The sequence below is a fragment of the Mytilus trossulus genome, chromosome 11 (assembly GCF_036588685.1).
Source record: "Mytilus trossulus isolate FHL-02 chromosome 11, PNRI_Mtr1.1.1.hap1, whole genome shotgun sequence".
NCBI classification, from domain to species: domain Eukaryota; kingdom Metazoa; phylum Mollusca; class Bivalvia; order Mytilida; family Mytilidae; genus Mytilus; species Mytilus trossulus.
In genome coordinates this window covers 3,855,606-3,999,784 of record NC_086383.1, presented here as the reverse complement: position 1 = coordinate 3,999,784, position 144,179 = coordinate 3,855,606, and the positions used below count along the sequence as shown (strand labels likewise).

Sequence of the window (144,179 nt, the reverse complement as noted above, 5' to 3'; positions counted from 1 at the left end):
TTTTTGAACTATTGTATCAATTTTTTTCTTTATTCGGTCACGGGTGCATACTTTAGAAAGGAGTTGAAAGCATTGTTTACTTATAGACGTAAGGTAAAGGAAAATTATCAAAGATGCTCAGTCCAAAATTCACATCATTCCAGTACTACACCAAGCTCTTGGATGTAAACATGTATCATGTCTAGCTCAAACCAGTCCAGTTAGCATGGAACTCGTTGTTTTTGTATTGTACGATTGATTTATAAAAATAAAAATATTGATAGGATTTTGTTACGTTTCCTGCTGATATTATTCAAATAAAGTATTGTTAAATAATGCGATCTTGTTCAGTCATGAGATGTTTATGGTGTTCATTTAAAGATTTCCAGATATCTAAATTTCTAGAACATATACACACAACAATAAAGAATAATGGCGTTAATGACATCAGATAAATAAAAACAAATCAGCATACAAGATGAATATGCTATTTTGTATATGTATCAGTTAGTTATCGAATTCAAGTAAAACATATTAAAATTGTCGAGTTCCTTCAGGCATTTAATTCAATTTGCACCTAGAGATTCTTCCAAACGTATATGGTATGTTTCAAATCTCTTTCGAATTTACAACGGAAGGTGTGGAACTGTTTGCAAGTTGAATGTGTGATCGAATGCTACATAATGAATAAAACTTCATCTTTTATGTCATTGTATTTGGTAAATCATTGCTTAAAAATAAATCAGAGTATTGTACATATACATATTCGACTTAACATACAAAAGGTCGATTTACATCCGTCGCAGCTCATAGTTCACACCCCATAACAGACGAAAGTCTTATTAGGTATATAAATGCACGGAAAAAGTAACATCAGGCTAAAGTAGGTGGTTGCAATTAACCAATTACACGATAACTGATAATGAAGCAATGAAGCCCAAAGGTTGTGTGTGCAATACACTTTTGACGAAAAAGGCAATCCACTAACTGTATAGATACTTTCACTATCTTTGGTACCATCGTCCTTGCAATGATACTAAGTCATTAGATAATAAATCAACAACACAGAAAAAATAAATTACGCAAACAAGTGACACAGAAAAAATAAATTACGCAACCAAGTGACACAGCAAATAAAACATTAAGAACATTTTGTATCTGTATCACAACAATGGGTCGATTTGTTATAATGCATGACAAGGCCAGATTGCATGTGTTTGTAGCACAATCTGTTCTAGTACCAACTGGTGAAAGATGTTGCGCGTTTCATACAGACGTTATAACCTTTAAAAAAACGGAACAGAGGTATATACATCCAGATTGAATACAAAATACCCGCTATAGGCGTCAGACATAACAGAACGATCTTGAATCAGATTAGATGTTTTATTGCAGATACTTACATTATTGGATGAGGTCTTTATTAATTATTAACCCCCGCTGTTTTTATTATTTTGATCGTTTTAAGTTATAAACCAAAGCTATTCAATACATAAACGATACCAAAATTAACACGCTAATTTAGGCAAACTATTTCTTTTTTTAGTAAAAATCTAGTTTTAAATATTCATTAGTTGATAATCCAGATAATCCAGATGTTCAAGCTCAGGAGTGTTAAGAAACAAAATCATTATTAGCATTAGCATGTATTCAAGCATTGTTGTGGCGTCATTCTATTGTTTTACCCGTTCTTTATTTCAGTGATTGGTCTATTATTTACATGTAAGACACCATTACGTCACCTTTAACTGTCCAATATTGATAGCCCTCCTCTTTCTTTAAAAATATTGGACAGCTACAGGTAGCACAACTGATTCTTACAGGTGAATAACTAATAGTTCAATCACTTAAATAAATCCAACTAATTCCCCATATTGTTTGCATCGTGTGAACAACAATACAATCGAAGAACAAATGACAATTAAATTATTTGTTTCTATTAAAGTCACCTTCCAATACAATAATTTTGCCTGCAGCCTCAGACCTGTCCAATATTTTACAGAATAGACTGTTATCGGCTTATATAGATATCAAAGGTACCAGGATTATAATTATGTACGCCAGACGCGCGTTTTGTCTTCATTCGTCTCATCAGGGACGCTCATATTAAAATATTTATAAACCCTAACAAGTACAAAATTGAAGAGCATTCAAATTCTAAAATTCCAAAAAATGTGCCAAATAAGGCATAGGTAATGTATGCCTTGGATAAGAAAATCCTCAGTTTTCGATAAATTCAAAGTTTTGTAAACATGAAATTTATGAAAAAAATTATATTCATGTCAACACCGAAGTATTGACTACTGGGCTGGTGATACCATTGGGGACGACACGTCCACAAACAGGGGCGTCGAACTAGTGGTGTTAATATTTATCAAAGGTATAAATTCATATTGTCAAAGACAACATTTTTTTGTACTTAATGTTCTTCAGAATCTATTTTTTATTCGTTCAAAACATGACATTGCGGACGAACTGAATCAAATTATTTCTCATTCAATGAAACAAATGCACCCTAAATTATTTATAGAATTAATTATGGACTATAACAAATAGACCTGCATCAATTAAGGGTTGTTTTAACTAGTTTTTGATTATCCTTTATTCAGAACATGTTTAAAATAGATACAAATTAAATTGATGTTAAAATATTTCTTAAGTCATCTGAATAAGAATAATATACCATAGTGATTTGATAATGGTTCGTTACAAATAAATGGTATGTTTTCAATAAATATGTAGGACTCGGAACCGCGATTGTTCTCTAAACCGCGATGGTCACGCTGAAGTGCGATGGTCTACGCTTAAATGCGTTGGTTAACACGCTGAAGTGCGATGGTAACATTGTGACATTAACTTGATGATAACTACGCTGAAGTGCGATGGTGACTATGCTGAAGTGGGATTGTCTTACTATGAAGCTGACTTTAATGAAACGAGTATGTGTAATGGTGTATACCAGTTAAATGCGATGGTCTGAAAATATGAACTCTATTGAATGAGGTGTTGTGTAGTAATTAGCGTACTTGCTTCGCATTTGGGAGATCGTTTTTTGATTTTAACAGTTAGATCTAACAAAAAATACTTACTATTCTAATTTGGTGATCATCCGTTTAGCACGAAGAAGTTTGGAGACAGAAAAAAGTGAACCGAGTTATATGAAAAACTCATTTTCCGCTATTCAGCAAACTAACCTGTTGCAAGAGATATATACTGTAAAAACAATAAAATTAGACTTATAGTTTTCTTACAAAGCAAAAGTCACCTCAAGAATAAAAAAAAAATTATTTCGACTTGATATGGAATAAATATTATTGCTTTTAATCATTTTTATTTTATAATTAAAAAATCATTGGTCGTACACAATGTATGCGACATACCACCGAACGCTAGATAGCCAATCTGTAGACCAATATCATCATTTAGACGCCTTTTTCCCTATGATGTGTTGCATAACTTAGTTATAAATATTTTTGTAACCTCCACTTCAAAACTGTTCTCGACTTGAATCGTTCGTTACTTTGTTGGAGCAAACATTTTTTTTTTTACTTGTCATTCCTTTGTTCGCAATTAATCTTCATCTAAAAATTATTATCCTTCACCTACGAAAACGTCACAATAACATCTAGAAAACGTCATGCTAAACCATCGCACTTCAGCGAAATAACCATCGCACTTCGCCATAGACAAACGCACTTCAGCGTGACAATCACACTTCAGCGTTTCAATTGCACCTCCGAGTCCTACATATATCTGATTGTGAATAAACTCATCATATATACAAGGATTGGTTCTTGGGCTAGAATGATTTTTTATTTTTTTATGCACAGAAGAGAGCATTACTTATTATTTTGCCTGTTTCTTCATTAAAAAGTATTGCACAATTACAGTCAACAATAGTATACCGCTGTTTAATATCATAAATCGATCCAGCAACAAAAAAATCCGGGTTAATAAAAAAGAGTGGGAACCACATCAACTAAGAGCTAAACAATAGACAAACATAACACTGAAATGGTACAAAAACAAATTCCAAAGTACATGTACACAAACAATGCGATAACAGTAGCTGCAATATTCCTGATGTATTACTGGAAATATTAGGCTCATATAGCAGAATACATCTTTTGTATGACATATTGCATGCGATGCGATATAAATCAATTAAATTTCATAAACAAAACTATTATAAAAGAAAGTTCTTCAATCATGGAGAATGATAACTGGTATACCGCTGAATTCTGTGCAACAGTTGACGCGTTATTTGTCACTACTGATTGAAGGTAGTATGGAGTCGTCTGTCTTAGAAGGTTGTCTAGTAAGCTAGAATTCGATGTTCATAAATGTAGTAATTAGTCTTGTCAAACATTTCCGTAGTCTGGACGCTTGTGATAGGTCAATGTGATTATCTGTTGACTGTAAACCTACAATAAATGTGTTTTGTCTTGAAAGCCACTGAAAAGAGTAGGATGATTAATCATGACCTAGCTATTTTTCCCCCAAAAACAGCAAAAAAAGTCAAAGCGACAATATGTGTTGCTGTGTTTGACAAAACTTTAAGAATTTGTGGTTCTTAACACTGTTCAACTTCGTTCTATATTTGGCCTTGTTAACAAGTTTTGATTCGTGCGTCAATGATGAGTATTTCGTAGACGAAACGCGCGTCTGGCGTAAATATATTTATTTTCTTTCCTGATATCTATGATGATTTAATTTGCATACTGATTAAAAAGATCTTTTTTTCTCTTCGTCCAGTTAAGTTTTATTTTATTCTGTATTATTTTGTGTTTGTCATAATACAGTTCGATAACAACAATGATATACTCTAATCATTGCATTAACAAAAGTAAAATCAAAAATTTACTGAATTCCGGGTACAATTCAAAACGAAAAGTAAATCATTTGATGGCACAGTCGAATGCCAAAACACATTAAACGAATAAAAACAACTGTCATATTCCTGACTTGGTAAAGGCATTTTTTATGTAGAAAATGAGGGAATAAATCTAGTTTTTAAGCTAGCTAAACCTCTCACAAAAACACATATGATAGGTACACATTTCAAACATATGAGTACAGTAGTCAGAATTGTGTTGTAGTCTTAATTCTGAAAACAAACAAATATGTATCAAAGAAGCATCAAATGGCATGTATATCAAGCATATTAGCCAATGAAAAAACAATGAATACACTTTACCGATTTCTTATGGGGCAAATATCGCTTTCAAAATAAACGAAGAAACTGTATGATTTTTTAAAGCAGGTTGATGGCAAACATTGTCTTCACATTTCAATGAGAGGTTGGCATCATTAGTTGGAACTTCTGTTGTAATTAAAATTGTCGTCTTTTTTGTAAATTTTGTGAAAACAAAATAATGTCGCCCAATGATGTCATGGGAGCAAAAAACTATTTTTTTGCAAACGGAATTATAGCTCAGTGGTCATTCGGTATTTCAATCTGCATTATTTGTGGTATATAATGAATTCGAAAATAAAGTTGGGTATCGTTTCTTTTGTTGACTAGTATATGTATCAAAGAAACAATAAGGGCAAGCATATAGACAAACCCTATCCTTATCTTTAAGACAAGAGGACTTTGAACATTGAGTATTACTTATTCAATGAAAGTTCATAAAAACAACGTGTGTATTCTAGAAAGTTTACCCAATGTAGAACATATTTCAAAAAACAAAGATGCGTAGAATCCAAACTGAACTATATCTTAGGGGAAATCTGTATTTTTTCGTAATCTTTTTCGAATGCAAATGAATGATACATTACTGGAAATTAATACGTACCATATCTAATTTTTTTTCAAATAATGGTCAATACACATGGTTGCATACTTTGTTTAAAAAAAGTTGTGCTAAGAAATAACTGATTCATTCACTCAAAATAGAAATGTGATCCTATAAAATAAAAGTTGATGCCAAATTACGATTTCACAAATGCAACCTACCTTTAGCGATCATGGGCATATGACTGTTCGGGAGAAACAATGTGTTTTACGAACACATATGATTGCTTCTTCTGTAAGATGGTTGAAATTGACAAGCAGATTCACATGTTTATGGTGAATAGCTTGAAACTGATCATTTCTACACTTTAAGTTTTCAAACAGCTAGTGTGTCTGTTAATAGTTATCAAAGGTACCAGGATCATAATTTAGTACGCCAGACGCACGTTTCGTGAACATTAGACTCATCAGTGACGCTCAAATTAATTAGGCATGGCAGTTTTGTTTAGCAGTTTTGAATCGCTTAAAATTGTTTTTGACATTTTAAGTTTGATCTGCGTGTTCGTCAATTTGTTTTCCGGATTTTCCAATCATAAAATACAAAATCTTGTTTTTCATTCTATTTTTATTGTTTTAGAGGTTTTTTTAAATAGTTTGCGTTCGAATAATGCTGTCGCCGGCATTGTCGTCCTACGTCACATTGTATTTCCAGACAAAAACTTTAGTTTTAGCGAATGGATCTCTATGAAATTTTAAAAGACGTTTCAGTACAATCACTTGTGCATAAGTGCGGGAATATATCTCTAATTGTACCAGGACGTTCAATAGCATAGATAAAAGGCTTGAATTGAGTTTGGGGTTATTGTCCCAAACATTAAGAACTTAGGTAAATATAGGGACCAAAATGAAACATATTACTAGCGTCCACACAATAATTTATTTGTAAGTTTATGGATTTCACTAGAATTGTTCTACAACAAGGTAAAACTCTTTTAGGGAGGGTAAAATATCAGGAATACAACGATAACCATAGTATCGGAATTTCTCAGAAAAATAACGTAAAATATTACCCACAATGTGTAGCTTGTTTGCTCGTTCGCTGCGCTCGATCACCTAAAAGGTTCAAAGTGTGGCTTGTGTTTGATATTTCACGACATATATGGGTAAAAAACCCGATGCTCTTTTCATATGGAATTTATCAAAATAATTGGACGTCTTATGGCGTATACGTCATCCGAATGCACTTTTTCAATGGTATGTAACTTGTTTTTAACACGAGATTTGAAAGGTCTGTGCTCCATGTGAAAGATTATTACAAAGTAATAACACATTATTGAATTCGAACATAACTGTAACTATTGTTGTCAATTTCCAGAAACAGATCATTAATTTGTTTCATCAATATTCAATGAACTTTCATTTACGCAAATATAACTGTAATTATTAATGTTTATTACGGTCTGTTTCCATTGATAATTTTTTTAGAATCGCATAAAGAAGCAAAAACATTGACTTTGGTTGATGATTTAGCTAATAATATTTGTAAGTTCTTAAAAAAACATCTTTTAAATTCAGAGATGGAGAGAAGGGGGTACATATCATAACTATGAGGATAACAGCCATACCTATTTATGTTCAGATCAAATGATGCTGTAAAAAAGAAATTTAAACGTCCCAAAGACAATCTTAATAACACACAATAACACAACATTTGACGAGGATATATATATAAGATAGTTTGTTCTCAAATAATGAGGAGTATACTGTTATAATTTCAAATTAACCACAACGTGTTTGTGAATACTAGCCTAAGCCACATGGTCAAATTGAAGATATCTTTTCACAAGTTTGTCCGTATCGTTATGCGTTTACTTTTCTACATTGGCTAGATGTATAGTAGGAGCGATGAGGAATCATATCCTATCTCCGTATCTGAAATTTAACCCCGCCGCATTTTTGCGCCTGTCCCAAGTCAGGAGCCCCTGGCCTTTGCTAGTCTTATTTTATTCAAATTTCAGTTTCTTGTGTACAATTTGTAAATAAGAATTGCATGCATTATGAAGGACGCCCCCGGGAGCGAGAATTTCTCGTTACATTGAAGATAGATAGCTGATATTCTTCCTCGGTCATCTACCTTCTATCATTATGGAACTGAAAAAAGAAATAACACGACGGGTGCCGTATACAGTACGGGAAACGCTTACCCTTCCGGAGCACCTGATTTAACACCCGGTTTGTAGTGGAGTTCGTCTTGTTTCTCATTTATTATCTCTATAACTGTTGCTCTAAATGTCTGTTGTCTTAGTTTACTCCTTGGTTTTGGTTGTTATTTTCTTTAGAACGCTATAATTTTTGCTTTATTAAAAAACAAAATGTTTCAACCAATTCGAAAGTAGTTCAAGGTTCATAACCAATGACCACACAATCGCATAATGATCTAAATATTGAAACATAGTAAATGTTAACCAACGAGTAGTTAGTATGTATGGTTTATAGTATCATTCCTAGATCATTTGTAAAAGAAAAGTATTCCCATGTTCGTCTATTTACTTGATATCGATCCATATTGTGGAAAACCAATATTTTAGCAAAATTTTGCGTTATGTGCTTCCAATTTTTGTTACTGTGGATTCATTTATTTTCGTGGGTACCAATTTTCGTGGATTACCAAAATCTTGCATGTTCGTGGATATTTAATTTCGTGGTTTTGCAGAGTCTGTATTTATAAACCTATATAAAAGTTTGTATTCGTTGAACATTTAATTTCGTGGTTCTGCTGTACCCACGAAATCCACGAAAATTGATATCCAACTAAAAATAATGAATCCACAGTATATACACAATTCTTCCGAAACAAGACATTGAGAACGAATTAAAATCAAATCCACCGAACAGATGCATACTAAATTATGCAAAGAAGTTACCATATAAAAAAGGAGATGTGGTAAGATTGCCAATGAGACAACTGTCCACAAGAGACCAACATGACACAGACTTTAACAACTATAGGTCACCGTACGGCCTTCATAAATAAGTAAAGCCCATACCGCATAGTCACCTATAAAGGGCCCCGACACAACAATGTAAATCAGTTCAACCGAGAAAACTAACGGCCTTATTTATATAAAAGAATGAACAAAATCAAATACGTAACACATAAACAAACAACAACCACTGAATTACAGGCTCCTGACTTGGGACAATCAAATACATAAATATTGTGGCGGGATTACACATTTTAGCGGGATCCAAACCCTCCCCTTACCTTAGACAGGGGTATAACAGTACAACATAACAACGAACTATAAAAAATCAGTTGAAAAAGGCTTAACTTATCAGATGGACAAAAATGCAAGTGAAAGTGGCCGGATAACAAATACACTTTAATCGATCAAGTTTTTTTTTAAATAGTAGTTTTCGCTTCTCCTATTTGAAACATGATAGCCATTGTTTAGTAGATATAATTTAAATATGAACAAGAATAGTATACTGATTTCAATAATGATTCAATTTACATTAATGTTATGTCTTTAACATATACTAGTCTACAAAATAAACGATACACGACTTTGAAATACAATTGATCAAAAAGTATTAAATACAAAACAAAATGAGATACACTATTTTAATAATCTTTCATTTGCAATATATGAACATGTAATAATGAAAATCAAAACTTTCGGAAAGTATCAAAATTCCGTGTAAATGATCATAGGGTGCAAATTAGTTTTGAGGAAAGTTGAATAAAAAATCGACACATAATTTTCTTAAGTACTAAATGAAAATTCAAATCTGTTTAAAAATATATAATATGCTAATTAAGTTATGTTCATGATGTAACTAATGGGTTGAAATTTTGTTTTTTCAAATTTTTGGGAAAAAAAGTGTATTTTGAAATCTCAAAAATTGCAAATTTTTTTTTTTATTTTCGTCTCAAATCAATGCTTTAGATATGAAAACAACACACAGTAAATATGGAACCTTTCGGATTAGTTTTAAGATTGTTACCGCTTTTTGAATATCACTTTACACATACTATCTATAATGGTAAATCAGTTGATAATGTATACATTTTTACGATTTCTGGTAACTCTAGAAAACTGTATGATTTAAAAACAAATTGATCGCAAATACTGTCTTAACCTTCAAATGAGAGGTTGACATCATTATTTGGATGTTCTGTTTTTAAAAATCGCGAAAAAACGTCACGAAAGCAAAACAAAATTTTTTTTTGAACGGATTTTTATTTCCTTAATGATTAAGAATTACTACCTTCAATGTTGGTCCAATGAGCGGAAAACTTTATTTTTAATTTGAAAAAAAGGCTTGTATCATTTCTTTTGTTGACTAGTATATATCTTATTGTGTATAAAGTGAGCAGATTCTAGGATTGACTGTTTGTACATGCGCTGAACTTGTTTTTAATTTTTTTGTATGCAGAAGAGAGCATAACTTATGGTTTACATTTTATTCACTAAAAGGTTTTGGAAAATTACAGTCAACAAAAGAATATCGCTATCCAGTTGCCATACATCGATTCAGCAAAAATAAAACCTCGGCTAAAAAACAAAAACGGGTGGGAAGTACATCAACTGTAATATATGTGTATGTAAAAACAGTTATCAAAGGTACCAGGATTATAATTTAGAACATCAGACGCGAGTTTCGTCTATAAAAGACTCATCAGTGATTTTCATAAAAAAAAGTTATTAAGCCGAACAAGTACAGAGTTGAAGATATAAAAAAAGAAGATGTGGTATGATTGCTAATGAGACAACTATCCACAAAAGACCAAAATGACACAAACATGAACAACTATAGGTCACTGTTGATTTATTATCCATTGATTATCCAAAATTCCAAAAGTTGTGCTATATAGTAAATACTGTAAAGGTAATATATGCCTAGGATAAGAAAATCCTGACTACTGGACTGGTAAAACTCACGGAGAAGAAACGTCCACTAGGAGTGACATCGATCTAGTGGTTGAAATACTTACCATGATTCTTATCTAGCCCCTCAGACCCGCGTTTCGTGTACACAAGACAATGAACGACAACAAAAAGAAACACTACACTGCAACAAAAATAAACATATTTTCAGGTCATTAAACATGTTAAAGATTGCATATTTTGGCGTTAATATTGATTCACTTATAAGGTCTTTGCATCGGAACTAAACACATTTGTTCAAAAACCAGTTGTTGGCATGACACGGGTTATGTTCTTCTCATATATGTTATGATGGTATGATACTAAACCCCTAACGGGAAGGATTGTGCCTGATATTCATATGTTGAAATCATAATCTTTCAATCAGTTTAATTGAAGTCTGGAGCTGGCATGTCAGTAAACTGCTAGTAGTCTGTTGTTATTTGTGTATAATTGTCATTTTGTTTATTTTCTTTGGTTATATCTTCTGACATCAGACTCGGACTTCTCTTGAATTGAATTTTAAATGTACGTATTGTTATGCGTTTACTTTTCTACATTGGCTAGAGATATAGGTAGAGGGTTGAGATCTCATAAACATGTTTAACCTCGCCGCATTTTTTCGTCTGTCCCTAGTCAGGAGCCTCAAGTCTTTGTTAGTCTTGTATTATTTTAATTTTAGTTTCATGTGTACAATTTGGAAATTATTATGGCGTTCATTATTACTGAACTAGATATAGGAAGATGTGGTGTGAGTGCAAATGAGACAACTCTCAATCCAAATAACAATTTAAAAAAAAGATAAACCATTATAGGTCGATGTAAGGCCTTCAGCACGGAGCATTGACTCACACCGAACAACAAGCTATAAAGGGCCCCACAATTACTAGTGTAAAACCAATCAAACGGGAAAATCAACGGTCTAATATATTTGTTTAGGGGCCAGCTGAAGGACGCCCCCGGGTGCGGAAATTGCTCGTTACATTGAAGACCTGTTGGTGATCTTCTGCTGTTGTTGTTTTCTATGGTCGGGTTGTTGTCTCTTAGATATATTCCCCATTGCCATTCTCAATTTTATATGTACGATATATTTGACAGCAACTACAATATTCCTGACTTCTTGCTGGACATATCAAAAGCAGAAAGATAAATCTATGTTATTACACATTGCTTGCGATGCGAATGAAAGAAAGAAAGCTTTAACATTTTGCAATCCAAACTATTATAAAAAAAGGTTCTTCAATCATTGTGATCATGGGGAGTGATAAACTGCATACCTCTGAGTTTTGTTAAATAGTTGACGAGCCATTAGTGATTACAGATTTAGGGCAGTCTGGAGTCATCTGTCTTAGAAAAAGTATCTTTTAAGCTAAAATTCTATGATCATAAATATAGTAATTATTTTTGCCTTGTCGACAATTTCCGTAGTCTGGACTTTAGTGATAAGGTGATAATCCGTTAACTTTAAACCTACAACAAATGCGTTTTCTACTGGAAGCCAATGAGAAGATTATGATGATAAATTATGGCCTATACGGTTATTCCCAAAAGCAAACTGACAGCGACAAAAGGTTTTGCATACTGGCAAAATGGAATAAATGTTTTCTACGTCAAGTTAAATGTTATAATATTTCGTACATGCTGCTGTATAAGTTGCGTGTCAAAAAACATTTTAAAATCATTGCAGTCAATAGTTAGCTTTTTACTTTCAAAAACCACCGAAAGCGTTGAGATATTCTTGCAGAATTACTGCATAACATGCAAACACCTGCAATTCATATACGTGAATAATATTTTGTATTGGCTCTTTATAAAACCTTGCAGACCACATTGTTAACTTCAAATTGAACTCTCACGTAAACAGTTATTTCACATCACCTTTCGCGGGCAGCCGAAGCAGGATACCAGGGGACTATATGTATAACATACATACATACTGGCCGAGAAAAAAAAAACTGTCCATACAAGTAACAGTCGTTCTAAGTCTGTTAATGTTGTTAAAAATGTAAAAATTGTTTAATTTTACTGCTGCAGTTATTTTGTTACTGTTCCAACTTTAAAAGTGTTTGTCTTTTACATAAATCGACGGCAACAACGCAAGAAATAACTGTCACAGTCATTAAAAGACTGATACAACTATTTCAACAGTCATAAATAAACGCCTAGAGGGTTTTCACAGTCGTATATAAAAATAATGAAACCATTTGAAATTTGTAACAGTTGTTTTATATTTGTTCCAACACGGAAAACGTTGAAAAAGTCACAAATAAACTGTTTAAACGCTGAACAGGTTGTAACAGTAAAAATATGATTGCTACAACCATTGTAAAGTCATAGCTAATGTATAAGCGTGGCAACATCCAAACATTGATCGTAACTAAGACTTAAACGTCACGGATATAAAATTTCTGACAGTCGGTGATAGGTTGAATTATTTGTTAAACAATTTTACGGTGTACAATATAAGGTTGTGACAAAGAGAAAATCTATCACACCCATTTAATAAATTAATTTAAGATAAATATTGATTTTAAAAAAAAGTATTTTGAAATATTTGCCGCTGAGCGTTTTTGTATTCCTCGCTGATTTAGTGAATGCGCTGAATTTATATAATTTTTAACACTCCCTCGCCTCTAATCACTTCGAACAAACTCTGAACCAGCACTACGTATCTGCAATTTCACTAAATAAAAAGTAACTACTAAGAGATAAATCGAAAAAGGTTTTCCAGTATATTTGTAACTAATTGTATCTTTAACTGTATAAACAGTTGACACATTTTAAATATTATGATATCTAAATAACATTTTTTTTTTAAATTAGTTAGGTGTTAAATCATTCATGCATACAATGTTGTTTTCAATACCCGTAGTTTTACGAATCACATTACTTCATGATAACGGTCAATATACATGATATACTCTAAACCTAGAGGGGATTTCCTAATATACACACTTGTAAAACGTATCCCCATGTCAAACTGCTTAATATTTTTCCGATGGATTATTTTACACACTTATTCTCAGCTTTGATTTGGGGCTACCTTTTTTTTCTTGTAAAATTATAAAATATTGCCGTATTAACCATTTGATTTCTTAACATATGAAACAAGTCAAAGTTAAGATGAACATTAAACACACCTTTTGCAGCTATGGAAAAAGGGGGCGGGGAACGGTGTCCTTTTTTACTTTCAATAATGCACAACTTTAACAAGCTCAAGGCCTATATTTGCCCTGGAACACGCAACTATGCACGAGTTATAGCCTATCTCCGTATCTGAATATCTGTAGAGAGATCAAATGTGAACATTTCGCCTTCAACATTAAGGATCAATGATTATTCGATAGACATGCTTTAAAAAATTGTTGATTTCTACTCACCAATTGTAATTTCCCGCTCAGATTATTGTACATGTGGTCTAACAACTGCAGTTTCCTGTGTAAAAATATAGTTTGCTTACCTGAGGTCCGTTTATTTTCTGGTCGACAAAAACCTAAAGAGGGTAAATCGTTTACGCTGTTCAATATTGGTAACTTAGTCATACTCTATTTACTTCAGGTAAACCCACGGTACATTCTGTATTCCGCTGAATTTATCAAAACTGTTTCAAATATAATTTTGAATTAATCAATTATCATCTTCTCATTCTTCTTCAATTAAATTAAAACTCTGTTTTAAACGAAGGCTTCTGGTATTTAAAACCAGTTATGAATGGAAATGTTATAAAACAGATATTATAAAATAAAAGTTAAGGATACCTAAAGGATTTTTTAGTCAAACGCACATGTCAAAAAATTAACAGACACTGCTACGACTATAAACGAAAAACGACAAAAGACAAACAACGATCGCAAATCAAATGAATAAAAAGCAAAACAAGTCAACAACTACACAATAGATGATAATAGTAATAGTTATTGCCTTTATCAAATCTTGAGAGCCGGGTGCGACCGTCACACTAAAATATTTAATTTTATAAACATTTACCAACTATAACAACCTACGAAGTGTTTGTTTTAAAAATTTAAACAATTGTGGTGACGTCAGCCTATTCATTAACCGTGGATTCTTTTTCTAGAATCAACACTTTCTTAATACGTCGCTGAAATGGACTCACTATTTTATATTATTTTGTTTCCTTTGTGTGCCTAATTACATTAAGGTTGAATTTGCCAATTTACTGATTTCTGTTCAGTAATGGAATTATTTTAAAAACTTACCTTTATTTTTGGTAATTTCTATATGCCTGCACTCGGAGTCGAACTTGTCCATGAATTCTCTTAAGTGTCACTTACATCAACATATCGACTTAACCTCTCGGCTACCAATTGGTTACGATTTAGTTATCTAATTTATTTATATAAATGAATATTTGATATACATCGGTACAACGGACACACATGGATTGTACCTTTATATACACAATAATTGGTTATTGTATAGTACGAGTTGGTAGCTGCGAGGTTTCATGGTTATGCTCAATGAGTTAGAACTTGTCGGCTTAGGTTCGAATCCTGGTGTTTTTTTGTTATTGTCCCTATTCTCTAGTTTTCCTGTTTTGTTTCTTGTTTTTTTAAGTAATTGTGGATATTTTGTTTAATTAAAGCGAGTTCGGTCGTTTATTATCGGATCATTGTTAGCTATACCACATGTTTAAAACGAAAATGTTTACATTATAAGTGTCAATTTTTGTTTTATAACACAAATATAGTATAATTTTATCTGTTTATTCGCAAATTCTTATGCTAGCAAATCGTGATGTGTCTAAAATAAGACATCTAGTTAAAAATTACGGATACATACTTTATATATCTACTATATATTGAGATCTCACAAACATGTTTAACCCCGCCGCATTGTTGTGCCTGACCCAAGTCAGGAACCTCTGGCCTTTGTTAGTCTTGTATTATTTTAATTTTAGTTTCTTGTGTACAATTTGGAAATTATGGCGTTCATTATCACTGAACTAGTATATATTTGTTTAGGGGCCAGCTGAAGGACGCCTCCGGTTGCTGGAATTTCTCGCTACATTGAAGACTTGTTGGTGACCTTCTGCTGTTGTTTTTTTTATTTGGTCGGGTTGTTGTCTCTTTGACACATTCCCCGTTTCTATTCTCAATTTTATATATATGTTTTTTGTCAAATTGTTGTCCCCGGCTTTGACACATTCCCCATTTTCTTTCTCAATTTTATTAGAAATAAGATCAAATATGTCTCATTTTGTCCAAACATATAATGTTCAGATACCTGATAAATGAAAATCTGTATGGGCAGACGTGTTGTGTATAACATGTATGTATAATGTTTTAACCATTTAAAATTGTAATATATATTATTTATTGTAATGCATCGTTTGTCAAGATCAAATGGTTATTTTAACTCACTTACAATACCTTCAAATTGAAAATAGGCTTTAATTTTGAAAACACATTATCACAATAGTTTAAGTTATAGATACAATGGATAAGCGTTGATTCATGAAAAACAAACCATTCGCCCTGCGGGCTCATGATTTCTTTTTCAAGAATCAACGCTTATCCATTGTATCTATATCACGTAACCTGTTTATTTTTCATAACACGGTTTTTATAAAGGTCTGTGAACCCTTCAAATGAATATTACTTTTGTGGTACTAAGTAATTAGCCTTTTTGAATTCAAACATAAATGTAGTCCTGTTATCAATTGCCATAAAAAGATCATTAATTATTTTTTTCATAAAGATTCAATGAACTTTCATTTACGCAAATATTACTTTAATTACTTCTGTTTTCGTCCGGTCTGTTTCCGTTGACCACATATTTGCAAATGAATAAAGAAAACAAAACAATGAATTTGGTTGAGGAAAAAGCGATTAATTTTTGTTAAAGTTTAATGATTATAACTGAGGATAAATGTATGAGTATTTGTGATGAAAGATATTATTTTTTTGTCATTATGTATCGTTAAAAATCGTTAAATTTCGCTAATTGCATTTCTTCATGTCCAGGATTTTTCAAGAGCAGTCCGGGCTTTTTCGAGTGTGTCCTTGTTTAATCGAGCGATTATACACAATTCTTTTTGCTAGAAATATTATGCGTTGGTGTATCTACGTTTAAAAACTATAAAATAATGGTTCAAATTAAGTACTGTCAAAGCACATGATGTATTGGCACCTGCATTTTATAAACAAGTATTTTTCATTAGTATATATTCTTTTTCTCACGTGTTATACATTACATGTACATATGGCAAGCCGTTTTGCTATTTATTCTTACTTCAAGGTATCTCAAAAAATTTTATAGGATATCTTATAAACGCTGTTATGTATCTTGTATATTTTGTATAATAATTATTTATAAGATATCTCATATACTTAAGAAAATATCTTAAACAGTTTAGAAGATATATCACAAACTTTAGAAAATATATAAAAAAAACTTTAGAATATATCTCTTAAACTTTAGAACATATCTCTTAAACTTTAGAAGATACCTAATGATCTTTAGAAGATATCTAATAAACTTTAGAAGGATAAGTAATTTTAGAAGATATCTTATAAACTTAAGAAGATATATTACACACTTTATGAGATATCGTATATAACATTAACGTTATCTTATATAACATTAACGTTATCTTATATAACATTAACGTTATCTTATATAACATTAACGTTATCTTATATAGCATTAACGTTATCTTATATAACATTAACGTTATATTATATAACATTAACGATATCTTCTAAAACATTAAAGATATCGTATATACATGTAAGACATAACATATCTGATATAATATATGAGATATCTTATAAAAATGAAATTGTATAAGATATCTTTTATATTAAAGAAGATATCTTACATATTATATAACATATCTAATATATCATAAGAGATATCTCGAAATTCGAATAAATAGTAAATCGGCTTGCCATATGTACATTAAACAATCGTGATGTTAACAATCTAATGTAAGCATAGACGCCTTAGGGTGCGGGAGTTTATCGCTACATTGAAGACGAATTGGTGGTTTTCGGCTGCTGTCTGTTCTACGGTCGGGTCGCTTTGACACATTACCCATTTCCTTTCCCGATTTTATTTCTACAATTTGTTTTTCATTGGGCCTGTTTTAGTAGAATATTTTTTATCTTATAACATTTTTTCTGATTCTTCACTGCTGCCAATTATATATTCTACTCCTTGTAGTCTAATCTCCAGGGTTTACTACCAGAAATATTTCGAAAAGTAAAATCAAACGAAGCATGCAATGAAGTTAAGATGAGTATAAGCTCCGTGTACTATGTTCTAAACAACGTTTTTTAAAGAATCAAGTAATTTCTAAATGAACACTGGAAAGTAGTTGTATAACGCTCTTCAAACAGATAATGTGCATTTAATTGAAATAGAATGCCTTATTTGAATTTTATGAAAAGAAATCAGACCATTTGTTTAAAAACCCGGACGAATTCACACTTGCACTAAAAAACAACCAGGACAATAGCAAACAGTGAATTATTTGGTTAAATACAAGCAAATTCTGCTTCTTTGATTATCAAAACATGTATAATATACAATAGAAGATGGTAGTAGTGTAAACAATTAATATATTTATGAAGTAGCAGCTAATTGAACTTATCGCATATGTTATCACTCAAAAAAGCCTGAGTAACACTCGATAAAAGTGTTCCCCCAATCACTAGAAATACCAGGATTCTAGCAGGACACTATATCTACCGTGAAAATAAGTTAACAATTATTAATATGTTATAGAGCTCCTTTTCGAGTTGTTTCATTGGTTAAGGAGATAACTGTATTGTAATTTAAGCTTGGACTTTGTTAAACAAAGATTTTGTTCTCGCAAATTGATTTGGTAACTGGCGAAATTATGAGCGACAAATAAAATAAATTCCATTGATTATATTACGGACTTTTATAACGTGGGATCTAACTGTTCAAAATATTTGTCAACATTAAATAAAAATTATCCTTAAAAACGTATTGCGTAATAATGATATAATTATTTAGTAAGAAAGTTGATTGTTTTCTGTTTTTATGATTTAATATGTGTATAGTTCTAATTTTACAATTATAAGAATCTAGTTCTATAAGTAAATAATAACATTTGTTTTAAAGTTAGCTGAGTTTAATTTTTGAGTTAACCTTCTTTGTTTGCGTTTGATGACAAAGTGTTGTATGTAGTCTTCATTTATCGATCGTGTTCAAGTATGTTAACTACCAGGATTTATTACTTAATAGTTTACGGTTGCAGTTTGAAAATCAAAGCAGTGTTCATGTTACGATGGTTTTAACACTATCCGACAGATTTGATCTTCAAAATGTTAAAAATTATTATAAAGTAAGGAATGTATCTCCCTCATGCATAGATCTGATTCCTTCTTTGGATGTGGCTATACTTTTTGGACCTTTCGAATTATAGTTCTTCATCTTGTATATAAGCTTTAGATGCAAATAGTTTGGTCAATAGCATCACTAAAGAGACATGTAATGTCGAAATTCGCATCTGGTGCATGAACATATGTACCGTTAATATTATTTCTTCCACTGGGTCGATGCCTCTGCTGTTGGACTGCTAATCCCCGAGGGTATCACCAGCCAAGTAGCCAGTACTTCGGTACTGGCATGGATATACGGATTGTTTGTGTTATCAAAATTTGCTGTTACAAAATGTTGGAAATTATTATAAATTAAGGAATGTATCTCCTTCATCCAAAGCTCTCATTCCTTTCACGGTATACTTTTTAGACCTTTTGGAATATAGCTCTGGATCTTTTATATATGCTTTGGATTTCAAATATTTTGGCCTAGATCAACAGTGTTCGTTCTGTAGAGTTCACTATTTCCTACATCAAGAAATGTAAGTACCAGAACAGGATGGAGACTTCCCGTTTTGAAATTTCCCTAGGAGTTCGGTATTTCGTGGCTTTTCTTTTCAATGATGTAATCAAAAATGAGAACAAAAGAAAATAACAGAGTCATATTAATGAAACTAAATGCAGATTTTAATGATCAAACGTATTTTTTTTTCCTCTTCAGGTGTTAAATCATGTCAATTATAAATGCATTAACACAGCAGTTATAATCTTCTTGTTTTTAAATCTCGTATCAAAAAATTAAAATTGATCATGTTTTCTCGAAAAAAGCAAGGCTTACATCAGACTAGAATTACTAAATTACGAATGTGTTTCTTACGTGTTCATGACGAATCTCAGCATTCAAATTCAATTATTTTGATTTTGATTTTGAAACGCGCTCGACCTGTTGTTAATTAACAATTCAACAAACGATGCTTATATACATATATACATTGAAGACCCGTTTGGTGGCCTTCGGCTGTTGTCTGCTCTATGGTCGGGATGTTGTCGATTTGACACATTCCCCATTTCCTGCAAATACTCAAAAGCGATGACCAACGTCAATGTGCAGTTGTTTTTCCCGCACAAGTAAGTTTAATCAATAATGTATAAAAAAAAATATCAACACTCCATGCAGTTGTGAACACAATTAATTCATGATTTACCACCAAAATAGAAAAAAATTATGTTTAATCATTTGAATTTTCATCAATATGAATCTATATTCTTGAATTTGTTTTGTTTCACATCGTTTTCAATTTAATGGAATTTATTCGAATGCCATATAGGTTAATATTCTAATATATATATATTCGTTTATCTAATACAGATAGATACGTATTGTTCCCAAATCATACTTTTGAATAATGTCTTATTTTAATGAAAGATGAATGTTTTGAGACCTTGTCAACAATAAATCATCGATATATCAAGCTTAACCAACCCAAACAACAATCGAAAAGCCATTACCTAATTTATCAACGTAAGGTTATTACAGATCTACGAAAGAAAGATGTTTTGTGGCATCCGTCGTGTTGCTTATGTGATAACAAATCCGGTAAATAGTCTTATTCGGTATGTCACATTTATGAAAGGGAAGGGGATTGTAGTTAAGACGTAAGGAACATATCCGATAACATTTGTGAAACGGTTATTCCATAACGGTCAATCAACTCGTGATGGCGTCCGCATAATTTACGGAGGGATGATTTCAACTTCACCATTTGGAATTCTTGGTTAAATAGCTTCATTGTGAGGATTAACCCTCGTATCAATCGGAAAATATCTACCCCGTATGCAGGTGCTACAGGAATATTGCTACTGAGAAATGTAAAGTTCACAATTGGAAAGCTGAAATCATCTCTTTTGTCGTAAACTTTTGTGTTCAACCCTCATTGTCAATTTCTAGATATAAGTCAAGATATGAGGCCGACTGAACTGTATCTATAGTATCCTATATCTCTAGTTCGATGGAATAGATGCGTTCCGCATAGTTACAAAATTTTGAATTATTTAATGAAAGAACATAATCTATATAGTAAAAAGTTCAAATCATCTTTTCTTAAATTTTACGAATGCCATCACAAGTTAATTGACCGTTAAGAAATAACCGTTTCAAAATTGATATCGGATATGTTCCGTACTTCGAAACTACAGTCGCCTTCCCTTTTACAAATGTGACTTACCGCATTAGACTATTTACCGGATGTGTTATCTCATACGTATGTGGAGCAAGATCTGCCTACACTTCCGAAGCACCTGGGATCACCCATAGTGTTTTGGTGGGGTTCGTGTTGTTTATTCCTTAGTTTTCTATGTTGTGTTATGCGTACTATTGTTTGTCTGTTTGTCCTTTTCATGTTTATTCATGGCGTTGTCAGTTTATTTTTGATTTATGAGTTTGACTGTCCCTCTAGTGTCTTTCGTCCCTCTTTTTTAACCATGTACTATTTTGCAATGAGATAAATGGATGCATTGGATAATAATCGATCCGTGTCAATAAACCAAGTCTAACTTCTATTGTAGGTCATCTTTTAAATAAGCTTTGAATTTCAAATATTTTGGCCAAAGCATCACTGAAGAGACATGTACTGTCGAAATGCGCATCTGGTGCAAGAAAATTGGTACCGTTAATTTTATCACTTTATTTTGATTTATGAGATGTGACTATCAATCTTTGTTGCCTTAATGCTACGAACAATTCAGTTTTTAATAAAACATTGAATGCCCCAAATATATATCAAGTATAGCAAATTATTAAATTAAATTCATTTACAAAAAACAACTTTGAAATGTATACAATACATTTTAGGATTTTTTTTTTAGATTAGGTTTGAACTAAGTCCAATACAATTGTGTTTCGATTTCCATTAATTTATATTGTTACAAGTGATTAACATTCATGACAAAAATCTTCCCATATCTTTGTTTATGATACATATCTTCTCATGTATCTGTTTTACAAAACATATCTGCAGTCATGATCTAGAAAACTACTTTACTATTATTTTAACTGCCAGGAAGGTTTCATATTCCTTAATCATCCTGTTTTTTATTGATATTGAAGTGTCACGAAAAAGAATGTTTTACAAAGACCATATTAGGTCCCTCCTAACTACGCCTTTTTTACAAACTAAATTAGATTCCACTGAAATATGCATTTTGTTTAGTGGTTGTCGTTTGTTGTAAGGTTCATACCTGTTTTTTCGTGTCTCTATATATTCGGTCTTTTAATATTATACGGTTCATTTTCCGTTTCGGATGGTTTTGTACTTGTTTGTTGCTAGCTCTGCATAGCTTCTTTTTTGATGTGAGCAAATGACCCGTGTTAAAAACAGAGCCTTGACCTATACTGGTTAACTTTTACAAACTGTGGCTTGGGAAGAAAATGATCGCTTTGACACTTATTACCACATCTACTGGTGCAAGTAATTTTGTCTTTTTTTTAAATTCTAAATTACAACAAAGAACTTTAATTTATAATTTGCAAACAATGTATAACACAATCATAGTATGCATCCAAATTAAATTACTAACAAACAGAATATACAACCAGCAGCAATAGCATTACATATCTATATAGTTCAAACGCAGTCAGTCTAAATGTATGATATCATATTTTGAATACCCGTCATAAACGGACACTTGCCACCGAGGTAAATACGGGTCTCATGATCTGTTGCTGGGTAATTATTACAATTTATAATGAAGCTTCTAAAATGTCAGTGTATTCTTTGCAATTTTAATCGGCTTCCTTTTACTCCCATTTTTGCTCACCTGGCCCTAAGGGTTAAGTGAGCTTTTCTCATCACATCGTTGTCCATCGTCGTTTACATTTATAAAAACTTCTTCTCTGAAACTACAGGGCCGCATTTAACCACACAATCATCATTGGGATATTTAGGAATATATTGAAATGTTATTGATGTGACTAAATAGATGCATTTTTGAATTTAATTACAAGTTACTATCAACCCTGCTGTAGTTGTATTCATATTTACGATAACTGAATAGTATCTTAATAGTATACCACTAATCGAAACTCATAAAGCGATAGAAAAAAATTAATCCGGGCTACAAACTATAACTGAGGGAAACGCATTAAATAGAAGAAGGAAAGAACGACTACAAAAAAAAAATATAACACACACAGAAACGAACTATGCATTAGACAAAATCCTATGAGAATAACAAATATAACTTAAAAACTAAATGCATGAATTTGGGATAGAAAAGTACCGTGACACCTCTTATAGTAATGTGAATTCACACTCACATATAAGAACCGACACAACAGAAACAAAACGTTAAATTGTAATACACACAAAAAACGAACTATAAAAAAACAATGGCTATATTCCTGATTATGTAAAGGACATTTTTTCAGGAAAACAATGGTGGGTTGGGCCTGGTTGTGTGGCATGCCAAACCTTCCGCTTTAATGACAATTGTAAATATAACATTAACATTACAGGACTACATTACAAATTAATAATGTTTCATTAAATTTTTAAGGGATTTTTCACCTAAAGTTTGATTATTTTACCAATGTTTTGCATTATCAGATCTGTTGACACCTAAATAGAAAGGTAATGAGGTTGGAAGGTTTTTTGTTGGTCTATTGCTACGATACTGAAAAAGAAGGAATATTTATAACAGGACATTCGTTGATGCAGGAACATGTACATGTATATTGCAGGTTAGTATTGGTACATGTACATATATGAGTAATACAATGCATATAAAGAATAAATAGATTTTTTGTACTTGTCAGAATCGTTACGATACACATAAATAACTTTTGCGGAATTATATCTTGTACATCTAATCCCTATTTGTCAGCTATCTTTAAGTGACCTATCAAATTCGAAGCAACAATAACAATTATTTGTTGAAATTTTGATGTTTGTACGACAATGATGTGACAAGAAGGATTTTTTTCTTATTTTTTTATTTATACTGGGAGCAAAATTGTTGTCGTTGTTTCATTTGTGCCGTGTGTGCAATATTTATTGTTCGTAGATTTTGTAAGTTATAAATATACCGTTGGTTTTCTCGTTGTAATTGTTTCACTCTTTCACGAGGTGGCCTTTTGTAGCCGAATATACTGTGTGTTGCAGGTTGCCTATGAATGCTTACATCCACTGCATTTAAGCTCTAGTAGATGCAGCGTAAACAGTTTTAATTTCTTTTTGTCCTCGTCAGATAAGTTCGTCGTGTTAAAACGGCTGGCATTCGGTCTCTGTAAATAAATACATCGAAATATATTATATAAGAAGCAGAGCAGATTGTTACCCGATAAAACTATTCAAAAACAGTATAGTTAAATGTTTAGAAGTATACATATAAGTTTTCTAAACATGAACATGATTACTTGACAGACATTATATGAATTGATACATTATTTCAATCAAATTCATAAAGACCCACACAAAAAAAAGAAACAGCCCGAAATCATCTGAAGCTAGCTTTACAGTTATCAATAAGTACTGTTTAACTTTTCGAGGAATCTTAACATGAACAATCTTTTTAGAAGATTGTTCAATAATGTGTTTGTTTAACTGGCTGCAAAATGAAATAGATAAAGAATAATTAGTTTCGCACAACTAACAGAGATGAACAATCGATACATATTAGAATCATCTATTAATCAACCATTGGTTTGAACTTATACACATCTCTGAATGTTAATCATTTAACATGTTTAAGCTAAACTATGCTAACTTATTTAAATATTATTTGTAGAATGATTATGTGTGTACATCAAGCCCAGTTAAACGATGTGTGCTCGTCTTGTTTTTCATTTTGCAAAAAGTATGAAAATACAGAAAATATTACAACCAATATGAAAAACAAGACGACCATACCACGTTTAACTGGGCTTTATGTTACATGGCTATATTTCTATTATAGGAAGATGTGAAATGAGTGCCAATAAGAAAAATATCCATACAAAAAACAATTTATAAAAGTAAACCATATCAGGTTAAAGTAAGACCTTTCGTTTTCTTTCATTTTCAGACAGGTGTTGTCAGTTTATTTTCGATTCATGAGTTTGACTGTTCTTCTTCAATCTTTCGTCACTATTTTGTAAACAAAAGATGTTATATTTGTTATATAAATTTACAGTTTACTTAGCTGTATTTGGCAACACTTTTAGGAATTTTGGTCCTCAAAGCTCTTCAACTTCGTACTTCATTTGGCCTTTTTAACTTTTTTGGATTCGAGCGTCACTGATGAGTCTTTTGTAGACGAAACGCGCGTCTGGCGTATATACTAAATCCTGGTATCTATGATGAGTTTATTTATATATATCAATAGGCACTTCTACTTTTATGAAAAGTAGAATTCACAAAAATATTTAACTTAGAGGTAAATCAAATGACAAAGTCCTTAACCACATTGTACAATCAAATGACTAAACACATACCAAACGAATGGACAACAACTATCATTTCCTATCTTGGTACAGGTTCAAATGTAGAAAATGGTGGATTAAACCTGGTTTAATAGCATTAAATCTCTCACTTTGTAAGACAGCGTCATCAAATTCCGTTATATTTACAATGATGTGTAAACTTAACACACATATTCATGCATGCACACATATATAGACATACAAAGATCTATATGTCTGTTCTATATAATGAGTTTACTAGAAACAAGTTTGTCTAAATTTCATAGCAACTATCATTCTGTCTTACAATAAAGAATCATACATCAATAAGGAAGTGCATTAGATTTTTTTTTCAAAATAAACGTTCATATACAAGAGGTTTTAATTCATCCTTGATGTATAAACATTTTATATATTACCTCAGAGAGTCAACCATGATCATTTCTGAATGATTTAAATTATAAAAAGATACATATTATGGTTTTTTGTTTAGAAAATAAATGTTACTATAAGTTAGACTTAATTTCACATTACACAAGTAGTGAGTAAATGCTATTGCAATATACGAACTGCCTTGAATTATAATTAGGTTTCTATTTTGTTTATACATCGGTTGAACAGTTGTGTCTACTTTAATTTTAATCAACTCGCGATATTGTGTTTTCCCATAATTATCTTGAAATTAATTGACATTATTTTGTCATTTCATTATTGTCTTATTTCCTGCCAGATTTACATATTAAAAATTGTTACAATTGTACTTATCTGTTTAAGACGAAAAATACACATAAGTGTAAAGTATGAACAGTTTGAATAAGGCCATATTGCAAAATGAAAGGCTTTTAATGAACTAAAGAACACATGATTACTTTAAAATCAAACCATGAAACAAAAATGTTAAAAATAACATGACATTGTGCATGTTGTGTTATCCGTTCGTTTATACCTATATGTATTTTTGAAGATGACTTCTAATTTGGGATTTACATCAACATTCACTTACATTTGGTACCAACAAGTGGTTTGAACGCACATACCTCATTATTAAGATACATGTGTACACGACACCCAAATAAATGAAACGAATTGATACATACAAGTACTTTGATAGTGTTATAATTCGAAATGGTGTATTGGAAAATTGTATGTAGTATTGAACCTGATCAATCATTACAATTGAAATTTTACATTCAAGCAAAACAACTACAACCAGGAAACAGAACACATTGAAATTGATTTCATCACGTAATTGAGATTTAAGACCTATCTTTTACAGTTTGAATATAAAAGATATACTTATTAGATAGTGTTATGTTACTACACAAAGGTATACTTCCTAAACATTGCACGCATCACATGCATATATCAACAAATACAATAACAAACAGGGATATTATATTAGACTTAAAAGGGAAAAATACCGTATAATCAACGCAGTACTAATAACAAAAAAACAATGACATTTTCTAAAATTATTTATCGGATTTAATTTATTATAATTAGATCATTATTTCCAAAGACAAGTAACAAACTCACAACCATATTTATTTCCACCGTACATGATGCTACCAGCATGACAATTACAGTTATTCAAGTGTTTTCTACACTTCTTAAAGAAAGAAGCGTTATACTAACGAAATTTATCACACACACCTTGCTTTGAAATATCTGCCAATTTAGCACTTAAACACAGTATGACAAATCCTCATTTCTCGTAAATGAGACGTAAAAAAATGTATTGATATAGACTTTTCTCAAAATACTGTCTCATATGCCCATATATTTTGCAAGTAACTGACTTCGGTATCATCAAAATAGCCGCGCAATGTCATATCAGAAACAATTACCCTAACGTTCGTTAAGAATTATGCTACAAAAGCAATAAGGACCTTGAAACTGAAAACACAAATAATGTCAATGTTTGTAAAGATATAAATTGTATAGAGATTGCTATATCATTTGTATAGACATTTTATTTTTAGAGTACTCTCTTTATTTTCTATTGTTTGGTCAATATACTGAGAACATGCGTGCATCAATTAAATCAGGACTGAATTACCTTAGCTTTATTTGACAACACTTTCAGGTTTTTTTTTCTTTTCTAAACGTTCTTCAACAACGTACTTTATTTGTTCTATGTAATTTCTATGTATTCTTACATCATTAATGAGTCTAGTGTAGACGATACACGCGTCAGACTCAAATACAAAATTTTAAAGCGGTTTTAATGATGAGTTTATCGTGCATGTGTGGATTCCGTGTTAAAGGCCTGCTAAAACTATTTTTTCATAAAAATGCCCGTTGCCTCTTCTTTTGTTAATACGGATACAATATACTTAATTAATACACAAAAACGTTCTTTTCAATTGAAGTTAATTGAAAATCAAAAGTGTCAAACTGCAGTAAACAAAGGCCATGATATTTAACATCACGACGTTTTATTTTTAGAGATGGTGTATGATTGATCCTCTTTAAAAACATTTTTTTTATATTGAAAGTCTATCGAACTCTATTGCTAGATACCATTTCAAAAATAAGGCTATACACGATTGGGACTGTTTGTCATTATTTCCATAATAGATGTAATGTTGTCATTTTTATTATACTGTACTAATTAATTATATTTCTTGTGATTCAATCTATTTGAACTTCTTCTATCATTGTTTTTTATCAATAAAGGTTGTACACAATATTCATTCAAGACAAACTCAACCTCATTAGTTAGCGTAAAACAGACACACGTGTTAGGGTAAATTTGATTTATTAAAGCCTTTCATCGTAGCGAAAAGGTAATACGAGATGAAGAAAATAATTATAAATTAAACGAATGTGACAAAAGATATTCATTGCGAATATACATATCACAATTGTTATTGATAATGTCTTATGGACAAAGTTCTGACAGTATTCTGTAAACTTATTTTTAAAATACTCATTTAATATGCCTGGCTTAAAATGTAATACGACGGGCGCACTGCATACTAGCAAGACAGCATTGAACGTACATATAACGTAAGTAGTTCTTCATGGAATATATTTAAATGAAATGCATATTCTGAACGATACTATAATGCTCTTCAACTTTGTACTTGATTTACTTTTATAACTACTTTGATCTGGGCATTTTTATACAAGTGAGATAACTGAAAAAGTTAAAAGCTTTTCTGAGACTATGTGTGCCACACCCTTTACCTGTCAGGGTTGACATTTACAGAGAATCCATTTTAGTTCTCTGAGGCAGTAATACATGTATTACGATATGATTGAAAACTATCTGGTGTATGCTTTATTGTGATGACAAATGAGCTACACAATTGTTTTTGAGCTTCAGTGAAAGATATATATACAAATATTAGCATGCCATTTGTTAAATGTCTAGACATTGGCAATGAGGGTCTGTTGAAAACAAAACTTGACGACTAACGATATGATTTCAGCTTCCCAATTGTGAACTTTTCATTTTTAGATAGCAACATTCTATATCATTGTATATATTTTCCAATTAATATTTCCTTATACTTCAACAAGTCTTCTCCCGATTGTGATAACTAAAAGAAAATCACTCATCTGGAATATCGGCGTGAAGAATCACACCATGCATGTTTTCTCTTCGACCAATCATAATGTCTTGCCATTTGATTAGGAATTTTCCGTTTTGAATTTTCTCGGAGTTCAATTTTTTTTGTGATTTCACTTTTTGCTCTCTTTTTGGCTTAAATAATTTTGACACTTGTCACAAATCCGTGTAATGAATTAAAATGATCTCGCTTCCTCCGGATGCGTTTAGTTTTAACATCCACTGTGTTTATTTCAATCACAATATGATATTTTTGCTAAAATAGTATTTCGTTCCTTGTCGGGAATAATTATTCTCAAAAAACCTTCTTTTCGCTTTGTAACACATATTAATTTATAGTCTTTCTGTTTCCAAATGTGTTAATGTACTATTTTAATTTGGTATTGTAAGAGGCTGATTACTGTTGTCATAAAAAATAAAACAAAACGCTACTATGAAAAATCATCAAAAATGTATATTATTCAAACATAACCATCTGTAGAAAAATATTAGTATGTAACACCAACTATAACAAGAAAATACGGAGATATGTTTTAGTCCCAGTTAATCTCTTGTTAACATCGATTGTCATTATATAACAGAAGCATTGAACTAGTTTTTCAATCACTAATTATCTGATTAATATTAGTCACAACAAAACGTAGGCAGAAGTAAGATGATAAATTTGATAATGTGAGTGAACATATTATATTATATTTTGACTTTAACGCAGAATATACAGTGGCGGATCCAGAGGGGGGGGTTCCGGGGGTCCGCACCCCCCCTTTATTTTGGCCGATCAATGCATTTGAATCGGGACATATGTTTGCACCCCCCTGCACCCCCCCTTTGCCCTGGGCTAGCACCCCCCCTTTCGAAAATACCTGCATCCGCCACTGATATATGATACCTCTTATTGAAGAGAAATGTATCCACATGTCCTAAAAAATATAATAATTACAAATAGCTGATTTTACTGTATTTTCAAAAACTTTTAGAAATGTTTGGTCCTCAATATTCTACTTTCGTACTTTACTTCGCCTTTTTTTCCTTTTTATTATTCGAGCTTCACAAATGAGTCTTTCATAGACGAACCGCGCGTTTCAATCCTGGTTTCCATATATTTTTTAAAAATTAGTTAAAAAACATATATTGTTAGAAATTATTTATTTCAACCAATGCCCACTACCAGCATTTTGAAAATTTATTGAGTTACTAGTAGTTGAAATATTCATGTTTGCACCTAATTATGTCACGTTTTTTCATGTATAATTTCAATTCTGAATCTCGAAGAAATCGTTAATTAGAATAAGGACATTTTCAAAACTTTATGTGGTACTGTGCGATATCATTGTCTCAATAACAAATTAATTGTCAGTTGATAAAAAAGAAGATCTGGAATGATTGCCAATAAAAAAAAAAACTCCACAAAATACTAAATGACATAGAGGTTTACAACCATATGTCACCGTACGGCCGTTGACAATGAGCAAACCAATACCGCATATTGAGCTATAAAAACCACAGAAGAGACAATGTAAAATAATTCAAACGAGAAAGCTAACGGCCTACTGTATGTACCACATACGATTGAAAGGTAAGTTTCCTTTAATAAGAATATGTGGTGTTTCAAAAAACAGTACTGAATTTAAATTGATACATGATTTGTGGCTTGCAGCAATATTTACTAGGAACTTTTGGATTAAAATATTGAGATACAAATATTAGACAGCAATGAAAGTATTCTCCAGAAGTTTTAGATGGTAATAGCGATTTGCCATGGAATTTTGACAATCTTCGTCTTCTTAAATTAGTAATATATTAAATATATTAATCATAAGACAGCGAACAAGGCATTTCGAGTACAAAAACAACCGCATTGCTCAAAAGATTGCTTAACATTGCATAGTTCATTATTGTTCAATTTAAAAGCGTGAATTACTGAAGAGACTTGTAGTGTGAAAATGCGTCTCTGACGCAGTCAAAATTCTTGTGTGCCTTCACCTAGGGCCGTTTGATCAAAACAAAAAATGTTCGTAGTTGTCCTATTAGAATCCAAAAACAATAACTGAGGCTTGCATTTATACTGATTTTACCACGGTCTGGCCATTTATGTCGATTAATTACTCTTCGTTGTCGCTCGTGGAAATATTTATGTTCCGCTTGTATTAACAACATTTAAATTCCTATTAACATTTGAAATGAAATTGCTTTAACAACTGAGTACTTCTACAAGGTCTAAAGTTCAACTCTTGTTTTTATTGTTGTAAGTCCAAAGAATCATTAGATATCTTAATAGTATTTATTTCATAATGTTTCATATAATAAACAACACTGAAAGTTGGACCTAATCTCTATACGTGGTCTTCCATACACACTCAGTGTAAACAATGGTAGAATGGTATATTATATAGCATGGATAAACAGCTTGACATATGAATCTCATCAACCTAATATATTCATGATATTATAAAAGCCACCGGATAAAAACAAGAACAGAAAACCATCAAAGAAATCTGAAACACCACTAAAGTAAACAAAGACAAATACTTTATCTCATAGAAAGAACAGAAAAAAAAACTAGATATCTTCCTCGGAACCGAAAAATGGGTAGACAATAAAATCACTGACAGTCAAATATTCCCTACTGGATATAACATCTTACAAAAAGACTGAACCTGTAGTGGAGAGAGTGTATCAGTAGTTATTACAGATACATCTATAAAACAGCTGTTTCTAAACTACAAACTAGCTGCTTGTGAAATGGTCTGGTGCATTTTAAACTCATTGAACACAAAGCCATACACTTGTACTCATAATAAAACCCGTACATCGAACGAAACATACCAGGCTGGGACTGCAAAAACAAATCACATAAGCTCAATTCGCATTATAACTACATACATCATAAGTTCACTGACATCCTGGACGATCATGGCTTACAATACATGATAGAGGAGCTAACAAGAGGATCAAACACACTGGATCTCATAAAAACAAACTACTCAAACTGATTCAACGGAGTCGAAAAATACCTGGCATATCAGACCATGACATTGTCTTTGCAGAGTTTTATGCTATACCATCTAAACAAACTCGAAAACCAAGTAAAATATCCTTATATAAAAAAACAAAGTGGGAGGACATCATCTCAAATTGATATATACTGATGTTTCCAAGATAAACAAGATGAGCAAGATGAACAATCTTGAATGTAATACACAAGAAATGTGGATTATTTTCAAGGCAAGCTTAAAAATACTAAACAAGCCACCATACCGCAAAAAAACAGCTAGAGCAAAAAACGGTAACCCTTGGATCACGGCAGATATAAAAAGTAAAATCACAAAAACACTGAACTTAGAGGAAAATCAATTCGAAAAATCAATTCGGAAAATCCATAATCAATTGACATTGATGCGTTTTATAAACAACCGCAATAAATAAAATAGTCAAAATATGGGTACATCAGTCATCATCGTATAACAATTTTAAAAGGAACAATTTAACAGAACACAAAAACAACTACTTTCTACAAACACATTGATTGATTTGAGAGTCTGATGTCAGAAAAATTTGTATACGTCACATAAAGTCGTTCCATGTGCATACAAACAATTTCAAAATTTACATAGGCAATGTTAACATACATGACTTTAATTTATTTATAAATAAGACCGTTAGTTGTTTCGTTTGAATTGTTTTACATTGTCATAACGGGTCTTTTTATAGCTGACTATGTTGTATGGGCTAAGATCATTGTTGAAGGCCGTACGGTGACCTATAGTTGTGAATGTCTGTGTCATTTTGGTCTCTTGTGGAGAATTGTCTCATTGGCAATCATACCATATTTTCTTTTCTATATCAACCATCTAATACGGTAAAGAGACAAACATTACAAAAAAAAACGAAAAAATCAGCTGATGCAAAGCATAACACCAAATATAAAGAAATAAAAAGACTGATACAGAGAGAAATAAGACGAGCATATTGGAAATACATAGAGGACATAATAACACCTGGTATCAAAGAAGACAGGCCAAACAGAATGAAACGTTTCTGGACATTCATCAAGTAAAAAAAGATCAGACGGAAACCAAATACCACCATTGAGGAACAATAGACTACTCCATCCTGACTCAGTTGAAAAGGCTAACATACTAAATAGGCAGTTCCAGTCCGCTTTAAATTTCCAGAAAAAAAAACTTCACAGAAATAGAATTAGAAAACCGTAGTGTAATGACCAACAACGACTACCCCTCACTTCAAGACCTGAACATAACATTCAGCTCAATAGCAAAACTATTATCCAACCTAAACCCATTTTAAGTTGCGGGTCCAGACATCATTACATGAAGGGTGCTGATTGAATTAGAAAAAAAGACATTGCACCAATCCTAACAACCATCAACAGGCGATCCTATGAAACAGATGATTTACCGGACATATGGAGAAAAGCTCACGTAAGCCCAATATTCAAGAAGGGGAAAACGGTTTGATGCAGTAAACTAACACTCAGTCTCGCTTACCTGCATTTGCTGCAAAATCATGGAGCACACTGTAACAAGCCAAATAATGACTCATGCTGACAAACTAAACATATTGCATGAACTCCAACACGAATTCAGGAGAGGTCTGTCCTTCGAAACACAATTAATTGAGATTATTAATGATATTACCATATACATGGACGAAGGAAAACAGACCGACTTCCTTATAATATTTGTTTCTAAAGCCTTTGATAAAGTAGGTTATAACCTACTTACATACAAACTGGGTCAATATTGCAAAAGGGAAAAACCAATAGGTGGACCAAACACTTCCTCGCCAACAGGAAACAGATCGTACTTGTAGAAGTGGAAAAATCTGATACAATCAACGTGGATTCTGACGTCCCATAAGGATCAGTTTTTGGACCCAGTTTGTTTCTTATCTACATAAATGACATGCAAGAGTGATTCCAATCAAGGGTAAGACTCTTTGCTGATGATATAATCATAGATCTCACAATATCATCTCACACAGACAGCGATCGCCTTCAGAAAGATCTAATAATCTGACAATTTTGGGAAAACAAAAGGAAAATGGCATTTCATACGATGCATGTAATGTGCTTACCATAACAAGAAAACGTAAGCCTATTATATAATAATATGTACTGCATGACACATCCTCGAATCTATAAATTCTGCAAAAAACCTTGGCTGCACCTTTAACTGCGATTTACCCGGCAACTTCCACTTGTATGTTTGTCCATCTGATGAGTTTAGCCTTTTTCATCTGATTTTTAAAGTTCGTTCTAATGTCATAATGTTATACCACTGTCCCAGGTTAAGGGGAGGGTTGGGATCCCACTAACATGTTTAACCCCGCCACATAAGTTATGTATGTGCCTGTCCCAAGTCAAGAGCCTGTAATTCAGTGGTTGTCGTTTGTTTATGTGTTACATTTTTGTTTTTCGTTCATTTTTTTACATAAATAAGGCCGTTAGTTTTCTCGTTTGAATTGTTTTACATTGTCTTATAGGGGCCTATCATAGCTTACTATGCGGTATGGGCTCTGCTCATTGTTGAAAGCCGTACGGTGAACTATAGTTTTTAATGTCTGTGTCATTTTGGTCTTTTGTGGATAGTTGTCTCATTGGCAATCATACCACATCTTCTTTTTTTATATTAAAATAGAATTAACACAGCAAAAACATATGTTTAAGGCAAACAAGGCTTCCTCAAACGTAACTCGGACATCAATACCAACACAATCAAATAAACTGTCACATGTAAGGCCGACTCTAATATATGCATGTATAGTCTGGGATCATTATCAACAATACAACAAAGAACAACCGGAAATGGTACTGAGGAGAGCAGCTAGATATATCAGTAGCAGATATCATAACACATCATCTGTTAGTGGCAACCTCAACCAACTAGAATAGAAAACCCTCGAAGACCGTGAGAGAACATCTAGACCAACGTCTTCGTTAAGCCTATAAAAGAATAAGTTTTGTATCAATACATACATTGCCTGAATACAGGAAAATAGAAATTATCTGATTATGTGGATTTTATACTTTGTCTTCATGTTACAAATATGATTTCCTTTTCAAGGTCGATTGCGTTAAGTTGTTGGTATGCTGCAAATCGTTGTTTTGAAGTACATAACTTAACCCCACATTACAAGTAAACCCACGAACTTTTGTCCTCGTTATGCAAAAAATTCATACATATCAAAATGTTATTACGTAGGTTTACAACAGTAGTTTTCATGACTGCCGTATTAACAATAAAGGTCAGATCGTCAACCCTCATGGCGAAAGATGTTAAGTTTGCATAATTTAAACAAATCATCAACAGTGTAAACTCCAAAGTAATTACAAAAAATGAAAGTCTATCGCAACAGACAAAATTAAACGTTAAATTATATATTTATCAACACAACGGATAGAAAACAACTGTCATAATTTTGACTTGGTTCAGATATTTTTGGAAGAAATAATGAGTTAACTTAGTTTCATACCTAGTTCCATAATCGATCATGTCCCTAAACCATTAATTTCCTATAATTGTTTATGTCCCAAACGAATTCATATATATTTGTGTTTCGAATTTGTAATTAAACACGAATATGACTAGCAGGTATGAAAAAATAGTATATAAGTTGCAGGGCTAATAGTAAATAGTAAATACAAAAAAGTATAAACAGAGAAACATCTAAAATGAACAGCGATATATCTTGTACCACATACTTTTATTTCATAACACATATGTGTGCTGCCTTGAACAAAACCGAGTTGAGGGATACAAGCTCATTGTCGTCAATTGGAAAAAAATACATGATACAAGACAACACACCTTATTTTCACCATGAAATTGTGTATATATTTTACCTTAAACTATATTTGAGGTCTCTCGTTTTACCTTAGCAAATATTGCAATTACAAGTAACCCAAGAAACATTAAAGTACTTACTACTAATACCAATTATTGTTCTTTTGTTTGTTTTTCGATAGTGATACAATTATTATTAAAAAAATGTACAATTAATATTGATCAATACACATTTTAATATGTCTGGGACCGGGACAAAGTTATCATCTTATGAAGTATATGATAAATGTATAATATATTTTATGTAACTACATTATATTTTTCTCTGTTTTTCTATTTCCTTTTTTTTAAATTTTCGATACAGATTCACAAAGATCGACATATTTTTAAATTTTCAGTTTTGAATGTGTTTTATATGTTTTCCGCGTTAGTTCATGTGGGAAGTATCAGTGGACATATTTAATAACCGACCAATTGTCCTGCAAACAATGCTTAAAACGTTTAAATACTTTAGAATGACGAAGTTGAAATGAATACATACGCATGCGCAAAACATAAAGAGAAAGACACACTTCTCATTCATCTGTTTTTTAGTAACAAGGACACATTATATGTACTTTAGATGTCGGTCATTGAAAATTTCCTGCATTGTTTTTTACAGATACATAGTTAACTCAGATGTCTTAAAGTAAGTAGTCTCATTTTTTTCTTCAACTACTTTTTTTTTAATGTTCACAGTAAATACTAGTATAGTGTCTAGCTAGGAACGTGTGTTTTTATCTTCTTGGTTTTTGAGTGTAACGCTTTTTTTCTCTAGTGATTAAGACAGATACAATTGAGAATAGATAAAGGTAAACAAAAACAGACATCTATTCTTGTAAGATATAAACAGATAACATAACATTAGTTACAAGATCATTCTATGTTACTTATTAAGTATTTGTAATGACTCTCTCTTTACATTCCGTTTTGTCCAAACTTAGACATGTACTTGTTTGTCTCACTAAGGCAATCTAGCGCCCTATCAGACACATGAACCAAAAATGTGTCTGAAATGTCGACCTTTAATGGGACCTCGTACACTGTTTTTACAGTGATGCAATCAGAGCATCAAATTCTGGTCTAGCGTGTCATGTTTGTCATGGGGTTTGTGTGGTCTAGGGTGTAATTTTGTCATGGAGTTATGATCTAGCGTGCCATGTTTGTCATGAAGTTATTAAGGTCTAGCGTGTCATGATTGTCACAGAGTTATTGTGGTCAATCGTGCATGAGTTATAGTGGTGACTAGTCATCACAGCTTAGTGGTCAATTTTCAGTTTTATTGTTGAATATGTATCGCCCTTTTTTCGTTAGCCATGATTAAGTCGAATTTGTGTTTTGTTATTGTTCCATTGCTATTTTCTTACATGTTGCTCTTTATTTTTAAATATCCTTCACTTCGAATATCGATTTTATTTTATATCAAGTAAAAAAGACAAACAATTAGTCGTTAACTCCCTCTTTTTTTCCATACCATGTTCATATGTATCCCTATCTTTTAAAGTAAGATTCTCGTATTTACCCCTTCCAGCCTATCTATAGTGTATTTAATTTCGAATATACAAATAGCAGAATAGTGTAAACCGTTACTTTAATACGATTATTATTGAAAATCAAAGACAGATTTCGTACAATAGGGTCACTGCATGTATATTTGTGTATATGAGTTAATTACACAAGCCAACACATCAGTGTTAACAACTTTTTTGTAAAGCAACTCTTGTACAAATATGTTTGTCCTGATGTCAATTCTAGTTTGAAGCTTTATATGTACAAGTGTAATATGATATATCCATACACGCAAACGTTTTGTTACCTTTTGTATGAATATATTGTTGCTATACAAAAACGCGGCATACTGATCAATATCATTTGGATATTTAATAATTGACTATAGAAAATCTACCCGGTGGAGGTCTCCTCAATAACATTATGCTTTAAAGTTTTAAATCAAAACCCATTTTTAAGATTGAGATAGATAATACTTGACAATAGAAACAATCTTTAAATCATTTGTCTTTGTTTCGGTGATTGTCATATTTACAAAGATTTGTGAGACGTTTAAAAACTGTTTAGAAGAAGTATACAATTGTTGGGATCACTGCTGATCATTTGTAATTTGTAAGAATATAACATGTATAATGTAAAAACTATATCCGTGTAACACTAAACATTTTTAAAGGAAGGCTATTTATGCGTCTTTTTAATTTAATTTTTACAATAACATCAAGTATTTTAATTTTAAAACATTCTAAAAACCTTCCTAATACTTATTTTGTAAAATTATTCTAAAATTTGGTTCTCAACTCTCATAGGCAACGTAGGCCTTAGATGGATTAAGCTGTTATATTTGATCCTTTTCAGTCATCACGCTCTCTACTATTTCGGTTCTTATACATTTTGGTCTATAAAATATTCAGATTTGAAAGTTCCTGATAAATGTTACCCCCCAAAAAAGGGAAGTTTGGAGGAATGAAACTTGTAAACTCTTGTTTTCATTTTTAAATCAAAAATCATTTCAGAACATTTCTATTTAATATGTATTAATTAAAACTCTAGATCTCAAGTGCAGATAATTATCCGTACTAGCATATAGGTAAACGGCTCATGCATTACAGTATATGCAAATTATCATAACAAATAAAGTTCTATTACTCGAAAACCGTTTGGTGAAAAACAGTCAATAGAGAACAAAAGTATGTTGTTAAGTAAACCCAACAAGGATTGAAATGTTCTCTTCATTCAACTCCACAACGAATCAAACAGTACACTTAAGTAGAATAATCAAATACGATGTCAATACTATTGATTTGTTTTACCATATAATTCTGCTAGAAATCGTATCTTTCAACTTAACTTATAATAAGTAAGTATGTCCAACTCATAATTCTCTCCCTTTTCCCTAACTCCATGAAACCAGCTTAAATACATGTATTTGTGAAAAAAAGTACACATAAAAATGTGCAATTGATACACATTTATCCGTAATCTGCCTTGACGTAGTTTATATTCTATAATTTAAAAAAAACGATATTTGTTACAATTCTTACAGGCCTTGAATATATATTCCAATACATTTAACATGTTTAAATTCTTTAAATCGTATATACCAGTACATATCAATGGTATAATTAAGTTCTGTCGTTTTTAACTATCGTGTTAATCTTATAAACTTGGTTTTGAAATAACGTTGATAAACAATGCCGAAAACCAAATGTACTTAATTCAATTAAAATAATCATGCTTATCGAAAACAACACTGTTGTAGATGCAGTTACTGATATATATCATGTTTATGATGAGGTTACTCATATTACTTTTTCTGCACCAATAAACAGTGCCAGCATGTCCTCTTTTTATTCAAAAAATTGAATCATCACAAAAAAACACCTAGTTTTCACATCTAAGACTGGCTCAAACAAAACCAAAAATTACCACATCTATATACATGTAGCCTTATAACATATCAGTTAATTCTTTTTTTTTTAGAACACAAATATAACTACTAATGTGTGTTCGCATTTATTTTGAGTATCAGTATGTCTTCCTTTTGTTAAATATATTCGCACGTAACACACACAGAAACGGACCAAGCATCAGACAAAACACCACGAGAATAACAAATATAACATGAAAACCAAATAAATGAATTTGGGATAGATAAGTACCGTGCCACGTCTTATCTCAATATCTCAAAAATAAGAGATTGTATTCGCATTGGTATATCTTATTGCCATGAAAATTGTTTAGCCATGAACTTCCAGTTCATTGACTACTATTTGATAAAACTAGCTTCTGACTTTACACATTTTGCACTTACTTTTATCTAACCTGGTCTAGAAATTCACGAGTACCTAGTGAGCTACTCACCTAATTATTCAGCTCACCTAGGCAAGACATTCTAAAGGATCTAGTGAGCTATTCACTTGATTGTTTAGCTCAGCTGACCCCGACATGCTAGAAGATCAATTTGGCGTTTCATTTGATTGTCTAGCTGACACGATTTAAACATGCTAGAGGATTAAGTGGGCGTTTAACTTGATTGTTTATCTAACCTAGCATAGACATGCTAAATAACCAAGTTGGGTATACTGTTTTTTAAGCTCACCTAGCCTTGACATGTAAGAGAGCCAAGATGGCTTTTCTGCCCTATAGAAAAAGTAATTATTTGTTTTATTTGGTTGCTGGCTCACTAACATATTGTTTGGAAAACTGCCAGTTGTTAAAGTCTATATGTTGTTTCTAGATATCTTAGTTAGTTGTGTCATCGGATTGACAGATACCCACATCCTCTTGTACTTATAAAAAAAATCATCTTAGTAAAATTACTCATCATAAACTTTATAAAAGTCATAAATGTTTGAGATGTCTTATCTTTAACATGATAATCTTTAATTTTTATCTGATTATTTAGAAAACATGGACATCCTTACCCAAATTTACAGAGCTATGTGTGCAGTTCGTCCAATCAGTGTAAAAGAAAGACAACATTAAGGGAGACTGTTGAGAATGGCAAAAGCTGGTGAAGATGTAGTCCAGTCAGTAGATGAGGCCGACAAGGATCCATCTCCAAATAGTCGGACAGATTTGACGTCAATGTCTAGTTCTGAGACAGGTATTTATTGATGTTATATATTTTCTTTTCAAATACACAAATAGTTTGTTAAAGTCGATACAAAAATTTACAAGTAATAAGTGTAGAACTAAATAATAAGTATGAGTATTTATTATTTTTATAGCAGGATTTGAAGGGAGAAGTACAGATATGGGGTCAACTGAGGCTCAACCGTAAGTTGTTTTACTATACCAGTGATTTATTAGATTGGTTATAAACAGACCACACAGTTTGTTTTCTACTTGATGAACCCGTTTATAACAGTATTTCATTGAGAGTAAGACGTGAAGTACACATTTATTAATTATGCTAAAAATTAAAGATAGTTTCTAAGTTCTCCAAACACTGCATAACAATAAGAATATTAAAATTTCGCCGAGTTCACAAAGTTGCAGGATAAAAAAATCTTATCTAGTCCTAACAAAATTTAAGAGGACAAACGTTAAAAAAAATAATTCTTCTTGTATTACAGTAAGAGTTTTCAGAGACATACAGTGGAACATGTTTATTTTTAATTTTGTTGGAGGGGTAATTCTGTATTTAGAGTGTTAATTATAAAAATAAGGATATGTGGTAAGCAAAAATATGCAATCGTATTGCCTTCAAAATATTTTATCGACAGCTATAAATGGCAAACATTAAATTTTCAAACAATTCACTGGAGAAAACAGACCGTCTAATGTATTACAAAACAATTTATGAAAACCAAATATGACAGAGACGAACCACTCAACTACAGGCACATACAAATGTGGTAATGTTGAACATGTTTGTGAGTGTTCAAATCTTCCCTAACCTGGAACAGTGGTGTAACAACAAAACATCATAATAAACTATAAAAGTTAGTTGTAAAGGATAAACTTATCACATCCATAAAAACAACAACCATAAAACATAGGTATATATTTATCTCTTATCCCTGGTAAATCTCTCGACTGGTATAATAATGTACCGTATTTAGCTTTTGCTCCATGATTTATATGCGGCAAGAATATCTTTCAATGCATGTCACAATCCAACACATTATTGTCCATCATTTCAGCATTTGATATATTTCAGGGTGTTTATTCTTTTTATTGAGCACATTTCTATTTGAGTGGAAAATTAATTCGTATAGTTGATTTTTGAGTGAAACAATAATTCACATAGGTTTTTTTAGAAGAACAAAAATTCAAATAGTTTTCGTCTCGCCTTGAAGGTTTAAAAACGCAAGACTAAGGTTTTCAATTTCAGTGGAGTCCTTGTTGGCAGTATCGTGTACAATTTGTAAATGTTGTTAAGGGCAGTGTAAGAGAAGCAGAAATAGTGAGTCAATGATATTTTGTATTCCGTTGTATATTACCTCCAGGACATACTATTCCCATAGAGGTTTATCTGACCCTGTCCCCTCTATCATTGACTATAAACTTTAAAACTTGAATAATTGTCTTCCCTTACACTAATGCGCCGGGGTTAGAACTTAAGTCACTGGATAATGCAAGTGCAAGGAAAAAAGTGATGACAGAATATAAACCAGACGTGCACTAGACGTTATAAGAAATAAATGATTCTAAACGAAAAAATTACATGCAACGAATCATTTAACAACAACCGTTTTTAAGGAAAACAGTTTAGTCAACCAATGGAAAGGCATGGCAAATACATGAAGCTTAATCAATTCACTTAATTGTTATTTGCTCGGTTTTTAAACTATAATTTGATAAATAAAATTTACTACCAGTAATCACTGAATGAAATACTATTTGACGATAATACGTTATAGAGACATTGGACATAGTAAGTATTCCGTTGTGTATTACCCCAGGAAATACCATTCCCAGTAACAGTAAGTCTTTAATTCATTTTAGAGAAATCGTCACTTGGTATTTATATTTACAGAATACAAACAGAAGAAGACCACCTTTTACAAGCAGCCTTTAATCTCCTCTATACTGTACCAAGGGCTATTGAAAACTTCATCGACAGAGAATATAAAGGTGGTTTTATCAAAGCTATCCGTGATCATAGAGATAAATTAAAGGCCAAACTGAGAACAGAAGAATGGGATTTACTCTCCAAACTAATAGGTATATTATCAATCTAACAGAGACACAATTGTCCTGAAGTGCAGAAAAAGAAAGAAGAAGTGAAGTCAATTGACAACTGTCAACTGTATATTTTTTTATATTTTGTTTAAGACTTCAGATACATTTATTGAAAATCACTTGAATATAATTTACCTTGTGTAACCCGGGGAAGTAAACACAAGGGGCCTGTGTTTACAATGAATCATCGTCCAGGGATGAACGTTAGACTCTATTATAAAAAAATATATTTTAAAAATTTTTTGCATACATAAATTATACATTCATTTTAACTACACAGACATAGTTTGCGTATAAAATATTTAAAACATTCATTATCGTAAATAAAATACATCAAAAGTCCAAAACAGACACACTACAATCTACACAATAATTACCCTATAATTGGCATTCTATTGTTTGTACTGTTAACATTCGCATTACATTATAATGTGTCTGTCAGTGATTTTATATGTAACATTCTCGACAATGTAAATGCGTGTATTTCATATTTCTATTGTTGGAGGTATAATGTTCTAAAAAGGTAAGCAAAGTAAGTAAAAAGTTAAAAGTCACTTACTAATGACTAAGTTTTATTTCAGGTGCAATTTCTTTTTATAAATGTACTGTTTACCAAATGTTTGATATTTTTTTTAAAACTAAGGCTTTTCTACCTCAGGCATAGATTACCTTAGCTGTAGTTGGCAAAACTTTAAGGAATTCTGGTCCTCAATGCTCTTCAACATCGTACATTTTTTGGCCTTTTAACTTTTTTGGATTCGAGTGTCACTGATGAGTCCTTTTGTAGACGAAACGCGCGTCTGACGTATATACTGAGTTTAGTCCGGGTATCTATGATGAGTTTATTTATCCATAGATTCAACTGCCCAGTTTCAGTTATGCATATGATATCAATTGATATGTATTTAATGTAATAATAATTTTTGGAGGTTTGGGATCAACGTGGACGATTTTCAGTCGGTCTTTGAGCAATTTTTGAATATCTAATTTTTGCCTTGTTATTCCAAAATCCAGTTTCTTTTATTTAAAAGGATAATGTATATACAGTTGACGCTTTTGATACTTTTTCGTTTCTTCATCCCAAATATCTTTTATTGTATGAATTCCACTTTTTCCGAAGTAAGCTAAAAAAAAATAGTTTTTTTGTTGTTTTAAATGTTCATGTTTCCAAAAAAGTTGTTGCTTTGGGTATTTTGGAAACTTTTCCATTTGTAATCATCGTAAATCCAAACACTTTGTTAAAGAATTATCACAATTATATTTGAAATCAATCGTCAGTAGCCACCATTTGGCTTCTGTGTCCTGTGTGTTCCAGTGATCATTTTTTTTTATCTTAAAATCTTTTGCATACTTTTGATTTTTTGGATTTAATGAACAAGTCTATATTGATCAACCCTATCACTCCTTCCTCTACTAGTTAGCAACACACGTCCCTTTTAATTAGATTTACTTTTCCCTCCCATATAAAATTCCAAATGACATTGTCTATTTCTTTTTATATTTTTCAGGTTCACCTTGCATTTCGGTTTCGAACCCTATTTTAGATATAATCTATGATTATAATATTTAGACCCTGCCCTTTAATTGTAGGTCACGAGATTTCAAAACCTCAAGACACGCCTTAATCTTTTTTATTTTTGTCTACCCATATAGCTGTTATATCAACAGTGTATCCATGCATGACTCCCAATGCTTTAATTTGTTCACTTGACCACCTATTTTTTTATATGTTGGTGTTTTATTTTCCAACGACCCAAATATACCCCAACAGTCTTTCCATAATTTATCTTATCTCCGGATGCTTTCTCGTATATTTCTAAAACCTTAAATATTTCCTCGATTGATTACTCTGTTCTATAAAAAGAAAATGTGTATCGTCTGCAAATATGTTAATCTTAACCTCTGGCTTTTCATTTTCGTTGTTAAGGTTGAATAAATTCATCCCTCTGCTTGTCAAATGTACAGCATAGGCGATACTGGACAGTTCTGACAGATTGATCTAGAAATTGGGACGTATCTTGATTGAAAACCGTTAGTCATTAAACAATTTTTTTAGTAACCTATAAACCCATACCTGAAAAGATTCCACAATTTCAATTTTTTTTCAATTTTTTCTTACCATGCATCTAACCATTCCCATTCAGCAAAGTCAAAAGCTTTTGTTTGGTCAAGAAAAAGCATGGATCCTTTCTCGTCTTCCGTATCTATAACATCGAAAATATCTTGCAACATTCTATCAAAATTAGAAATATTTCTACCCTTAACGTAACCCTTTTTGATCTGTTTCTATAATTGATTGTAGAACAATTTTCAAACGTTCAGCCAGAACTTTTGGAACAAATGTTATAGTCTACATTTAATTATGTTAAAGGTCGCAAGTTTTTAATATCCTCCCTCTCTTCACTTTTATATAGTAAGCTTATTATTCCAAGTCTCTGCGACTCAGAAAATGTTTTATCAAAAACGGTTTCTTTTAATATTTGCGTAAGCTCATCCTGTATCAAACACCAATATTCCTGATAATATTCTGCAGCTATGCCATCTTTTACTGGTGATTTGTCCCTTTCATTAATTCAAATGCTTTGAAAAGAGGGACGAAAGATACCAAATGGACAGTCAAACTCGTAAATCTAAAACAAACTGACAACGCCATGGCTATAAATGAAAAAGACAAACAGAAAAACAATAGTACACATGACACAACATAGAAAACTAAAGAATAAACAACACGAACCCCACCAAAAACTAGGGGTGATCTCAAGTGCTCCGGAAGGGTAAGCAGATTCTGCTCCACATGCGGCACCCGTCGTGTTGCTTATGTGATAACAAATCCGGTAAATAGTCTAATTCGGTAGGTCAAATTCATGAAAGGGAAGGGGATTGTAGTTACGACGTAAGGAACATATCCGATATCATTTGTGAAACGGTTATTCCATAACAGTCAACCAACTCGTGATGGCGTCCGTAAAATTTACGAAGGAGTGATTTCAACTTCACCATTTGGAACTCTTGGTTTAATAGCTTCCTTGTGAGCAGTAACCCTCTATCAAGAAAATCATGATAGGAAATGCAAGAACGAGAATATCGTATCAATTGGGAGATATATACCCCGTATGCAGGTGCTGCTGATATGTTGCTACTTAGAAATGGAAAATTCACAATTGGAAAGCTGAAATCATCTCTTTTGTCGTAAAGTTTTGTCTTCAACCGACCCTCATTGTCAATTTCTAGATGTAAGTCAAGATATGAAGCCGACTTAACGGTATCTCTAGTATCCTTTATATCCAATTCGATGGGATAGATGCGATCCACATAGTCACCAAATTTTGAATTGTTTAGTGAAAGAACGTCATCTATATAGCGGAAAGTAGAATTAAAGGATATTGCTAACTTCTTATCTTTCTTCCTAAGAAGTTCCTGCATGAAGTCAGCCTCATAATAATAAAGAAACAAGTCAGCAAGTAGAGGGGCACAGTTTGTTTCCATTGGGTTGCCGACAGTCTGTTGAAAAACACGTCCTCCGAACGTAACAAATATGTTGTCAATCAAGAAATCTAGCATCTTGATAATATCGGTTTCAGAGAATTTTTGTTTGAACATTTCATCGGTTGTTATCACATACACTTTTTTTCTGCTTCAAATAGAGTTTTATTAACATAATATAGTAATTTTTCCAGCATCTCTTTTCAACCCCATGAGGTAAGGAGTTTCTCATAATATTTTAATTGTTCGCCTAAGATTTCATTTATATTATTTTTGTATGTGCCATTTTCGGCTTTTTTTTTTTACCATAGTTTTCTTTTCTTCGTTTTTTTTTATTCTAAAAAAGTAATTTGTGGAATTTTCACACTATTCATACTAATTTATTTTTTATCTTATGGGTCAAGCGTCTGCTTTTTTATCGTAATATTTATATATGTATCATTTTTTTAGTTTTTGAACCTCATTTACATTTTATTGTGTTCCAACATTTTCCCATTCTTGAACTTCATTTTCATTTATCATAAGTTTCTTTGGAATAGATATTGGTATGTCCTTTATTTAAGTTTTTGTTAAGTCCAAGAACTCCTTTTTATCTTTAAAACTTATTTATGTTAAGCTTCCAAGATTTCCAGAATGTTTAAAAAATATTTTGAATAGGTCGGTATTAATCATACTATTGTTCGTTTTGCAATAACCCGGGCATCTTTCTGGTTCGACGATGTTCATAGTAACTGTTACGCCGTCATGATCACTTATGGCATTGTTTAATCTACAATCGATAGTGAATATATAATCTATTTTCGAGTATGATTGACCCCTTGAAAATGTATATTGTTGGGTTTTTTTTTATATCTGAGATGCCAAATGTCCGTCTGTTCATTTTTTTTCAATGAAATTATTTAGTTCCTAATTTCCTATATCTTCACGCTTGGGCTTATGTTTTCTTTCAATTTTTTAAAGAAATTTTTTCTTTCTATGCCATTATTGGGGGCGTAGACATTAAAAATTCGAACAGTTTCGTTTGAGTCTAATTTACATTCAACTATTAATTATCTTCCCTTTGCATCTTTATATTTTTCAGAAATTATTTAATCTAAATTTGGTTTCACTGAAATTTCTACCCCTTTGTAAAAGGAAGACTCGTTACACCAAAAACTTAACCCTCCCCATTCTTTTTTCCATTCGTTTCTTTTAAAATTTGTACATTGAGTTTCCTGAAAACATATAAAATCAAATTTTTTTCCGGACACCACAGACATAATGCATTTTGTTTTGACGTGTCTCCCATATTCCATTCGGGTTTAATGAAACTAAACAAATGGACATACTTTATGGGAAAAATGAATATGGATATTATTGTCTTCCAAATTCTGCATATTTAGTTTGCTGAACTGTTCAACGATTTCATTTATGTAATACAACATAATAAAAGATAATAAAATTGAAAATGGAAATTGGGAATGTGTCAAAGAGACAACAACCCGACTATTCAAAACACAACAGCAGAAGGTCACCAACAGGTCTTCAATGTAGCGAGAAATTCCCGCACCCGAAGGAGTCCGTCAGCTGGCCCCTAAACAAATATATATTAGTTCAGTGATAATAAACTCTATATTTAAATAAAACTATAATCTTTAGATCTATAAATAAAAACAATCAGCAGATTTTGCTTTTCAAGTAAAAGTTTCAATTTACACTTTTTTACATTGAAGTAATTTAAAATGATGACAACACTGAGTAATCATTTAAGAAAAATATAACAAGACATACATTTAAAATTTATTAAAATTTGGGGAATGACATCAAATGTCACCACCCTAAATATGGTGGCTAAATGGGAATGAGATAAACAACCCTGTGGCACCAATTTGTCCTGAAATCAATCTAGGTCTAAATGGGTAACCATATTTGCATCTATTTTTCTGAATAAAAAAAAATGTACTTAAACTAATTGTGATAATTGGACAATAACTTTTCTGTAAATAAAAATTGCAAATATAATTGCTTTTAATCGAATGGAGTAAATCACTTATCATATACATTCATATCATTTGAGAAGAAATGGTGAAATATTCTTTATCTTTCATGAAATGTAAACAAAATCCCTATTTTCTTAATAAAATATAGAAAAAATAAAAGACAAAAATAAAGCTAACAAAGAAAAAAAAATGAATAAAATCTCATTTAACATTGGTAATTTAAAAAAACAACATTAGTGAGGTGTGAGGGTTGTCCCATATCAGGAAGATCTGGTCTTTGTTAGACTTGATTGATTTTCAATTTTAGTTGCTTTTATATATTTAGGAGATTAGTCTTAGGTCTTTTGTTACTGAACTAGAACATATTTGGTTTACAACTTAACACATTTTATTCCTTACCAACGTAATGCCTACAAATGGTGAAATGAAATATACATGCTAACTTTTCAAAAATATCCATTGGAGATTTTAGGCGCAAGACGACCTTATGCTCCTCTTGTATCGTCCAATGGGGCATGAGGTTGATTTCTATTCTCATTTTAAATAGACACCATAACGGACAAAATGTTCATAGGGTCAATTTGTCGACTCCTATTATGATGTAAAACAGGACACTATAGTGGTCAAAACTATCAGTTATATCTAACTAGACTGCCATGGTTACAACATGTTTTTTTCTTCCTTTTCCAGTTCACCACAGATTGTACCATTTCTATGATCAGATAATACAAGACACCATTCTAGATAATGAGGTCCTTGATCTACTGATTTCTAGATGTATCCTAAAGAAAGAAGACAGAGCAGAAATAGAACACCATCCTAGACAATCTGACCGCAACAAATGTATCTTAGACTTTCTTATTCAAAGACCACAAGATTGCTTCGGTATATTATTAGCCGTTCTCAAGGAGTCTTCTACTTGTTCTAAAGACCTGATAGATGGTATGGAAGGTCAACAACTGTCCCATCATAAAGTTGTTTCTCAGTCAAAAGTTAAATCATGCAGTGAGTATTTGTTGCAACAAGCAGATGCACTAGGTCATGTTTGTAAGAAATTTCAGATCTGCTAGTTATCTATTTATCATGTTTATTGTTCAATGATACTTTACTCTGCATACGATAGTATAATGTTATCATGGTCGATGATACTTTGATTTGCATACGATAGTATAATGTTATCACGGTCAATGATACTTTGTTTTGCATATAACCGTATAATGTTATCTCATTCTTTGGTATATGTGTTTAGATTTTAAATTTGTTGGCGTTGTTTTAAAATTGTTCCATTTTACGGTCTAAAGGGTCAAACATTTTACTTTGTCTGATTTTTACTAGCATTGTATTCTTATGGATTCTGAAAATTTGTGCTGAATCTAACTGTATTATAAGCTAAAGGTCAACTTAATTTAGTTTTTGAAATGATTGTAAAGTGCGCATGTCAGTTCTGCTGGTATCTGATCTTGATCTTGTTTTCATGGTACCTTGATCAATGTCAAGTGCTTGTTAATCGGTCTGTTTTCAACATTTAAATAAAAAAAAGGTCAGCTATATCTGGTGTTTAAAATAATTGTAAGGTGTTGATGTCTTTTAATGCACGATATTTATCATGATAGCATCCTGTATTATATCCCCTAAGCTCTCAGTTAAGGTCAAATAATACGAATTGCTTAACAGTAAGCTTAGCCTTTTGTAAGTGTATTATTATGAAGCCAAAATAAAAATGAAAGTGAGTCTTAGCATTGTGTTTATGACATTTAATTGCTTCTCTTTCATTTAGTGACAGGGTTCCATGCAGTCAGGTTACAAAAGAACTATCACAATCTGGTTCAGAATTTGTCTAACACAGAAGGTATCATTGATTCATTAATATCAAAGGGAGTTTTGGATCCTGACGATCGTGCAGAAATAAATGCCAGTGGAGTACAAGCAAAAATAAATAGAAAACTAATAGATCATTTCAGAAGTAAAGAAGATTATAAGTTTTTTCTTGAGGCACTCAACGAAGACCCCATGAATGCAAAGCTGGTGTCTGACTTAGAATCATGTGATGTTACACAAGATGACTTACAGTTACTTCAAGCAGGTCAGTTGTTTTTAACTTATGCTGAATTTTAACTTACCCAACATAAAAGAAGGTATGGTTGCTTATGAAACAATTTTCCCGACAGAGAACAAAGGATGTAACTATGCAATGCTATGCGTTACTGTACGGTCTTCATCAATCGAACACAGAGCTCATACCATATAGTAAGATTTAAAAAGCCCAGGAATGTTGAAATAGGCAACACGAACACATATTATATGCACAAACAATAAATGAAAAACAAAATTGGCAACACACATGAAATACAGACAAAACTGAAAGCAGGATATATGAAACATGGAAAAAAAAAGTGAGTTATTTAGATCAAGTTAGATAAGTTTTACTAGAAGATGGTTGAGCACTCTATGTAAACTATGTCGCATCAATGAATAATATCCTCAATTATCTAGATGATTTTGGGATCTGTGTATGCCATGTCACATCAATGACTAATTAACTTACTTACATAAATGATCTTGGGCTCTGTGTATGTCCCATGTCGCATCAATGACTAATGTCCTTTTTCATCTAGATGATTTCGGGCACTGTATGTCCAATATCGCATCAATGAATAAACTTCTTATTAATCTAGATGATTGTGGATCTGTGTATGCCATGTCGCATCAATGACTTATGACCTTACTTATATAGATGATTTTGGCTCTGTGAATGCAATGTCGCCTCAGTAAATAATCTCCGTATTTATCTAGATGATTTCAGGTTCTGTGTTTACTATGTAGCAACAACAAAATATAAAGGGTCCTAAAATTACTAGTGTAAAACCATTCAAACGGGAAATCCAACGGTATAATCTATATTTATATATATTTGGGGTTCTGGGTATGTTATGTCGCATCAATGACTTATGTCCTTAATTATCTAAATGATCTGGTGCTCTGTGTATGCCATGTCGCATCAATGAATGATGTACTTACTTATCTAGATGATTGGGAGCTCTATGTGTGCCATGTCGCATCAATGACTAGTGTCCCAACTTATTTAGCTGATTGGGAGCTCTGTGTGTGCCATGTCACATCAATGACTAATGTCCTATCTTATTTAGCTGATTTTGGGCTCTGAATATGCCATGTCGGATCAATGACTAATGTCTTCACTTATTTATCTAGATAATTGGTGTCTTTATGTGTGTCATTTTGCATCAATAACTAATGTGCTTACTTTTATAGATGAGCTGGGGCTCTGTATGCCATGTCGCCTCGATGATGAATGTCCTTACTTATCTAGATGATTTTGGGTTTGATTATGACATGTCACATCAATGACAATTGTCATGACTCATCTAGATGATTTGAGGCACTGTATGTCCCATGTCGCATTAATGAATAATTATCTAACTGATCTAGATCATTTGTGCTCTATATGTACCATGTCACAGCAAGGCATAATGTCCTCAGTTATCTAGATGAGTTGGGGCTCCATGTGTTGCATGCCGCCTATGTATTAAATGTCCTTACTTATATATATATATGAGTTGAGGTTGCAATGTGTGCCATGTCGCATCAAACTAATAATTTCCTTACTTATCTTGATGATTTGGGGCTCTATGTGTGCCATGTCGAATTTAATATGTTCCTTACATCGGAACTACAATCGCCTACCCTTTCATGAATGACACCTACCGAATTTGACTATTTACCGGATTTGTTATCACATAAGCAACACGACGGGTGCCACATGTGAAGCAGGATCTGCTTATCCTTCCGGAGAACCTATGATCACCCCTAGTTTTTGGTTGGGTTCGTGTTGTGTATTCTTTAGTTTTCTATGTTGTGTCATGTGTTTTTTGTCTGTTTGTCTTTTTCATTTATAGCCATGGCGTTGTCAGTTTATTTTAGATTTATGAGTTTGACTGTCCCTTTGGTATCTTTCGTCCCTCTTGTTTAAGCATAATGTCCGTATTTATCTAGATGAGTTGGAGCTCATTGTGTGCTATGTTACATTAATTTATAATGTCCCTAATTATCTATATGATTTGTAATCTGTATATGTGCCATGTCGCATGAATGAATAATGTCCTAACTTATATAAATAATATGGGGCTCTATGTGAACTTCGTCGAATGTATGAATATTTTCCCTTTCTTATCTAGATGATTTGTTGCTCATTTTGAGTCATGTCACATCAAACGAATAATGTCCTGACTTATCGTGATGATTTAAGGCTCTATATTTTCCATGTGGCATTAAGGAATGATTTCCTTACTTATCTACATTAATTGGGGCTCCATTTGTGCCATGTTGCATTAATATACAATGTCCTTACTTATCTATATGATTTGTGGGCTGTATGTGTGCCATGTCGCATGAATGAATAATGTCCTAACTTATCTAGATGATTTTGGGCTCAATGTAAACTTCGTCTCCACTATGAATAGTGTCCTTTCTAATCTAGATGATTTGGTGCTCATACTGAGTCATGTCACATCAAATCAATAACGTCCTCACTGATCTAGATGTTTTTTAAGCACCATGTGTGCCATGTCGCATAAATTGAACAATGTCCTTACTTTTCAGATGATTAAGGCCCCATGTGTGCCATCTCGAATCAATGAATAATGTCCTTACCTATCCAGATTTTTTGTGGCTCTAAATATACCATGTCTCATCAATGAATAATGTCCTTACATAACTAGATAAGTTAGGGTTCTATGTGTGCCACGTCGCTCCAATGAATAATTTCCTCACTTATTTAGATGATTTGATGCTTTATATGTGCACCGTCACATTAATGAATAATGAATAATGTCTAGTCTAGAAGATTTAGGGTTCTCTGTATGCATTGTCCCAGCAATGAATAGTTTGCTTTCTTATCTAAATGAGTTGGCGCTTTATGTGTGCCATGGCGCATCAGTGAACAATTTCCTCGCTTAACTATATGATTTGGGGCTTGATGTGTGTACCTTACTAACCAAAGTGAGTTGGGGCTTTGTGTGTGTCATGATTTATCAGTTGCACTATAAATTTATACAAGATAAACAAAAAAAATTAAGCCCTTTGCTTATCAAGACAGTTTGGCGCATAACATAGGTTATCGTTTTCTGTTAAATGGTAGTGTAACTAGTCACAACAGCACTAGTGTAAACACAGCACACATTTGAAAATTGAAAAAAACAGCGACATCATATGTTTTATTGATCAGCCTCCCGCAAAAATTAAAAGCAAAAGACATTTGTATCTTACAGGAGCCACGGTACCACAGCTAACAAACAGACCAGGATTCCAGACACTAGTTACAGTAGTGTCTTTGGTTACAGATGTACATGTGTCAGATACAGAACCAGAGATCAACGATACCAATTTACCAGCAGATCTCTATAGACTACAGTCTTGGTATAATAAGATCCTTAAAATGACATCGATGGACTCACATCAGTATCAACAATTTGTTAAAACAGTAAATGAAGTAAGACATTGTCTGTAGTTTACACAACTGTGCAGTTTGTCATCACTTTCTTTACGCTAGTCAATAACTTACCCTTTCTATATGCTATCCATAAACTTTGACATTTTTGTCAACTCTGAAACAACACGATCACGGTCAATGTGAATCGTATTTAGCAATCAACTATTTAAGACTCTTCATCAAAAACCCTCATTTCTCCCTTGTGAGGAACAAGACATTTATAGGCCACTCTTGATTGTGCTTTGTCCCAGAAAGTTGCAGCCAGTGAAGCTTATAATATGATTCTATGTACAGTTTGCAAATATCATTTATCCTATAAAAATCATTCTAAAACAATGGGAACCTTTAATTATATTTCTTTTCGAGAGAAAAGTTAAAAATTCACTTTACAGCTAATTTCATAATGCATGTAGAACAAGACTTTGGTTAGCTTGCTTGGTTTGTTGTACACTTACATTGGAATAACGTTCAGTTAATACTAATTATAATATTCCTATATATATTATTTGAAGATGTCAAGCTTAATTACAAAGCTTGCATAGACATTCATACTAATAAAGTTCCAAGCCAACCAAAGTTGTATTCTACAAGCATTACGAAAATAGCTCAAATGAATCCTTAGCATATGCTCTAGATATCGCACTAGAAGGAAAAAAACTAATTTGATTCTTTTTATCTTCTTCTGTGTATAAGAGTACATGAGTTATATTTCTAATTATGTGTAAAGCAGTGGTTTATGGCATTCAATAAAACAAAGTAGTGTGACGAAAACAAAAAGAGGGTTTTGTTTGGAAAGATATAAGTACACTTTTTAACATGTTCTTCTTCAACGCATTTTCATTTCTAATGGTTGACATGACTATGGTTTCTTTTCTTTAGACATGTTAGACTTGAAAGACAGCTTGCATCAAAACAGAAAATAAAGATATTCTTCTATATTTTATTACAGTGTAAATATATGAAATTGCATATTATAGGTTATATGCAATATTTTTAGAGCTTAATTTGTATTCAGCAAATAAGCTGCTTCGGATAGAGATGTAGATTTTTTACTGATTTTGGAACATTAAGATACGAAATATAAAATAAATTTTGATTTATTTTTATGGGATCTTATATCAAGACAATTTTCAAACAGTTACATAATGTTCATGTTTTGGTTTTTTAAACCAATGGTAAAAAATATATATTGATATTTATTTATAATCATCTGCATACAGTCAATTGCTATCTGATGCAGCTCATTTCTTGAAATAGTAATAATTTTTCTTGCAGGCAGCATTTAATTACATGGTGTCTGTTCAAGCAGAGTTTTGGACCTAATGTTTTTGAATCAGAAAAACTTAACAAATTGATAAGTTGTGTTTTTTTATGTTTGGATTTTTTTTTTTAAATTAGTTTATAAATGTATGTTTGATTTGTAAACAGGTATTTGGACGCATCAGTGAACAGAATGATCCCGTTGTTAAAGAAACTACACTAAACACTGCGATGCAAAAACAGATCCAAAAGATGATTGATGGTTTTAAAGGTAACTTTAGTGACATGTTATTTAAAGTAGCTGAAAAAAAAATATTATATATTTAAGGAAAGACAAAGTTAAAAGGTATTACGAAGGGAGTATTCACGAAACACAGGTCAAACATTTAGCAACAGTCCCAATAAAATCGAAGTTAAACGCAGTGGAAATTCTTTTTTACTCATTATTGCATTTGACACTCTCTTTATATTTGGTTACTATTTAAAAATCTAATAAGTATCAATTTGTCATTTGTTGAAAAAAGAATAATTTTACGTCCATCACATATGTCTTTTGGAAGAAAATAACATTTCAAGTTTTACTCAATGAATCTATAGTTTGTTGGCTTTTATGCAGACAAAATCACATGGCACGAGTGATAGATTCCCGCTTCAGTTAGAAAGCAAGGTTTGAAGTTTAAGTACACTGGAAAGCCTCACTCAAAGGTTGAAAATAGAGGGAGGAAAAGAAGGGTGTTCCACAGCCAGGGAATATTTTAACTTACGAACTCTGTATTTGATAGGTTTATCTTTTTTTTGTTTAATTTGTTAATAAAAACATTAGACAAATTGTGATTGCTCTCTCTTCCTTTATATGTTTATCTTGTGAATTATTGATTTTTAAAATCCGGTTTGGCAATTCATTCTTGTACAAAACAGGATTAATATTCAAAACACACTAGCATGCTCTGGTTCTAAAAATGCATCTTATTACCGCGCAGAAAGTTCAACAGCCATCAACCATCTTCAGCGAGATCAAGACATATAGTATGAACATAATGTGTTATAATATGTGTCTGATATTCATTATTCGTTGTCTGTATGTCCCTTATACTGACATTATATTTTCTGGTCTGTGCTTCCGTCCGTCCGTCCGTCCGTCCGTCTGTCCCGCTTAAGGTTACAGTTTTTCGTCGAGGTAGTTTTTGTGAAGTTGAAGTCCAATCAATTTGAAACTTTGTAAATATGTTCACTATGATATAGTCTTTCTAACTATTATGCCCCATTTACACGGTCCACATGATAAAATGATAGTGCGGACGGGGCATCCGTGTACTAGGGACACATTCTTCTTTCGATTATTTCTGAAAAAAGGTACTAGTTAGTTTATTCATAGTAAGCAGTCATGTTGGTTTGTTGTAGCACAATCTCATCAAATGGCAAAGGAGACCGCAAAAAAGGGACCAAAATTCACATCTTCTACTTTAAAACCGTAAATTTACGATTCGATGTGTATGTAATTCAGTTGTTGCATGTCGTTTGTTGCTATATATCATTGTTATATATCGCGATCTACACCATCCGTAAAAATATCTTTACTTCAATATGAACTTAGCATGTCAAACTTGATAAGATGCGGACGTGATAGAAAGCACTCTTTACATACGTGTCAATGAAGATGTTAATCCCAATGATTTCGTCATTTATATAATGATAATAACTCTTAATAATTCTTTTTAATAAAATAAAGCGTATCTTTTGCATGTGTGTGACAACAGATAGTACCAGTATTCAAAGGTGTTGTACCACCAATTACTCCCTCAAATTTAGAACGTAAGTGAAAGTAGGCCTACTCAGACAAAACATAGTGCATGTAATGTCATTGTTCACCTTAACTAACCAACAAATTTGCAGAAATGAAAATTTTGTTGAAAGAGAAATATATTAAGCATTTCAATTAGCCCGATCATTCCATCGTGTCTATGACAGTTCGCATTATCGAAAAGATATATCATAGCTCTAACAATCTTAATCTTTCAACGACTCTTCGTAGACAAAACAAACAATTCGGAACTGCAACACCGTATGGCTGCAATGTCAAAATTGATGGTATAGGTATTCTATCTAGTCCTTCGTGTAACTCGGTGAATGTGATGAATATTTCCAACTCGACTCCTCAACGTAGACGCAGTCATGGTCATCGTCATGATACATCACCTTCTCTGCATGATGTCCATATTAATGACTTGCTGCCATGCATACAAAAGCCGTTAGGTATTCATCACATTCGCACGAAACTTTATTCATTACCCCTTTCAAAACTTCATTCTCTGTTCAATTTATGTTTGGAATCCACTGTTACAATCCCTCAATACAAACTTCAAGCTATAATTTCGGATATTGCAAGTCACAGACTTTTCAAGCCAGTTCGCATTAGAAAAGATGGAAAAGAGGAAAAGATTTTGTCTAAATCTTTCCTTTGCCAACAAAGGTCTCGATGGCGTCAACCTAGGCAATATCCTTCATCATAAATTAGTTCAATCGAAAATACTTCCTTATTTCAAAGCCAAGTCTGCACCAATAATTTCTTATACTTATACCAAACCTATTGCAACTAAATTTTTCAATCACACACGCGTTTTGCATGATCTCGATATTGACGACTTCAAGTCTAAACCTCCTGATTGCACTTGTGCTAGTTCCCAATTCAAATATAATCCTGCTGGCCACGTTATTACCGGTGACTTTAACATTGTTAATAACAGTTATCTTCGAAATGTGTTATCGAAAGGTCCGAAATATCGTGAGCCTAAATCCATCAATTGGAATTACAACTTTATTATTTTGATGGATTCAGTCGAGGATTATGCCAGGCAATGGGCTAAGCGCGAGCAGGACGACGTAGATACTCTATCTGAATGTTTTAGTGCAGTGAGGTCGTTAATACAAATCAGAATTAAGAACCTAAATGGGTCCATCAATGCCCTTGCTACGTCAATCTTTAAAAACCCAAATGTTGCTAAACACCTATCCGACCACCATGATAAATATGTTGTTGTCCCCGCAAAATAACATCTTTTTTGTCTGTAAAAGTCATTACATTAATTGCTTGGTGAAAGAATTAGGTATTGACAATTCATTTGGAAACTCAACATATACCTTCACGACACTTACCAAAGAGGAAATCCTGGATAATCATAGGTCTGTGCTTTGTTCCCTTGGTATTTCAACCAAAGATGAAGAACTGGATCTTCCATCACTGTATTGGATACCTAAACTACATAAGTGTCCTTACACACAACGGTATATTGCTGGGTCATCCAATTGCTACACGAAACATTTTTCTAAATTATTTTACATCTATTTTATCAGCAATATAAGACGGGCTTCAAAGTTATTGTGAAACTGCCTATTCTAGAGGTGGCGTGAAACAGATGTGGATACTTAAAAATTCCAAAGAGGGATCAATCCTACTTTGTAAAGAATCAATCTGATTCAAACAAAAAATTCTCTGAAACCGATATTATCAAGATGCTTGATTTCTTGATTGACAACATATTTGTTACGTTTGGAGGACGAACTTTTCAACAGACTGTCGGCATCCTAATGGGAACAAACTGTGCCCCTCTACTTGCCGACTTGTTTCTTTATTATTATGTGGCCAGCCTCATGCAGGAACTTCTTAGGAAGAAAGATAAGAAGTTAGCAAATATCCTTTAACTCTACTTTCCGCTATATAGATGACGTTCTTTCACTAAACAATTCAAAATTTGGTGACTACGTGGAACGCATCTATCCCATTGAATTAGAGATAAAGGATACTACAGATACAGCTAAGTCGGCTTCATATCTTGACTTACATCTAGAAATTGACAATGAGGGTCGGTTGAAAACAAAACTTTACGACAAAAGAGATGCTGTCAGCTTTCAATTTGTGAACTTTCCATTTCTAAGTAGCAACATTCCAGCAGCACCTGCATACGGGTTATATATCTCCCAATTGATACGATATTCCCGTGCTTGCATTTCCTATCATGATTTTCTTGATAGAGGGTACTGCTCACAAGGAAGCTATTAAACCACCACTTCCAAATGGTAAAGTTGAAATCATTCCTTCGTAAATTTTACGGACGCCATCACGAGTTGGTTGACCGTTATGGAATAACCGTTTCACAAATGATATCGGATATGTTCCTTACGTCGTAACTACAATCCCCTTCCTTTTCATGAATGTGACCTACCAAATTATACTATTTACCGGATTTGTAATCACATAAGCAACACGACGGGTGCCACATGTGGAGCAGGATCTGCTTACCCTTCCGGAGCACCTGAGATCACCCCTAGTTTTTGGTTGGGTTCGTGTTGTTTATTCTTTAGTTTTCTATGTTGTGTCATATGTACTATTGTTTTTCTGTTTTTCTGTTTGTCTTTTGAATTTTTAGCCATGGCGTTGTCAGTTTGTTTTAGATTTATGAGTTTGACTGTCCCTTTGGTATCTGTTGTCCCTCTTTTAAGACCATTTTGAGCCAAATTTTACCTGTCTAGGAATTAGCATTTAAAATTAAGAGTTAATGCGCAAAATTGGCATGCAGAAAGGTTTCACCTGTAAAATTCACTATATACTTAGTTTCTATGAAGTTAAACTTAAAGTAAAATATTTAGAAAGCTGTGAAAATTGCAAAATTCGGTTGAAAAGAGAGGGACTTTTAATTGGTGGTGTGACACCTGAAGGAATCATTATAATGCTGATATATATGTAAAAACAAAGACTTTAAAATTATCATTGCTATCACTGACACTGTCGCTGTCGTCGGACACCAAAGTCCGGCATCAAAATCATGGCTATGAATGAAGTATTTTGATTGAGGGCCGAAGACAAATTCTGACATAGCTTTAGATTTAGAACAGTCACGTGCTGCATTCTAAGACTATTTGAACAACGATTGAAAATTTTAATATAGAAACAAAAATTCAAGTTTAATACTCATTGAATGTGGTTTTTATACCTCATCATTTCAGATACTAAGATTTATGAGCAATTACGTAATATATTCTGGTCCTAGTCATCTGTTTATGAAACTAATAACATTAGATTAGCAATGTCAGGCATGTGTTTGAAAATCAGTGTCGATTAAAAAAAATTGAAAGAGTTATGCCCCTATGGAAACATTAAGAATATGGAAAATTGCAATGCAAGTGCTCACATGTGTTCAACTGTCGTCAAATTTTTGGCGAAACTTATATCAAGGGTTTATATCAGCAATATGTTAGATGAGTTCAAAAAAGTAAAAAATCAATTGTTTTTAAGTATTATGCCGCTTGGAAACATTCATCGTATGAAAAATTGCTTTTTTAGCGATCTCAGGTGTTCAATTCTTGGCAGATAGTTTTGAAACTAATATCATAGTTTTATATCAGCAATGATTAGACAAGTTCAAAAATCAGTGAAGATGAATTTTGTTTAAAGAGTTATGTCCCTTTGAAACATTCATCATATGAACATTTGCATTGTAAGCGGTCTCATAAGTACAAAACTATTATTTCTGACAGAATTTTATGAAACTGAAACTGAAATCATAGATTTGTGTAAGCAATATCTTTGGAAAGGTTAAACAATCAATGCTGATCAATAATGTATGATAGAGTTAAACCCCTTGGTATTATTCACTTCAGGTAACATTGCCTTATGAGAATTCTAATGTGAACAACTTTTGCAGATTTGTATAGGTTTATATCATCAATGTCTTTAAAGAGTTAAACAATCAGCGGGGATCAATAATCCTACAAAGAGTAAAATCCCCTTTGAAATATTGATTATATAAAAAGTTGCATTGAAAGCGCCATCATGTGTACAATTATAGTCAGAATTTCGAAAATACAAAAGAAATGTAAGTATCATAATTATACAATATAATAGAACTCACGTATGTAAGCACAACAATGTATCAAACACTAGTAATAGAGCGTTTCTAATGTGGTAAGTAAACAGTGCTTATGATACATTTTATGTTATGAAAAGATGTTTCTCTAATTTTTGTGCTATTTTCACATTTCCTGACTGGTGTGAGAAAAATATTTCTCCTCACTTGTGAAAAATCTGTTCTCCGCAAATGATTAGTCGAAATTTGATTATGACGTCAAAATGTTTTGTTTTCTTCTCAATTTTCCTGTTGTGACGTCATGAAAAAGGCGACCTTGCCCGATGACGTCGCATATAAAGAGCACAATTTTCTGAAAATCTTTGAAAAAGAACGATAAAAAGCATTAGAGAAACAGATTCCGACACTATAACTCGTGTATTACGATATTTCTCCACTCTCAACAAGCCTCGCGCTTTAAATAATAAAATTTAACGGTCTCGAGTGGAGAAATATCGTAATACACTTGATGCAGTGTAAGAATCTATATTAGTATAATGTATTTTTAGTGTTATTTCCTTGTAAAATAGTCCCCAATTAAAACATACTTTTCTGATTTCAGAAAAAGAAGAAAATTCAGAACTTAAAGAAAAATGGAAGAAAATGGAAACTGAGCTTGGTGAAATAATTCCAAAGAATATCAGAGGTATATGATAATTTTATGTATTTTTACATTTTATAATTTGTCAAAAACAAAAGACTGCACCGTTGCAATCTCTGAGCATGCTACTTACTTTGTATGTTTGATATTTAGTCAGACCAAAGGCGTGCTCTTCTCTAAATTAATCTATCATATGTGGGAATAGACAAAATTTAGTTGGTATATTGCAGTCTACATGGATCACGTAAAGTTTATGTGGTACGTTTAGTAAAACCTCTATCGTTTATACTGTTGTTCTTATACTTATTCCACATTACATGGTTTAGGAACGTTTGTAGTACATGTATCCTCAGCAGCATACTTGGGCACATGCTCATACAGAGCATGCACAATTAGATATAAGTAGGCAAAGTATACAACTTTTGTCTGTATATATTGATTTATGATACCTGGGACGTGTTTCGTGTGTGTTGTGTATAGTCATGACCTTTATTTTACTTTTGACCTATTGGTCAACTAAGTTGTGTTTGCGGATGTATACTTTTCTGGCTTTACATAATTAGTACATGAATTTAACATCTCAAATTAATGTGTCCAATACCATTGAAGATGATCAATCACATAAACAGTTCATATCAAGGTCAAACAATTTATATAAGAAAACCCAAAACTATGAATTTACATATACCTTTGAATGATTTTACAATTACTTACGGTTAACCATAACAATAATTTATAGCTTTGCTACTAAGTATATGTTTTGAGGCGATATTTTCAATTTTGATTTTATGAAAACAAGCTGATGAGGTATAATAGTCAATTCAATGAGACACCTATGCTTATAAAGACAAGCAGGTAAACAAAACAGGTAACCATCCAGTCTTCAACAATGAGGAAAACTTGAACGGAATAATAAGGTAAAAAAAGGTCATGAGAGTCAAAGTGTGAAACAACTTTCAACATAGACTCAATCTACCAATTTATGTCTTTTTGAAATTCGTATAAATAGTAACTTTCTTTATAATTTTAATGAGCAGTTTATTTTTCAGAGCTAATAAAAAAACAAATAAAAGACTGGGAAGAGAACGATAAGATGTTCGTGTCTACAAGAGCTAGTGATTATGTCATTGAACGTTTAAAGGACAGCAGTTGCCTGACTCTAACCGCCCCTTCAGGAGTAGGAAAATCATTTATTGCAAGACATGTAACACTTCTTTTACAGAACGAAGGATATAATATAATACCAGTGTACTCACCAACAGACATTAGAACTTATTATCAACCTAGTAAACAAACAGTCTTTATTATAGATGATATTTGTGGAAATTTCACTGCAAATCAACAACAGATTGATAATTGGAAACAATTGTTACCTGTGATTAAAACTATTATTACGGACAAATGTTGTAAGATTATTGTATCTTGCAGGTTACAAGTTTATAAAGATGATAAGTTTAATGTATTATCACCTTTTAAATCCTGTGAATGTAATTTAATATCAGATAAATTATGTCTTACGTCTGTTGAGAAAACAAACATAGCAAAAAGCTATATTGGTACAAGGATGACAGATATTGATGATTTATCTTCTAAATGTGATTTTTTCCCACTCTTATGTTCCTTATATCACCAAAAAGAAGATGTAGACGTCAAAGAGTATTTCAAAAATCCTTTTGGTGTCTATAAACGTGAGCTAGACAGGTTAAGTGAGCATGGTGATGAAGGCAACTATAAAATATGTAGTCTTGCTTTATGTGTTATTTTTAATAATCAGCTAAATGAGAAATTGTTACAGGGTAAAATGACAGATGAACAACGACAGATTATAAAAGACGCATGTGAGGCTTGTGAGGTCAACATAATACCAAAGGCAAAACTTAAGAAAGCACTTGACACCCTAGATGGTACATTTATATGTAAACAAAATGGCATTTATAGAACTCTACATGATAAACTATTTGACTTTCTTGCTCATTACTTTGGTCAGAAAATGATCGAATGTTTGATAGATCACGGTGATAGTGGTTTAGTACATGAACGTTTTATCTGGCAGAAATCATCAGATGACAAGAAAAGTAACATAGACTTCATTATAGAAATACCAGATGATTATTTAAACGCATATTTAGAAAGGTTAATAAAGGACTGGTCAGCAGGAAAGGTGAGAATTATATTCATAAACAACAATTTGACTGTAGCACCATTTAGAAAACAGTTATTACAGCACTTAAAACAACTAGACAAACCACAACAAGTAACATTAGCCAACACAAAGGATACAGTGTTACCAAAAGAGCATCATGGATCAGGTTCTACTCCACTTATACTTACTTGTTATGATGGTTATACTGATATGGTACAGTGGTTGTTACATAATGATGTGGATGTGGATCAGTGTAGAGATGATGGGGTTTCTGGACTGTACATGGCAAGTCAGCAAGGACATACTGTGATAGTAAAGTTACTGTTAGAGAAAAATCCTAATGTTGATCTATGTAACAAGGATGGTTGTAGTCCTCTGTACGTGGCAAGTCAGGAAGGACATACAAATATAGTCAAGCTACTGTTAGAGAAGAATCCTAATGTTGATCTATGTAACAAGGATGGCTGGAGTCCTCTGAATACAGCAAGTGATGAAGGACATACTGATGTAGTAAAGTTACTGTTAGAGAAGAATCCTAATGTTGATCTATGTAACAAGGATGGCTGGAGTCCTCTGAATACAGCAAGTGCAGCAGGATATACTGATATAGTAAAGTTACTGTTAGAGAAGAATCCTAATGTTGATCTATGTAACAAGGATGGCTGTAGTCCTCTGAACTGGGCAAGTAATAATGGACATACAGATGTAGTTAAACTACTGTTAGAGAAGAATCCTAATGTTGATCTACGTAACAATGAAGGCTGGAGTCCTCTGAATATAGCTAGTCATGAAGGACATACAAATATAGTCAAGTTACTGTTAGAGAAGAATCCTAATGTTGATCTATGTAACAAGGATGGCTGTAGTCCTCTGAACTGGGCAAGTTATAATGGACATACTGATATAGTAAGGTTGCTGTTAGAGAAGAATCCTAATGTTGATCTATGTGACAAGGATGGCTATAGTCCTCTGTACGTGGCAAGTCAGCAAGGACATACTGATATAGTAAAGTTACTGTTAGAGAAGAATCCTAATGTTGATCTATGTAACAAGGATGGCTTGAGTCCTCTGAATACAGCAAGTGATGAAGGAAATACTGATGTAGTACAGCTACTGTTCGAGAAGAATCCTTATGTTGATCTATGTGACTAGGATGGCTGTAGTCCTATGAAAACAGCAATTGATAAAGGACATACTAATATAGTTAAGTTATTGTTAGAGAGAAATCCTAATGTTGATCTATGTGACAATGATGCCTGGAGTCCTCTGTTATTCGCAAGTCATCAAGGACATACTGATATAGTTAAGTTGCTGTTAGATAAGAATTCTAATGTTGATATATGTGACAAAGATGGCTGTAGTTCTCTGTATATAGCAAGTAATAAAGGACATACTGATATAGTAAAGTTACTGTTAGAGAAGGATCCTAATGTTGATTTTTGTGGCAATGATGGCTGGAGTCCTCTGAAAACAGCAAGTAAAAAAGGATTTACTGAAATAGTAAAGTTACTGTTGTAGAAGGATGCCAATGTTGATGTATGTGACAATGATGGCTTTACACCACTGATCACGGCATGTATCCGAAACTACATCAATATAGTAGAGGTGTTAATGAAACATAAACCAAACGTTGACGCACACACATATAATGGAAGTAGTGCTTTAATTTTCAGTGCACTGAATGGAAACCTAGATATAACAAAGTTACTGTTAGAGAACAATGCTGACTGTAATATATGTTGCTGTAGTAAACAGTGTATAATAGATACAGTTAAAGACCACCCAACAAAAACATTAGAAGAAGAAAAACAGGGTTGTTTTGATTATCTAATGGAGAATGCACCACCACATGTAACAGATTATGTCAATCAGAAGTCAGTAGATTATGTCTTTGATAAAGGGGCTGGTTTTTCCCCATTACACTGTGCGTGTTTTATGGGTAGGATAGATACAGTCGATTGTCTTCTGGACCACAATGCTAACATCAACATGACAAAAGAAGATAGAACCTTACCATTATATTTTGCATGTGAAGTAGGACATGAGGATATTGTACGTTTGTTATTAGATAAAGGAGCAGATACACAGATATGTAGACTAGATGGGGAATCCCCGTTAACCATTGCAACAGATAATGGACGTACATCTATAGTTAGGATGTTAACAGAACACAAAAAAGGAAGAGGAAACACTTTCTTCTTAATACTTGTTCTTTAGTCAGTGGTTCTTTATGACATGTTAACAAACATACATGGGATGCTGAAATGTTTTCTTTTAAACTCTTGTTCCTTGGTCAGTTGTTCCTTATCACATGTTAAAAAAAATTATGGTTTCTGTTCTCTAACTTAAGTTTGCATCAACCAAATGTTTTGGGTCATAGGTGTTATTACAACAAAACTCAGATCAAGTTTAAATAACTTCACTTCTACTGGTTTTCAGTTATGTTCCTTTCTAACTGTATATGATATGCAAGCGGGGACATCATCTGTGTCCCACGGACACAGTCCCCATTTATATTTGTATTTGTATTTTTATGATGATTCATGTTTTCTCTTGTGTAACATTTTACTGATTGTATGACATACTGTTTATGCTGTATACAAATATAGACTATCATTTTATTTTTATTGCTATGTTGGTTAATTTTTACTCGTGTGTACTATTTTAATAATTGTATGAAAAACTTTATATACAGTGTGCAAATAGACTTCAATTTTCTATTTATTGCTATGTTGATAAATTTTTATTCACATGAACTATTTAATGATTGTATGACAAACTATCTACATAGTTTACAAGTAGAGACTTCCATCTTATTTTTAATGCTCTATTGGTCAATTTTTTCTCTTGTTTAACCATTTACTGATTGTATGACAAACTTTCTATACAGTTTACAAATACAAACTTCCTTTTTATTTTTATTTGCTATATTGGTCCATGTTTCTCTTGTGTAAAAAGTAAAAACACAAAAATACTGAACTCAAAGGAAAATCAAAAATCAAAAGGCAAAATCAAAAGTCCAAACTCATCAAACGAATGGATAACAACTGTCATATGCCTGACTTGGTACAGGCATTTTCTAATGTAGAAAAATGGTGGATTGAACCTGGTTGTATAGCTAGCTAAACCTCTCACTTGTATGACAGTCGCATCAAATTCCATTACATTGTCAACGATGTATGAACAAAACAAACATACTCAAAGAGTAAAAATGTCAAAATTAGGGGTACAGCAGTCAATATTGTGTTATCATCTTAATATCACTATAAAAACAACAAATGTAACGAAGAATAATAAAAAGGCATACATCAAATTTAACATACTCATTTTGCTTTTCTTGTACCACTGAACTTATGTATATAAAGTCTACCCGTAAAGGAAAGAAGGTTTTCATTGCTGATGTAAAAATGCGCGTTTGAAATTCGTACAGGTAGACATAAAAATAATTTTGTAGTTCAAAGTATGCAGGCATACATACTTGCATCACTATAAAAACAACAAATGTAACAAAGAAGCACAAAAAGGCATACATCAAATTTAATATACTCATTTTGCTTTTCTTATACCACTTAATTTAGCTATATAAAGTCTACCAGTAAAGGATAGAAGGTTTTCATTGCTGGTGTAAAATTGCGCGTTTAAAATTCGCACAGGTAGACATAAAAATAATTTTGCCGTTCAAAGTATGAAGACATACTTACATGCATAGTCACGTAAAGTTGATATAACAAACAACAGACTCAACAGTAAATGTAATAATAATAAATAAATAATGTGTGGTTCAAAGCATGACGGGATACATACGTACAGTATCACGTCAAATGTATAACATAAAAAACAGACTTAACAGAAAAAGTATTTTTATTGAATAAAATAATTTTGTCATTCATAGTATGTCAAGATCCATAAGTAAGAGTAATTTAAGTAAATGAAATAATTTTGTCGTTCAAAGTGTTATGTTTTTATATAAGCACATAGTCAATTCAAAAGAATATCTCAAAAAATGAATTAACAGTACAAGTAATATTAATAAAGACTAATGAAATAATACTGTAACACGGTATGAAGATGATAACCAACGTCAGTACGCAAAATCTATATTTCAAGACCATCTTGTATTATTTGTGAAGTTGATACGGAATATTTATCAACGAGTTCTGGGTATCTTCCGATGAACTTTTTTAGAAAAAAGACGAGACGTTCTTTGACATACCCCTGGTTGATCAACTTTCTGCTCAGACACTGGTGACGTTTTACAAAGTCTGAATAGGAGCTGCAAGCTCTTGAATACCTAATAAGTTGGGAAATGTATATTCCATATGCAGGTGAAGTTGGTATATTACTACTAAGGTGGGGGAAATTGATAATTTCAAAATTAAAGTCGTCTCGTTTGTCACAGATTCTGGTACTGAGATGACTGTGTATGTCAAATTCGAGGTATAAGTCTAAAAATGAGGCGGAGGAAGCCGTGTCTGTGGTCTCTTTAATTTCTAGTTCTGGTGGGTATATATATGGAACCCAATCAGAAAAGTTCGGATTGTTAATGGAAAGAATATCATCAATATATCTGAAAGTGAAATTAAATAACCTGGCTTCTTTGATATTCTTGTTTTTAACAAGTGTCTGAAGGAACTCCGATTCATATGAAAATAAGAAGAGGTCGGCAAAGAGAGGCGCACAGTTCGTTCCCATAGGAATGCCGACAATTTGTTGAAAAAGTCTACCTCCAAATTCAACAAATATATTGTCAATAAGAAACTCTAGCATACTGATCACTTGTTCCTCTGTGTAGTATGTTTCACCCTTTTGTTCATTATTAACAAAATATGCCTTATGGTATCCCAACGTGATAAATTTATAGCGTATGCTACCATTTTTATGATGAAAAGCATTGTGGATTATTTCTTTTAGACGGTTTTTCAATCTCACATGGGGAATGGTTGTAAGGTTGAAAATCAAAAGTTTTAATAGAACTAATATCAGAAAAAGATCGAGATTTGAAATTATCTAGAAGTTCTTTAGAGTTTTTAAGAATCCACATATGATTAATACCACTACGTGAGTAAACAGTTTCACAGTATATCTGACGACCCTCTTTAACTGCGGACAGAATTTTAGTCAATCTAATGGACAATTCTTTAGTAGAATAAGCAGATTAGCCAGCAATGTACCGTTGTTTGTACGGAATTTTGTGAAGTTTAGGTATCCAATACAAACAAGGTAGGTCCTCCGATTTGTTGTTCAATGTAATGTTCATAGAAGCCATGAAGGACTTATGATTCGCTAAAATCTCATCCTTGTCAAATGATATGTTTTTGTATGTGGGATTACCTGAGTGCTCATTTATTCCTAATTCTTTTATAAGACACTCGTAGTAATACGATTTACATATAAAGACAATAGTATTTGAAGCTTTGTCCGCAGGAACAACAACATACTTATCTTGAAAAGATGAAAGACATTTTACAGCCTCTTTGTCACTAAAAATGGACTTGGGTCGATCATTCACCCAGTCCTTCAACTAATGAATGCGACGTTTTATCAGAGACCTGATTGTTTTGACCCATTCTGACAATGTGTCCAGTTGAACTTCTTCTCGTTTAGCCCATGCTCTGGCATATTTCTCAATGGAATCCATAGTTATTTTAAAGTTATGGTTCCAATTGATGTGTTGGGGTTCTCTAAACTTGGGACCACGAGAAATCACCTTTCGGAGATATTCATGTTGAATTATGTTTAGATCCCCAGTAATAACATGGCCAGAGGGGCTGCAATTGTAAGGCGAGTGGGAACAGTCACATGTCAGAGGTGTTTTTAGGTATTGTTCTAAATTAAGGTCCTGTAATGCTTGTTTATAGTTAAATATTTTGGGTGCAATGGTTTTGGTGTAACTGTAGGATACAATAGGAACAGACTGATTTTGAAAATAAATAGGAATTTTTGATGTTACCTCCTTGTGATGTAGAACGTTGCTGATGTTGATTGCATCAATTCCTCTATTGGTAAAGTGAACAGGAAGAAATTTCCTCTTTTCCTCATGTAAAGGTTCCGATCTTACTGGTTTAAAGAGACGGAAAAGAGCTACATCACAAATTATACTGACAAGTCTGTATATTGGAGAAAATGTATTGGTGCCTCCTTTGTCAAGTGCATAATCTCTCAAACATTTTAGAAAATTAACCGGCAGTGAAAAAAGAATAGTTCTAATGTAATGTAACCCTAACGGATGATGTAGATGAGAAAGAAGGTCATCAAAGCTTCCAGAGGCCGATCTCGATTTGGAAGACTTTTTTACATTAGGCCGGTGGTAACGTTTTTGTCCATGACTACGTTGGTTTCGTACAGTAGTATTAAATAAACTCATTACATTAACATCACTGCAGGCTGGACTTGACAAATTTCCTACTCCTTTGACATTATCATTGCAACCATATGGCATTGCAGTACCTAGTTCCATTATCCAGAAATTTACTGGTTGCATGCCAAACTTTATATTCAGTTTACAAGTAGAGACTTCCATTTTTTGTATTGCTTTGTTGATCCATGTTTTCTTGAGCTCCTGTGTAGCATTTTATTGATGGTATGATAAACTTATTATACTGTATACAAATAGAGACTACCGCTTTATTTGTATTGCTATGTTGGTTAATGCCTTCTCTTGTGCAACTATTTACATATTGTATGACATATTTCATATATCATGTATATTGTGTACAAAAACAGTCTTCCTTTTTGATTATGTTGCTATGTTGAATCATATTATTTTGTGTGTATGTACTATTTTATATGTTATTGCGAACATGACAAACCCGTATATTTCTTATTTTGTCTCATACCAAGATATGAAATGCATCAGATAAAATTGACCTTATCGCATGCATGTATACATACAATAAAAGTTTTTGGTCTTTTGGAAAATGTTGTTTGTGCTGTTTTTATACCCTTCTACAACGAAAATTGTTTTACATGCACACGTATGAAAGTTGCGGTTTTTATCCAACGCAATCATAGGTTTGAACGTAGTTTACTCGTTTATATTTTTTCGTTTATATGATCCCTTCATCCTATACTGACTCCTAAAATTCAAGAGTCTATCTAAAAATGAGGGTATTTTTTTCTAAAAATGGGGGTACTTTTATATGGCCTTCCATATACCGTTTCGATCCCTAACATCACTGAATAGACAGTTATTGTCGAAATCCGGATCTGGTGTACTAAACAAATATTGACACCGTATGTTTGTGGCATATTGATATGATTTGGTGGGGTTCGTGTTGTTTATTCTTTTAATAGTTTTCTATGTTGAGTCATGTGTACTATTGTTTTTCTGTTTGTCTTTTTCATTTTTAGCCATGGCGTTGTCAGTTTGTTTTATATTTACGAGTTTGACTGTCCCTTTGGTATCTTTCGTCCCTCTTGCATTTAATAGAACTAATCAAATTGACATGTTTTAGCAACATTTTCTACAGAAAATACAGTGATCTAGATAGTCCTTTGATGCAGGAAAGATGTGACATAACATGTTCATTTGGTTTTGTTGTAATGTTGAGGTACTGTCTAATAGCAAGATCTGTTGTGTTAAGTAGAATTCATTGAATATAAAATTGTAAAGAAAAGCATCTGTAGAAAATGAAATTTTAGCATGACAGCTCCGACTGTTTTCATGAAACCCTCTGAAAGAAGCCAATGTCCAATATCAGAACTATTACCGTTTTAGATGCTTGTATGCGATGCAGCCTGTGGTGAACAGCTTGTTTCCTTTTAAAATTCAACTTACAAATAGTGTTATGAGTCCATGTTTTCATGTATCTATATTTTTACATTGTAATATTGATTACATTTTGTTGATATAATTATAATCATAATAAAACATGTATTAGTATTGAATGTGTTTTAATTAGCTGAAGTATTTTAGATGGTGCTGTATCAATGTATCTTTGAATCAAAGTCCTATCCACGAAAACCAGCATGGACATTACCCTTCTGCATGAAGACGATCACTATTGGTGGTGGGTCAGATGGTCGAGTTTAAGGTTCAGTACCCATAGATAGATTAAAAAATTGGAAAGGATGTGTTTAGTTTGAGTAATTAATCACTTATTTGTGGTGGATTCAGTGCTTTATAATAATGTAAAGTATTGAATTTTTGGGGTCAGATGTTTATCTCACAGTGGTTGTCAATAGACTGAAATTATTGGTTATTTCTGTTTTTATGGTTTACGGACCAAAACTGGATTACAATAAAGTTTTCCACGCTAATAATCCAACCACTTATCAATGGCAATAGTTTTACAAGGAATATGTTTTGAGAACACCAAGTACTGATTGTGTTTGTAACGAGTGCAATTATTTGTCAAAAGAACCACCTTTGGAAGTCTCGTGATAATGTGCTTGACGTAGAGTGTTGGGGGTCATGAGGTCGATCCCAAGAAGGTTCAACGACTTGGACATTGGAATTTGCTTTGTTTCTGATAGCATGCATCGATTAAAAGTTAAACCTCGATTGAAAATAGTGTGCTCATTTGAGGGGACATATTTTCTGTGGACAATAACCTTTTGAACAAGAACTATTTTTTTGGCCTGGTTTTGCTCTACTTTTTATGGGTCCTTTGTATCGCGCCTCAAGTGATTCCATATTTTGTCGTTAAAGTTGTCAGTTTAAGATGTGGTTAAGATGATATCAAAATGACTGCTGTACCCCTATTTTTGACATTTTTACTCTCTGAGTATGTTTGTTTTGTTCACGCATCGTTGACAATGTAATTTGATGCGACTGTCATAAAAGTGAGAGGTTTAGCTAGCTATAAAACCAGGTTCAATCCACCATTTTCTACATTAGCCTGTACCAAGTCAGGAATATGACAGTTGTTATCCATTCGTTTGATGTGTTTGGACTTTTGATTTTGCCTTTTTAATTTGGACTTTCTTTTTTGAATTTTCCTCGGAGTTCAGTATTTTTGTGTTTTTACTTTTGCGGTTAACATGTATGAAAACAAAAAGATAAATGATTTTCAATGAAACAACTGTACGCCAGAAATCATATGATGTAGTTTTTAATAAAGGCAACAGTAGTATACCGCTGTTCGAAATTTATAAATCGATTGAAAAAACAAATCAGGGTTACAAATTAAAACTGAGGGAAAGATATCAAATATAAGAGGAGAACTAAAATGTATGACATACAAAGGCAACTATAGGTCAAAGTACGGTTTTAACAATGACCAAAAGTTAAATCACAAAAATAATGAACTCCGAGGAAAATTCAAAACGGAAATTACCTAATATAATCAAATGGCAAAATCAAAAGCTTAAACACATCAAACGATTTTATAACAACTGTCTTGCGCTTCATCCTATTTCAAACATAATTATTGATACTCTCTTGCCCTGATTTTATATGAAATATTTGCCACTATTTGCAACTGTTTGTTAAGAATTCAACTATTTGCCTGTTTGTTTAGCAGTCAAATGATTGCCACTGTTTGTTTAGAAGTCAACTATTTGCCACTGTTTGTTAAGGATTCAACTATTTGTTTTGTAGTAAAAAAATTGCCACTGTTTGTTTAGAAGTTAACCATTTACCACTGTTTGTTTATGAGTCAACTATATGCCACTGTTTGTTAAGGAGTCAACTTTTTGCCACTGTTTGTTTAGGAGTTCGATAGTTGCCACTGCTTTTTTATTAGTCAACTATTTGCCACTGTTTGTTTAGAAGTCAACTATTTGTCACTTTTTGTTGAGGAGTCCACTAATTGCCACTGTTGGTTTAAGAGTCAACTTTTTGCCACCGTTTGTTTAGAATTTAACTATTGGCCACTGTTTGTTTTATTAGTCAGATAATTGCAAGTGTGTTTAGGAGTTGAACTTTTTGCCAGTGTTTGTTTAGGAATCAAATATTTGCCACTGTTTGCTTAGGTATCAACTATTTGCCAATGTTTGTTTAGGATTCAACTATTTGCCACTGATTGTTGAGGAGTCAACTATTTGCCACTGTTTGTTTAGGAGTCAACTATTTGCCACTGTTTGTTTAGAATTTTACTATTTGCCACTGTTTGTTTATTAGTTAGATAATTGCAAATTTGTTTAGGAGTTGAACTTTTTGCCAGTTTGTTTAGGAAACAAATATTTGCCACTGTTTGTTTAGGAATCAAATATTTGCCACTGTTTGTTTAGGAGTCAAAGATTAGCCACTGTTTGTTTAGGAGTCAATCAAATGATTTGATAGGGACTCAAATAATTCCCTTCAATGGTGTACAAATTCAAAATGGACAACGTACATCATAAGAAAGAAGACAAGAAATTTCATAGATTTATTGTAAACGTTTTATACAGCATGTTCATTAATGTTGTATCAAGTTTATACAAATAATTACAAACACCTATAACAAGAAATTACTATCATTTGAATTTCACAAATAAACATATTCAATAAGTTTAATTTCTGTAAAATTATTTAACAAAATTGTAAAGGATTCTGGGTAATATAATCAGAAAATACTTGTATCAATTCACTACATGCACTAGGAACAATATCAATCTTAATACATGTTCAAAGTTATGTGTCATTTTCATTTGAGTGTAAAAACAATACAATGGTTCACAGTCAGTCTGAAATATTGTGTTTGAAATTAAATTGTGTAGCCTTTAACTTATTATGTTTTGAGGGCAAACGTCTAAATGACCTTCTCTTAATTTATTTGATGAAAAAAAGGTCATTTGAATAGTTAACTGCTACATGTATCAAAAATATTTAAGAAATACATAAAATAAATGTTAAATACAAATTTACCAAATACTCATGCAGAATAAACATAAAACAATTCAATATTAAATTGTTATTTCAACTGCCACAAAAATGCTTAAATTTGTACAAAAATAATTTTAACTTTTACAAAATTTTTAACAATTTAAATAAATCTGTCTAAAACTTTCTAAAAAATAAAACATAAATAACACATGAAAGATGTCTGAAAATACCATTGCTACTTTATAGTCTTATTACATTCAATCTAACTAATACTAGATCCTTGAATTGCTACCTTCTGGAGCCGGTTGTTCATCACTTGGTTACATTTAACCCTCTGTTAAATATAACCGAGGGTTAAATCATTTAACCGATGGTTGCATAACCAAGGGTTAAAATTGTGTTGTTCAACATGATTTTAACCCTTGGTTATGTAACAGTCGGTTAAAAAATAAATAACCAAGGGTTAAATTTTAACTGAGGATTTATGTTCCCACAATGCATTATTCCTATGTATTATTTTCTGGCAGCAAGAAATCAATATGGCAGAATCAGTCACCTCAGACAAGAAAGGCTTAAAAAAAACTTATTTCAGCAAAGATGAAGATTTGAAAGTTCAACATTTAGTCAAGAAAATATTATCTTATTTTAAATTCCAAACAAACCAACACAAAAACAATAAACAAAAAAGCCGAAATTTGGCAAATTATTGCTCACCAGACCAGTGCCACTATCCGTTAGCTAGTTTTCAATTGTTCAAAAGCAAAATTGTGTTTTAAAACAGCTTCTTTTTACTCATCCCAAGTAAATAATCACAAACATGGCAAAGCGCAAATAAAGAATTAACATAATATATTACATACACGTCCCATGCAAATTAAGATTTAAGTAGTCCAAATAATTATGACGTCATGAAAGGCTATTATAATTTTTTTTCTTTGACGTCGAAGTAAGGCGTCAAAGAAAAAAACTATAATAGCTTTTCAAGATGTCATAATTATTTGGACTAAGATTTAAGCTGCCAGTGTTTCACAAAACTGTTCCTAACCATATTAATTTTATTTAATGTAAACATAGTATACTGAGTACACTATAAAGTTAGGGTAGACTGTAGTGTCGCTTTATATTAAACTTTAAAAGACAATATCATCTTTTATCTTTGATCGTAACCTGTAACGTAAACTTATAAAGAAGAAACGGGTGCTCTCTAACACGACCGCGTTTATGTCTAAAAATAGAAACAATAAACCCGGAAGAAAATTATCATCACAGATTAAGTTCAGCTGAGCAGCATTAAATCGTATGTTGATCATCATTCATTTTTGGGGTATTGTGAATAGATTTATCATGATAAATTGATGTAGACTACGTTCATTTTCAGGGAAGGGAAATTGTTTTGTTTTTTTAATTTAATATTTTTGTTTGCGTGGAAAAATTAAGGGGGATAATAATGCATTAACATTTTGATTTTTTTTTGTGGTGGTGGTGGGAAGGGGGGGGGGGGGGGGGTGGTTTTGGATAAAAAAAACAAATGTTTGTTTCACCCTCAGCTGCCACAGGCTGAATACATTTATGATTACTTTCAATGAATGTCGTTTTTTTAAATGATTTCAATTTTAGCATTACTTGAACATTTTGTTTTTCAATTTTAACATTACATATGCTAAAATTGAAAGACAAAAAATGTTTTCGACTTGTCGCCAAAAACTTGGTCTGTTTTGAATATTGTTCAAGAATTATTAAATCATTTAAAAAAACGACATTCATTGAAAGTAATCATAAATGTATTCCAAAAAGTTATGACGTCTTGAAAGGCTATTTTTTTTTGTGACGCCTTCCTTCAAGACGACATAACTATTTAAACTTAATGTATTGTAAAACATGGGACTACCGGAAAGAACACGTTAATTGATGCTGGCACACACAATTAAATGTATTATATATATGCGGTTTGGTTCTTGATAATATGCATGAGTACTATGACCACAGGGAAACACATTCGTTGGGTTATTAACTGTCTATATATATGAAGATTTAAGACAAAATAGATATTGTGAAATAAATTCTTATATTCTTCTCAGGAACACAATGTTCAAGTTCTCCGAGCTAAAATTTGGCAGTTTGATAACTGATCTTCCTTAATGACTGAAATTGTCTGAATCTTGGTTCATCTGTCGTTAATAGCTGGAACCACAAGTATTTGGGGGATTGTTTTTTTTAAATACACGGTTATAATGTAGATTTGGCATATTTTTATAAGAAACCACGGTAATTCAATTTTTTATGAATCTAATGAAGTTTAATTTGGGATCCATCCGTCCTCAATGTACACCCGCGCTTTAAAAATGCATTTAAATACATGTATATATAGTTTAGCATATTAAAATAAAAATAATCCACGACTCTGTTGAAATTAGTCAAGAAATGAGAAATTTATACAAAGTATAGGTAACTGTACATGTCCCTTTTTGGTCTATTTATTATTCCACATGGTAAGGGCCATAATCCCCAAAATCAATGCCCCTTATTCATACAAAAATAAAAGAGACAAGGGAATGATTGCCAATGCAAAGAGACAACTGTTAACCTAAGTAAAAATTTAGTGGATGTTAGCAATTATAGGCCAACACAAAAAACACTTTTATGTAAGAAATCCTGTTTCTTATTGCGTGCTTGCCAAAATTTGAGCAATTTTATATCTGAAAAATATTTTCGGTCAAAAGTAACAGGAACTTCTCTTAACCTTATTCAAGTTTCATTTTAATCTTTCTACGACTTTATATTCTTTGCTTTAAATAGATATGTATCAACGTCATTGCGAGAAGGTTTACGTTAAATCCAATGCATCATGCAGACGAATGTCACTATCAGCTGCACGTTAAAGAATCACTGAATAATCTCAGACCTTGTGGTCTGAAAAATCGTGAGCCTGTTCAAAGGCAAGATTCCTACCTAATTCAACAAAGCCTCCTTTACAAGAACCAGTTTGTATTTGTGCTTACAATTCTTAAAGACTTGGCATATTTTGCTTTTGTCCTGAATATGCATGAAATACTCCAATTACATGTGTATTCCACAGGAATCATTCGTTTGCAATTGTGTCTTGGCAGGGGCAAAAAGTGAGACACAGTTATGCTGTTCCGGGCGTCGGCGTCAACTTCTCATTTAATATTTCGGGGCATTTTATAGCTGACTATGTGGTATGGACTTTGTTCATTGTTGAAGAACATATGGTGACATATAACTGTTAAAGTATGTGCCAATTGGTCTCTTGGAAAGTTGTATACCTCATCTTCTTTTTATATTTACTTATACTAGTTTATTATGGGAAATATTCATTGGCTCCCTTTCATCCAACTAAAAGTGAATTATAGCTATAAGTTAAAAACAAGCAGGTGTCAGGACATCTGTGTTAATAGGGGTATTATACAAGAACAATTATAGCGAAATTAATAATATTAGTTGGATCTGCTACTACTGTCTTCATACCTGGTATTTGGTATTAAAAAAAACGTGCTAAATTTAAAAACAAGTGTTATACGTTGGTCAAAATCAACAACGGCAAAGTAAAATATCATAGTTTTTAAAACCTAGAATTATAGATTTGTTTTAAATCTTAACCTTAGAAAAAAATAGGTATTGGGTACAGAGTTGAAGCACTTATTTTATACCTAACAGTTATGCGAACCTGATAGAACGCATGGCAACGGGTAATCATACACTGAAACTATGGATTAAAATAATATGTAGAATTATAAATTTATTACTGGTACCTATATATTAAATACGTGCAATTATAATGAACAATTACCTCTATTATCTATATATTGATAAAGAATTGTTTTGTTAATTTCTGGACTGATAATCGCAATGTGAGAATTTTTTTTTTTAAAGAATAGCGTATTTGGAAGCCGGACACTGCTTTCAATGTGATTGTCAATAAAAATAACACGGATCTATAAATTGACATGTATATCTTATGTGTATTTTGAGTTGTTGAGTTCATAGTAAGCAAATAAAACACCACAACTTGGCACACGTGGGTGTTTACTGTGTCCGACATACGATTGAAGTAAAGTGAAGATTTTTTTACAGAGGTGGGGGAGGGGGTGAAAATTTACACCAAGATCAAATTGTCATGGGGTTCACAATACCATTTATGAAATATATTTAGGTGGACAAGTTATAAACAATGTATTATCTGAAAATCTCAATAAAAAAACCCATGGTACATGTAAATCAATATCAATGCCGTGTTTATCCAAATTGAATGACTAAAATTTTACCAGCCTAAAAGTACCGACTAATTTTTAAATTTATCCAGCGGATAAGGATAGGATATCCATTCTGAGCTAAAGATAAATGATTATACTGAAAAAAAGAACACTTGAAGTTGTATGTACATTGAGAATAGGAAATAGTCTGTTAAGTTGATGGGATTTATTTCTCCCCCAAATTCTCACGGTTTTTTAACAATAAGAATTATAATATTGAAAATAAGTTGTTTTGATGCTTTTTTTTAAATTTTAACCCTTGGTTAAATATTTAACCCAACCCCTAAAGATGGGTTAAATAAATCTGCTTTAACCAAGGAGTTAACAGAGGGTTAAATTTAACCACAGGATGAACAACCGAAAATAACCAAGGGTTAAAATTTAACCAAGGGTTAAGATATTTAACCCTTGGTTAAAATTTAACTGAGAGATGAACAACTGGGTCCTGATGTCAAGTCTTGATGACGACATACTGGAAAGGGAGAAATTTGAGGATTTAATTTTAATTAGATTAAATTTTTTTTTTTTAATTTATGTGAGAGGCTTTCAAAATTACAGCAAACAAGAATTTTAAAACACTTATTAATGTTAAAGTGAAAGCAACAATGGACAAATCTGTTCCTGAACAGACTTGACTTCATTTTGTAATCAGTATTAACATGAACTTAAAATTTGAAAATCAAAGGTTAAAGAATGTATTGCATGGAAACTACATAAGATACTATTTTCTTGAATAATTTAAGGGAAAAAGATCAATATTGAAGTAATACTAAAATCCGATTCATTTGGAGACTGTTTGACAGTTCTCTACTTGACAATCATACCACATTATATAAAGAATTTCAATAGTATTTATCAAACTCATGTAACCTTCAAACTCTTACTAAATAAACTGTATAATAATGCCCTTACTAATTCATTCTATTTAACAATATTTTGCTTGAGCATTCACTTTTATTTACGAATAGGAATTATGTAAAAATATATCTACAGGTTTCATCATATTATATTAAAGACAAAATATTAGTATATTCTAAATATCTACATTTCATGATAAAAAGATTCACAACTGTAAGATTTTATACTAAAGTAAGGATATTGGCAGTTATAAAAGAACCTCTTCCCATTGTTGTTGAAACACCATTATGTGTGAGAAGAGACATACAAATTTTCATACTTACCTCAAGTAAAGTATAAATCTGCTAGGAATAAATCCAATATTTTTTTAACATGACAAATCAAAAACCAAACTAATACAAAGATATGATATGAGACATGATATTATTATGTTATGTAAACTACCCTCCTTTATGAGTAAACTATTCTGACAGATTAGTAAACATAACCTAATAATGACTTCACAGTTCAGCTAACAAGCAAGCTAACCAAAGATTCTACATTTACCTACACACTCAAGGCTGTAATAAAGTTAAATGTCTGTCCTTTCTGTTTAATTATAATCAATATTAGCAGTAATGACGTGAAACAATAACTTCAAATAAGTTACAGATAAAATTAAAATAAGTCATTAATTTTTCGTTTGAATTCACACCCCTTTTTACAAGAATTCAGGATGACTCTCCCTCCTACCGTATTTCATTTAGCAACTCGGATCCCAATTTTAAAACAGTGCATGTCAAGTTTTAGATACAAACAAAAAGTACACCTCCTGAACCAAGGTGGAATAAATTGAAAGTTTAAAAATAATAAATTGTTCTTTAATATAACACTTTATGGAATAAAATATGAAAATCTGTGGCCTATGTATTTAAATAAGTTAATATAAATAATATATAATTATCAAATGACAAAATTCAAAAAGTGTAATAGGTCATTCAATATAAGTTATCTGTTTCTGATGTCATTTCTTTGTAATTTTTTTTAAAGTCATATACTGTGAAACCTATATATGGACCGACAGATAGACAGATAGACCAGCATATCAGAAAACATAATGAACACCATGGTCGTTGCATAGCATTACAATCCATAGGAGTAGATGATTTCAAACGGTTTGAAGAAATAAATTATTTATTTTGAGTAGCCTATTTATTAAAATTTTGTAAATATATCAAAAATAACCAATACTAAATCTACTTGTAAACAATAAAAGAATAATAATATTCAAAAATTCATTCAAGAAAAATATTGTAAAAATCTAAATAATTTTATAAAATTCAAATCAACTATGTACTGTATATCAATTTCATTCAAAAAATTATATCTCTTTACTATCAGACCATAAATCTAAAAAAAAAATTTAATGGTCTACATTTTTTGGTACTTATAAGTATACTTAACATTTTTAATCATACAATGAACCTAATACTAAACTACAAACTTGTATCAATAATAATCAATGCAGGTTCTACTATAATATGACAGCAACCTAACATAGTTATTAAATTAGAAAAAGAACCCAAATGATCCTCCATCTTCAATTTATGATACTCCACGAAATCACAATCTTTTTCTGTTTTGTTGATACATACATAAAAGAGCTATTCCATTGAAATATGGGAAAGTAGGCAGGGAAGCTATTTAATTGAATATGGGTCATGTGTCTTTTTTCAGCATGCATTTATTCCCATCATGCAAAACTATCTAAAAACTTGTTCTTGATTGTACAATTTTTTTCAAAATCCCTTGCTGGCCTCCCACATACATTTTAATGAATACACACCCTAACTTAAATTCAATATAAGTAAATTAATAAAGACTTCAGATTGATGTGGAGGGATTTTGCTGATTGATATATGTCAGTCCTGTTCTATAAAACTTTAAAAAGGATAAACATCTACTTATATAAAAGGTGCACCAAAATATTGGTAACATTAGCGTAATATTATTACAGAAACTGCTTTAAACATGTTAATTGGTATTTCATCAAAAAAGATATATATATATGTTTTTGTTAAACGATAGAAATTTTTTAAAACAGGAGTTTTCTTATTATAAAAAAAAAAGATGTGGAATGATTGCAAGTGACACAACACTTCACAAGTGACCAAATGACAAAGAAACTATAGGTCGCTGTAGGGCTTTCAACAATGAGCAAAGCCAATTAAAGTTATTCTATAGGTTAAAGACAGATAATTTCTTATAATTAATACTCATAATAATCAAAAGAATTCCAACAAAAACAATTCTTCCTAACGTCTTAAAACATCAACTGATTGCCATTGATGTGAACACTTTTTCTGCTTCCCTCATACCACTGATATATGCCCCGGTAACAGATTGAGGATGCTGACGATTCGTAGCTTCTCCAGCAAAGTAGATTTTGCCTTGAACGTCTGCGGCTAGATCATCATACAGATCTCCGCTAACTCCTACAGGGATGTGGCTATAAGCCATCTGTATATGTTTGTCCTGGTACCATCTGGTTACTAAGTACTTCTGTGGCTTTGGAACTTTCTGAAAATACATGATTATGATAAGCAATTACAAAAGTTCATATACTTAATTGATAAGATATTTAATGCATTGAACCAGTGTTCATTAAAATTATTTGGATCATCTTCAAAACTTTTGAAATAGTTCCATAATGATGACATGGTATTTTATGAATGGTCTATCATCAACATCATTTAAAAAAAAAACGTTCAAACTTTTGTCTTTTGAGGAAATAATTTTTTTTACAAAACAAGTTTTCATCATATTATATAACCGGCTCTGCTGGGCGATCTGCTTTTATGAGATCGGTGCCCATTAAACTTTATCCATCATTGTTATATCAAAATTTGAATTTGCTCTCTGCTGAGGTCTGCTTTGACACCCATTTTTATCAACCTGCTGGGCGATCTGCTTTTACAAGATCGAATACTCCCATAACATATTAATCAATTGAATTTGTCTGCTAAAATTGTTTGCCACATCTTGACATAATTAAATCGTTGTTAATAAAATGCACCATAAACAGCATTCTTATCCAGATTTTAAAACGTTTTGACAACAAACTATGAAAAATTATAGTTCTTAATCAGTGACAGAAACTTTTCCGGAAATATCGATTTTTATTTTATTTTCCTGAATTGGGAATTCATTTTCATGTACATTTTTTTGAGGCCACAAGCCAGTGGAATCATCCCTGTCCCAATATATTCTAAGGAGTGTGGATGGAACTTAAAACCTCTTTGAAAATTTGTGATGCATAACACTATGGGGAGATAACTCCATAAAAATCAGCTGAATGTTTAAATCTTGTTCTGTTAAGGAAATATTCAGCTTCTAAATGATCATAAATTAGTGTTAGTCAAACTGCTATATATAGAATAAGATTTTTCTGATAACGTGTGTGTTTCAAGTTTTGGTGAAATATTTACATTTTTGTTATAGGGTCAGAGTAAATATTTTGTGAAACTTTTATGAAAATAAATGAGGGCTATTCCAGTAAAAGTTATCCAGGGGGGGGGGGGGGGGGTTGGGGGGGTTGGAACGCCACTTATTTTTTGACCCCCCACCTATGGAAAAGATTAAAAGAATACACCCCACCTAGAACAAGTATTTTCTTCCAAGACCCCCTACCTAGAGAAAAAAAATAAAAGTTAGCTAGTTTTTTAAAGTATACAAAAATGTTGCATCCTGTCAAATAAATGTAAAATTTGTTGGTTTATCTATTTCAGTGCAGAATATTGGAGTCTTTTTATTTGAGATTGCATTAAAAGACATTTTGAAGCAACAGTACATGAATTATAATTTAGTAGGACTAAAGAATTCTTTCACCCCTGTATTTCAAATGAACCATTCGTGGAAAGAGATATATAAAAAATTTGTAAGGGTTTGGCGGAACCCAGTGTCTCGCCTACTTTTGCTGTAAATCAAAGGCTCAACAAAAATGAGGAAAAATATCAATAAAAATATTCCTCTTGATACTATCTTATGATTGTAAGAAGCTTCTGTCCAAGTTTGGTAAAAATCTAGGATAGTTGATGAATCTAATAAATGTTTTGAAAACTTTAACTGCAGACTGTATGTAATGTTAACTGGAAGAAAATCTAAATCCATTAAAAGTTAAATACAGAAAGAAATTTCCTTCTGGATACTATCTTATGATCATAAATAATGTCCAAGTTTGGTGCAAACCCAGGATAGTTTAAGAAAGTTAATAAAATTTTAAAAACTTTAACCACAGAGTGAAGGTAATGTTTCCCTGCAAAAAAAACTAAGTCCACTAAAAAGTAAAATACTGAAAAAATTGAATTTTATTTTTACAAAATTTACTTCTGGATACTATCTTATGATCATAAACAAGCTTCTGTCCCAGTTTGGTAGAAATCCATTATAGTTTAAGAAAGTTATTAAAATTTCAAAAACTTTAACCACAGAGTGAATATTTGTGGACGCCACCGCCGACGACGTAATGTAGGATCGCTTAGTTTCGCTTTTATGACTAAAGTCAAAAATGGACAACTCCTGTCCAGAAGCATTTTTTTTAAACTTTGTAATTTTTGTTTAAAATGGTTGTATGCAATTAAATATTATTACTACAAGCAAGAACAAATCTAATGGTCCGTAACATAAATATTTTTAGGGACTTAGTAGTTAAGATGTCAGCCACACATATTTGTTTAGGAAAAGGTAGAAAGGGTACTTAAAGAAGTTCAATGAAGTTATAAATTGTATGCAATAAAATATTATTTATGACAAAAATTGCAAAGAATTGGCCAGTCTTCATTAAAAGGACATATTCTTTGCAGGGAAAAAAGAACAAATAGCCAAACATCAGTAAAGATTAATATTATATATCCCGACATTGTGTGGTACATGTATATGCACTAATTGTGTCTGCATCCATATAAACAGAGATAATTTCATGATCTTGACATCAACTAGTTTACAGACAAATTTTACATTTATTTCCTTGATTACTTTCATGATTTATTTCAAAATCACTGGCTTTCTAATAAAGTCAATACTTTACCTTTAAATGCATCTATCAGGTCTTTCAACCCTATATTTTTCAGAAAAAACACCACTTTCTCCATCTATGGACTATAGTCGAGCACATGTATGCACCGAATCTGGGAGATACCCAGGGTTTCAGCTAGGATTTTGAGGGCTTTATACACTTTTGTGTGTGATAAAAATCAGCCTTATTTTTTATAATAGCAAGGGGTCTAGGATGTTTATCAAACTAGCTATACATATATGTCCAAGTCCTTAAAGGACTAGTCTAGGATCTTTGAAGACTTTAGGATTGCTAATGTAGGCAGTTATTGGCAATATTGAATGAATTGACTGATGTGATGCTAAGATATGAAGATATGAACAGAGATCTGGTAATATGGTTCACAACTTCACTTCAGTTATTTTCAGGGCACACCCCTGATCAACAAAAGTTGGGTGCCTCTATTTTTTAAACCACAGCACAAATGAACTTGTAACGACTTTTTCACTTCACAATCATTTATATCCTTGAAAATACGTTTAAATATCTATTTGGTCTCAATTTCTTTAATATTGGATAGAAAGATATGCATCTATACTTGATGTGACAATTCTAATTACTTTAGACTGTAGATTACATTTACTTTTGATTTTTAAACGAAATGAAATGAAAACGGGAAGTGACAATTGAATAATAATTTCAGAATAAAACCGGATTCATGTACGAACTTTTACGCATGCACAATACATAGAACAGGAAGCACCTGTTTGCAAGTGAAAATATTTACGTTTTGAATAAAGTTCATTCTTTTTAATCAAAGTTGTCGCAAGTTTTTGATGAATATTTATAGAAAGTATGACGAAAATACGTTTATATGACGAAACTACAACAAGCAAACTGCAAATTATGATCGTAAGGGAAATATTGAAATTAAAATAAAGTAGACTCAGATAACTCCAACTTCCGAGAGATAACTCTTCCTGCTTCCAAGTTCCAGCTCGTCGCGTTTAACAAGAACACAAACGGCCGCTTAAAATTAGTGGTCTGCCAACTTTATTTGCATTCGGACAACCTTTTCAGGAGAATCTTCCTTCATAACAGGGGGAACAATATGTTTAACCTATCATTCAGAAACCTCCCACCAACAGACATGAATTTAAATCGGGACCACCACCCTCCAGAATACAATTATGTTGATAACCCCCCACCTATGGGAAAACATATCGTCGGCGTTCCGCCCCTCCTAGGTAAATTTTACTGGAATAGCCCTGAGCCAAATTACTTATAGTCAAGGTGTATTATACCGCATCCACCTTAGATAAATATTGTAGCTAAATGCTTTGTATGCCAATGTTTTAGAGTAATTTCTATTCCTTTTTACCTCCTTTCCAGGAGAAGTGTGCTAAGCATATCTTCTTAGGGAAGAGTTCTGAGAGAGTTTCTAAACATATTGATATTATTTCTTCATCTGATTTCTGTTTTAGATTATTTCTACACCTTAAGTATCTCCTTTCCAGGAGAAATGTGCTAACTAGATATAGGAAGATGTGGTGTGAGTGCCAATGAGACAACTCTCCATCCAAATAACAATTTAAAAATTAAACCATTATAGGTTAAAGTACGGCCTTCAACAAGCCTACCTTCTTAGGGAAGAGTTCTGAGAGAGTTTCTATACACATTGCTATTATTTCTTCGTCTGATTTCTGTTTAAGAATTTCTACACTATCTCCACATATATGTGTTGATAAGATATAACAACTTTTACCACTAGCCTGCAAAGACATAAAATAGACAAATATCACTTTTTAAAATTAATAATGCAATTCAGTTTCATATAACAAAATTCATTGGTTATTTACTACACTTTATTCGGCTAAATATGAGCTGGGTTGATAAAAATGGACTGCAAGTGCACTTATATATGAAAAGTCATGTGTAAAAAATCTCTGTGTAGTGATATTTAACACATTTCTATGATAAACAAATAACTGAGCTGAACCATTTGTGTTAATTTAAGAAAATAGGGGAACACAGAATAAATGTGAAAAAACTACAGAAAAATAAATCTCACTTTGTACCCCGAAAATTTAACCACATATGTGAAAATGTCTCAGCTTCGAAATGAGCCATCATACATATCCAAGTTAAAGATATGGACTGAGCAACAGAAGAAAATGTTACCATTACAGCCTATGGAGAAACTAATACGCATCTTGACCAATCTACATGTATAAAACTGTGATTTTGGAAAATTGAAATACAAAATCAGTTTTGGTTGGTTTTGTAGATTTTCTTATACATGTTATTACAGTTCAATGATTGAATTATTTTTAATTTTAGTTTCTTGTGTATAATTCAGAGTTTAGTATGAAGTCCATTATCACTGAACTAGTATACATATTTGTTTAGGGGCCAGCTGAAGGACTCCTCCAGGTGCAGGAGTTTCTCCCTACATTGAAGACCCATTGGTGGCCTTCCCCCGTTGTCTGCTTTACAGTTGGGTTGTTGTCGCTTTGACACATTTCCTTTCAATTTTAATTTTATGGTTAAAAATGAAAAGTATCAGACTGCAGCATCTTACTGTAAATTCAGATATTAATGAGTGCATTAATTATTGGGGTTTTGTCATTGTTGACTAAAACGTGATTTTAATTTTTGTGATATTGAGAGAAATCTTAAAATCTGAGTTTAGATTATTGCGATTATATCCCTGTCGCATTTTTCACAATGAAAAAAAAACCTTGCAATAATTTCTGAATTTTCAGTATTATTGAAATTCTCACCCAGTCACAGTGTTAGCTTCTGAATGAACAATTTATATGATTTTTTTTTAATTTGTATGCAATTTTATTACTCAGATTTTATTACTTACATTTTCTTTGGATAGATCATGAAATACTCCAAACAATCCTCTACGACTGAATTCAGTTTCTACTCTTCCAAAGACCTCTGAAGGAGAACTTTTATCTGACCAAAATCTTTCTTTAAACTGTAGAACTACCTACAATTATATATGAAGAAATGTAGTGTTCTGCAATAATGGCAACAAAATGCAGTAGTGAATATTAATGGAAGTGAAACAAGAATGTGCCCCTAGTACACGGATGCCCCATCTGCAGTTCTACCTATCATTTTCTATGTTCAATGGACCAAAATTAAATCTCACTTCTTCCACTAAAAATTTAACCACATAATTAGATGAAAATGTCTATGCTTTGAAAGGAGCCATCATACTTATTTATTTTCCTGGGTACCAATTTTCGTGGATTGAAGAAAACTTGCATATATTTGAGGATATTCAAATTTGTGGTTTTGTCAAAGTCTGCATACATTCCTTTTGAGAATTTGTAATTTTTCATTGAACATCTAAATTTGTGGTTCCCCTGTTCCCACAAAAATGATTCTCCAACAATTATTAATGAATCCATATTAATGTTGGAGTTTACGATATGAGCAGAGACATTGAGGATAAAGCTACCATTACCACCTTACTGAAATAAATTACCATCGGTGCCCAGATGTCAATAGGCTGTTTGTTTAATTTACCTTTTCCATATATCCTACACCTAATTGTTGAATAGCCGTAACTTTATTCTGTGGTAGAGAAGGAGTAAACTGGACTGTTCCATTCTTCAATACTGCTAAAGGCAGGGTCACAATGACCTAAAAAGAAAATCAAATTTAGTTGTGAAATACAATATTAACAGATTGATTGTGTTGTTGATGTACCAAATAATTCTCTTATATCTGTTCTGTTTTGTTTTAGTGTTTTAGTATAATCTGTCCCTTTATTTGATCCCTTTAGTACTCATGTTCCTGTCAAGCCAAGCTCAAGCATGTTATCTGCAATATAAACAACAACTGTCACATGAGTAGCAAGAATCCAGGATATTAATGTCAAGTAAATGAAGACACCATTGTCTAACAAAAGAGGTTCTGAAAATGAACTAAATTATTCTTTACAAGAATCTTTACCACTTTTGCAAAATTATTGTTAAATGTTACCATGTTGCAATACTGTCTTTCATAAATTATGTATTTGATTATTAATGCTATTTCATGTATTTATACGTCCAGCCAGTGGATGTCGATAAGAACTGACGTGAAATTTTAGCAAAGAGAAGCCATCAACATCATCCAAATTAGTTTTCTAAATTGCTTTCTTGGATGCATTTTATCATCCATAGATTATATACTTTTAATTTCAGTCATTATTTTCTTGTTGAGTTAAACCTCTGCAGATATTTTCAGGTTTGTTTGAGACATGTACTCTGCCTATATGGGATATATGATCGATATGATTAGGAGAACAGCAAAAACTCTCAGACTTCAAATGGGAACTATCAGACCTATCATTTGAAGTCTGAGAGTTTTTGCTGTTCTCCTAATCATTAATCTGTACCGATACAGGCTCCAAATGTCCTCCTTAATACACCATAACTCATGGTGGTGATCCGTATAAAGAATGCTCATACGGAGACAAGAAGAAGATATACTTCTTTCTGTGAGAGATTTTTCATTTCTTTCATTGCAATGTTGGAATACCGTTACCTTGTTTATAATAATCTGATGTGATGTCCAGGAGCTAATATCTATCAAAATTGTCTCTTATAAATTATTAAACCAGGGATATTGTTACCATAAAGTACTTAAAACCTTTACTAAATTTTTCCATAGATATAAAGATTTGGTTTTGAAGTTTGGTTGTACCTGCAGAAAACTTATTTCTAATGGGATAGCACATCCTCATTTTTACGGAAATGTTGTTTACTGTGCCCGGAAATTTAGAAATGATCCATATAAACTTGTTGCTCCTTTAAATAAACTTATTCTAAAAGGTTACCTATTCAACACTGTAATAAGATCATTGAATGTTGTTTTTATTGGTATAAATATTGATTTTGTTATCAGTAGATTAAAGCTCACTAAATATTACTAGTATGTTATATACATATACATTTGTGTCATTTTGGTCTTTTGTGGATAGTTGTCTCATTGGCAATCATACCACATCTTCTTTTTTATATCTTAAAATACAGTATTTCACACCTACCTTATCTCCTGTCCAGCTTTGTCCATCTGATGATTTTACTACTACTTTATCACTGTATTCTATTGATGAGATCTGCAAGAGAAGGAAGGGATTTTGTTAATAGTATTGGCCCAGTAATTTTAAAGGATAATATATATTTTTAAAGTTTACAATGACAACAGACACGAAGTCGTGCAAGTGATGGCGGTAGCTGACTTGGCCAGCTAACAACGTGAAAAAATACAAGCCATCAAGTCAAAGTTTTTCTCTACAATTATGAAATATTACTTCAGGAAAACAACCTTTTGTGGGGAAAATTTGGTCATATAGAGAATCACTGAAGCATGGCTGGATCAGTCCGAGCCCCCTTATTAAAAGTTCTGGATCTGCAACTAATAAATAGAATCCTACCTCTGTGTTGTAAACAATGTCTAAATTTTCTGTTATCTTATCCAAAATGGTGGAAAATCCATCTGCCATTAAAACATTCCTTCCTGAGAATTGTGGGTAATCTTCATTTTGATCCCAGTTCATAGATGATATATTGGATAAACTCGTACCACAAGCATATTCTAGATTTCCAAAATGAAAGTTAAGTAAAGTTTCTTGTTGTTTTGTGAAAGTTAATTGCGACTCATCCATGAAGTGTTGGTGTGTCTCATGAAATTTATCCATTAGATTTAAATCTTGTAGAATTTCTTTGTTTCGACGCCAGTCTGCAATAATGTCTAGAATAGCATTGAAATGAAAATCCATCTGACTGTCGGTTTTTTCGTCCACTTTTTCTCCTCCTTTCTGTAGAAGACAACACTTTTCACTCAACTCCTTGATATGAACACCAGTCTAAAAAAAGAAACAAAGTCTTAATGTAAAATCAGAATTATTGCAATTTTTTTTTTATTAATGCAAATAAGGTATCATAAACTAGAGGCTCTAAAGAGCCTGTGTTGCTCACCTTGGTCTATGCACATATCATAAACGAAGAACACAGATGGACATGATGGATTCATGAAAAAAATTGTGTTTTGGTGATTGTGATGTGTTTGTAGATCTAACCTTACTGAACATTCTTGCTGCTTACAATTATCTCTATCTAGTGAATCTATGAATCTATCCCAGTAGTTAAAATCTTTTGTAAAAATTTACAAAATTTTTGAAAATTGTTAAAAATTGACTATAAAGGGCAATAACTTCTTAAGAGGTCAATTGATCATTTTGATTATGTTTACTAATGTGTAGGTTTTACTTTACTGTACATTATTGCTGTTTACAGTTTATCTCTATCTATAATAATATTCAAGATAATAACCAAAAATGGCAATTTTTTTATAAAAATTACCAATTCAGGGGTAGTAACCTAACAACAGGTTGTCTGATTCATCTGAAAATTTCAGGGCAGATAGATCTTGACCTGATTTACAATTTTACCCCCACATCAGATTTGCTCTAAATGCTTTGGTTTCAGAGATATTAGCCAAAATCTACATTTTACCCCTATGTTCTAATTTTAGCCATGGCGGCCATCTTGGTTGCTTGGCCAGGTCATCAGACACATTTTTAAAACTAGATACCACAATGATGATTGTGGCCAAGTATGGATAAATTTGGCCCAATAGTATCAGGAGAAGTTTTTTGTAAAAGTTGTCAATGATAAAAGCCAAGTGATTAGAAAAACTCAGTTAGCCCTTTGGAACAGTCCTTATGGATTAAAACCTATTTACCTGATGACTGAGTACAATCAGTGGATTATTATCACAACCATTGATGATCTGAGCTCCTTTACCTACAGTCAAACCTAAGGAACAGTCAGCATGGATTACAGTAAAACCTATTTACCTGATGACTAAGTACAATCAGTGGATTATTATCACAACCATTGATGATCTGAGCTCCTTTACCTACAGTCAAACCTAAGAAACAGTCAGCATGGATTACAGTAAAACCTATTTACCTGATGACTGAGTACAATCAGTGGATTATTATCACAACCATTGATGATCTGAGCTCCTTTTCCTACAGTCAAACCTAAGGAACAGTCGTCATGGATTCTGCCCCCAATTCTGTCCTTAGCTTCTAATATTGTTGTCTGAAATATAACCAAGATTTCATTAATTCACTTGACTTCTGAAGTTAAACTGTTTTAATCTTATCTATACTACTATAGGAATTTCAGAGGTTGTGAAAAAGAATTACTTGTATAAGTAATGTCTTGGAAAAGATCAAGGGGAAGTTATTGGATCCTTAAAAGAAAATTTAATCTATCAAGCAATTATTAGCAAACTTTTCTTACTTTAATACAATTTTCTTCTGTAAACCAACTTATTTTCACTGATACATTTTTTTGCGTCTAGCTTTTTCTAGACCATTTCACGGTGATAAATTTTAGCGATTCCCAAATTAACTTGAAGTAGCTAAGTAAGGAAAAATCCAAGTTTTACATATTCATATTTGAGATATTGTTCTATTGGTGAAAGTAGCGAAAATAAATCGCTCCAGAATATTAGTTGGTTTACAGTACTAGTAATACTTACATCTTCATGTATATGTATATCAATATGACTTGCAAAATTATTATCCCTGACTGTGGTAATTTAAGAATTAATTCATTCATATCATGCTCTATGCACAATTTAACATTGATAGGCATTATATTTGTCAATATTTTACACAGTGTTAGCGAGTTGTAAAATATGGTCAAATTTAATGCCTTCCTATGTTTAAATAAGCAAAGAGTAAGACATGACAGAATTATTTCGATTCTAATAGGACAAATCTAGTATTTTCATAATTTGAAGCGTACAAAAAATACCATAAAAATTTTGGGCTTTTGTTGTTTCTTCAGAGTGCACTCTGTACAGTGTATTTTTATATTAAATAAGTTTAAACAAAAAAGAATGTGTCCCCAGTACACCAATGCTCTATCCGCACTATCATTTTCTATGTCCAGTGGACCGTGAAAATGGAAGAAAATCTCTTATTTGGCATTGAAATTAGAAAGATCATATCATAGAGAACATGTGTACTAAGTTTCAAGTTGATTGGACTTCAACTTCTTCAACAAGAGTGCACACACTAAAATGTCTCGCCTTCTTTACTTATCATTGATTTTATATTGATAGTCCTCTAAATGTAAAGCTCTATTACAACTGTCACATAAACTAAACATTAACCAAGAAAACTAAACATTGACCAATGAACCATGAAAACGATGTCAAGGTCAGATAAACATGATAAACCATGCCAGACAGACATGTACAGCTAACAATTCTTCCATATAACAAATATAGTTGACCTATAGCTTATAGTTTAAGAAAAACAGACCAAAACACAAAAACTTATCACTGAGCAATGAACTGTGAGAATGAGGTCAAGGTCAAATAAAATCTGAGCGACTGAATTATAAATCATAAAATATTTACATACACAAAACATAGTTGGCCTATTGCTTATTGTATTAGAAAAATAGACCAAAACTCACAAACTTAACTTTGACCCCTCAACCATGAAAATGAGGTCAAGCTCAGATGACACCTACCAGCTAGACATGTACACCTTACAATCATTCCATACACCAAATATAGTAGACCAATTGCATACAGTATAAGCAAAACGGACCAAAACACAAAAACTTAACTATAACCACTGAACCATGAAAATGAGGTCAAGGTCAGATGACACCTGCCAGTTGGACATGTACACCTTACAGTCCTTCCATACACCGAATATACTAAACATATTGCTTCTAGTATCTGAGATATGGACTTGACCACCAAAACTTAACCTTGTTCACTGATCCATGAAATGAAGTCGAGGTCAAGTGAAAACTGTCTGACGGGCATGAGGACCTTGCAAGGTACGCATGTACCAAATATAGTCATCCTACTACTTATAATGAGAGAAAAATTAACATTACAAAATTTATTTACTTTTTTTTCAAGTAGTCACTGAACCATGAAAATGAGTTCAAGGACATAGGACATGTGACTGACAGAAACTTCGTAAAATGAGGCCTCCATATACAAAGTATGAAGCATCCAGGTCTTCTTCCTTCTAAAATATAAAGCTTTTAAGAAGTTAGCTAACACCGCAGCCGCCGCCGGATCACTATCCCTATGTCAAGCTTTCTGCAACTAAAGTCGCAGGCTCCACAAAAACTACCTCGACCTTTCACCACAGAATATTGATATATTTTACCTTTAAACCAAATTGATTAAGTTGGTGTGCGGCTGACAGACCAGAAACTCCAGCTCCTATAATTAACACATGATTGTCCTGAAAAAATATAATGGTTCATTAAAACATTAGAGTACATTAGAAAGCTCAAGGAAGCTGACTTGTCATGTTTTAGATTTTTTGTCAGATTTTTCGAATCCTCTAGTTTTATCAATGTATGTCAGTCAGGGGTACTACTTGTACAAGTGTACTTTATTTACTTGAAGAAGTGAGAAAATCAAAGTGCTGGATAGCACCTCTGGAAAGTTTGCAACTGTAGCTGTGTATTATTCCAAAAAGGTTATAGACGTGTATTATTTCAAATGTGTATATTTCATCACAGCTTTGATGTTTAAAACTAAACCATTGTCTCGTCAGTAATAATCAAAAATCCCTTTTTTATGTTTATCATAAAAAGTTTTGACATTTGCTCATGATTGCAACCTTAAGCTGTAGATCTAAAATAATGAAATATACATGCAGAAAGCTCTGTTAATTTCTTTAAGTACCATGTCAACTTCATATTTGTTTTTAGTAAATTCACATGTAATTTTTTGTTTGTTTGAATTGTTCCACATGTTTCATATCGGGGCCTTTTAAAGCTTTCTATATATATATATGGTACAAACATTTCTCATTTTTGACGACCTTTATTGTTGCCTATAGTTATTAATACATTTTCATTCTTTGAACTCTTTTGGAGAGCATTGGTTCTTTGCAAAAAATACTGCATCCCTACTTATAAATAAGACAATTACAGTAACTTAAATCAATACAACTGTAAAGAAAGTGAATTAATATTAAAGGCTTTTATCAAAAATAGGGAACATGTCCATGGGACTCAAATGATGCCCTCGCTAGTATTAACGTTATCAAACTCAAGAACTGTAAATGTGACACTACCAACATTTTTACTTGATCTGAATTATGGGTTAATAAACATTGTGTATTCATTCTAATTATACAGTATTGCGCAATAGAATTGTAAGATCTTGACATTTGTTTTGTGTCAGAAACCTATATGTTAAGTCAACAATTTGATCTCAATCCAAATTCAGAGCTGTATCAAGCTTGAATGTTGTGTCCATACTTGTCCCAACAGTTCAGGGTTCGACTTCTACGGTCGTATAAAGCTGTGCCCTGTGGTGCATCTGGTTCCATTTGTAACAAGGCACAACCCTAGAGCAGTAAAAATAAATCCACCAAAATTCAAACTTGATCAGTTTTTGTGGTAATGAGAATTGTGTATAAGTTTCATAACATTTGTTGAAGACAAACTATACTTAGAGAACAGAAACTTTAATTTCCAGCAACTTTTCTTTTTGTATAGTAGCATTAAACGCTAGAATGGTAAAAGTTACGCAACTAAAATTCAAACTTGACTTGTGAATTGTGGATATAAGCATTGCGTATTAGTTTCATACAATTTGGTTCAGGCAAACTTAAGTAAGAGAACAGAAACGAATTTTGGGATATATGGAGATACTTATAAGTAAGGGAAGAATGTACATTACTTACAGAAGAACAAGGATAAAACTCAATATGGTGGGAGCATAACAACAGCAGTATGACCACATGAATAAAAAGTTTATATATACGCTAGATTCATAGAATTTTTGTTGTTAGCCATTCGTTTGATATATTATGGTAATCATTGGCACTGTGTTTGGATGACAAAGCAATTGAATTTCTATTTAAATAGGGCATGGCTACAGTACAGGTAGGGACTTATTTTTATGGAAGCCTTAATCCGTCTAGATGTTAGACTGGTCGGACAGTTGTCCCAGAGTAATAAACACCTGCTGTGCAATATCCAAGTGGAAGGTCGTAAATCAATCAAAAATATTTATGTTTGAAATTTTATGCAAACAAATAAGAAACAGATACACAAAAAATCAAAAAAAAAACAACAAAGAACATAGAACAAAAATAATTTTGAGGAACAAATTAGAAAATAAAAAGCATTTGAAATATAAAAACCATAATTAAAAAAATAGGCTATTTTTATTAAAACAAAGTTTTCTCCAGTACTTCACCTGTAAAAATATTTTATGTCAAAAACGTTGTAATCAATAAAGTGACTGAGAGGTTAAAATTACAGGTAACCTGATTCTGAAATCAGTGAACCGTAATTCTAGCAGCACGGATTAAGATGAAAGGACAAATATATTGCCAATCATACCTGGATTTGTTGATTAATGACCATACTACCTACCATAAAAATGTCGGATTATTCATATCCGACTAGACGGATTAAGACTTCAATAAAAATAAGTCCCTACCCGTACTGTATGCACATGTTTGTGACCTGTAATCTATATAAATTTTGAGGTGAAAATGCAGTTATTTAAGCCAAAGGGTACACATCATTAAAATTTCATGAACTTTAATTATTTCTACAGCACTTGTCTTCGTACCCTGAGCTATGTTATTCTAAGAAGTATATGCTCACTCGGTTGCTTTTAATATGGATGCTATATATGATACGAATTTGCGATAATACACCAGAGGTGGTCAGAGGTGGTATGATGTAAATTATTGGAAGAAGACTGAAGAAGAATTGACGTTGGGTCAATGTTTTTCTGCTGTCAGTTTGATCCACTTGAGCATGCTGAACGAGTGAAGGCCCTTATATCCACATTGAAATGTATTTAAATAACGGAATTAAAGTTTTCAAATGATTTTTGGCATCAAAACCTTTCGATCGATGTTTGACAACAATGCCGCTATTTTAAAATAATTTTTTTTATGAAAGCCGGTACCGTATTTTCCTGTACTCGTCCATTAATGAGATATTAGACATATAATTATCGAGTATTTTATATTCTATCACCTGTGTTTTGTTACAACAAACTTCTCAATTATCCGACGGCTTGGCAGTCAAAATGTCAACTTGTTCTCGCATTTTAATCAGACTGAGTCATTCCCGATCTTTTCGATACTCTCGGGCTTTTATCACGTTTACGTACGTACATAGTAAACAGGTAAAAGTAGAGCGGAAAAGGTTCATTCATGAAATTTTCATGAATGAAACTGACGCAATCTGGCGTAGATTTCTTGTGATTTTCTCTTAAGCGTATGGCAGATCCGCGAAGTAGTGTTTGAGATACTCAATTTCACAATGAACTTATATTCATCTGAATCGTCGGTGAACATTCAATTCTTTTTTATTAAAGCTGTAATCTTTTCAGTCAAATGAGTATTTACTCAAAATTTAAAAGAACCTTCCAAGAATCAGAATTCAAACACTAGTACTAGTACTAAATTATCTCGGATCAGAATTCATAAATGGCGATAATCTGTCACCATAAGTTTCAGGCCGATGGCTATGGAAAGTAGCAATAGCAAGCTATAGCAAACTTTCCAAAAATATACACATATAAGTAAATAAATAATGTTTGAATAATCTCCCCTTAATTTTCTGAAAAATTTACTTATATAAGTAAATTTTTCTTACAATCCCAGAAAAGTTCTCAAGTTTTGAGATGTAAAATCATGCCTTTAATGATTTTTCCAAGGTTTGCTCAAATTTTTTCATTAAAGTTCAATGTTTCATCTCATTAATTCATCAAAGAAACTGATCGAGCAAAGATCTTGTATATTTGCACAAGGCAATCAAAAATTGCTCCTTTGGGGCTTGACAATGAGCAGTGTTAAGAAGATAACAGACAAAAGGGACTTTCATGAAATTCCACTTAAATAATAAGTAAAGACATCTGCAAAGGGTACACAATTTAAAATTCTATTAGAGCAAAGAAAAGAAATCTTAAGAATTCAAGAAAAGAAGAAAGGATAATTTTTTTACTTATACAAGTAAAACCAGATGCTCCACAGGGCGTAGCTTTATACGACCGCAGAGGTTGAACCCTGAACGGTTGGGGCAAGTATGGACACAACATTCAAGCTGGATTCAGCTCTAAATTTGGATTGTGATTAAATTGTTGACACAACATAGGTTTCTGACACAGAATGAATGTGTTCTAATGAACTTAAAATTTTTGTTTTCTCTTAGAGCAATTCACTTTGCTGTTGAATATTAATCCTCTCAAAAAAATGTTTGAAGAAATTTTCTTTTTATTTATGAAATTTCAAATGAGAAAAATTGAACCCAATTTTTTTAATCACATCCCCCTTTCCCTTATTCCAAAACTAATCTCAATTAAAATTTCTAATGGAGTTTTCAACAATAACTACTCATTTAAATACATCATAAAATATTAAGATGTAAAAAAAAAACTGCTTGTTATCACTGAATGGTAAAGATTATTTAAATTTATCAGTTGGTAGTAAAAAGTGAATATACATTGTATATTGTATATAACAAAGATTTAAGTTGATTCTGGACAAAGAAAGATAACTCCAATTAAAAAAAAACCTGGAAAAAAGATATTTCTTGCTTACTATTCTGGACAAAGAAAGATAACTCTAATTAAAAAAAAAATTGCTATTTCACAATATTGTGAAATTAGATATTTCTTGCCATTGCACAATACTGTGCAATTGAAATGACTTGCTAGTGCACAATACTTAATATAATAATTTTAGATCCTGATTTGGACCAACTTGAAAACTGGGCCCATAATCAAAAATCTAAGTACATGTTTAGATTACGCATATCAAAGAGGCCCAAGAATTTAATTTTTGTTAAAATCAAACTTAGTTTCATTTTGGACCCTTTGGACCTTAATGTAGGCTTATTTGAAAACGGGACCAAAAATGAAGAATCTACATACACAGTTTGATTTGGCATATCAAAGAACCCCATTTATTCAATTTTTGATGAAATCAAATAAAGTTTCATTTTGGACCCAGATTTGGACCAACTTGAAAACTGGTCCAATAATCAAGAATCTAAGTACATTTTTAGATTCAACATATCAAAGAACCCAACCGATTCATTTTTGGTCAAAATCAAACTAAGTTTAATTTTGGACCCTTTGGACCTTAATGTAGACCAATTTGAAAACATGACCAAAAGTTAAGAATCTACATACACAGTTAGATTTGGCATATCAAAGAACCCCAATTATTCAATTTTGATGAAATCAAACAAAGTTTAATTTTGGACCCTTTAGGCCCCTTTTTCCTAAACTGTTGGGACCAAAACTCCCAAAATCAATACCAACCTTCCTTTTATGGTCATAAACCTTGTGTTTAAATTTCATAGATTTCTATTTACTTATACTAACGTTATGTTGCGAAAACCAAGAAAAATGCTTATTTGGATCCCTTTTTGGCCCCTGATTCCTAAACTGTTGGGACCTAAACTCCCAAAATCAATACCAATCTTCCTTTTGTGGTCATAAACATTGTGTTAAAATTTCATAGATTTCTATTCACTTTTACTTAAGTTAGAGTGCGAAAACTAAAAGTATTCGGACGACGACGATGCAGACGACGACGCCAACGTGATAGCAATATACGACGAAATTTTTTTCAAAATTTGCGGTCTTATAAAAAATCTAAATGCCTAAGGGACATAACTAAGCCAATTTTTTTACCTTTAAAGGTGTAAATAAAATTCACTTGTATAAGTATCCTACAAATTTACTTATATGTGTATATTTTTTTTTACTTCTTCAAGTAAATAAAATACACTTGTACAAGTAGTACCCCTGGCTGAATGTGAATGCCTTGAAAAAATTTGCCCAGTGACCCCCATTTTTCTTTTTTAAATCTTTTACATGTATGATGATAAGCCATCTGTAAAACTCACACCACATCTTCCTATATTTTTAACAGTTTTTGAGAACTTCAACTAGTCAATGATAAAGCTATGAAAAGTCAAGAGAGAATATTTTCCCGCCAAAATTTCAATGGTATATATCACGAAAACAAGCACAGTGACCTATATATTTTGCTGCTCTTTGGATTCCTTTATTAATCCTCTATCTATATAAACTAGTGATTTAAAAAGTAAATTACTTTGAAACTGAGAAGCAAACTCCCTTAACCATTGGACTGCTGAAGACCAAATTTTAGACTCCTGTATGTCTTTTGTAAACCAACTTATTTTTACGAGGATACTTTATTTTGAGTTTTGAGCTCATTACCATTTTGCTTTGATTAAATGAAGTGATTGTCATATCTATTTGCTGCAGTTTTTTAGAAACGATCCAAGTTTTACATATAAGCGACGATTTATATTTGTGTTATTTTTCTAATCACTAAAGTAAATCTCTAACGAAAATAAGGTGTTTACAGTATTCAATAATCCCAATATAAATCAATACAACAAGTATGGTAATACTATGATATGGCTAAAACCATGTTGCTTGTTTTTAAACAAGAGATCCAACAAAAGTAGAATTCAAAATTATTTCTTCCAATTTATATTGTAAATCAAACCTGAGGTAGTATATCTTTTGGCATGAAGTCTATTTCCTTGGGTAATGACAACAGTCCAAAGTTGATGAGGCCTCGTCTTGTCAGGTGCCATAATACATTACTTAGGCTATTTATACACCAGATACGTGTCATCCCACGGCAAATGATAAACGGCCCACATCTATCAAGTGATAACCATTTCTACAAGATGCAAAACGTGTTGTTTAAAGCAAGTATAAAAGAAGAACCGTGATCTTCAAAAAGACTAAAAATATTTCTGTTTAAAGCAAGTTAAAAAGAACCCTGTTCTTCAAAAAGACTAAGAAAATTTTTGGTACGCAACAATTTCTGAAATCACAAATCTTACTTTTGAAATAAGATATGCAAGCAAACTGCACCATATCATAATTTTGTCAGTCACAAGTACATTATGATCATTTCTATGTTATATAACCTGTAAGTAAAATTGAGAATGGAAATAGGGAATATATCAAAGAGACAACACGACGGCCAAAGAGCAGACAACAGCTGACGGCCATCAATGGGTCTTCAATTTCAATGCCTTTTATTTGAGTATTGAAAATAAAGTTTATGAAAGCTATAAAATAGCCTGATGTAAAGCAAGTTTCCTGCCAATTTCCTTTTTTTCTACATTAAAAAAATGTTAAAATCAAGAGTTGTTTTGCTCTAGTGAAGATGCTATCTTAAATTGAGAACAAACTTGCTTAACTGTTGTACTGTTTTACTTGAATTTCAAACTGACATGTTTAAAAAGATATATGCAGTGGTGCATCTTTATAACATTATAAAGCAGAAATAAAATATGTAAGTTGTTATTTATCAATTATGGACTTTTAAAAAGATCAATACTTTATATCTGGACCTGTTCTGATTATATTGACCAGAGAAGAAGTATGTGTGTCAATATATATTATCTAACAGGTCCATATATAAAGTATCGACTGACTGGAAGTCCTTAATTTATATATAATGCATTAATCAATTTCAATGTTCTGTGTATTTTAAATTGTACTTAGCAAAATTCTAACATAATATTGAGAACTTGTTTTTCTGGTAAACAAAAACCCTACATACTTTTTTTAGGAAAAATTTCGATTCAAATGGAACTTATTTCAGTCTATTTGCAAATTTCCTATTCTCCATAATAGTTATACATAACATGATGTGGAGTAACTTCAGACTGAAACAACTTATTTTAGGATTTTAATTTAGAAAGACTCTTTATATCAACTGTGTCAATTCACATATAAAGAAAACAAGAACTGCAAGCTACTGCTCACTGATGATACCCCCTGTAACACAACACATGGTTATTTGGAATAGTAGTTTATTCAAGCCCGTCTGGACCAGTGTCCATAACGGACGGTCTCCTCTATACAGTAAAATACACAAGTATATATACAGAATATAAACAGTGTCAAGGTTTCTATTAATTTGACCATCATAGTCTTAAATTAAAAGATACAGGGATGAATATCTATTAAGTTGACTCTAATTGACATGTTTTGGCCAACCTGGAAATTAATGATCAAAGAATACACGCATGTCCAGTGTTTTAACTAATTGTTATTGCTACATGTCTCCACATGGTATGCAATACACGTATGTCCAGTGTTTAACTAATTGTTACATGTCACCTCATGATCTGCATGTAAATATTTCATATGCAGTAGCGGTCAATTGAACAACCTTTTACAAGGTTATGATTTTCTTAATAGATATTCCCCTGTATTTATTTTATTCAATTTAATAAACATTTTAAGAATATATAATCATCAATATAAATATAAATATATTTTATATATATTTATATATATATTTTTCGCCTATCATATTGTCACATTCCTCCCTTTCTTAAGAAATATAATTTATATTTTAGTTAAAATCGGTGACAATATGAATGCTTGCAAATTTCCCTAAAAAAAACAAAAATATTCATAAATAAAATCATTTCAAAAGTTCAACAACATCTGAATGTTCAGCAATGTATAGTTCATACAATTCTTGTGTGAATAACTAAGTTCGTCACATCAACTATTGGAACTTCTTATTCCTAGAAAAAGGCGCAACCATCAACTGCGGACCGTCTTCATAACCCCGACTCCAGTGAACTGCTCCTCTGATCGTCGTTGTCAACTCCAACAATCCATTTGTTTATCTGCGACACCAATTCCCGTCATTTAGAAGTTCTGCAATCATTCCAACTTCATGTGATCCACCATCCGTACTTCATGTGATCCACCATCCGACCTTCATGTGATCCACCATCCGTACTTCATGTGATCCACCATCCGTTCTCCATGTGATCCACCATCCGTACTTCATGTGATCCACCATCCATCCTTCATGTGATCCACCATCCGTACTTCTTGTGATCCACCATCCGTACTTCATGTGATCCACCATCCGTCCTTCATGTGATCCATCATCCGTACTTCATGTGATCCACCATCCGTCCTTCATGTGATCCACCATCCGTACTTCATGTGATCCACCATCCGTCCTTCATGTGATCCACCATCCGTTGTTGATTTACTCCTAACTGACCTAGCTTACCTACTCTGTTAATTCAGAGTCCCTGACTAGGTTGCTCAGTTATCACCGGCTGAAACATTACAGGAAAATCTACCTGTGATGCTGTAGAACGATTCCCTCTACCAATAAAAAGTTATGTGATCGTATAGTTTTATGTACATCTTAACGTCTGCGTTGTGTCCAATGATCAAAGCCAATATCCAATACTGGATAATGGTTCTTATTGGCTGGTTCTCAGTAATGGTGCAGAAGCTATTTTAACATCTCTGTAGGCAGTACCATCGCCCTCAACATCAGTTGACACCATTTGATTGCCACCAAGGTATCGTGTGACTATTTGAATCTCTCTATTACTAAATTCTCTTGGCTAAACACCTATTATTAAACTTAAGAATATTTTGATAACAAATACCTATAAATATAGCAACAAAAATAAATTAATGAATTAATGCATTTACTTAATTTGATAGTTCAAAGTCGTTCTCAAGTTCTAACTGCTTCAGTTTTGAAAAAATAAAGTATCGATATGTTATCTATTTAAAATAAGAATAAAAAAATTAAACTCAAATACAAAAACAATAAACTAATAAGATAAACTTTTCTCTAGTATTAGTACTGAAAAATTGTTTAATAAAGGTTTGACATTCAACCAACACTTTCCTTCCTTTTTCATAAACAAAGCTGTGATTCAGAGATTACTGATATTTATAGGATTTCTATACAATCAACAATTTTTCAGCGAGCAATCTGAATCGAGAATTAGAATGATTAATCAAAACATAATTATTTTATATACACATATATTTTCATTTAAAAACAATCATCACGAAGCCTACTTCTACGACATGTTAGTCGTTCATTTTATTAAGATAACTAGAAATGTTTGAGAGAAAACTTAAAATTAATTGATTTTTCTTTCAAACTTTTGAATTTTCGTTTATTTTTATTTCGTATTTTGATTTTATCAACAGGCATGTCTTGGCTACTTTCTAAATTATGTCTATCAGAACTATTATCATTTGTCATATCCCTTAAACTGGAATTTATAAATGACCTTATGTTCTTTTATGTTTTCTCATTTTTTCTTGGTTTGCTAATTTTCTTTTAGTTCAATCAGCATCACATTAAAATATTTGCGGAAGATGTATCGCGTCATTGTATATAACGATTAATCATATGATACTTATTTCCATATTTTAAATCCTAAATTGTTTTCTTATGAAACATTTTCATTTCTAACCCTTAGTATAGATTTATGTACTCTATAAATAATCCTTTGTCTCATCTATTGCTTAATACTTTTAAAACTTATAAAACCCTACATTTCACTAAGAGTGGAATTAACAATTACTAGTACATCAATTTTTATCATTTAAGCGCTATTTTCTGAAGATAGGTCCGTCATTCTTTAAAAATACCACAATAACTGTGCGAAAATAAAGGTTTGGATTCTAAATACCATAGAATATTTTGTTTCTCTAAACAAATGTGCTTAAGCACTTACCAAACTGCGTCAACCATATTTGAACAACCATATGATTATAACATCGCAGAAATACCCTTAAATCCGTCGCCAAACGTAATATTATGAAACTTTCTTATAACAATGTATATAGGCGCGTATATTTAAGAATTACAGATTGTCTCTTCAGAAAACAGATCAAAATATGAAGCAAAAATTAACTTATTGTATTCAAAATCAAGATATATTAAATGTTTTGATATTATCATTATTCGTGCATTTAAATACTTTAAAATATAACCAACATCTGTAAAATAGTTTAACCTATTGTTATTTAATTCTTAAATATTAATATTAAAGTGTTGTTTTTTTCTTATTTAAATATCTATTCTGTCTTTTAAAAAACAGCATATAAAAACTTCTCATTATATCACTACAATGTGTACGCAAAACTTATATATTGACTTATACTATCAAATACCTACAAAGTTGCCAGTCTTTTATATTGACTAAAACAATCAAATACCTATCATAAGTACCTTCACCCTTATGATAATGAATACATAAAAATATATCAATAAAAAAATAAAACCTTCACCATTGATTTATAAGAAAAATAAAAAGTATCTACATTTTCGCCTAAAAAAACCCATTATCTAATAAACATTTTTTAATGTTTTAATCAGCATCTTGATCATGAACAATTGTGCTCACATCTGACACACCTATTCCTAATTTGTCTGATTTTGAACCATCAAAGCTTTCAATCGAGTTAATGCCTTTTTAAATACCTTTTGAGTGAAACTTTGAACCTGTGTTTCTAAATTTTGAAAAACAGACCCTGCATTAAATTCTTGTCTAGCCATTTTGAGAAATTAAGTAAAGAGTATCAAATAAAAAGTCACTTTACCTTAATATCCTTTGGTCACGGTTAACCAAAAATAACCACATGTAACACAACACATGGTTATTTGGAATAGTAGTTTATTCAAGCCCGTCTGGACCAGTGTCCATAACGGACGGTCTCCTCTATACAGTAAAATACACAAGTATATATACAGAATATAAACAGTGTCAAGGTTTCTATTAATTTGACCATCATAGTCTTAAATTAAAAGATACAGGGATGAATATCTATTAAGTTGACTCTAATTGACATGTTTTGGCCAACCTGGAAATTAATGATCAAAGAATACACGCATGTCCAGTGTTTTAACTAATTGTTATTGCTACATGTCTCCACATGGTATGCAATACACGTATGTCCAGTGTTTAACTAATTGTTACATGTCACCTCATGATCTGCATGTAAATATTTCATATGCAGTAGCGGTCAATTGAACAACCTTTTACAAGGTTATGATTTTCTTAATAGATATTCCCCTGTATTTATTTTATTCAATTTAATAAACATTTTAAGAATATATAATCATCAATATAAATATAAATATATTTTATATATATTTATATATATATTTTTCGCCTATCATATTGTCACACCCCGTCGCAAGTGGATAATATTAATAGTGTAAAAATATGCAAGTGTTCGGTAAACAGGAAGTTGTCGAGTGATGAATCTGAAAAGGCATCACACAGTATAGCTGACTTATATAAATCCTGAAACCAAATTTCAAAAATCCTTGTATTGTAGTTCCTGAGAAAAATGTGATGAAAATTTTCAACTTGGCTATCATGTGTAAAATCATACAAGTGTTCGGTAAACAGGAAGTTGTCAAGTGATCAATCTGAAAATTGCATCACACGGTATAGCTGACTTAGATAAACCCTGAAACCAAATTTCAGAAATCCTTGTATTGTAATTCCTGAGAAAAATGCGACGAAAAATAATAATGGGACAGACAGACTGACTGACGGAAGGACAGACAGAGGTAAAACAGTATACCCCCCTTTTTTAAAGTGGGGGTATAATTATAGCCCCAATATACCTAAAATAGAAACAAGGCTTCAGATACATGAAATATCATATCTAATAAAATGAGAGAACACTCTACACCATATGTTATATGTTCCACAATATTGTGGATTCTTATCATTTGTTGGATACCAATTTCTGTGAATTTTGTTGCTACAGGAGAATCTTGAAATCAAATATGCAACAAATAACAATAAACCTACAAGTTTTATATATGCAGACCTTGAATCGGCAAAACCACAAAGTCAAATATCCATGAAAAGTCGAAGTTTTCATCAGTACAAGAAAATAAATGAATCCACAGTATGCATATTCACCTTTGGATTCAAGTTCCACAACGTCACACAAATATTTCTGATAGCTAAATAAAGTGTGGGAATTTTATCAAACTCAGGGAATTCTGCTTGTTCTAATTCATCCATAGCTCCAGGCTGAAAACATCTAGCTGGTTCAGACTGGTCACTGGTTACAAAGGGAGATAAATAGGCTGGCATATCTGAAATTATACAAAGTTACAAAGGGAGATAAATAGGCTGGCATATCTGAAATTATATAGAAGATACAAAGGGGGATAAATAGGCTGGCATATCTGAAATTATACAAAAGTTACAAAGGGAGATAAATAGGCTGGCATATCTGAAATTATACAAAAGTTATAAAGGGAGATAAATAGACTGGCATATCTGAAATTATACAAAAGTTACAAAAGGAGATAAATAGACTGGTATATCTGAAATTATACAAAAGTTACAAAGGGGGATAAATAGGCTGACATATCTGAAATTATACCAAAAGTTACAAAGGGAGATAAATAGACTGGCATATCTGAAATTATACAAAAGTTACAAAGGGAGATATCTAGGCTGGCATATCTGAAATTATATAAAAGTTAGAGATAAATAGACTGGCATATCTGAAATTATATAAAGGTTACAAAGGGAGATAAATAGACTGGCATATCTGAAATTATACCAAAAGTTACAAAGGGAAATAAATAGACTGGCATATCTGAAATTATATAAAGGTTACAAAGGGAGATAAATAGGCTGGCATATCTGAAATAATATAAAAGTTACAGAGATAAATAGACTGGCATATCTGAATTATACAAAAGTTACAAAGGGAGATAACTAGGCTGGCATATCTGAAATTATACAAAAGTTACAAAGGGAGATAAATAGGCTGGCATATCTGAAATTATACAAAAGTTACAAAGGGAGATAACTAGGCTGGCATATCTGAAATTATACAAAAGTTACAAAGGGAGATATATAGGCTGGCATATCTGAAATCATATAAAAGTTACAAAGGGAGATAAATAGGCTGACATATCTGAAATTATATAAAGGTTACAAAGGGGGATAAATAGGCTTGCATATCTGAAATTATATAAAGGTTACAAAGGGAGATAAATGGGCTGGCGTATCTGAAATTATATAAAAGTTACAAAAGTTATACGGCCAGAAAAAACATACCAGAAAGTAGTACATATTTAATGCAAAATAGATCCTATGCCTGAGTGTAACTTTCAAAATATGTAGGATATTTAGGTATGTTTGGCATCAAATGAAAGGACTGGTGATCATTGTAGAACACTTTTGGACTTTTAACAGACTAAAACCTAATGCTTATAAATGGGGCATAAACATACCTATTAGGTATGCTATTTCTAAATTAGGGGGTAGGAAGGGAAATAGGAAACACAAAAAAAAAATTATTAGGCCTAACCTGGAGATTTAGATTGGCTGAAGACTTCCATGTCAATGGCACACATTCCAACACAATCAGGGAAATAAGACGACAGGAACGGGAAAGCTGGGGAGTTCTTTAAGTATGGTGGTGCTATCAACTGTGTAATCCAATTATAATCCTTGGTATACTCTACTCTCTATAAAAATAAATAAAAAAGTTAGGCTGATCAACCGTATAATCTAACAGAAACAAATAGAAAGAATTATCTAGTACAAAAGTTATTTTTTTAATCTAGAAACAAAAAGTTATATTGTTTATCTTAAACTGTGATTTACTTACTAGTGTAACATAGTGTAATGTATTTTCATATTCGCTTTACTTACATAATCCTCTGGACTGTCACAGGAATTTGTCTGGCTGGATTTCTGTAGGAAATAATATAAATAAGAAAAGAAAACTTTACATACTTGTTTAATGAATGTAGTTTGAGTCATTGATTATTAATCATGGTAAATGGTCATTATAATCGATTCTTATTTTAATGATTAACTAAAACATGTTAAAGATACTTCATTTTTTATTAAACATATTCAAAATAAATGGTACTCTTTTTACAATTATGTAACTGTAGAAACTATTGTCAAAGAGCATTTTAGAGCTTTATGTATGTATAAAGCTAAATTTGCTTTTTTGGAGGTCTAGCAACGTTTAAGATGTTTAACTGTGTCATATTCTGTAAGGGCCTGTCAGAAGCTTGTATTTTAACAGTTCTCATTTTTTGCTGATTACATTTTTTTTTATTATTTTGTACATAAATCATGCCAATAGTTTTCTTGGTTGTTTTTGTCATTTTTTAGGGCCTCTTATACTTCACTATGCGGTATTGGGTTTCTTCATTGTTGAAGGCTGTACACTGAACTGTATAAGATTCTACATCATTTGGTCTCGGCTGGAGAGTTAGCAATCATACCACATCTTATTTTTACAAAGGCAGTCGTTATTAATACTTAAATAGTTTATCTATATACTTGAAATGTAATTAATATTTACTAGTATAAAAGAAATGTACATTATTGTTAACTTTAACAAGGCCACACTTAAATATATTTCGTTTGCACTAACCCTACCCAAAGGTAGACATATGTTTCTCTCCAGTAAAGAGAAATTGAACATATCAAATGTATATAAGGCAGATTTTACAATAAGAAGGAATTATTGTTTTTTGTATCCATCAAAAAAGCAATTGCTGAAACTGTGAAACAGACTGTGTAATGGAGTAATGCATTATGTTATTGAATAAAATGTGTCTTTCTGAGTAAATAAAAATAAAAATTACTCTGTGTTTGTGTTTTTTGTTAGAATTAGAGGGTTTTCAATTTCAAAATATTGGACATGGAATAGACATCATGACCTACTTTACTGACATCCAGCTTATTTGGAGTGGAATTTTGAAGTATTATTTATAAGTTGAGCCTAATAACATGGACTTATATTTTAATAAAAAGTCTTCTTTTGTGTTTTAATCATAACTTTAAGGCAGATTTTTATTGGTAAAGGCTAAAAACGTAATTTAATAATATTGTTGCTAACGTCACATCTTTTCCGTCCATTGTGGTATGTCACGATCGCAATTTTCTTGTTGGTTCTCAGACAGGCCATTGTAGTTATTTTTATCCCGGGTTTTATAAATAATTGAAAATAGCAATCATATTAAATTTGGATGACGTAAGGGGGTCAAAGGACTGGAGGAATCAATATCATTGGCTGTTTTATTTTTTGCGAACGTTACTGCTCGAGGTTTCCGTCCTAATCAGTGTCACGTGAGCAACATATATTTAGATCTGTAACTCTCCTGTATAGGAGTTACGATATCGCTCTTTGCAGAAATAGATTCGGAATCAGTTCCTTCACATGATGGGGAAGCAAAGAAGGTCAGTTGTATGTAATATTGTTACAAGAGGACCTTAAATGTATTCCGTCCATCAAAAAGACGTTCGCAACAAAACGTAATGTCATGATAGTAGATGTTGCTAATGTTACTATTACGAATTGGTTTCTTGTGTATTCATTTGATATAAAGTACACCTACAAATGACATTCTGTATATTTAGAAATTCTAAACCAGACTGTACAATTTTATTACTCCAGGCATATATTAAACATCACTGTGTGCATACATTTTAACTTTTAAAGATGTTGTTGCTAATGTGACATGTCCAAATGTCGCTAACGTTACTCATTTTTGTCTCTGTCACGTTAGCAACATGAAAGTAGGAGACAGAACACAATACTGTAGTGTAAAATCTGCCATTAGTCTTCATGCCTATCTGATTAAAAAAAGGTTTTTGCATCAGGACAATAAACATGATAAAGGATTTTGAGTAGGCAGATACGTAGGGTTAGGGAAAACTAAAAATTCTTTTTTTTTAGGGCCTTATGTACCGTAATACCACTGGTAGACATGCCACAAACATATTTTTTAAGGAAGTCAGGTGAAATGTTAGAATCTTTAGACATCTGTCGCCATTTCTGACACTGTGTACACTGAGCCCAGTACGGTAACATCGTATCCATCATGAAGGCCTTTATATTAGGGTCTGTCGTCCCGTACGTACTCCATTTTCTTTTCCATAGAGCAAACACAGCATATCCATCCTTGTGGCTGAAATGAAAAATGTGGAATTAACAATTATAAATCAGGATGCACCTTAATCATCCCTTGCAAATCAATACACAAGTTTTGATCTATTTATATCTTTAAGTGATTGATGGTTGTCTTTATTGAAACAGAGATATTTTTAGATGTACATTTTTTTTAGATTTTAAAATATTTAAAAGTGCTGGTACAGCTTAAACTGACATTAAGCCTTATTTTATATATATCCTTGTTGCTGAAATTAAATGTGGCATTATCGACGATAAATCTAAATACGCATGAAAAACAAGGATCTGCCATGAGATTTCTATTCTATAATTTTGGTTGTAGTTCATCTACCAATGATATTTTCAAATTGAGAATGGAAATGGGGAATGTGTCATAGAGACAACAATTGGACCATAGAGCAGACAACAGTAGAAGGTCATCAACAGGTCTTCAATGCAGCGAGTCATTTACCATATTTTTATTTATTAATGAGATGGAGATAATTATTTGAAATAATAATGTTTTAGAAGCAATTTTTTTTTCTCTCTTGATTTTTATTGTTTTAACCCTTTCAACGCTACACAAAAAAATAGAAAAATGGTTGCTGCTGCTGCATTTTTTGTGTGTTCATTCATTAGAACAGTATATTCCTTTTCAGACTGCTGTATCTTTATTATTATAAGAGATACAGAGAAAGTTATTGCATGAAAAATGCTCAGGAGAGTATTAACTGTAATGTTAGGCAGTTATTTCAGTAAATTTTTTATCAGGTTACCTGCATTTTCAGGTAATTAACAGGTAAAAGGTGTAATTTATTACATTTGTGTTGAATTTTGAATAAAAACTACTTTTAGTCTTTATCTATTTTGTTGTTTTATCTGCCATATAATAAAGAAGACATCAATTGCTCGATTCCGTAGCGCATTGCACCATACACAACGGATTGTGTAATCGTGGCACAAATCAGTGGCTCCGTTCTCAAAATTTTCAGTCAACCTCCGTTTTCCCCCCTTTTTCTACGTCTCGTAATGATCGATCAAATCATATTTCCCACACGAATTGAATGTAATAAACACATTGAGGTAACAAGAAACCTTTTAACTAATCCTCGTTGTAAGTTTCCCCATAGAAATGCTGAAATATTTCCATATTTACAGATTCGTTTCCGATTTCCGCCATTTGCATTTGTCAAAATATTTGTTTTTATTTTCCTTCTACTGCATGATTTTACAATAAAAATTGCCGGGATTTCAAGCGCAAATGAGACCTTGTATATCCTCGATTCATACAAGGAAAAATTAGAGAGGACCCGAATGAAAACCGAATGGTTTAAGAGTCCTTATGAAAAATCCGTTGTCATCGCGGCATATGCCGCGAATAGCAGTGGCGGACGGCGTATGTCATTGCAGCATATGCCGTGTATAGCGTTGAAAGGGTTAAATTGGCATTTTTAGGGGAGGTAACTCTGAAATAATGTATGTTTTATATTATATATACCTTCTGTAGTGGTGATCAAAGCATTCATTACAGTAATGTTCTGACTGTGACATGTGATACCATCGTGACGTATAACCATTCCCAACACATCTGAAAACAAAAATAAATTGTAATATTTAATGTTATTTGAAGAATTTCGTGTTAATAATAGCAGATTTTCATAGTTATGTCACCCGATCGACAATGTCGGGTGACATATTGCTTTTCCTCTGTTTCTTTTTCTGTATTATTATGGCACCCTAAACGGAGTTTTTATGGCACCCTAAACGGAGTTTGGGTGACATACTGTTATTCTTCGTTTCTTTTTTTCTTATTATTTTTAATATTATTTTTCTTCCACTTTTTTTGTCCAGGCAATTTCTCGGAACTGTATGGACCAATGCTAATGGAACTTAACAATAATGTTAACCACCATGTGCAGATTTGCAAATAAGGGTTGGCACCATCAACATGGCCGCCGTTACCATGGAAACTGGTAAAATGCGAAAAATTTCAAAATTTTCAAAATGCTCCAATCTTTCTAAAATTTTACAAAAATGTTAATAGGCATGTATAAATCCGGTCTCTGACTTTGGAATTTTCAAAATGGCTGCTGTTACCTTGGCAATAGGGGAAGGGTGCCATCCGTTATTGCTAGCAATTACAAATCTAGTTATTATTATTATACTTCCACCTATTTTGTCCGGTAGGTTTTTTGGAGTGAAATGGAACCAATCTTAATGATAGTTCACTATAAGGTGGAACACAAAATTTCGGATTGCAGTAGGGTCTAAGACCATAAAAAATGGCTGCCGTTACCATGGAAACGGAACAATTGTGAAAAATTCCAGTTTTTGTTTTTGGTGAATAATTTGGAGATGCTTAAACTCAGAATCATTATATTTTAATACAATGGAGGTGCCAGCCATATACTGGTTTTGGATGATTTTGGCAATCATTGGAACTACTATGTTGCCATGGAAACTACACCAAAAATTTCAAAAATATGAAAATGCTCCAATTGTTTTGAAACTTTAACATAACGATGAGCAACTTTGATAGACAAGGAATTTGGCTTTGGAATTTCCAAAATGGCTGCCGTAACCATGGAAACAATGCAAAAAGGTCAAAATGCTCCAAAAATGTCTGGGTTTGGGGAATAACTTTGATATGCTTGAACTTAAAATCATAAAATTTCTATACAATGTAGTTGTCCACTATATACAGGTTTTGAATAATTTTTACAATCATTGGAACTACTATGTTACCATGGATACAGGATCAAATATTTCAAAAATTTCAAAATGCTTCAAAATTGATGAAACTTAATATGATTGTTGACTGTCAGGTCTGCATGAGATTTTTGAAGTTGGAATTTCCAAAATGCCCACCGTTGCCATGGAAACTGCAAAAATGTCAAAAAATTTCAAAATGCTCCAAACTTAATGAAACTTAATAGTATTGTTAACTAACATGTACAAATGAGACTTTCGACTTTGGAATTTTCAAAATGGCTGCCGTTGCCATGGAAACAGTAGAAATATGAAACTTTTAACAATGCTCTAAATGTACTGAAAATTTACAGAAAGATATATTGCAATTTATAGATCTGCTTAATTTACTGTTAAATTGTTTTAAGATGGCTGCCGCTTAGGGGCAATAAGGGAAGGGTGACATCCGCTATTGCTTGCAATGGCAATTCTAGTTTCATTTCAATTTCGAACTATTTTTTTAGACTGAGGTCAATTATTTATTTAAAAGTAAGTCTTTCATTGAAGACAATTAATAATGATTCATTGTCTGATAATTTCTTCACAAAAATTTCAGTTATCACACCCAAACTTCAAAATGGCTCACAATACAATATATATAGACCAAGAATCAAGATATAATGGCAATTTATTTTCTCCAGAATGTCTTGTCAGTGGTTTAAAGGCAATTAATACATGAAGAATAAAAACATTGCATGTGCTTCATACTATAAACACACAAAAAAAGAAAAACTTTAAGACATTAGCAGTTAGAAGTTAGCAAAGGGGAAGCAACTTTCAATTTTCAATGGCAGAAAAGCTTATCAAATGTCTATCTATCCATTAGGTCATGTAGATAGCTAGGTACAATGTAGTGTGAAATTTCTTTTAAACACTTCTGAAAGACAAAATTAGAAAAATAAACATACCTTTCTGAAGATGAAGCAAAGCATATTGGAGCTTTAGCCGGACATCCTGTACGTTCACACTTCCTTACTTGTTTAGCTGATGAACTGTCAGCATCGCCTGGAGCTGTAGACTTTCTCTTGGAAGGCCTCCTAAACAAAGACATGAAGAGCACCATTTAAACCTTTTGTTTTGGCTTAATTGACTTACTGATTAAGGGTTAACATATTAAGGTTGTTGTTCACTATATATTGCTCTAAATGCTTTGGTTTTTGAGTTATAAGCCAAAAACTGCATTTAACCCTTATGTTCTACTTTTAGCCGTAGCGACCATCTTGGTTGGATGGCCAGTTCACCGGACACATTTTATAAACTAAATACCCCAAAAGTGATTATGGCCAAGTTTGAACTAATTTGGCCCAGTAGTTTCAGAGGAGAAGATTTTTGTAAAAGATTACTTAGATTTACGAAAAATGGTTAAAAATTGACTGTGAAGGGCAATAACTCCTAAAGGGGTCAACTGACCATTTTCGTCATGCTGACTTAGTTGTGAATCTTACTTTGCTGAACATTATTGCTGTTTACAGTTTATCTCTAGCTGTAATAATATGCAAGATAAAAACCAAAAACAGTAAAATTTCCATAAAATTACTAATTCAGGGGCAGCAAGTGCCAGCAACCCAACAACGGGTTGTCCGATTCTCTAAATGCTTTAGTTTTTGAGTTATGAGCCAAAAACTGCATTTTACCCCTACGTTCTATTTTAAACCATGGCGGCCATCTTGTTTGGTTGACCAGGTCACTGGACACATTTTTATAAACTATATATATATCCCAATGATGATTGTGGCCAAGTTTGGATTAATTTAGCCCAGTAGTTTCAGAGGAGAAGGTTTTTGTAAAAGATTACTAAGATTTATGAACTAGAGGCTCCAAAGAGCCTGTGTCGCTCACCTTGGTCTATGTGAATATCAAACAAAGGAAGCAGATGGATTCATGACAAAATTGTGTTTTGGTGATGGTGATGTGTTTGTAAATCTTACTTTACTAAACAGTCTTGCTGCTTACATTTATCTCTATCTATAATGAACTTGGCCCAGTAGTTTCAGTGGAAAATGTTAATAAAAATTTACAAATTTTATGAAAATTGTTAAAAATTGACTATAAAGGACAATAACTCCTTAGGGGGTCAATTGACCATTTCGGTCATGTTGACTCATTTGTAAATCTTACTTTGCTGAACATAATTGCTGTTTACAGTTTATCTGTATCTATAATAATATTCAAGATAATAACCAAAAACAGCAAAATTTCCCTAAAATTACCAATTCAGGGGCAGCAACCCAACAATGGGTTGTCAGATTTATCTTAAAATTAAAGGGCAGATAGATCTTGATCTGATAAACAGTTTTACCACCTGTCAGATTTGCTCTAAATGCTTTGGTTTTTGAGGTATAAGCCAAAAACTGCCTTTTACCCCTATGTTCTATTTTAGCTGTGGCGGCCATCTTGATTTGATGGTCGGGTCACCGGACACATTTTTAAAACAGGATACCCCAAAGATGATTGTTGTCAAGTTTGGATTAATTTGGCCTAGTAGTTTCAGAGGAGAAGATTTTTGTAAAAGATAACTAAGATTTACGAAAAATGGTTAAAAATTGACTATAAAGGGCAATAACTCCTAAACGGGTCAACTGACCATTTCGGTCATGTTGACTTATTTGTAAATCCTACTTTGCTTAACATTATTGCTGTTTACAGTTTATCTCTATCTATAATAATATTCAAGATAATAACCAAAAACAGCAAAATTTCCACAAAATTATCAATTCAGGGGCAGCAACCCAACAACAGGTTGATTGATTCATCTGAAAATTTCAGGGCAGATAGATCTTGAACTGATAAACATTTTTACCCCTTGTCAGATTTCCTCTAAATGCTTTGGTTTTTGAGTTATAAGCCAAAAACTGCATTTTACCCCTATGTTCTATTTTAGCCGTGGCGGCCATCTTTGTTGGTTGACCGGGTCACGCCACACATTTTTTTAGATACCCCAATGATGATTGTGGCCAAGTTTGGTTCAATTTGGCTTAGTAGTTTCAGAGGAGAAGATTTTTGTAAAAGATAACTAAGATTTACGAAAAATGGTTAAAAATTGACTATAAAGGGCAATAACTCCTAAAGGGGTCAACTGATCATTTCGGTCATGTTGACTTATTTGTAAATCCTACTTTGCTTAACATTATTGCTGTTTACAGTTTATCTCTATCTATAATAATATTCAAGATAATAACCAAAAACAGCAAAATTTCCACAAAATTATCAATTCAGGGGCAGCAACCCAACAACAGGTTGATTGATTCATCTGAAAATTTCAGGGCAGATAGATCTTGAACTGATAAACATTTTTACCCCTTGTCAGATTTCCTCTAAATGCTTTGGTTTTTGAGTTATAAGCCAAAAACTGCATTTTACCCCTATGTTCTATTTTTAGCCGTGGCAGCCATCTTTGTTGGTTGACCGGGTCACGCCACACATTTTTTAAACTAGATACCCCAATGATGATTGTGGCCAAGTTTGGTTCAATTTGGCTTAGTAGTTTCAGAGGAGAAGATTTTTGTAAAAGATAACTTAGATTTACGAAAAATGGTTAAAAATTGACTATAAAGGGCAATAACTTCTTAAGGGGTCAACTGACCATTTCGGTCATGTTGACTTATTTGTAAATCCTACTTTGCTGAACATTATTGCTGTTTACAGTTTATCTCTATCTATAATAATATTCAAGATAATAACCAAAAACAGCAAAATTTCCACAAAATTATCAATTCAGGGCAGCAACCCAACAACGGGTTGATTGATTCATCTGAAAATTTCAGGGCAGATAGATCTTTAACTGATAAACATTTATACCTCTTGTCAGATTTCCTCTAAATGCTTTGGTTTTTGAGTTATAAGCCAAAAACTGCATTTTACCCCTATGTTCTATTTTTAGCCGTGGTGGCCATCTTGGTAGGTTGACCGGGTCACGCCACACATTTTTTAAACTAGATACCCCAATGATGATTGTGGCCAAGTTTGGTTCAATTTGGCCCAGTAGTTTCAGAGGAGAAGATTTTTGTAAAAGTTAACAACGACGACGGACGACAGACGGATGCCGGACTCAAAGTGATGGGAAAAGCTCACTTGGCCCTTCTGGCCAGGTGAGCTAAAAAAGGTTAAAAATTGACTATAAAGGGCAATAACTCCTCAAAAGGGTCAACTGACCATTTCCGTCATGTTGACTTATTTGTAAATCTAACTTTGCTTAACATTATTGCTGTTTACTGTTTATCTCTATATTAATATTCAAGATAATAAACAAAAACAGCAAAATTTCCTTAAAATTACCAATTCAGGGGCAGCAACCCAACCACGGGTTATCCGATTAATCTGAAAATTGTAGGGCAGATAGATGTTGACTTGATAAACAACATAAACCCATGTCAGATTGCTCTAAATGCTTTGGTTTTTGAGTTATAGGCCAAAAACTGCATTTTACCCCTATGTTCTATTTTTAGCCATGGCAGCCATCTTGGATTGTTGGCCAGGTCACCGGACACATTTTTTAAACTAGATACCCCAATGATGATTGTGGCCAAGTGAGGTTTAATTTGGCTAGGTAGTTTCAGAGAAGAAGATTTTTGTAAAAGTTAGAGGACGGACGCCAGGCGCAAAGTGATGGGAAAAGCTCACCTGGCCCGTAGGTAGTTAGGTAACTGGAACCACACACAGTGCTCTAGCTAGAAATCAAAAGGGGCAGGGTGCCAGTGGAGGGCAGGGCACTTTTTATGATAAGAAAAGGCACTGCTTATTTTTTTGTCTACGTTTCTGTGTGTATCAAGAGTTAACAAATCTCTTTTTTTTACTATATATGTTTTTTTTTAAATAAAGATGCTTTTCAACTATAGTCTTTATTTCATTGTTTGTGTAGTTATGAATGATATAGTATATCTTCATCAATATATTATGTTTTTACAGTTTGACTTCACTCTACCCATTACCCATTATCAAAGAAAATGTTTTTTTTTTTTTTTTATCTATATAGGTTTTTTTTTTTTTTATCTTTATATCTATATATACATGTATACGAATAACAGCTTTTAATGCATAAATGCCCTGAGTGAAAGAGCTTACTTATTTAACAATGTTTAGAACATGGAATGCTAAAAGTGTAATTATCAAGTAGAAATTGCAATATATATTTTTAAATATGTTCAAAGACAGTTAATATCTTTCAAGTAACATTATTATGTATTATATATTCAATTGGTAATTTATTCCTTTTTTTGATACTAGCTAGATAATATTCTTAGAGCACAAATTTGTAATAAGCTAAAACAGGGGAAGTAACTCCAAAATCAATTTCCACCACATTTGCGTAAATTAAAAACTATGCTTGTCGCTAACAAGTTGAGATGGAAGGCATAGTTTTATTTTGATGACTTAAATTCAATTCTAAAGTCATGAAAGTCTTCATTTATACACTCTTCCATTGTGACTTGGAGATCGAAAATGCGGACCCAAGCTAAACACACTCGCTGACACATTCATCAAAAGTATGACAAAAAGATACATTGTCCTAATTAAATTACCTAGTTATTAACACCTTTGAAGTCTTTATCATTGTAATTGATTGTAATGACATGATTAACCTGGGAGCAATCACACAGGTGTCATATATGTAATAAAACTTGGAGATCAGAAATGGATGAAACAAAATTTTACCAAAACGGCACAAGATAATTTTGAAAAAAGACGTCAGGGCAGAAGGGCGCGGATGAAGGCACCCAGGGCGCAGCTGAGGGCACCCAGGGTGCGGCGCCCTTCTATTTTGGGCTAGCGAGACCACTGACACATGCTTCTATTTGGCCTAACCATTGTATGTTCCACACATATATTTCTATTTGGCCTCACCATTGTATGTTCCACACATATATTTCTATTTGGCCTCACCATTGTATGTTCCACACATATATTTCTATTTGGCCTCACCATTGTATGTTCCACACATATATTTCTATTTGGCCTTACCATTGTAAACTATTAAATATTGTGAATTGTTCTTAAATAGTTACCTTGAGGAATCAGAAGCCATAATCTGCTATCAACTCAATGTCATTTCTGTCTGTTACTCTGTAATAAAACATATAGAAAGAGTTAGTCTAAATTTATGAATACACTTATTAGGCCTAAAATAAAATATTGTTTGTTTCCCCAATCCCGACCGACCCTGCAAAATTGTTGCTACTCATAAAATTTTATTGTCAAAACTAAGTCAAATGTTATTTCATTCATTTTGGATTTTCAGGCTTGTCGTATCGTCCAATAACATTCAAGCTGTTTGGAAAAATAAAATTATTTCCCTACCTACCTACCCACACCTGGCTTGGCAGGGTAGGGATTGGGTAAACAAACAATATTTTAATTTAGGCCTTACTTATGATAAAGCAGCATAAAAATGCAAATGTAAGGAGGAAGTTTGACACATGTGTTAACTTTTAAGATGTTATTAAATTGCTTTCTCTCTTTCAGTATTTCTTCAAACCCAATTAAGGAATTTCCAACTGTTTTCCTCAATAAATGGTGCAATTCACACTATTGTTTCTGAGATGCCAATAGTTTTATTTTTATTAAGGTGTAAGGAAAATTCTACATAACTAATAGAAATGCAGTCAAATCTGCTTTGTTAAGCAAAAACCTGTGTTTAAAGACCACAAATTTAGATGCCTCTGTAGGGGAGGCAGATTTAGAGGGAGGCCCTTTTTTGGAAAAATTTTGGTCGATTATATATGGAATCACTGAGGCGTGACGACCCCCACTTAACTTCTGGATCCCCCACTGTGTAGTACATGTACATTTCATATAAATTGAACCTGTATTAAAGACCACTGGTCTAAGAGACTACTTTTTATATCCCTTAAGTGGTCTCTTAAAACATGTTTGACAGTAAAAATATCCATATTATTTTAAAAGTGATTAAGTAACTTTTGTGATGAGCTTAATTGTGTTTTTCCGCATAATTCAAATTGTTGTTTCTCTTACAGTTCAGGGTTCGACACTAACGGTAGTCCGGTAGTCCGGTGCCCCCCTAAAATCTAGGAGGACTACCAAAACATGGTTAATCAGTAGTCCTATGGACCACCTGGAAATTTGTATATGGTCTGGCTATTTCAATGCTAAAGATTGGCATAAAAGTCCTCCCAATAATGTTTAAATTCTTCAAAAACAGTGATGGCATTCGGAAGAACGTAATTTTAATATTGTTATTATGAAAGCACTTTTGAGATCCAGATTTCTGATCAGAATCATCACAGTGTTTGTAACACAAAGGATTTTCAATGTAAATAAAAATGTCTGATAACCAAAATGTGAAGAAATTGCTGAATAGACAGCAAAGGTCAGCAATAAAAACGTAGATGAGTTAAAAAAAAATACTTCCCAAATTTGGATGAAAAATTATTATCCCCCTAAAAAAAATAAACAGGAAGAGGTAGTTTGGAAAAAAAGGCAACAATATTTTTTTGGTGGCTTTCTTATTAAAAAAACCTACATACATGTCATATAAAATAATATTAAAGACATTTTGTTTCAGCAACATATCCACTGAATTGCTTTCAACAGAGATGATGAAGTTGACCTCTAGTACACACACAAAGACATTGTATCACTACAAAAAAATTAATTATAAACTGTTTGAAGCATTAATGAAAACTTCAAACATTGACTTAGGCCACACATAAAAATATTTAAGTTGGTTTGCCCAAACCCTACCCTAAGGTTGAGACAGTGGGTAGGTAGGTGGGCATTTTTTTTAATTTTTTTTTTTAAAGAAATTGAAGTATTAGATGTTTATTAGTCTTCATGCCTATTTGATTAAAAAAAACTTCTTCAAATCAGGACAATAAAAGAATTTGAGACAGAGTAGGCAGCTTTTATCTGGGTAGGTAGCGTTTGGGCAAACAAACCTATTATTTATTATGGCCTTATTTTTATCCTATTTTTTCTAAATAATCCCGGAATAAAAGGTGAAATAACACTACCTAACAAGGCCTTTGAAATTGTCTCAGATTGCAGATTTTGCATTTAATTTTTCAATATTTTCTGACAGGAAAAGTTCATGAGTAATAAAATTTATTCACTGAATGTCAACTTTAATTTATCTGAAAAAAAAAAACCAAATATTTTCAAAACTCAAATGAACATTTGTGTGCTTCTGGGGTGCTCAGATGGCAGGAAATTGCATCTTATTTCCAAAAAATTTCACGGGGGGGGCATGCCCCCAAACCCCCCTAGCTAGTTCGGGCCGCGTTGCGGCCCTCATCCGTGATAGACGAGGACTACCAGGACTACCCAAAATTTTTTCTTGGTAGTCCTGTGGACTACATCACCTCTAATGTTAGTGTCAAACCCTGCTTACTGGTGCAGTGTACATGGTGTAAGAAAAGGACCTTCAGCACTGTAGCCATCAGTCTTTACCACTAGACCAGGAACTCACATAAATATGATATATAAAAGTATTTGATAATCACAAATATGTGCTAATATCAAAATTTCAAGTGTTATTTGGACAATAACAGTGTTAAACTCATTTGTGTAACCCGTTAAAAGTTCCCGACCTGTCCAGATAGTGGTGGAAAAAATTAAGAAGAAGAAATTGCCAGAAAGGTAGTCCAAATAATTATGACGTCTTGAAAGGCTATTATATTTTTTTCATTGACGCCTTACTTCGTTGATGCAAGGCGTCAAAGAAAAAAAATATAATAGCCTTTCAAGACATCATAATTATTTGTAGTCCAAATAATTATGATGTCTTGAAAGGCTATTATAATTTTTTTCTTTGAATAGCCTTTCAAGACGTCATAATTATTTGGACTAAATTATTTGGACTACCAGAAAGGCAGAATGATGCAATTGTGAAATATTTCTAAATATAATTTAAAACAAAACAAATACGACAGACATGAACTAATGACATCCACTGAACTCCAGGCATCTGAAAATTGGGATAGACACACATGCATATAATATGTCCGTTTGTAATGCCAATGCCAATGGATTGGATGTGAAACTTACAAAATAATTTGAGACAAGCCTCTGTCTCTTGCTTGGTTAAAATAATTTGAAAGTAAATTTACAACACATTACACTTGAACTCAATGTAACTATTAAAAGATGTATTTTTTATCAGTGGATGTAAACATACAACGCTAACTCATTTTTTAACATATGATTTTTTCTCTGTTTACATTTTTCACGCTGTCCATTGCCTCATTTTCGCGGGGTATATTTACTTCCGGTTCATTTAAAAAAGTAATATTTAGAACAAATCCATTACAGATTTGACTATCCGTGATCCTCAGTTACATGATTAATAGCAAAACTCATTATGATTAATGATCATTTATTTCATTGGTTCAAGATGACTATTACGTTTGACTTTTTCGATATATCTTTCTGAATCTGAATCTGAATCTGTAATCTGTAATATATATTCTGCCAATGTAGGCACACCTCTTCCGAGTATTGGTTTTTCACATCATGAATAAAAATATCTTCCACCAATATCACTATACACTATTTACATTGTTCATCATATTCTTGACGATAAAATTGGACTTAATGTCAATATCATCAAATCATTAAATATTTTAAAATCTAAAAATATTTATCTAAAGATATCACTGTTTAAGAGTAGACAACCAATTGACACTTAGGATTCATAAAATGTTACTTTCTTTTCTTTTTCTTTATATCATCTAATTGCAACAGTCTATATCTTTCACAATGGAGATTGTAACATAATCGCCTACATTTTGGATCTATAATGTTCTGTATCACTTTAAAAACTTTTTCATTTCTTATCATTGTCATGTAATTAAAGGGATCTATGATCAGTTGTAAAATGTCAAAATGTTCACCTTTCATTTTAAAAGCAGCTAGTTCTTCACTACAGGAATTAATTAAATCTTCCAAAATTGGTTTTCTGATATCTTCTAAACTTTTACACGTTAATAAGAAATGTGGTAAAGTTTCTTCTGTTTCATTACACAGTTTGCATATAGACAGTTCTGTATTACTTTTAAACTTGGCTCTAACTGTTTGCAGAATGTAACTCCCAGTAGCTATTTTCAATTTTGTAGGAATTCTAATAATTTCCCTTGAATTCATAGTATTTGTATTTGCAATAGAATGACATTGTCCTGGTTTATATATCAACGATAAGTATCTTAAACTGGTATAAAGTTTTGCTTGATTCAGTATCTTCTCAATCCAGAATTTTTGAACTTTGGAAGTTATTTCCCTTTTCCATTGGTATTTACTAATTGGATTAACTAAGTATTGTGCAGGATCATTAAGTTCATATTTCAAAAATATTTTCCTCAGTAAACTAAACCAACTATTACTATTAATAGATTTAACATTTAATTGCCTTTCCGCTAGTTGCCATTCAATAGAATTTTTTCCTTGTCTAGTAATATTTCCATAAAAAGTTAAAATTTTTACATCTATTTGAGCTTCTACAGGTAACATCCCAGAAATCATATATATGGCAGGATCTGCTACTGTTTTTGGTAAAGATAACAATTGTTTCAAGAACTTCTTAAATTGGATATTTAAAGTTTCTAAACATCTTCCTCTAGGAATTACTATTTCCAATCCATAAAACATTATCGGTATAATATAAGTATTCATTATTGACATTGAAGTTTGTGGATCTAGTCCATTTTCGCCATAAAGTCCAACCCCCATTAAACTATATAGTGTTCTTCTTGCTTTCTTTAAATTCTCATCTATTGTTGCTTTACATGAATCATCGTCTGTACGACATATTCCTATATGTGTTGCTTTATTAGAAGTTGGAAGAACAGAATTGCCTAAATTCCAAAAATTTTCATTTACTTTCTCATGGTGTCGTGATTTAGACTGTATAACACAACTTTTTGCTGGTTGTAGTAAGTATGCCTCACGTTTACTAAAATCAAAGGCCATATCAATTAAAATTTGCGTTTCATACGGACAGTTACTAAGAATGGCTAAATCATCTGCGCAAGTAGGAGCACAACAAGAAATAGATCCAATTTTGCCTCCATATCCTGAATCAGCTAAAATGTCTAAAAGTGTATTTATATAGATTTTGTACAAGTCTGCACTAAGAGTCCCTCCTTGTCTTACGCCTTGTTCTATTCTAAAAGTGTCCGATATTTGATTATTCCATTTAACACAAGAAACAGCATTTTTATATAGATTATCAATAATTAAAATTGATTGTTCCGGAATTTTCATTTGATATAATCTTCTGATAAGCCCAGCATGTTTAACAGCATCGAATGCAGATTTTGCATCAAGCATAGTTATTATTATTTGATCATTTAACTCGATACATTCCTTGTGATATTCTTCTATAATAAAAGAGCAGTTTAATGGTGCTGTTCTTTTAGTAAAGCCACGTTGTAATGCATTTTGATATTTTATAATGTCAGGATTAATTCTGATCTTTAAAACAGCCTCAATGAGTTTGGATAATGTTGGAGTAATTGTTATTCCACGATAATTTTTACTGTCTTTACAACTTCCTTTATTCTTAAAGAGCGGAATTACTATCCCTAATTTCTGTTCGTCTGGTATATAACAAAGTCTAAAAGTACTATCCAAGAGTTCTTTAAGGTGATAAATAAGAGATTGTCCTCCATATAATAAGTTTTCAGTTGAAACTCCAAATATATCTGGTGATTTATTTAAATTTAATAACTTCAAAGCTTCTACTATTTCATTTTCAGTAATACTTTGGTGCTGAAACATAGCTCTACAAATGTCAATTATATCAATATATTCTTGTTCGATCTTTTGTTGATATTTGTTATCAAAATGTTCATGAATAGAATTTTTTGTTAAATTTTCAAAATGATGTTTCCATCCACTTAAAATGTTGTTTTCTGTACTATACACTGTGTCTCCTACAGATAGTTCATCTATATGATTACTTAATCTTCCCCTCTGTTTTTTAATAAGTCTATAAAATGAATTTTTGTTTTTGATATTTGCTTCCATTATTTTTTCTCTTTCATCGATTCTATTCATCGCAACTGCCTTGCGACAGTGTTTACGTAAATTATAAGTTGTCTCTTTTTTCTGAATATAAAGTTCATTCCTTGGATCTTCCGACCACCCATTAATCTTCCATTGATAAAAAGCCTTTTTTTTCATTGCAATTGCGCCAGAAATATCTTCATTCATTACTTTTAATTTTGGTTTTCTATATCTTTTTCGAGGAGTTGGACAACAACTTTTTGCTGAATTGAAGAGTAAACTGTTCATATTTTGAAAAGCAATATCCACTTCATATTTATTTTCTAAAGATGATGAAAAATTATCTAATCCATTTTCAACTAAAGTTTTATATGCGTCTTTATCTATTTTTTTCCATGGAGTTTTTCCAGAGGGTAGAATATTTGAATTTGAACATTTCAGTTTTTCTTTAGCATTGATGATATATTTCAATTTTGCTTTAACAGGAAAATGATCAGACACGTTAGTAGCTACATTGTCCATTGTTTCCATACTGATCACATTCTCTTTAAAATCTTGTTTAAAAAGTAAAAAGTCAATAGTTGAAGTTCCTTTACCACTACAATTTACAAAAGTAATACCATTTTCTTCAGTATATAAACTATTTTCATTCAAAAAGTCTACTAAATATTTGTTTCTTCTCGTATCTATTTTACTTAAAATATTTTCGTTAAAATCGCCACCAATTATAATAGAGTGAGAGTCGCTATAACTTTGAACGATTTCATGTAGTTGGTCTATACAGTTATAAAATTCTAATGAGTCAGATGGTGTTCCTTTACATGGTAAATAAACAGATACTAGGAGTAGCTTTGAAGATCCTAAAAGTTCAACACAGCAAATTCTATCGTTTCCAATATCTAACGGATTAATAAAATTGTCAAGGTCTTTTCTCCATAAAATTCCTGTTCCCCCATAACCACGAGGTAAATTGGTTGGATTTATTGGATCTTTATCATCGACCGCTTTTCCAATTCCACAAATATTTTGATGAAGTTCATTAAGTAAATTCAGTTGAAAATTAAACAGCCAAATTGTTCTTGAATTAAAAATATATCTGTTGATTTAAAAAGTTCATCAAAAAACATACCGCATGTTTGTATATTTTTACAATTAAAAGTTAAAATATTAAGTTCTTTCTTTTTATCATCCTCTCTACTTTCATGATTTAATTGTTCCATTATGTCGGTTGGACACTGAGGCTTGTTTTCCATAAAAAATTATTTCCATGTAAAGTTTTGGCAATGTTATTACTTTGGAAATATAAATTTTGTCCCAAATAGTCCCTAGGTTGATTACTTTGTGAATCACAATTTGTCCTTACTTGGTTGTCTGACGCTAATACATCAATAAGATTCGAATGAGTAACAGTTTGAGTATTGTCAGGAGACGTATCTTGAAACCATTGATTTTCATAATCACATCTACTTTCTGAATCACTATGACTCTCATTTACAGTTCCATAATTATTTATATAATATGAGTTGTGATGATCATAATAATATGGATATTGATGATAATAATTTTGGTAATCCCAATTATGTTGAGAATATTGATTTTCTGAGTTATCTTTCACATTTTGTTGATAAACATGATTTTGTGTATCCTTTAATTTATCATTGCTTTCAGTAATATTGTCAGATAATTTATCCAATTCATTTTCAATCTTGTCCACAATAAATTTTGTGACTTTATTCCTTACTTGTACCAGTAAATCTTCACTATTATCCCTATGACTATTTAAATTTCCAGATTCTGATTTTTCATTACGCAGGGAAGAGTTATTTTGATTTTCTTCCAATATAATAATTTTCCTATTCATTGTTTTTATGGTTTGTTCTAACTCTAAATTTCGGGCTTCAATTTGGTGAAGATAATCAAGAAGCTTGGTTTTCTCTTTAAGTTTTTCATTCACTGACAACTCTTTTAATTTCAGACTTTCTTCTTTTTTCTTTAATTTTAGTTCTAATTGACGCAATTCTTTCTGTTTCAACACACTATTTTCATTATCCTTATCTTGATTTTCTTTAGATTTATCAGTAATGTTTTTGTCTACACAGACTAAAGTTGGACGAGGTGAATTAACCTTCTTTACTGAAGTTTCAATATTCAAATGCAAATTTTCAGAATTTTGACTATGTGTTGCTTCACATCCTAGACATATTTTATTTTCTTTTCCCATACATTTTATGTGATAAGATTGATCACAGAATTCACAAATTTGTTCATCAGTATTTAACAACTCTAAACATAAGGCACAAGACCTTGGAAATTCCTCCAATAAAAGAGATTGAGCAAAAGTTACTTTGGGTATTACTTGATCTTTATCTATATGTTTTACTGAAGTATCGGATTCTATTTCATTTCCTTCTAAAAAAGATTCTTCATTAATCATGTTGACCAAAGGTAAGTTGATACTATCACATACTTGAGTATGAGTGGGAGAATTCACAGATAATACTTGCTTATCATCTATGGAGTCTATATCACAAATTGAACATATATAATGGTTTGTATCAGAATTATTCTCTAAAATGTTAATCATTTCACTTTTTAGTTTTTCGCAATTATAGTGTATCCAATGTTCACCCCTATTACACCAGACACTTCTAGATAAGCAATTTCTAGTACATTTAGGGCATACTTTAGGGTCCTTAATGTCATTACTACCAGCGGCAGCATTTGTAACAGCTTTAGATTGACTAATCTTTGTATTATCCACTACAACTGACGGATTATGACCGTTATTAATTGATGATAATAAAAAATCACATTGCTCTTTAATTTTGGTGTTGAGATGTTTATAGTCTACATCATTACTCATATGCGATGCAATTTTAGAAAGTTCATCTATGAATGACATAAATTGTTTCCCATTCACTTCAATACGACATGTTGTATTAAAAATGTTCACCCTATATAATTGCTTTGACAGATTACTAACGTCAGCAAATGAAATTGACCTCTCAGATAATTTCTTTGATAAATCGAACCTTTCATGTACTGTTAGTTTTAAACTTTGGTTTGAGCTAAAATACTGGTCGAAGCATGTATTGAATTGCAAAAATGCAGCCGATGAAAACTGTATGATTAAATTCCCCCTTTTCAAAGTTGCTTGAATATCAATGTCTCTATTTGCAGCTTCCTTAATTTTATTCAAAGTTCTTTTCTCATTTAATACATAATTCTTAGTAGTTTGAATACTCTTGCTGGGTGTATATATTTTAGTTGGAACTAATTCTCTACTTGACCTTCTCGACATTTTGAATTTACTGTTGGTTGTATCTACTCAAAAACAGTGATTTGGAAAAAATGTTTAAATAAAACAATTGTCTTTCTTAAAACTGTTCACTATATATTAAAAGTGTTCTATGTTTAAAAGGTAAAAGGACTGTTAATTAAAAACTTCTTTAAAATTTCTTCATAAAACCAAGATGGCGACTATGAATCGGCTATTTCTTTGTCTCGTGTATCTCATTTTCTTTCGAGAAATGGCAGTAAATGTATTTTCACTTTGCTTAAACATCATTCAGGGTTCTCATTGGCAATACAGGAAATAAAAGTTCACATTAAAACACTATCAAGTCTGTAAAAATCTGTAAAATCTGTAAAACTGGCTCTCAATAAATTACACAACCACCACCTTCAACCACCACACACAAGTGAATAAATACGTTGCAGGGCCACTGAGGATATGGAATCAATGGCAACGGGAGAGAGGCGCTGGAAAATGAGTCCAACGTTGTGGGAGCAACCGAAGTTTTAAAGCTCTCAATTGTCTAAGCACACACGAGATTGTCTGGTAGTCTATTCCAATCAGGTATTGTTCTTACAAAGAATGACTGTTTGTATTGTTCTGATTTGCTAGGTGGAATTTTAAAGCAACGGCTGTTGTTTTGAGCAAATTTGTCTACAATGTTTGTTGTTTTATAGTCACTAAATTGTTTTGGTTTAACTTGTCGTTTTGGTCTCTCTTTAACTAATACTGATTCTTGCGGTATAGCTGGTACCAACTCCCCGGCCACCTTGTAGAGAAAAGTAAGTCTACTGTCACGACGTCTGTTTTCCAGTGTTGGAAGGTTTAGTTCAATCATAAGTCTCCTTATGCTACCTTCCTCTCTGCTTGTGTAATCCCCACTGATGAAACGCACTGCTTGTCTCTGTACTTTTTCAAGTGCATTAATATCCTTCATTAAGTAAGGGTACCAGACTATGGACGCATATTCTAAAAGTGAACGGATAAGTCCTATATATGCCTGTTTCCTGCAATCCTTTGGACAGTGGCGGAGGTTTCGTCGCAAGAAGCCTAGAGTTGAGTTGGCTTTCTTCACGGTTTTAGCGATGTGGGCGCCCCACCTCAGATCATCTGAGATAATTACACCGAGATACGGATTTTTTTGTACCTGTTGCAGTATCTGATTGTCCAGTTTATAAAAGTGAGATGATTTGTTGTTGACACTCATCACGTAACATTTTTTGCATTGAATCTCATACCTCATTTTGTGGCCCATTCTTCCAACGATACAAGGTCGTTTTGTAGTAGTTGGTGGTCCTATTGTGTTTGGACTTTCCTATACAGTAGGCAATCATCTGCGAATAATCTGACTTGAGATTTAACAGTTTCGGGTAAGTCATTAATATGACATAGGAACAGCAGCGGTCCTAATACCGTGCCTTGAGGAACTCCTGATGCTACCCCTACAGAGTCAGAATTTTCGCCATCCACTAAGACTCTCATGGATCGTTTTGTCAGGAACATGTTGAGCCAATCTAGTATTGGACCATCAATACCATAACTTTCGAGTTTGGCTAATAGCCTTTGATGCGGGACCGTATCGAAGGCTTTAGAGAAATCTAGTATAACTATATCTGTCTGCAGGCCTTTGTCTTGAAGTTGGAATAAGTCGTTCATCGTTGTTAGGAGCTGCGTTTACAGGAGAAACCTGAACGGAAGCCATGCTGGAGTATATTGGCTTTCTCCTTGTTGTCGTTTACAAGTGCTCCATTCTGTTTCATTGCAGGTATGCCAATGTTTTCCTGTCGTCTGGATTTAACATAGCGCCAGAATAGTTTAGTGTTGTTATCTTGTAGACCTTGGTAAATGGTGTTGTTGATATAGTTGATCTCTGCTTTCTTAAATTCTTTTTTGCACTTTTTTTGGAAGCTCTTGTAGTCATTCCACTGCTTAAATCTCTTAGCATGCTTATAGAGTCTTATTTTGCGTTTTAACATCCGGCTTAGATTTCTGTTGAGCCACGGCAGCGATTTTCTAGATGCACATACCTTTGACGGGGTGTATTTGTCAATAATTGTGAGTACAGTGGTGGTGAAGGTTGACCATAGATCCTCTACTGGAGTGGCGGTTTGGGATTCCATAGTTGTTGACAGTTGTTCCATTTCTTTGTAGATTGAGTCCCAGTCGGCTTTGTTGAACATGTATTTCTTACGCTTTGACTGTTTGATATAGTGTGGGATTATGTCAAACTCCGACTCAAAGTCTGTGACTACCATAGCATGATCACTGATGCCAGGAATGCTGGTTGAAGATTTACATAGTGATGGATTATTTGTGAAAACAAGGTTTAGTAAGTTATTATATCTAGTTGGTTCTCTCTGTACTTGAGTAAGCCCCAGATCTATGGTGTCTAAAAGTGCTTGTTGTACTTCACGGTCTTGAGCACCTGGTTTAACTAAGAGGGTGTCCCAATCAATGTCAGGGCAGTTAAAGTCCCCTGCTATGATCATTTGTTTATATTTATTACCGTCAGCAAGTTTGTTTATTGACTCTTTAAGTTTGATGATGTCTTTCATATTACGGTGTGGCATATAAAATGATGCCAAGTATAAGTCCTTCATACTCTGTAGTTTTACTTTTGTCCAAATAATTTCACATTCAGTGACAAGCTCGACTTTTTCATCAGATACCAAGTTTGATTTAATACCTGTAAATACGCCTCCTCCAAGGGAGTCTCGATCATTACGGTGAAATATGTAATTCTCTGGGAAAACTTCACAAGACTTTATACAGTTTTTCTCTGGGTCCCTACCCGGTTTAATGCCTTTCAGTCATGATTCAGTGCCACATATTAGATCTGGTTTTACATATTCAACAGCTGCCCTAAATTCAGATTTGTAGTTATGATGGTATGATACTAAACCCCTAACGGGAAGGATTGTGCCTGATGTTCATATATATGATGAAATCATAATCTTTCAGTCAGTTTAATTGAAGTCTGGAGCTGGCATGTCAGTTAACTGCTAGTAGTCTGTTGTAATTTATGTATTATTGTCATTTTGTTTATTTTCTTTGGTTACATCTTCTGACATCAGACTCGGACTTCTCTTGAACTGAATTTTAATGTGCGTACTGTTATGCGTTTATTTTTCTACATTGGTTAGAGGTATAGGGGGAGGGTTGAGATCTCACAAACATGTTTAACACCGCCGCATTTTTGCGCATGTCCCAAGTCAGGAGCCTCTGGCCTTTGTTAGTCTTGTATTATTTTTATATTAGTTTCTTGTGTACAATTTGGAAATTAGTATGGCGTTCATTATCACTGAACTAGTATATATTTGTTTAGGGGCCAGCTGAAGGACGCCTCCGGGTGCGGGAATTTCTCGCTACATTGAAGACCTGTTGGTGACCTTCTGCTGTTGTTTTTTATTTGGTCGGGTTGTTGTCTCTTTGACACATTCCCCATTTCCATTCTCAATTTTATTTGTTGACATTATATGTTTTGATTTTTCTGCATTGTTCCTTCTAAGTTGAAAGGTACTTGAGCACCCTAATGTGCTGGGTCTCGCGAGATTCGCACTCAATTTAGTTAATTCGCACTCAATTTAGTCAATTTAGTCTTTTTGCACCTGTCCTAAGTCAGGAATCTGATGTACAGTAGTTGTCGTTTGTTTATGTAATATATACGTGTTTCTCGTTTCTCGTTTTTTTTAATATAGATTAGACCGTTGGTTTTCCCGTTTGAATGGTTTTACACTAGTAATTTTGGGGCCCTTTATAGCTTGTTGTTCGGTGTGAGCCAAGGCTCCGTGTTGAAGGCCGTACTTTAACCTATAATGGTTTACTTTTTAAATTGTTATTTGGATGAAGAGTTGTCTCATTGGCACTCACACCACATCTTCCTATATCTATTAACGTGAATAATGACCTGACGATAACGGTATTCTGTCAACCTACACCCAATGCTTCCCCTAAAAATGAACATGTGCAGAGACAATGGCATGGAGCTTAGACTCCAATGATACAATCAAGACTAGAACCCAGAGTCCAGAATCCTAAATTGTTCACAAATATATATATACACAATCGGCATCTAAAGCAGAGGTAGTAATATTTTCTATTTTAGCCATGCAGTTATTTTTTTTTATTTCAACGGTTTTCTTTTTCACATTCAATTAGTTTTTATTTTGCTTTTAATACGCTTACATCGTCCTATTTCGATTTTACCTACAGTGTCCCAAGATTTTTGAGAGGACTGTGTTTAAACAATTGTATTCATTTTTAACTAAATACAAACTATTAGTACAACAACAATCTGGATTTAGAGAAAAACATTCATGCCACACAGCACTTATCAAAATAATTGACAAATGGTTAGAAGAATTTGACAAAGGCAATTTTACTGCTGTTTTATTTCTAGATTTAAAAAAAGCATTTGACACTGTTAATCACAACATCTCGTTATCGAAACTTAATTTATGTAAATGTGATGATCACTCTGTTAAGTGGTTTTCATCCTATCTCTCAAATAGATTACAAAAGGTTAAAATCGGAACAACTGAATCAGGATACAATAATGTAACATTTGGGGTCCCACAAGTTTCCATATTAGGACCTTTATTATTCTTAATCTATATAAATGATCTGCCGTTTAAATTAGAACACGCAGAGTCTGAATTATATGCAGCTGACACAACTTTGCATTGGGGCGTATTTCAATAAAAACGTATTTTCTTGTCCCAGCCACTTTAAAAAAAAATGTGTATGATCTTTGTAAGTAATTTTTTTGTGCAGTCAGTACATTGAATTAGATTTAACATTTGTAAGCAAAAGAACAGTATATTTTTAGAGGGATTGATAAGATATTGACTCGTGAATGGTCCAAAACAATCAAAATGGCATGTCCCTAGACCGCCTGTTCAACATTCATACTCTAAAATATCGTAAAAAAATGAAGAAATAAATGTTATTTTTACTTTACATAAGTTCTTTAATAATTCAAAAGTATGTTCAGAGCCAACATATTTAAATAAACAGGTTTCAATTTAGGATTTTTAATTTCAGAAGGTATGTCCCTCACAAAATGTCCACTACGAAACGAAGTCATTAAAAAGTATTATAGGGATGTAAAGGCATTGATCGTTATCACAGTTTCAGTTAAAAGTTAAAGCAAATTCCAAAACTTTGAGTTTTTATTGATGTACATGTTGTATTCTAAACACATATTTGACTATTTGAAACAATATAAAGCTTTAATTAACATATATTCTGCTTTCAAAGTTTAATAAATTTAGACATATACAAATATATACTAATATACGGATTTTCTGGAAAACTTATTCTTCTCATCAATTAATGCTTTTCCTCATATTTCACAAGGCAAATTTACTCTCTTTAAGTGTGAATGTTCTTTGGTCATTTTTATCTTTATAAGGGCCATTGTTTGCGACATAACATGCATGTTAGAGGAATACTATTGGGGTTTCCTCGTCATCTATCATTACAACTCTCCTGTATTCCCTTTTTCAAGAGAAAGTTTAAACAGAATTTCTATTTCTATTAGAGTTTATATCATTATAGTTCAATGTGTGTACTTGATGATTGTTATACCATAGAACGTAAATGGAAACTGTGAACTTATTATTATATCCCCCCTTTTTATGACAGACAGAAATACAATTATAGATAGTTTTTTGTTTTATATTCCTTTAATGTTACTCGTGGGGGTTGACGAAAAAGAAAACAATTTACAACAGTTTACAACAGAGTAAAATGTAGCATCCGTGTTGAGGGCCGTACATTGACCTATAATGGTTAACTTTTTTTTAAATTGTTATTTTGATGGAGAGTTGTCTCATTGGCACTCATACCACATCTTCCTATATCTAACACAAACTAAATACATTTAAAACTAAGATACAGATATTGAAAACCCAAAATACACATTGTACATTGTAAAAAAAACCAAATAATTCATAGATCACAATTGTTCTGAAAATTATCCAATGTCCCCACTGCCTTCGTCGTTATGATCTATCAGGGGCTGATCTGCCATTAAAAAATCTTCGTTACGCATTCTATACAAAGGTCTACCGATTTTCTGCTTAAAATGTAATATGCCATGCTTGATGTACTTTGATTGACCAAATTTGTGATTTTTAGCAGTGACACCTTTTGTCGTCTGTTTTACTAAATATGTTTGTGGTTTCTCTACATCGTCCGTTCTGATTATTTCATTCTTTTGTTTTTTGGAGGACGTTATTTTCCTATGGAAACTGTGTTTGTTTTCAAGTTTTTTAATTTGATTAGATTTAACAGTATCTTTGCTGTTTTCACTTTCCTGTACATGGTGTTCGTCGAAAATGTTATTCGATTCCTCTTCATAATTTTCAAAACATTCAGCATCTTTTTTACAATCTGGGCCACAAATCAGCCAACCGTAATCACAACATTTACACACTGCGTCATGATAGTAGCAGACAGACGATGCCCACGTGCAGCAGCCATCATAGTTTCCACAGCAACCCCAATCCGAACCATATAAGAACCAACCATCTTTATTGTTACATTTTAAATTCCTGAAAGACAAGATTGAAATAACCATGTGCGTTTAAGATTTCCCAATGCATTGCATGAAGCACCCATATTTTATATAAGTATTTAAACCTATACTGTTTTGTCTAGTTTTGTTGATACACTTTTGGCGTGGCTCGTTGATTATACATCCCGCTATAGTTATTGCGCTATGGACATTTTGTTTGTACTCTAGGATTTAATTTTTGCTTATGTTGTTTATAAATAGAGTGTCTATATGCCATTGTGGCATTCCTTGTTGAAAATAGTTATTTGTTTTATTTATAGTGAAAAGTGAAATTCCAAAAATACTGAACTCCGAGGAAAATTCAATCGAAAAGTCCCTAATCACATGACAAAATCAAATGACAAAATCACATCAAACGAATGGACAACAACTGTTATATTCCGGACTTGGTACAGGCATTTTAATATGTAGAAAATGGTAGATTGGACCTGGTTTTATAGTGCTAAACCTCTCACTTTTGCAACAGTCCCATCAAATTCCGTTATATTTACAACGTTGTGTGAACAAAACAGACATACCAAATACAATAGTCAAAATATGGGTACAGCAGTCATAACTGTGCAACAATGTTTATGTGGTATACCCCAAATGTTTACAATTTTACCATATGTTTGTTTTGCTCACCCATTGTTGTCAATATAATCATTTTCAATTCGACTGTCATACAAGTGTGAGAATTATTAAACTGTAAAACCAGGTTTAATAACCATTTTTTCATATAAGAAAAGCCTGTACCAGGCCGGGAATATGACTGCTGTTTTTAATTCGTTTGATGTGTTTGAACTTTTGAATTCGCCATTTGATACAGGACTTTCCATTTTGTCAGAAATTATTTATAATTTGTTTTTATTCCCCGCATCACTGGTATATGTCCTTTTGTGGACAAGTTAGTTTATACATATTATCTATTTGACATTATTTCCGACTTTGTATTTAGTTTATATCTATTTTACCCTATACTATAATGATCTTACTATATTGAACATATTTTGTATTATATGGTTCAATGAATCCAAACTTCTCTATTTGGGCTCTTTGATATATACTCACCACTGGCTTTTGGACAAACTACCTTACTTAATAGTTGTTTTATCTGGTTCTATCTAGTTTAATAGTTCACCTTTTGACTATATATGTTGTACTTTTTAACTATATTGTCAATGCAGAGTAAGAAACACCAGAAAAACAACATTAAGAGCTGTAGCCAGCATTATAAGTAGTGTTGTCAAATCGTACACTTTTGCCTAACCGGTTACTCGGATAATCGTTCGACCGATTAACCGGTTAACCGGTAGTTTGAGTTGGTGCTGGAAAGCCTTATCAATAGTACCCTACACATGAGTGTCAATTTGACAACCTTTCATCCAAGTCATAAATTTACGCTTTTATAATTGAAGTTTGTCCTCTTTGTTATAAGGCTTGTGTGTGAGGATTCCTGTCGAAGTTTGACTTTTAATAATCAACTACACCGTATCAACTATAGCGTTTGTACCAACTTCAGATTGAAAATAGAAAAACCTTCTTGATCTCGTAGAATTGAATATGTCTGAAACTGATTATTCTTTTCTTTTCACTTGTTGACTCCGAAAATAATGTGGAGTGTATCAATTAAAATGATTTATTATAAAAAAGAAGATGATTGCCAATGAGACAATTCTCCACAAAGAGATTGAAATGACACAGAAATTCACAACTATAGGTCACCGTTTCTTTACTTTGTTCGCATGTTACTCGTACTATCACGTATACATTGAGTACATTCACATTGGTTTGCATTATACAATTTTTTAGTTAGCATTTCGTTTAAAGTAAGACTAAGCCTTGCGAGACGGATGTTGTACATTCAGGTGTAGGTTTACACACTATTAGATCAGTAGCGAAGTAATGAAGTAAATCGTAAAATTTAATCGCATTACTGATTTAGAGTTACTGTTAAAAAAACAAATATACTAATTATGTTTCTTTAAGATCCTGCCCCGAGCTGAGAGACAAGTTCTAATTAATTAATTAATTTTATTTTTATGTGTATAGGATTAACAGTAGCAATCAATTTACTGGACAATTGATCTGTCAAATTAATTACCAAGACGACAATTATTAAATAAAACCTAACTATTTAATGATTTCAATACAATTTTATATAAAATCTGTCAAAATTGAAAAAAGCCATGTTAACCGGTTAACGATTTTGGTATTCGGTATTCGGTCGTTCGACCGATTAACCGGTTAACCGGTTAACCGTTGACAACACTAATTATAAGGTATTTACATTTAAGGGTTTTTCAAATTAGTTTATGGTTAAATGTTTTTGACTTAAATATTTTATTTAGTTTCTTTTACTTTGCTAATTGTATTTCAAACTTTATATTTTCTTATTTACCTGTAATTAACTTTCAATGTTATATAGTATTTTATATAGTAGTATGGTCAATTTACTTTTGTGAACAGTTTTCATTAGCATTGATTAACACATTGTTTACATTCAGAGTGGTCATTTAACTGTATTTTGCATTATTATTTATTTGCAATTGTGTTATTAAACTTAATATACATTATTTGCTACAAAATGATATATTCATATGCATTTATATGTAAAGTTGTATTTATTTGTCATTATCTGTATATTTCAGATCTGTCGTTGCCTTCTATTCTATGTTATATTTATTAAAATATATGAACGTTCTGCATTCAATTTATCTGAGCCTGGTCACACTTTATTGACGTGTATCTTGTCATATAAGTGAGAGATTTAGCTAGTTTTAAAACTAGGTTTATTCCTCCATTTTTACATAAGGAAATGTCTGTACCAAGTCAGGAATACGACAGTTGTTATACATTCGTTTGATGTGTTTGAGCTTTAATTTTGCCATTTGATTACAGATTTTCTGTTTTGAATTTTCCTTGGAGTATTTTTGTTATTGTTCTTTTATCCAACAACATTTCGACCCTGGTATATATGATGAGTTTATTTATCTCAAATGCACAGTTGTAGCATGACCAACATCTAACTTATAGTCCTGTCTACGTTACAAAGTGAGGTAGGAGTATGGAATGAATGACAGCAGTTTAGGTGATTTTGCTTTGCTTGTTGTTTTTTTTTGTGCGTAGTGAAATTGTGTCATGACTTTTATCAATACTCACTGACATGTGTGAACAGTACATGCTCGTTTAAAAGCTCTTTGCCTTACTGATCTTTTGTGCCGAATCTTCCTTGTACCTATTAATATGAAAGCAATGAGAGCCTTAAGAAATTAAAATAACGAAATATGTATGTAAGAAAACAGAGGCAATCCACAATACAAGTAAGAGGTTTAGCTAGCTATATAACTAGATCTATTCTACCATTTTCTACACAAGAAAATGTCTGTACCAATTCAGGATTTTTTTATCCATTCGAATGATGTCTTTGAGTTTTTGGTTGTGCCATTATTTATGGGATCGACTTTCCGTTTTGTAGTTCATGGATACAAGTTAAATATTTGTTATATTGCTTTACAACTGCAATGAGAGACACCATGGTTTCGTGACATACCATCGACAAGATTTGGAAATTTCAGAAGAAAGTTAAATAACTTCGAGGAAAATTTAGCAAGGCAAGTCCATAATCAAATGGCAAATATAAAACCTCAAATACACAAAACTGATGGTTAACAACTGTCATATTCCTGATTTGGTACAGGCATTTTCCTATGTAGAAAGCAGTGGTTTATACATTTCGGTATACGTATAAGTTATACAGTCATTATATGGTTTCAAATATCATTGATCTGTAGTGACGTCAACAGCTTGTAACTCAGATTCACTGACTCAATGTGACGTCAGCAGTTTAGTATTCAGATTTATTGATTACAAGTGACGTCATCAGTTTTAAAAATCAAATTCGTTGATATCAAGTGACGTCGACAGTTTATTATTTCAGATTTATGGATTTATAGTGACGTCATCAGTTTTGAATATAAAATTTATTGATATGAAGTGATTTCAGCAGGTTTAAAAAAAAAAAATTAAGGGATTTTGGTAGTGTGCAATATCAAATGCATTGATTTATAGTGACGTGATCAGTTTGTAATATCAGATTCATTGATATGATGTGACGTCAACATTTTTTGTTATATCAGATTCATTGCTTGGTACATATCCAGTATCCATATATCAGTATGTTTAGTATCAGATTTATTGATATAAGGTAACGCAAGCATAACGATGACATATTGTAAAATTGAGAATGGATATGGGGAATGTCTCAATAATCGTCCTCTTACCTATTAATAACTTGGTATCTTCACATTCTACGAAATACAGGAACCAAAGTAGAAACAGCGTCTGCAATGTGGAAAATCATACACTTAACAGAGGGTATAATCAATATAGGATTTTATTTCATATTCAATATTTCGACCGCCAATATCTCGTTATTTACTGTTTACACGTAGACAATCGACAAGAATGGATATGTGTATACGTTTCTCTTTTTCCTAAATCTAACAACTATTTAAACATTCTCGTTGATATTGAGTGCTTGTCGTTGTCTGTTTTGTTCTAGGTATTCCCCCTCCAAACCGCCCGAATTCGTTGTATATGTAAAAGCGAAACAGAAAACAGAGACGACTAAAAGTCTATAATTTTTTCAAAGACGGTCATCTTCCATATTTGTCCTGTGTTCTTCTACTTTCCACGTAAAATGTACAGTAGCTGTGGTCCTTTTTTAAAAATAATTCCATCAAAACATGCAATTAGGAGTTTGTGTAAAGCTATATATTGACTGCTTGTGTTTATTCCATGTATTATATTTTCTCGAAAGGTACATATTTTTGGGATAGGATCATCAGAAATACCAAGGTGGTTACATATAGATTTATTGATGAATTGTACGGTTTAAAATTGAGAAAGGAAATGGGGAATATGTCAAAGCGACATCAACCAGACTAAAGAGCAGACATATCTAAGGTGTATAGATTTTTGTTATTGTTATCTATAATACTAAAATAACGAGGTCCAATTTGTCAGCCGTAATGTGGTAAAAACGACAAATCAAAGAATTCAACTGTATATATAGCTAATATAGGACAATGGTGTTGATTAAAAATTACACCCCTCCAGACCGTTTTATTTTCCACATGATTAATATTGCCAATAATTAACAAATCCCGGGTCGAATCCGATAGCGATACCAATAGTATATTCACCTGTTACCTATTAGGGAAAACGGTAGTTTTACATTTCCCCAGCATTAGGTTGGCCTTTTGTGTACCCAAGACAGGTGAAGGAAGTCAACTTAGGAGCGCTGTGATTGGATGTAAGGTTACAACATATTTTTTTTATTTATCTATGAATAACTGCAGTGTGAAAATTTACAATATAAATTTTAAAACCTATTGAAATATTTTCTAGAGAATTATTCGAAAAGGCTTCCAAAATTTCATAAATTTGGTGCAAAATGACGGTGGGCATGGATAACATAAAGAAGCTCCGTTGGAAATTGGTCATGATACTATTTGGTTTCAATTTTCAGAAAACAGTAATAAAGTACTAACACCCCTCATAACTGTTTTATCCAGGTTTTTATTTTAAAAACTGGTAAATTTAGAAAATGTTAGTGTTGTCGCCTATGCAGAATAAATAGTACCGTTTTCCTTATAGCTATTACCTTATCTGTACCTTCTGCATCTGACAGGCGCACCACCAAACAGTGTATTTAGGATTTTACTATATACACCGTTCATAATCACAGGGTTGACACTACTAAATTCAATCATTGTCACATTGTTCCCTATTGTAGTATTTTAATTAGTATGACTTTTTAAGATGACAATACGAATACTAAAGATCTGGACTTTAAAAAAGGCGTGTAGGTACATCTTTCAATTTGTTAGCCGACATGACGTCAAACAGCTAATCAAAGAATCCAACTTTATTTATAACTAATATAGAACAATGCTGTTGATTAAAAAATACTCCACTCCAGGCCCTTTTGTTTTCCGAACAATGCTAATAATTGATAGGTTCCTGGTCGACGGGTTCAAACAGAACGATTTTGAAAGCAGAGCAAAGTGTGCATCTTATAATCGGCATGACTTTATCAGATAACAAACCCAATACTAAAATAAGGCATATGCATAGTTATATACTTTAATTCAGTCACGGACCCGCGATATTATGGGTGTGTTCTAGTTTAATTTAATTTTGAATGTAACGCATCTTCTGATTGACTGAAGCTGTTTTGTTTATTAGCTGATATGCATGTTTGTAATGTGACCGTGACTTCATCAACGTTTGTCATGGTTTACTCCAGTTTAAAATGGAATTTGGAAGTATATTTTAAGAAATTACTATTATATTTTTCTCTGACTATTCCAAATTACATGAAAAATGTGGTGCACACTTTAAAATAACCAACTACGGGGTTATTTAGTGTGCATCACTTTTTTAATGTTAATATCTTTATAGACAGAAAAAATATTACAAGTCATTCCTTGAATAATATATGTGCAATTGTGTCGCAACCATCTGTATTTAAAGGAGAGCAATTATTGTTGTGTAAAATTATAAATTGATACTATTGTTCAGTTTATAAATATGCTTTAATAAACTCTTTCTATTATAAGGTATACACTCATTGTGAATTTGTTTTAAATGTCGTCTTTTTTAAATTAAAAATCATTAAAACTTGAGAAACTTTAGTTTTATGTTATTGATGGTGCATCATCATATAACTTTATTTAAAACGCCTTAAACATGCATCATTATATCAGGAAACAATGACCACAAATAAGTATTTTTAGGCAAAAACTAAGATTTTATCATATATTCTCCGACAATAGGAAACAGCAGATGTGTCAAATTTAACTCTTATTTAAACTTAACAAACACGATTGTTCAAAGAAATCGACAAAATGTCATAAAAAGAAAACTATTTTGAGTAAAACTTGGAAAACAGGAAACCCGAAAAATAATTAATTTGTTTGTCTATATTGCCCAAAATATATACTGTACATGATAGTTAGCAAAGGTACTAGGATTTTAATTTAGTACACCAGACGCACGTTTTGTCTTCATAAGACTCACCAGTGATGCTCATATCAAAACATTGATTAGCCAAACAAGTACAAAGTTGAAGAGCATTTAGGAACCAAATTTCCAAAAAGTTGTGCAAAATACGACTAAGGTAAATCAATGCCCGGGATAAAAAAAAATACTAAGTTTTTCAGGCTGTTAGTTTACTCGTTTGAATTGTATTACATTGTCTTTCGGGGTCCTATATAGCTGAATATGCGGTATGTGGTTAGCTCACTGTTGAAGGCCATACGTTGACCTATAGATGGAAATTTCTGTGTGATTTGTCCTCTAGTGGAGATTTGTCTAATATGCAATCATACCACATCTTCTTTTTTACATAAATAAGTTGAAATAACTAAGATCTATCAAGACACATTACATGCGCAATATGTTAAATATACATTGATTATATAAAAAAACACCTCGATATTAACTAAATAAAATGTATATTTTGACTCTGTCGAAACCTCTGTTGTCAAACCAGAATTATTGATATCATTGAAGATTAACGTTAACAAAGTAGTATATGCTAAAAGTAATTATAAAACTTACCGACACAATTGCAATCTTCATTGAAGCAGCCAGGTTAATTATCCAAAGTTAAGACATAAATATTGCAGAACGCCACCTGTGTCTTATAAATAATTTCACTTTAGTTTTACAATGCACATTAGTTAATTACGTTTCTACATTGTAACAAATGTAAGCTGGCAGACGACAATAGAAATATAACTTCTCAGCTGTTCAGATACACGTAATCTTGTTATTTTCCTATAATGAAATTGTTGCTAAATTGAAATTTTACTTGTGCAAGTAAATTATAACACATACCTTCCCATTGTTTTGCGAAATTATTTAGTATTGCTACAAATAAATGTTAATAAAAACATGGTCGTTTTCGATCATATGCATGAATATTATTTTTCTTTTAGCAAGATCTGATCACATTTTGTGAATACTCATTTTGCGTTTCAGTTTTTAATATTTTATTTAAAACAAGTCGAACACTTATTTTAGCCCTTAATTTCCAAATTGAAATTGGAGATATTACTTTGTTGATCTCCAATAATAATTATATAAAATTAAAATAGCGTTAATAAGGTATCAATCCTTTATACTTCGTTTATTTCTTCACCATTCAATTTTAAACATTTTACATTAATTTTTACATTAACGTTAGCTGCAGTGGTTAATTGAAAACACTCTAGAATTTCAATTTTCTATACTTCTTTACGAATTATTATTTTTCATAATAGTTTCTGCTCAACCGTAGTTTAAATTCTATCTGAAATTGGCAATTAAATATTTTACGACGTTTTCAATTTCCTTGATTCACATTTAAATTGCTGTATTATTACAAATCCAACTGTGTAATATTAAGTCTTTTTCCTATTTCTATATCTTTAAATCCAAATTACTAACTTCATACGTTTCATCATTATTAGTCGTGTTACGCATCTAAGTAGAGTGTAAAATTCAATTTTCAAATTAAACTGTAGTATTTCTACATTTTTGTGAAAATTATGATAATAAGAACAGCTTTTGTAATATTTAATCTATGTTAAAGATATTGTCACAACATACCACATAATTTAGTTAAGTTCACCTAGACAATCCTATGTTGTGTGTCCAAAGAAAAAAAATAATTTCTTTTTCGTATTATTATTATGATATCGTCCATTCATTTCTCCTCACAATTGACAAATTATATCTAACATTCATTAGTGTTAATATCAAAAAATAAAATTAAAAAATGTGTTATAATCTCAAGAGTATTGTCAAAACATACCATATGATTTAGTTATAAGTTCCACAAGATAATCCTATGTTGTGTGCCCAAAGAAAACTTAAACTTTTTAAAAATAGTTATCATATCGTCAATAATTTCTACTCACAATTTACTGGTTATCACTTACAATCATTATTGTTTAAATTAAAAAATAAACTGAAAAATATATTGTACAATATACAATTTTTTTTCGAAGATACACCCAGCTGATTATATAACATAATTTGTTACCTTTTTCAAACTTAGCTTTACATTGGTAGCTATTATAACACAGACAAATCAACTAGTTATTAAAAGTATCTCTTGACATAATTAAAAAAAGTCACGTGGTTTCTTTATAATTTCAGTGAGAAAAAAATCTTGATATGATACATGTAACCACAAATTATATACACTTCCTTACAAACATGTGTATTGTAGATCAAAACAGTATAACATAATTACTTAATGAGAACGTACCAATGAGGTCAATATTTATGAATGAACATCTGACGTCGGATTAGACTAATGCTATTATACTAACATTCGGATACATTTATTCATTCAGGTTCTAGTCATACGTGTCTTTTCGTTATAGTGGTTCAATGATAAGTGTAATAG

General features: G+C 32.2%; 4 protein-coding genes and 2 long non-coding RNA genes across 6 annotated transcripts in view; 2 read left to right on the top strand and 4 right to left on the bottom strand.

The window, feature by feature from the left end:
* Positions 1-168, top strand: part of LOC134691589 (cysteinyl leukotriene receptor 2-like) — a 1,161-nt gene extending 993 nt beyond the window's left edge. The window contains exon 1 of the mRNA XM_063552155.1: positions 1-168. This exon is cut by the window's left edge and continues 993 nt beyond it. Coding sequence (XP_063408225.1) covers positions 1-168 — 168 coding nt within the window.
* Positions 169-40,329: 40,161 nt separating this feature from the next.
* LOC134691588 (uncharacterized) lies at positions 40,330-65,367 on the top strand. Its single transcript, XM_063552153.1, has 9 exons — positions 40,330-40,435; positions 40,560-40,608; positions 42,314-42,501; positions 48,672-48,986; positions 49,759-50,064; positions 53,267-53,487; positions 54,916-55,018; positions 61,210-61,293; positions 62,298-65,367. Exons 1-9 carry the CDS (start codon positions 40,330-40,332, stop codon positions 64,541-64,543), a joined length of 3,618 nt encoding a protein of 1,205 aa, XP_063408223.1. The 3' UTR covers positions 64,544-65,367.
* Positions 65,368-78,860: 13,493 nt separating this feature from the next.
* Positions 78,861-122,103, bottom strand: LOC134690655 (lysine-specific histone demethylase 2-like). The gene is made up of 17 exons (XM_063550649.1): positions 121,905-122,103; positions 118,907-118,964; positions 113,813-113,941; positions 111,655-111,744; positions 109,956-110,175; positions 107,897-107,938; positions 107,550-107,709; positions 106,139-106,317; positions 99,892-100,071; positions 93,526-93,603; positions 91,283-91,417; positions 89,743-90,174; positions 89,353-89,424; positions 87,846-87,962; positions 87,172-87,300; positions 85,940-86,071; positions 78,861-81,826 (listed from the first exon to the last, which is right to left on the bottom strand). Exons 2-17 carry the CDS (start codon positions 118,924-118,926, stop codon positions 81,578-81,580), a joined length of 2,364 nt encoding a protein of 787 aa, XP_063406719.1. The 5' UTR covers positions 118,927-118,964; positions 121,905-122,103; the 3' UTR covers positions 78,861-81,577.
* LOC134690656 (uncharacterized) lies at positions 101,202-105,376 on the bottom strand. The gene is made up of 2 exons (XR_010101988.1): positions 104,799-105,376; positions 101,202-102,801 (listed from the first exon to the last, which is right to left on the bottom strand). It is a non-coding gene; the product is annotated as an uncharacterized LOC134690656 (long non-coding RNA).
* Positions 122,104-133,890: 11,787 nt separating the features above from the next.
* LOC134691587 (uncharacterized) lies at positions 133,891-134,737 on the bottom strand. Its single transcript, XM_063552152.1, has one exon. It carries the CDS (start codon positions 134,735-134,737, stop codon positions 134,132-134,134), a length of 606 nt encoding a protein of 201 aa, XP_063408222.1. The 3' UTR covers positions 133,891-134,131.
* Positions 134,738-137,874: 3,137 nt separating this feature from the next.
* LOC134691672 (uncharacterized) lies at positions 137,875-142,557 on the bottom strand. The gene is made up of 3 exons (XR_010102177.1): positions 142,343-142,557; positions 138,997-139,057; positions 137,875-137,951 (listed from the first exon to the last, which is right to left on the bottom strand). It is a non-coding gene; the product is annotated as an uncharacterized LOC134691672 (long non-coding RNA).
* Between the last annotated feature and the right edge of the window lie 1,622 nt (positions 142,558-144,179).

Excerpts from the sequence above, each read along its gene's own strand:
- LOC134691588 (XM_063552153.1), top strand. The coding sequence starts at position 40,330 with ATGGCAAAAGCTGGTGAAGATGTAGTCCAGTCAGTAGATGAGGCCGAC. Across the intron at positions 40,436-40,559 it reads AATGTCTAGTTCTGAGACAG|CAGGATTTGAAGGGAGAAGT; the intron begins GTATTTATTGAT and ends TTATTTTTATAG. Across the intron at positions 61,294-62,297 it reads AATTCCAAAGAATATCAGAG|AGCTAATAAAAAAACAAATA; the intron begins GTATATGATAAT and ends TTTATTTTTCAG.
- LOC134690655 (XM_063550649.1), bottom strand. The coding sequence starts at position 118,926 with ATGGCTTCTGATTCCTCAAG. Across the intron at positions 113,942-118,906 it reads ATGGCTTCTGATTCCTCAAG|GAGGCCTTCCAAGAGAAAGT; the intron begins GTAACTATTTAA and ends GTCTTTGTTTAG. Across the intron at positions 100,072-106,138 it reads TGTGGAACTTGAATCCAAAG|AAATGGTTATCACTTGATAG; the intron begins GTGAATATGCAT and ends TGCATCTTGTAG.
- LOC134691587 (XM_063552152.1), bottom strand. The coding sequence starts at position 134,737 with ATGGTTATTTCAATCTTGTCTTTCAGGAATTTAAAATGTAACAATAAA.